The sequence below is a fragment of the Grampus griseus genome (genome assembly GCF_964374135.1).
Source record: "Grampus griseus genome assembly, chromosome: 14".
Lineage (NCBI taxonomy): Eukaryota > Metazoa > Chordata > Mammalia > Artiodactyla > Delphinidae > Grampus > Grampus griseus.
In genome coordinates this window covers 88,094,904-88,222,378 of record NC_139008.1, presented here as the reverse complement: position 1 = coordinate 88,222,378, position 127,475 = coordinate 88,094,904, and the positions used below count along the sequence as shown (strand labels likewise).

The 127,475-nt window shown below is 62.4% G+C and overlaps 5 protein-coding genes across 14 annotated transcripts; 3 read left to right on the top strand and 2 right to left on the bottom strand.

Annotated features, from left to right (window-relative positions):
• Positions 1–9,426: 9,426 nt before the first annotated feature.
• FNDC11 (fibronectin type III domain containing 11) lies at positions 9,427–10,383 on the bottom strand (the record flags this gene model as incomplete). The annotated part of the gene is made up of 1 exon (XM_082670041.1): positions 9,427–10,383. One exon carries the CDS (start codon positions 10,381–10,383, stop codon positions 9,427–9,429), a length of 957 nt encoding a protein of 318 aa, XP_082526167.1.
• A 677-nt stretch (positions 10,384–11,060) lies between these two features.
• On the top strand, positions 11,061–24,550 carry PTK6 (protein tyrosine kinase 6; the record flags this gene model as incomplete). Its single annotated transcript, XM_082670762.1, is given in 17 exon segments — positions 11,061–11,323; positions 12,418–12,983; positions 12,986–13,163; positions 15,791–15,921; positions 16,069–16,220; positions 17,464–17,822; positions 19,359–19,480; positions 19,739–19,929; positions 20,465–20,545; positions 20,547–20,619; positions 21,252–21,277; positions 21,281–21,326; positions 21,329–21,397; positions 22,674–22,855; positions 23,963–24,120; positions 24,353–24,422; positions 24,425–24,550. Coding segments are annotated over 17 exon segments (2,793 nt in total).
• A 1,480-nt stretch (positions 24,551–26,030) lies between these two features.
• PPDPF (pancreatic progenitor cell differentiation and proliferation factor) lies at positions 26,031–27,595 on the bottom strand. Its single transcript, XM_082671483.1, has 5 exons — positions 27,457–27,595; positions 26,953–27,033; positions 26,657–26,734; positions 26,473–26,569; positions 26,031–26,400 (listed from the first exon to the last, which is right to left on the bottom strand). The coding sequence occupies exons 2-5, from the start codon at positions 27,005–27,007 to the stop codon at positions 26,283–26,285; spliced, it is 348 nt and encodes a 115-aa protein (XP_082527609.1). The 5' UTR covers positions 27,008–27,033; positions 27,457–27,595; the 3' UTR covers positions 26,031–26,282.
• A 19,840-nt stretch (positions 27,596–47,435) lies between these two features.
• On the top strand, positions 47,436–56,058 carry EEF1A2 (eukaryotic translation elongation factor 1 alpha 2). 2 transcript variants are annotated; one of them, XM_082671092.1, is made up of 8 exons: positions 47,436–47,511; positions 49,047–49,268; positions 50,851–51,030; positions 51,497–51,793; positions 52,643–52,793; positions 53,865–54,121; positions 54,764–54,998; positions 55,650–56,058. In XM_082671092.1, the coding sequence occupies exons 2-8, from the start codon at positions 49,125–49,127 to the stop codon at positions 55,775–55,777; spliced, it is 1,392 nt and encodes a 463-aa protein (XP_082527218.1). In that variant the 5' UTR covers positions 47,436–47,511; positions 49,047–49,124; the 3' UTR covers positions 55,778–56,058. The 2 variants fall into 2 exon arrangements, with proteins under 2 accessions (XP_082527218.1, XP_082527219.1); XM_082671093.1 differs by lacking the exon at positions 47,436–47,511 and adding an exon at positions 47,518–47,684.
• An 11,410-nt stretch (positions 56,059–67,468) lies between these two features.
• KCNQ2 (potassium voltage-gated channel subfamily Q member 2) lies at positions 67,469–117,236 on the top strand (the record flags this gene model as incomplete). Of its 9 annotated transcripts, XM_082670073.1 has the most annotated exons (18): positions 67,469–67,764; positions 82,353–82,443; positions 83,763–83,889; positions 84,158–84,333; positions 85,346–85,471; positions 89,314–89,424; positions 90,103–90,198; positions 95,403–95,497; positions 96,595–96,624; positions 101,211–101,279; positions 102,137–102,166; positions 106,230–106,283; positions 109,661–109,884; positions 110,311–110,419; positions 110,844–110,975; positions 113,180–113,287; positions 115,768–115,891; positions 116,505–117,236. In XM_082670073.1, 18 exons carry the CDS (start codon positions 67,469–67,471, stop codon positions 117,234–117,236), a joined length of 2,730 nt encoding a protein of 909 aa, XP_082526199.1. The 9 variants fall into 9 exon arrangements, with proteins under 9 accessions (XP_082526199.1, XP_082526203.1, XP_082526202.1 ...); XM_082670077.1 differs by lacking the exon at positions 113,180–113,287; XM_082670076.1 differs by lacking the exon at positions 113,180–113,287 and having other exon boundaries at positions 110,290–110,419.
• Between the last annotated feature and the right edge of the window lie 10,239 nt (positions 117,237–127,475).

Genomic DNA, 127,475 nt, shown 5'->3' with positions numbered 1-127,475 from the left:
CCAGGCGCGTCTCATACACGTGTGGTGGGAGCCCGCGGGCTAGGCGCCCAGCCCGTCCCGAGTCTGGCTCAGACCGTATCAGAACGCGTCGCGAGTGGAGCCGGGCGTCTTGTGCTTGGAGCCTCTCTGGTCAGACCTGCCACCTCTTGGAAGCCGCCCCGCCCGCAGGCCACGTGGCACCGGGAGGAAAGTTGGTTTCAGAGCCACACGGACAGAAGCCACCGACAGCTGCTCCTGTGGACACCGGCGCCTGGCGGGCCCTGAACCCGGGGTGTGGGGAGGGGCCCACTGTCCTCCAGGAAACCTCAGCCCACTGTGGGGTTGGGCCATCTCGCTGTCGCCACCCGCCACTTCCCCCTTCCACCCACTGGGTGCGTGCAGGCTGTCCCAGCTCGGGCGTCTGCGAAGGTAGAACCGGATCTGTGGGGCTCGGAGGCAGCCTGGGGAAGGGAGGCATCTGAGTTCTACTTTGTATGTTGTTTTGCAAGTATCTGCTTGGTACTTTGATTTAAAATAAAAACGTTTTTCATAACGTGTGTGTGTGTCTGGTGATGAAAGGCTGTGAGTGGGTGGGTGACATGGGGACGTGCCCCCTGGGGGCGGTGCCTGCCCGCTCTCCAGCCTGCTCTGGAGAGGGTGGTCCGGGGGCCCACGGCCCTTCTGCTGCCCTGAGGTCGAGCAGCTGGCCTTGGATCTCCCCCGTGTGCAGTGGACTTGCCTGGAGTCACCGTGACCAGCAGACCATGGCCAGTGGGCTGTGCTCTGCGTTCTCACACGTGAGGGTGGTCGGGCTTAACTGCTCACGGGCGGCGGTGAGGCCTCTGGGTCCTGGAATCAAACGTGGGCTGCCGCACTGATGGGCCACGGCCTGATGACCCCTCCACGTGGTAGAGGTTGAGCCGCTTGTCCGGAGCAGTGTAGGGCCGGTGTGGGAACGGGGCTCCCTGGACGTCCGGGTCGGAGGCTCCTGCCAGTGCCCAGGGCTGGGGTCTTCCTGCCCATCGTCCCCAGCACCCATTCTCTGCCCCAGGGTCATCGCCCTCAAGCCCCGACAGAGAATGGGCAGGGGGCTCGCCTCGGGGCGGTGCCGACGCTGGGGAGGCCTGTGGGGGGAGGGAGGCCGGTGTTGTTCGCTGGAGGGGGCTGGCAGGGGGCATCCTTCATGACCGGTTTGGGGGACACGTTGGCTCTCTCTGGTTGGTGCTGACTGAGCTGACCGCCTAGGCTGGTCCTTGCAGAGGCTGTGGGTCCCTCTGTGTCTTCGGTCTCTTGCATCTCCACGCAGCCCTTTCTAGGGGTCACGTGACCACCATCCCCCATCCCCACTCCTCAGGAGGAAAGCCCCTGGCCACGCCGCAGGGTCCTCCTCGCCCGTGTCCGTGGCCGAGGTGTTTGGGGAGGCTCTGCAGCCCAGGCAGGCGGCCGCCCACCTCCGCCCACTCCCACTGGCTGCTCCCGTGTTCTCAGCTGTGGGGCCTGCCCAGGACCCCACTGACGCCTCTGAGCCTGGCTCCTGTGGCCTGAGAACCACGCAAGGGGGCATGTCGGGAGTGGAAGGTGTCCAGGGCCGTGAACAGGGCATAGCCACTCCAGGGGCAGAGCGCAGTGAGGGGCCCTGGGCAGTGTCAGCGCCTGGGCAGGCAGGAGAGACCACGTGTGGAGAGTGGGCAGTGGGAGGGAGGGGGCAGGCCCGAGGCCGGAGCGGAGCAGTCACCGTGGCTCAGAGTGATGGAGGGGCTGTGTCTTGGAGGTGAGGTCTCAGGAGGCTGGCCTGAGCAGCTGGGTGGATGGCGGTGCCCCCAGAACTATGTCCTGGGCCATCAGATCTGGGGTGCCCACAGATGCCTCAGGGACGATGGGCCCCGGTGAGCCAGCATGGGCGGGGGCGGGGCGGGAATGCAGCTGAGAGCTTGTTAACGCCTGTTTTTTGCAAGAGAGCGCGTGCACGGAAGCACCCCAAAACTCAGAAGGGTGGGTTTCCAGCAGGGGCCGTTGCACCCAGCGCCCGGACCCGGGGAGTGAGGACCCTGCCTCACGGCATTTGCTGCTTCCTTCTCTGCGTTCCAAACTGATAGTGGACCCGGCGTCTCCCTCATCCTCGGCCTGTGCGCACTGGTTCCTGCAGCCTTGGGCTGGATGGAACCCTGGCAGGGAGAGCCGCGCCGGTGGAGAGCAGGGTCCGGGAAAGGGTGGGGACTTGAAGGCGGGGCAGCCTCCTGGTGGGGGCACCTCGGTCAACTTTTCTCCTCCAGCGATTTGCAGATCACCCTCAAAAACTGGTTCTTTGATCATTGAAAGCATACTGAAGAGAGTCATGGGTGCGGGTGTAGCCTCTTAGCACAGCCAGGGGGCGGACAGAAGGACCCGTCCCCTCCCAGGGGCTGGGGCACGAGGGCACTGCCCACCTCAAGCGAATTCCTGCCCAGTGTGTCTGAGCACTCCTTGTGGGCAGAGTGGCACAGGAACCCGAGGGGGCAGGGGCCATCTGTTTGCAGCAGGGCTCACCAGACGGGCCCAGGGGGCGGGGCCAGATGCCAGATGTTCTCAAGAGGGACCCCGCCCTCTCCCACGTGGTCCCCATCTCCCAGTGTCCCTCCAGCCCCCACACAGCCCTGCCTGAGGTCCTCCGTCTCAGGTGGGCACCGGCACCCATATGTGATGACATGTATCTGCCCATCGGTGCCCATACCACATCGATTCTTGTAAGCGGCCACGTGTGCTTGAAAACAAAACGTGTATTTTCTCTTGGCTGAGCGGGTTTTGCGTCTGTTGGGTCAGGTTCTTACCTGTGCTGTTTGGCATTTCGTTACTTGTGGATGTTTTTTGTTCAGCTTGATCCATCGGTTTCTGAGCGAGATGACTCACAATCACCCTCTTGGTTGGTGCGTTGGTTTGACATCCCTTAAATAAAATACTTTAAAATTTATTATGTATTTATTTATTATTCTTATTTATTTATTTATCTATTTTAGGTTCCCAGCAAAGTTGGGTGGAAAATAGAGATTTCCCATCCCCCATCCCCCATCCCCCATCCCCCATCCCCCATCCCCCTCCAGCTGGCGCAGCTTCCTCCACAACCCACGACAGTGGGATATTTGTTAAAGCCAGTGAGCCTACGTGGATACGTCGTCATCACCCAGAGTCCGAAATTACATCAGGGCCCACACTTGGTGTACGTTCTACGGGTTTGGACAAATGTATGATGACGTGTATCCACCTTTACAGTATCATACAGAGTAGCTTAACTGCCCTAAACGTCCTGCTCTGCCTGTTCATCCCTCCCTCCCTGCAGCCCCTGGCAACCCCTGATCTTTCTGCTGTCTCCATAGTTTTGTCTTTTCCAGAGTGTCATAGAGTTGGAATCATACATTCTGTAGCCTTTTCAGATTGGCTTCTTTCACTTAGTAAAATGCATTTAAGGTTCCTCCACATCTTTTCACGGCTTGATAGCTCATTTCAATTAGTGCTGAATAATATTCCACTGTCCGGGTGCACCACAGTTTATCTATCCGTCACCTGCTGAAGGGCATCCTGGTCGGTTCTGAGTTTCGGCAACTAGAATACAGCTGCTGTAAACATCTGTGTGCCGGTTTTTGTGTGGACATGAGTTTTCAACTCCTTTGGGTAAATAACATGCAGCATGATTGCTGAATCCCATGGTAAGAGTATATTTAGTTTTGTCACCCAGGTGACACCACCTAAGTGACTGCGCCATTGTGCGTTCCCACCAGCAGCGAACGGGAGTTCCTGCTGCTCCACACGCTCACCAGCGTCTGGTGTTGTCAGCGCTCTGGATTTGGGCCATTCCAGTAGGTGTGTCGTGGTGTCTCATTGCTTAAATTTGCATTTCCCTGATGACATACGATGGGGACATCTTTTCGTGTGCTTATTTGCCATCTGTATATCTTCTTTGGCAAGGAGGTCTGTTAAGGTCTTTTGCCCAGTTTTTTTTTTGTTTTTTTTTTTTCAGTACGCGGGCCTCTCACTGTCGTGGCCTCTCCCATTGCGGCAGAGCACAGGCTCCGGACACACAGGCTCAGCGGCCATGGCTCATGGGCCCAGCCGCTCCGCGGCATGTGGGATCTTCCCGGACCGGGGCACGAACCCGTGTCCCCTGCATCGGCAGGCGGACTCTCAACCACTGCGCCACCAGGGAAGCCCGAGGTCTGCATTTTTGAGGCTGTGTCCCCCGCGATGCATCATGCCTGGGGCTCATGAAGTCAGGCTGTCCTGTCTCTGGGGACACTGATGGCTTTCCCTTTGTAATTAGTAGGTAGCTTGGGGAGATAATTTGAGACCACACGGACGTCCTGCTTCACTTACCACTATGATGGCTACATACACTGTGCTTTCCTAGACCTCTGCATTTATTCCTGAGTAGAGTTTTGAAAGGACGGCTGTGTTCCTAGCAGAGAGGGATGTGGATAAGGGACCCAGCTGGGAGGCTGCTTAGGATTGTAGACTTGGACGCAGGCATCTGGTTCTGGATCAACTTGCTGATGGGTGTAGGGAGGGAGGAGGGGTCCAGGATGCCGTGTGTGACGCCTGCTTGGCGAGGAGGGTAAGGGGCTGAAGAGGCCGAGGACTTGGCCCCCCAGTACTCTGTTGAATAGAAACGGTGAGTGTGGGCTTCCCTGGTGACGCAGCGGTTAAGAATCCGCCTGCCAACGCAGGGGACACGGGTTCGAGCCCTGGTCCGGGAAGATCCCACATGCCGCGGAGCAACTAAGCCTGTGCGCCACAACTACTGAGCCTGCGCTCTAGAGCCCGCGAGCCACAACTACTGAGTCTGTGTGCTGCAACTACTGAAGCCCACGTGCCTAGAGCCCGTGCTCTGCAACAAGAGAAGCCACCACAGTGAGAAGCCCGCGCACCGCAACGAAGAGTAGCTCCTGCTCACCACAACTAGAGAAAGCCTGTGCGCAGCAACGAAGACCCAACGCAGCCAAAAGTAAATAAATAAATAAATAAATAAATAAATAAATAAATAAATAAAAGAAACGGCGAGTGTGGGCATCCCTCTCTTGTTCCTGATCTTGAAAGTCTTTTCACTTTTCACCATCGAATTAAGTGTGGGTTTGTCACATGCGGCCTTTGTTATGCTGCGGTATAGCCCTTCCATAAGCCCAGCATTTTAAATGTGCTGTTGAATTCAGTTTGCTAATATTTTGCTGAGAATCTGTGCCTCTGTATTCGTCAGGGGTGTTATCAGTCTGTAACTGTGGTTTCCTGCGGCGTCCTCCTCATCTGGCTTCGGTATCAGGATGATGCTCAATTCGGGAGTGTTCTCTCTCCTTCAGTTTCCTAGTTCTCGTCTGTGTAATAATTTTCCTGCCCATTCTTGCTTGTGTATGTTGTGCTTTTCCAAATGAACTTTAAAATCAGCTTATCAGGGGCTTCCCTGGTGGTCCAGTGGGTAAGACTCCGGGCTCCCAGTGCAGGGGGCCCGGGTTTGATCCCTGGTCAGGGAACTGGATCCCGCATGCACGCTGCAACTAAGACCCAGAGCAGCCAAATAAATAAATAAACACTAAAAAGATAAAAATAAAAACATAAACTCAGCTTATCTGCCCTCTGATTCGTCTGAGCGTTTTTACTGGAGCTGCATTAGACTCTTAGATCCATTTAGGAAGGATTGACGGCAGCAGTCGTGTTGCAGCGCTTTCCCATCCCATTGTCAGAGGCATCCTATTGTGGGTCTCGGGAACTTCTCAGTTCTCTTGCGTATTTACTGGTAGGCTCATCCACGGTCTTCTGTTTCTGCTGGTATTTTTGGAATGTTTCCTGTAGCTGGATGTTTTGTGGACGTTGAGGCTCCTGACATGACAATTCATGGCACTCAGCCAGCTTCCTGACTTAACGGGCATCTTCCGTCGCCGCCCCTCCCAACAGGACGCCCACGTGGGTGGGCATGGGTGGGCTCTCTGTGGGAGGGCGGGTGTTGGTATATCAGTCATCTGTTGCTGTGCAAGACAGCACCCCAAAAGGTGGCGGCTTAAAACAGTCATGACCACTTCGTCTCACTGCCTATTACCGCACGGTGGGAGCGGTTAACTGGTGGCACAGTCTGGGGGCCTCTGTGGTGGAGCTGGGAGATGCGTCTGACTCTGGCGTCTCCCAGGAGAGCCAGGAGGAGCGCGGGGTCCCTGACACGTCCCCGTACCTGCTGGTTGCACGGCCGGCCCTCCCCTCGTCCAGGCAGCTCTACAGTCTAGGAGGTGAGGCTGGATGAGGTCACGGCAAGTAATGGTGGGTGATGCCTGGCACAGGTCAGACATCTTTGGTGGATTTTAGGGGGGTAGATATAACCACAGAGTCTCCCCGGCTTAGAGGGCAGGTCCCCTCCCACCCAGGCTGGCTTGTGCCGTTGAGGAAAGGGCCCCTTCCTGGGTGGGGGCCGCCCACCAGCTCTGCTGGGAGCACCTTTCCACATGCTCTGTTTTTCTGGGTTTCTCTCCTCGCAAACCTGCAGCCCTTTTAGCAAACTGCCCAGGGTCACACTCTCTCTGCCCTCCGGCGACCCCCGCGGGACCTGACTGGAATTCTGCACAGAGACCCAGGGGCTCTCCCACCGTGGACCAGCGGAGGGATCGCGGGGCGACCCCAGGGGCGGAGAGACCGCTGTGGTCTGGGGGCGGCCCTGGTACTGGGGGAGGGGGCGGTGGAATGGGGGGCAAGAGGTAATTTCCACACTCAGACGTTTGAGTCACCCGGGGGCACAATCGCTCAGGGGAGAGTCAGTGATCTCTGGACTCTGGTCCTGAACTGGCTCCAGCCACCCCTGTTTATGGCCATCAACCCAGGCTGGGGTCGCACCGCTGGTCCCCTGCTGGAGGTGGGCTCAAGTTTTCACTTTGGAGCGGTGGGTTCTCTGACTCAGGGCTGACGCTCCATTTCCTTTTAAAACATCACCTTTGTGTCGCCGTCAGTTCCCTTGCCCGTGGGAGAGGCAGAGTGTGTCCGAGCCCCTGCCCGGTGTGCACGGCCCCTCGGTCCTCGTGTCCCAGATTTCTCATCGCAGGTGAACAGCGCAGAGGACCAGCTGAGCCTTAGATACCGCCCCGCAGAGCCAGGCCAGCATCAGAGACGGCATTGCCAGGGCCGCGAAGCCGCCGAGGAGCTACCTCTGGCTGGCCCGCGCGCCCAGGTGGGCCTGTGTCTGGGCTGCTTCCGCTGCACCCAGTGGCTTGACGGAAGAGACTTAGCTCCTGAGCAGGCTGGAGCACAGCTGCTGCAAGATATCCTGCTGGCCCGCCTGAAGCCAGCCGCCAGGAGCAGGGTGCGGCGTGAGGCAGACCGCCTGCCCACGATCCCGCGGCTCACGCAGCCATGTCTGCCGCTCCTGCAGCCGCGGCTCGGCTGCCGGCGCCACCACAACCAGCACCCCTTTGCCAGGAGCCCCGAGGAGGCGCTGGTCTGGACCTTTGACTGTGGGCACTGCGGCAGCCGTCTGAGGCTGAAGACCCGGGTGCGGGGCCGCGGGGCCCGGGGTGAGCGGCGCGCCTGGCTGAGGCCATCCGCGCAGAGATGGGGGTCGCTTCCTCCAGCTCTGCTCTCCACGCTTCCAGCGCCGTCCGCCACGCCTCAGCCCCGTGGGCTCCCGGGGCTGCTGCCCCAGGCACGGAGCCTGCCCCTCTCTCCTTTCCCTCGTGAGCACCAAGGCCGCTGGAAGCCGCAAGGTGTGGAGGTGTGGCCACGTCTCCCGCACGGCCAGCCGCTGGCCTTCCGCAAGTCTGTGGGGCGAGGGTGGCTGTGCGGGCAGGGGGCGTCCTGATGCGGGGGCAACCACCGCGCCGTGGAGATGGCCGTGTGGGAGGCTGAAGAGCTGAGTCTCCATGACAAGGAGCTGCTCACGCCGCGCGCCCTCACTGGGGACGAGCACACAGACCCCCACGGCCAGCCCCCCGGAGTCCCTCGGACGGCGTGCCAGGCCCCAGCACCCACGGGCAGCTCCCTTGGCGAGCCCTCACCCCAGCGTGCAGGCTCTGGATCAGTGTGACCCAGCACAAACCCACATCTCTGGTCCCCTGGCCTCTCCTGCCCTTCTCCCCTCCCCAGACTTCTCTCTGCCATGCCCCACCCTCTGCTGCTCCAGACATTTCCTTGGAGCAAGCACAATGACTCTGCCCGGGACCCCTGGGAGCCTTGGGACAAGTCCATCTGCAGGACATCCAGGAGGGAGCCCCTCATAGCCACGCGATGCCACAGATAGCATGACAGTGTGGCTGGACGCCCTGGGTGGCATACAGCAGCACGCAGGTGGCTGGAGAGGCCTGGGAGGGGAGCTGCAGGCTGAGACATACCAGCGCTGCAGAGGACACTGGCCATAGCTGGGGTGGTGGTGCTGGGCCTTTCTGACCCAGTTAAGGTCCCCGCCTCACCAAACCGCCTCTCAGTGGGGGAGGGACCCTGTTCCTGACCCCTTGCCCTGGCCACACCTTATCTTCTCAGGGGCCTGCTGTCCTAGTGACCATCACGGTGTGTGTACGGAGAGCTGGTTAGCAGTGTACCGAGGGCGGCTCTGGCCTTTTCCCGTGGACAGTCCTCCTCCGCCGTAGCCAGGGTACACGGCGCTGCCCTCCTGGACCTGAAGGGCTAAGCTGCTGGAGCAGGTAGACACCGATGACCGCGTCGCCTTCAGGAAGTGAGCGAGCTGCTGGCCGAGCTGCGGGGCACACTGGCAGCAAGGACAGACTCTCTAGGTCGCCCGTCTGGGGCTGGACACCAGGAGCTGGTGGGGAGGGGCGATGGGCTGTAGGGAGGCCCCGCCCCCAACAGGAGGTATGCATTTGTGTGGACCTGGGGGGGGTTACCTACCAGGCTCCCTTGCTAGGACCCTAACCCACCTCGCAATGGGAGTTCTTCAGCTTCTTTTGGGGAGAAGATAGTACTTTTATTTTCATTAAAATGTCCTTTTGGCCTTGGGCCCTGGCCTCGATGAAGCTGGGGCTGACAGTACTGGCGCCTATCTGTGCCTGCAGGTAGTGACTGCCCCCACGGGGGTCCGCGCAGGACTTGGAGGTATTGCCCTCCCTTGAGGAATCCCAGCGTAAGAGGCAGGAAAGGCGGCCAGAGCCTGTGCCCAGGTGTCACAGCTGGTTGTTGTGATGGGGATGGGGGAAGGGCTGGGGCTGCCACCTGGCAGAGCCTCGGAGCAGCTCTTCTCATTGGCAGCGGCAGCTACGTGCCAGGGCTGAGGCTTCTTGCTCCAGGGGTCAGTGTCCTGGAAAGGCCAGCCTGGGGCACCCCCTAGAAAAGGAAGCAGGAGCTGGGGGGGGGCAGGGACTTGTGGGTGGGCTGGGCTGAGTCAGGAAAAACGCTCATGTGGCTGCCACCCCCTTTAATAAGGAAGTAGGTTTGTTCCTTCAATTGCCGATGCGTGTTTATACTCCTCTTTATTAGCGTGTAAGTATTAAAAAGCCATTTCTAGGAAGGTGTGGTCAGGGCCGGGCCTAGCTTGCCCAGCCGCCGGGGGGCGGGCCCTTCAAGGGCCCTCGGCCCGGTCTGCAGGGTGAGGCTGTCCAGCCAGGGCTCGTACACCAGCGTGTAGCCCTCCACCCTCTTGATGGTGAACTCGTAGGAGCGGTTGGGCAGCAGGTTGGGGACGTCGAAGGCGTAGGCGGCCACGGGGATGATGCTATACTGCACGCGCTCCTGCTGTGTCTGCGGGTCCAGCAGCTTGTAGCGCAGCTCAAACTGCTCTGGCGCGGCCGGCTGGAGCGTGACAGACCAGCGCAGGCTGGCCCAGTCCTCGTGGGCCACCGACTCCTTGCGGTCGAACGTGACGGGCGTCTTGGCGCTCAGCGTGACCTGGAGGTTGGGAATCTTGGTGGCATTGATGTCAGACACCAGGCGGTGTTTGATGTGCAGACGCCCTGGCACCATCGTGGCCAGGAAACTCTCCATGACGGCCGACAGGTCTGCCAGCCGCTGCTCCACGAGCCCCCAGCCTGCCAGGAAGGGCTGAGGGTCCGGTGACTCGAGCAGGGCGTCCAGCTCAGAGCGGCCGTGGCCCAGCTGCTCCAGCAGCTCCCCTAGCAGCAGGAGCTGGATCTTGGCCTGGGTCGCGCCCACCTTCTTCATGCGCTGGAACTTCTGGGGCTCGATGAACTGGAACGTGGTGGGCAGCACCCGCGGGTTCTGGTCGCCCAGCGCCAGGTGCTTGGGGAGGATCTCGATGTAGTAGGAGCACTTCCTGAGGAGCTCCACGTGGGCGTGGTGGCGCTTGAGCAGCTGGGGGCTCAGGTCCGCGGTCAGGAACTTGCGCAGAGCGATGCGGCGCTCCGCGTACGTCCGCCACGTCTCGGGCTCTAGCAGCTGCCGATCCCCGGCCTCCCCCGCCTCCTCCTGGTCCAGGAGGCACTGAGGGCTGTCCAGCTTCATTCTGTCCGGGTCCAGCCTGTCACCTGCAAGTTCACTGTCTGGGAGCAGCGGGTGGAGGGCCCGGTGTGAGCGGGACGGTCAGACCGGCCTCTGCCGCCCACCCAGGGGCTCACTCGGGGCAGTGTTTGTGTGGGGGTTACTTCAGGCCCACTGGCCCCCATGCTGGGCCCTCTAGCCTGCTGGGGGGCGCGGGGAGAACTTTGTGGGGAGGGCTCGTCTCTCTGGAAAGAGGCTGCTTGGAGGGCCAGGTGAGCAGGCTGCAGGTCTAGATAAAAGCGGACACTGCGGGGCCAACACGACACTCTACTGATGGTCGTTTGTGATGACACAAGGCAGGGCTGAGACGGGGGCTCTGGGCCAGGGCGGCCCGTGCGGAAAGGAGTTGAGAGGCTGAGTGACTCGCCCAAGGCTGCTCTGCTAAGGGGCAGAGTGAGGTTGGGACCCAAGTTGGTCTCCCTCCCCAAATGCCAGGCCTTGACCTTCCTGGGGCAGAGGTGGCAGACCCCGGTCCTGAACACTGCAGACAGGGTATCTGGGCTGAGGTGCAACTGAGACCAGGACCCAGGACTCCTGCCCTAAGTCCTGCGGTGGCCGGAGCCTGGGGCAGATTCAAGCTGCCTCTGGAGGGAACTCTAGCTCCAGACCTGGCTACAGGTCCGGGTCCGAGGTGTTTCCAGATGCCCACCCTCTCTCAGGTGGAAAAGGCAGAGGGGCTGCTGGTGAACTCCTCCAAAGAAGCCTCTGTCCTGGCCCTCCTACCCCAGACCTACACCCTCCTCGCCTCCGAGACCCCCTACAACCCCCACCCCCGGCCCCAGGCCCACTTCCCCCCAACCAACCCCCACCTCCGCCACATCACCCTAGTCCTGCATCCCCCCAGCCCGCCTCCCCGCGCCCACTTGCCTTTCGTCGTGCAGCGGGCGGAGCAGTGCTGCCGACTGTGCGCTGAGCCGGCGTGCCCAGCCTTGCGCCGCGGCGTTCCGCGGGTTGCCATGGGGACCGCGGGCCTTTGTGATGTCCCGCCCCCCGGGGGGTGGGGGCGGGGTGGGCGGAGAGCCCAGGGCGTGGGGGTCGGGCGCCCTCAACCTGAGGGGCTGCGGGCAGGTCGCGCGGGGCTCGCTCCCCGCCCCAGGACCCGACTGAAGGAACCAACGAGTCTCAGCCCCGGGCCCGCCCCCAGGTTTCAGCTCAGACAGACCGTCCAGAGACTTCGCTCCCTTCCCTGGGACCGTCACGGCCTGAGCCCCGGCCGGGATGCCTCTTCAAGCCAGGGGACGCCACTTGCCTCCACCCCCTTGCAGGTCAGTGGTGGGGACCCTTCCAGGCTAGGGTGTCTGTCTCTGAGCTCCCCTCCCATTCTGTTCCGTGGCAAGGCCTGCCCCCCAGGGCACGCCCACCACTCCCGGTAACCTCAGTCTTGGGAGGAGGCTTTGCCGGGCTAAGCGCCCATCAGATGTCCTCTGGGTCCAGGCCTGGGAAGGGGTGCGTGGGCGCCCTGGGCGCTAACTCTGTAAGTTGTAGCTGTTGTGTCATTATTTAGGGGTCTGAAACGCAAGAGTTGGATTATTTGAAAGGGGGTGCTATCTGAAGGTTGAGAGGGAGGCTGGCACCTGGAAAGTGGTGAGAGGAAGCCGCCCGCAGCCCTGCGGCCCACCCACAGAGAGGGGGTGGGCGGCAGAGCAGTCTCCCCTCCTGCTCTGGGTCAGGCATGTCCTGGACCTCTGCCATCTCTGGCCCCATCTTTTTTTTTTTTTTTTTTTCTATTTCTTGTTACTCAGCTAAATTTTTAAAATTAAACTTTCAGTTTTGAGATAATTGTGGATTCACCTGCAGTTATAAGAAATAACACAGAGACCCCAAGCACCCTTTGCCCATTTCCCCCAAGGGGAACACCTAGCGGAGCTGTCCTACAAGATCACACCACGAGAGTGACCTTGACAGTCAAGACCCAGACGTCTCCTTCCCCACAGGGACCTCCCTGCGTCGCCTTCTACAGCCCACGAGACCCCACCCACCACGGCCCCACCCACCTAGACCCCGCCCCAGAGCCCCGCCCAAACGCAGGTTTCGGGAAACCCTCTTCCAGGCCCCGCCCCGACGCCGTCCTGGGACAGATCCCGGCCCAGACGCACGCGGCTCGGAGCGGTCGGGGTACCAGTGCTGCCTGCGAGACACCCTAGAGGTCGAGGAGAGCAGCGGCCGTCGTGTGGCCGGGGCTGGGGGGCCACCCTGTGCTGATGTGAGCACCGCGGGGAGCGGGCGGGGACCTCTGGAGCGACTCTCACCCGCCCCCCCTGCGCCAGCGAGGCTCCAGCGCTCACCGTCGCGCCGCGCCGCCAGTTTCTCCCCGTCGGGGTCCCCGAGCCCCGCTGCTGCACCCTTTCCGACCCCTGCAGGGCCTGGCGCACCGCCGGGCAGGGAGCCCTTCTTCAGGAAGCTGCTGACCTTCCTGTCCTTCTTCTGGGACAAGATCTGGCCGGCGGGCGCGCCGCGGTTCCCGAACCCGGACTCCGACGCCGACGTGGAGCCGGAACCCGCGGCAGCGGAGCCCCCCACCGCGGAGCCCTGCAACCCCCCGGCCCCCGCGCAGCTCTTCAGGGCGCTGACTTCACGGCGCGGAGCGCGGAGGACCTGAGTGTCAGCCGCGGGGAGAGGCTGCACGCACTCAGGGAGGAGGGCGGCTACATCCTCGCCCGCCGGCTCGCGGGCTGGCCCAGCACGGGGCTGGTGCCCATCACCTACGTGGCCAAGGCCGCCCCTGAGACGCTCTGGAACCAGCCGTGAGTACCGCCCCCTCTGGGGAGCTCAGGAGTAAGCCTGGGCACCCGATTCCGCTGGGAGGGAAGGTGGCAGGGACTCTGGCAGGCGTGGTTAAGCCGGGGGCGAGCCGGCTGGTGGGTGTGTGTGCGTGCTGCACTCGCCAGGCCCTCCTGATCGCACCCAGGGATTCAGGCCTGGCATCCAGCAATCTTTGCTGACGGGTCATTCCTTGGAGGGCAGGGGACTGGGGACTGGGATGCAGTTCTGAGTGAGACGGTGAGGACAGTAGTGAGCTTGTGCTGTGACGGGGTGAGGTGGTGACCCGGGGCTGGAAGGGGTGATAAGCTGGGTCACAGAGATGTCTTCGCCCACCCGTCTCACCTGTCCTCACTCACCTGGCCCCCTCCCCCTGCTCTGGGCCAGGTATGGGGCAAACATGGCCCTGGCCTTTGGGATTGCTCCCAGAGAGGCTCATTTGGAGGCTGGATCCAGGTGGGGGAGCCCACCCATTGCCCTGAGTGCCCTCGGCCCCTAGGGCCAAGGCAGTCTACAGGTGGGGAGAGGCTGGCACAGACACTTGTCTGTTTGCATGCCAGTCTGTGATCATGGGGGGGAAGCAGAGGCTGGGCGCTCTTCCAGAGGAGGTGACCTCTCGGCGCAGGCTCAGGGTCCGCAGGACAGGGTAGCCTCCTGGCACAGCTGTGTGCCAGCGCTGAGCAGGGCCCTGCCCTGTGGCTGTGGACACAGTGCCCTGTGGCTGTGGACACAGTACTGGGCCTCAAACGTTCGATCCACGCCCTGGGCGTGGTCCTTCCCCGTCTTTCTCCTGAACGTCTCGGCCACTGTAATCCCTGGCTTCTATTTATTTATTTTATTTATTTTTGGCTGCGTTGGGTCTTCGTTGCTATGCGGGCTTTCTCTAGTTGCAGCGAGCAGGGGCTACTCTTCGTTGCGGTGCGCGGGCTTCTCATTGCGGTGGCTTCTCTTGTTGCGGAGCACGGGCTCTAGGCGCACGGGCTTCAGTAGTTGTGGCTCGTGGGCTCAGTAGTTGTGGCTCGTGGGCTCTAGAGCACAGGCTCTGTAGTTGTGGCACATGGACTTAGCTGCTCCACGGCATGTGGGATCTTCCCAGACCAGGGCTGGGACCCATGTCCCCCACGTTGGCAGGCGGATTCTTAACCACTGAGCCACCAGGGAAGTCCCATCCCTGACTTCTAGATGGAGGGGGCGCCAGCTGGGGAACCCTGGGGCAGAGACGCCTCTTCCCAGCCCCAGCACCAAGAGGTGAAATGCTGGCTGAGAACAGGCCAGAAGCTGGTTGGTGAACGGGGCCAGCAAAGCGAGGCTCAGCTGCCCAGACCTTGCCCTGACGCAGGCCCCTGGTCTTGCACCAAGCTCGGTCTCTGCCGACCAGCAGCAGGTCTCAGCTTCACTCAGGCCACCTTCAGCATCCTGGGGGCCCCTCAGCATTCCCACAGTCTCCTGGGGGATTTGCATCTGGGGGAAAAGCCTGATTCCCAGGAAGGTGCCTTCTGAGAGGACTCCAGGCCACCACCCCACAGCCAGCCGTTCTGATGGGTAGGGGCCTACAGTCATCCCAGGTGGAGGACGGACCCCGAGAGCAGCTCCTGGAGGCGGCTGGCAGGGTCCTGGGGGAGGGGAGGGGCTGCTGGGAGGAAGAGCTAATGACTGTGTGTCTGGGCTGAGATGCAAGGGCTGCCACACTCGTGGTGTCCTCAGCCCCAGCTACCTGGCTCCTGTCCCCAGGCCGGCGGGCCGGGGAGACCCCTCAACCCCCACAGAGAGGCTCACTGCTCTCCAGCTGCAGGGCCCCCGGTCTTGTCGCCCACTGCTGCACACTCCGGGGACGGGCTCCAAGAACGTCGCGGAAGGCGGGATGTGCGCGGGGGCTGGGCCCAGCCCCCCAGGCCCCGAAGTGGGTCCAGGGGAGGGGTGGGGTGGGAAGCACTGCTGTCCAGGGAAGGCCCCCTGTAGCCCTTCCCGTGGGAGAGGCTCTCCTGGCTAGAGCGTCCCAGACAGCAGGCCCGGCTGCAGGAGGAGCCCGGCAGCTGCACGGGGCTGTGTGTCCTGCTCCCACATCAGTGTGTCCCCAGCCTGCCATCCAGCCAGGGCTCGTCTCGGGAGACCCAGGTCCACAGGTCCTTGACACTTCCCCGTGTGTCTGCTGATTTCCCCCCCAACATCCCTCAGGCCTGTGCCGCTCTGCCCCCCATCACCCCACCCCTTCCTGCCTCCAGCCTCAGCCCAGACCCCCGACTGACTCTGGCTCCTTCCCTGTAGCCCCCCAGGGTGGGCACAGGCCTCTGTGCCAGGGCAGGCCTGTCTCAGCCGCTGATCTGCAATATCAGATCACCCCAGGCTCCAGCAGCACCCGCCCGCCAGCTTTGCCTACCTGGTCCCCTCTTTGGGGGGCACCCCCACCTGTGTCCAGTCCCCGATGACTCCAGAGGCTGGGCCCTGGGGGCTGGGGCAGGTGTGGATCCCGGACTGGGTCCCCAGTACCGGGAGCCAGGTGTTCCTTCTCCCTCTCACCTGCGCGGAGTGGGCCTCTGGGGCCTGGCCCGTGGTGGGCAGGGCTTGCTCGGGGCTGGGCTGGTGTGGGGACCCCTGGGCCTGCCCTTTGCAGCGAGTACTTCAGTGGCATCAGCCGAACCCAGGCCCAGCAGCTGCTCCTGCCCCCACCCAGCGCGCTGGGGGCCTTCCCCGTGCGGCCCAGCGAGAGCAGCCATGGGGACTACTCCCTGTCAGCTACCAGGTGCCCTTGACCTTGGGGTGGTTGCTTCCCAGGCAGTGCCAGCCCCCAACCCGCCTCGGACCCGACAGTATGCATCACCTGGTTGGGGTGGCGGGAGGGTCAGGGCAGGCTGCAGCCGAGATGTGGCCTCCGTCTCTGTGCCCTCCCAGTCTGGGCCCGGACCAAAGTCCACCACTACAGCATCCCCACAGCAGCCACCGGCAGCCTCTCCCTGCAGAAGGACCAGCTCGTCCCCAGCCTGGAGGAGCTGCTGGCCTATTGCAAAGCCCACTGGAAGCTGCGACAGCCCTGTGAGCCCCAGGTGGGCCCATGCCCACCCCCCTACCTGCCAGGTTGCCCCTCCTGAGACACTGTCCAGCACGCGTCCAGCTGGCCCACTGGGTGCTGCCAGGGGGGGACCTGATGAAGCCTGGGAGCAGGTGCCCCAGTGACTCCTCCACACTCTGATTCATCCCTGTGGGTTATATTTCTTTTTAAAAATTAATTAATTAATTAATTTTTGGCTGCGTTGGGTCTTCATTGCTGTGCGTGGGCTTTCTCTAGTTGTGGCAAGTGCGGGCTACTCTTCGTTGCAGTGCGCGGGCTTCTCATTGAGGTGGCTTCTCTTGCTGCGGAGCATGGGCTCTAGGCGTGCGGGCTTCAGTAGTTGTGGTGCACAGGCTCAGTAGTTGTGGCTCGCGGGCTTAGTTGCTTCACGGCATGTGGGATCTTCCCAGACCAGGGCTTGAACCCGTGTCCCCTGCATTGGCAGGTGGATTCTTTTTTTTTTTTTTTTTTTTTTGTGATAAGCAGGCCTCTCACTGCTGTGGCCTCTCCTGCCGCGGAGCACAAGCTCCGGACGCGCAGGCCCAGCGGCCGTGGCTCATGGGCCCAGCCACTCCGCGGCATGCGGGATCCTCCCGGACCGGGGCACGAACTTGTGTCCCCTGCATCGGCAGGCGGACTCCCAACCACTGCGCCACCAGGGAAGCCCGGGCAGGTGGATTCTTAACCACTGCGCTGCCAGGGAAGCCCAGGTGTTATATTTCTATGGGATTCTCTGGGGTGGGGGGAAGATGAGGCCTGTAGGATGCCCTCCCACCCCGCCCAGCCCTGTAGAGCGGCCAGGAGGGGAGGGCAGGTTGGGGAAGGCGCCCACGGCAGCCCCAGGCCAGTGCGGAGGTTGTGGGAGGAGATGCCAGTGGGGATGGCGCCACACCTGCGCTGGAGCCGTGGTACCTGCGCCTGTCCCAGGTGAGCGGTCCTGCCGGGGGACCGGGCAGCCATCTGGTTCCTCTGGTCTCTTAGTGACAGTCCGGACAGGGGCAGTAACGAGCGCTTGTGGATGGATGCCTGCCGCCAGCAAAGGTGCCATTAGGTCTGGAAGCAATTAGGGCCAGGCCTCCGGAGGTCAGCACCCGGGCCCCCTGCCCCGGCCAGGGCCAGAGTTGAGCATGTGCTGGGGCGCAGGGGCAGAGGGCCAGAGGCCTGGGGCCCCAGGAGCAGCTGCCCACTCTGCCTAGGGAGCCATGGGCAAAGGCCCTGAATGCCCCCCACACCCGCAGAAGCCCCCTGAACAGGACGAGTGGCAGCGACCCCGCTCTGCGTTCACCCTGCGGAGGAAGCTGGGCGAAGGCTACTTCGGGGAGGTGTGGGAAGGCCTGTGGCTGGACTCCATGCTCGTGGCGGTCAAGGTCATCAGACCAGGTGGGTGGGGGCCCCCTGGAGCCTGGGGCAGTGGCGGTGGGCAGCAGGAGCACAAGTATGTGGGCCTCTGGGACTTCGAGGCCCGCACAGCCCAGGAGCAGAGCTTCCGGGCAGGGGACCTCTTCCATGTGGCCAGAAAGGAGGAGGAGTGGTGGTGGACCGTGCTGCTGGACCGGGTGGGCAGGGCTCTGGCCAAGGAGACGGTGGGGTTGGAGCCGTGAGTCTCCCCGCGGCCCTCGTGGGTCACTCCAAGTTGCCCGTCCCTGGGCCCTGCAGGGCGTCTATCGGGACAGAGCTCTGCACCGCTGTGGCTGGGCTCTGGGTGCGGGCAGGGACCCTGGGCTGCCAAGGAGGGTGGCCCGTGGCTCTGTCTCCCTGCCCCCCCAGTGGGGCTGGGCCTACCATCCTGGCCTTGGGATCCCTGGCCGGGCTTCTGCTGTGTGACCTCTGGGGATGGGGGCTGCAGAGGCTCCGGCCCCTCCTCCGTGCCGGGACCCAGAGAAGGGCAGCCAGCTGACAGTGAGTCCAAGGCAGAGCCTGGGCCTTTTGGGGCGTGAAGGCTCGCTCACCTTCCAAACTCCGGAAACCAGCCTGCTGGCCTAGTCAGGGAGCGGGAAGGCCACTGCGACAGGCCTGCCCGGGGGTGGGCCACAGACCTGCTGCCCGTACCAGCACGGCTGCCCATCGCTGGCAAGGTGGCTCCCAGAGACGACTGTGGGCCTGAGGGCGGCCCAGCAAGCTTGGGCCACAGGCGCAGCCCGGCGTGCGTGTGTCCTCGCGACCCCAGGTGGTTCCCTGAGCTCTGGACGGGAGGGTCTGGGGGGGGGGATTCCCACGCCCCCCCCCCCCCCCGTGTGCCTGTGCACGCCACTCATTGAGCACCTGCTGTGCTGGAGCCGACGCGGGCAGGGTCGTCCCTCCTGGGGGGAGACACTAAGCATGGTGCAGACAGGACCATCTCAGGCAGGGCCCCCGACAGTGACAAGGCAGGGGCCGGCACTGCCAGTGCAGAGGCCGCGGGCCCTGGGAACCCAGCACACTCGAGAAGTGGAAGGAGGCAGGGTGGTTCGTGGGGGGTGGGGCAAATGGGAGAGATTCCAGAGGTGCTGGATTGGTGGGGGTGGCCCGTGGACCCCACGGGGCTCAGTGCTGGGCAGTGGTCTTCCGTGCAGGGACCCACGTTCCGATGGGGCCTGAGGGAGCCGAGGTCGCAAAGGGCGGGGCGGTTGGCAGCAGAGGTCCCCTGGGAAACTCCGCAGGCCCAGCCCTGCCCTGGCGCTGGGAGCTGGGGTGTGAGAATGCCTGTGCACGTGTGTGGGTGCATGTGCGTCCCCAGGTCCCACGGTGCCAGAGCATGGCGTGCCTGTGGCCCGGGTACACAAGGCGGCCACAGAGTCACAGAACGATGTGGTCCAGGAGAATGGCCACAGAGCCACGGCCGAGGTCGGGGAGGGTTGCTGTACCCACAGGATGGGGGGCTCTGTCCGCACAGACGGGGGACAGTCCGGGAAGGGTAGTGGGAGGGGCCTTCTCCACTTCTGGGTCACCAGGGTCTTTCCTGGGGTCCAGAACTGGCCACTTGGGACATTTGGGGTCGGTGATGGGCAAAGAAGGGGCCTTTGGGTCAGTGAGTGTCCGCGGGCAGCTGTGGGCCGGGGTTGGGGGCACGAGGAGGCAGCGGATCAGGTGGGCTGGGACTTGGTGGGGGGCACAGGCAGGGAGCCGTGTGGCTCAGGGTCCCCCCGCCCCGCAGGTGGTTCTTTGGCCGGATCTCTCTCTCGGAAGCCCTGCACCGACTGCAGGCCACGGGCAATGAGCTGGGGGCCTTCCTGATCCGGGTCAGCGAGAAGCCGGGCGCCAACTGCGTCCTCTCGGGTGCCCGCTTCCCGCCCCTGCCCGCTCCGCAGCCCCACCTGGGCCTGACTTCGGGGCTCCTGGTCCCTAAGCCCTTCGTGCATGCAGAGCCCGGCCCCTCCGGCCTGTCCCCTCCACTGCGCTGTGACGTCCAGGCCCTGCTCTGGGAGCTCTGACCCTCAGTGGGTGCAGGCCCTGCGGCCTGGGTGCCTTCCCCGGGGTCTGGCCGGTTCTCTCCTTTCCGCGTTGGGGGCACCCCTGCCAGTGGGCCTCTCTCAGCGCCTGTTCACAAGCGTCCCCTCCGTCCGGTGCGGGACCAGCAGACCGTTCGCCACTACAAGATCTGGTGGCAGGACGGCCAGTTGCACCTCAACGAGGCTGTGTCCTTCCTCAGCCTACCCAAGCTCGTGGACCACCACGAGGCCCAGAGCCTGTCCCACGGCCTGTGGCTGACCTCGCCCCGCCGAAAGGTAGGGCCCTGCCCCCAACAGGGACACAAACCCTCGGGTGGAGGTGGGTGTGGGTCCTGACTCCCTGACTGGCTGGGGGACCCCTGGGAACACTCAGCCCAGGGACTCTGGCTACGTGGGAACCGTGGTTGTACAGAGCCGGGCGCGGGGGGACGGTGGGCAGGGGACGTGTCCTCCTTTGCCCAGTCACTCTCACCCTTGGGCCAGCTAGAGGTCAGCTGTGCTCCTGCTGCGTCCTGAGTCTCTGGGCTGCTGGGAGCTCGGGCCACGTGCCCCGGCGAGCAGCCAGACGGGAGTTTTGTGTGGGTGGCAGTCAGGCCAGTGTCGCTGGCCCAGAGCAGGTGCGGGGGAGGGGTGGTGGTGGCCTTTGTTTGCAGGACACAGCAGGGGTCAGCCAGGCTTGGGGCAGTCCCTGGGAGAGCCTGGCCACATGCCGGACACTGGGACCCTCCCAAGCAGGACGTGGCCCTACATTTGATGATAGACCAGGGGCTGACTTCCCGAGGATGGGGGCCCCCGCCCCGTGTCCCTGCAGCATGAGCTGGAGCCCCTGCCCCACTGTGACGATTGGGAGAGGCCTCGGGAAGAGTTCATGCTCTGCAGGAAGCTGGGCTTCCGGCTACTTTGGGGAGGTCTTCAAAGGGCTCTGGAAGGACAAGGTCCGAGTGGCCATCAAGGTGATCGTCCGAGGTGAGCGGGCTCCAGGCCGGGGACTTCTGGCTTTACTCACGGGGGTGGGGCAGCCCAGCAGCCCTGGGCCCTGACGCCCTGCCAGCCACTCGCTGCCCTAACTTGGATCACCTGTGGCACCTGCCGCGGTGTCCGGGTGGCATTCTCCTTTCATGCTGTTATCTAAATGCATTTATCTTAAAAGGGAATTTTAAATTCTTCATGTAAATGGAAGGAAATCCATTAAAATAAGTAGATCACTAGAAATCTGAAAAGGTTCATCTAAAATCTTCTTGGGACCCACCAGAGGTTGGGATCGCCCACTTCAGGAACCAGGGGCCCAGGGGTGCAAGGGAACACCCTTGGGAGGGGTTGTTCCAGCTCCACGTCTGGCTTGGGCAGGCATAAACCACATGGGGGTGTCTGTGGTCCCTGGGGTGTGGGGAGAGCAGCTGGTGGGCACAGTGGACCCTTGTGTGAACAGCGGGGGCCAGGCTGTGTCTGCCCTGGCATCCTGGCTTGGGAGCTGGGGCGTCGGGGAGGGCGCCCACATTTCCTGAGCCGCTGCTGCGTGCGGGCGGGGGGATGGGTGGGACAGGGGCTCAGCTCCTCCGAGGGCTGCACCCAGCAAGGCCACCCGCCTGCCCCGACAGCTGAGCTTCTGCGTCGGCACACGTTCTAGTCGGAGATCCAGGCCATGAAGAAGCCGCGGCACAAGCCCATCCTGGCACTGTGGGGGACCCTGGGTACATCATCACAGAGCTCCTGCCCAAGGGGAGCCTGCTGGAGCTGCTGCGGGGTGAGCGGGGTTGGGGGGACCAGAATGACTCGTGCCGCTGGAGGGAACGGGAAACAGGCACAGAAAGAAAAAGAAAACCCGCCCCCGCCCCCGCCTGCCCCCGCTCCTCCCCCCCCCACCCGCCTGCATGCCATTCACCAGACAGCCTGGGATTGCTCATCAGCCTTTTCTGTTTTAAGAAAGGATTTAAAATATCCTGTGATAAATGTACCATCCGTTCATTGCAGGAATTTGACAAAATACAGATAAGAACAAAGACAAGAAAAGCCACTCATCATTCCTACACCTTCGGTGAACTGAGGCCATTTTAATCAAACGCTTGGCGTGGCCTGCCCCCACCCCCCACTTCTGGAACACACAGGCCTGGTTCTCACTGCTGTTCTCTCTTCCTAGAAGGCGCTGTCCCTCCTTCTGGTGTTTGTCTGCTTACACACTCACACTTGCACACACGCGCTCACACACCACGTATCTCGTTGCTGCACAGACCTCATCATCTATAACAAGCCCCGGTGTTTCATTAAACACCCAAACCAGACAGTCGCAGCCAGTTCGTGGAGGCGCCATTGTATGCAGATGCAGCCCAATTTCAGAGACGCTGAAATGGGAGAACCGTGCACCGTAGGATAAATGACACCCAGTATGCATATGTGTGTATCTGGGGGTATATTTTATTTTATTTATTTTTAACATCTTTATTGGAGTATAATTGCTTCACAGTGCTGTGTCAGTTTCTGCTGTATAACAAAGTGAATCAGCCATATGCATACATATATCCCCATATCTCCTCCTCCTTGCGTCTCCCTCCCACCCTCCCTATCTCACCCTGGGGGGTATATTTTAATACGGCCACATTTGCAGTGCTTTTCACTTGATCATTGCAAGCAGTTTCCTGTATCACTAATTGTTCATCAGAAATGAAATCCTGACGGTCTCTGCACCACCACGTGGATGTGCCACGTCCACTCAGGTGCCTGTTGAAAACTTTTGAGGTTTTTAACCGTGTAAATAATGCTGTGATGAACATCTTTGTACATACGTCTTTGAGTTCCTATTGCTTCAGTGTGGATTCCCAGAAGGAAATTCCAAAGGGTATGTATGGACTGTGGTAACTCTGGTACCTAACAGCTCTCCACAAGGGCTGCAGTGGGTCCACAGTTCCAATTTTAAACCAGCCCATCTGCCCTTTGTCCCAGCCCCACCCCTGAGCGCAGGAGTCTGCAGAGAGGACTTGGCCCTGGCTGGCCCCACTCACGCTGGCTTCCCCTGGCCTCTGCAGACTCCGATGAGAAAACCCTGCCCATCTCGGAGCTGGTGGGCATTGCAGCACAGGTGGCCGGGGGCATGTGCTACCTGGAATTGCATAATTACATCCACGGGGATCTGGCCGCCAGGAACATCCTCGTGGGGGAAAACAACATCTGCAAAATCGGGGACTTGGGGCTGGGCAGGCTCATCAAGGTAGGGCCAGGGGAGGGCGGAGAGCAGAGGGTGCCGGGAGCTGGAGGTTCCCGTGGGCCTTCCGCCCTCAGGTGAGATGTGGGCTGTGGAGCCCGAGCTGGATCTTTTTTTTTTTTAAATTATTTTATTTTTGGCTGCATTGGGTCTTCGTTGCTGCACGCAAGCTTCCTCTAGTTGGGGCGAGTGGGGGCTACTCGTCATTGTGGTGCGCGGGCTTCTCATTGCAGTGGCTTCTCTTGTTGCAGAGCACAGGCTCTAGGCGCGCAGGCTTCAGTAGTTGTGGCACGTGGGCTCAGTAGTTGTGGCTCGTGGGCTCTAGAGTGCAGGCTCAGTAGTTGCGGCACATGGGCTTAGTTGCTCCGCGGCATGTGGGATCTTCCCGGACCAGGGATCGAACCCGTGTCCCCTGCATTGGCAGACAGATTCTTAACCACTACGCCACCAGGGAAGCCCCCGGAGCTGGGTCTTAACGGGATCAGGAGGCCCCTGGGAGGGCAGTGCAGGCACTTGCCTGAGTCCAGGACAGCTACACGGGGCCAGCTCGGGCGCCCAGCGGCTGGGGGCAGCACAGCAGGGCATGGTGCGCAGGTGGCAGGGCGTGGGGGGAGCGGGCCCACCCCTCACTCGCCCTTGGCCAGTGTCCTGCTTCCATGCTCAGCCTGGCCCAGCAGGCAGGTGATACCAGCACCTCCGGGACTCTCAGTCACACGCTGAGAAGTTGAGGGGCTCCTTGAATCGTGATGCCCCAGAGCTAAGCGTCAGCCTTTCCAGTGTGCTCCGCGAGCGGGCCCCAGCGCCACGCCAGCTTGGCTGCTGACCCACCGCCCCTCCCGGTGTCTCCTTGCAGCTCACTTCTGGAGAAACTCTGCCCCTTGTCCTGGGAAGCTCTCTGCTGGGTTTTGCGACTATGGTCCTCTGGGGCAGGGCCTGTTGGGGCGGGTTCTGCCTGCTCAGCTCCGGCAGCACGGGTCCCAGGGAGCCCTGACGCAGTGTGGGTCCCGACCGCACACTTGCCCACCAAGCACTGGGCTCCCCGAGCCTGTCCATGCTGTGGGGAGGGAGGGTGCAGGCAGCCCCCAGGCCCGCCCCCAGCGTGTCTGATCGCAGAACGTCTACCTCTTCCATGACCACAGCATCCCTTACAAGTGGACTGCCCCCGAGGCACTCTCCCGAGGGCATTACTCCATCAGATCTGACACCTGGTCCTTCGGGGTTCTCCTCCATGAGATTTCCAGCAGGGGTCAGATGCCCTGTCCAGGTACTGGGCACCCAGTGTTGCCAACTGCGGGCAGGGCGGGAGGGGGCCGTCACCTGGACACGGCCCCTGCACCATCACTGGGTGCCTGATGCCTTCCAGGCGTCACCGTCCAGTGGGAGGGCGTTAGAAGTGAGTGCCAGGGATGCAGAGGGCGAGGGCACAGCCCAAGGCTTCCTGCGGGAGCGGGGGCGGCACTGGCCTCCCTGCCTCCACAGTCCCTCTTGTCCTGCCTGCCACAGGCATGTCCATACCTTCCTGAGGGTAGAGGCGGGCTACCGCATGCCCTGCCCCCTGGAGTGCCCACCCACCACACACACAAGCTGATGCTCTCGTGCTGGCACAGGGACGCCGAGCAGAGGCCCCGCTTCAAAGGGCTGCGGGAAAAGCTCTCCAGCCTCAGAAGGTACGAGAACCTGCTGCATCGGCCGCCTCCTTGACACTGCCTGAAGGCCAAGCCAGCCCTCGTGAGGGGCCTGAGCAACCTCGGATCATGGGAGTGGGCTGACCCAGATTTACTGAGGATTTGCCGAAGGTACCAACAGCTCCCAGAATCAACCGGACACTCCCGAAAAGGGCCTTGGGCAGCCCTGGGCCCACCTGTTGCCCAGTGCAGCCAGGAGCTGGGACTGCCCCTTCGCCTGACACCAGCTCCTGGCAAGTGCTGGGACCTCCACAGCCAACACCTGCCCTGGGGCTCCAGGAGCCAGGTCACCCCTCCTTCCACTCCTCCGAAGGGAGTGGACCTGTCCCTGGTCCTGACCCAAAGCCCACCGGCTGTCAGGACCAGGGCTGAGCTTCCGGGCCGTGCGCGGTGGGGACCGAGGCTTTGGCTGCACTCCCTGTGCCCTCTGGCCTTGCCTGAGACCTGGATATAAGGGGGTGTGGACCCCCCAGTCCTCTGTGGAGACAGGGGCACTGACGCCTGCTCCCCGGGGCCAGCCGCTGCTCCTATCCAGCTGCCCCTGGGGGGGCTGGGGGCCACGTCTGGACACTGTGACCGAAAGGACTGGGTGGGGGTCAGGCTAACTGTGCCTGGACACATTTGAGGGGAGGGAGAAGGTGCAGCCTTTCGGGGCCACGAGCCACCCAGATGCCTTGGGATGGACTCCCGACTCCCGTGACTTAGAGCGGAGCTGGGGCGGGGTGGCCAGCTGAGCCCAGCCTGCTAACCAGTGGAGACCACCCCTCTAGACCCCTGCCCTCACACCAAGCCTCCGTCCGCTCCCTCACTGAACTGCCCTCTCCTGACCCCAGGCCCCGGTCAGTCTCTGCCGGCCATTGAGGCATGTGGACGCCACCAGCCTACCCCCCCCCGCCTGCCCCCAGGAGGCCAGCAGAGGATGAGACCACTCCCCAGCCACACACAGAGCTCCCAAGTAGGACTCTGCCCAAAGCTGGGCTGCCCCGGGTGGGGCCCCGTAGAGCCTCCCACACCCCCTTCCCCTCACCCTTAAAGTTTTGGCTGCCGGGGGCCCTGCTCAGAGTGTGCCTTACAAGAGGCTACAGGAGACGCCGCCCTTACTGGAAGGCACGTGGGAGAGAGCAGGGCGCGTGAGCTGCTCCACACCAGGTTGAGGACGGCCTCCTCGAGGGCTCCGGACCCAAGCCAGAGACCCTGTCTCCTGCCGCGGCAGCAGGGGCCGAGGCGGGCTTACTCCGAGGACCCCGACCTCAGTGGCTGCCCTGGGACTGCCTGCTCTCCCCGGCTCCCCAGGATAGCAAGGCACCCCACCTCTTCTCAGATACAAGGCTCCACACTCACCGGAGCTGTCTGCCCACGTGAACCGGAGCCAGATCTCGGAGGTGGCCCGCTAGGGAGGGACCCCAGGAGGGCCCAGGAAGTGAGAAGTTTGAGGGGTTGGTGACTCCTCCCGCGGGGGTGGGGGTGGCATGGAGCTCACACACACACCATGTGGCTGCTGGCTGCTTGTTTATTTTCTACTCGGTGCAAGGCACAGGTTAGAGGGTGCCGGGAAGGCTCTCATGTGGCTTGGACAGTAAAGAGTGGAGTTCTCTCAACTTCCTTTTTGGTGTTTTGCTGTTTTGATATTAAAAACCCAACTGCTTGTGTTGGCTGCAGCCTGATCACTCTCAGGGAGGGGAAGGAGGGGGGCTCTGATGAGCCCAGTGCCTGGGGAGGAAGCCCGCCCGGCAGCTGGTGGTGGCCACTCAGGACGGGGGCTTGGAGTTGGTTTGGCCAGGCTGGCCGCCAGGCTGCTGCTTCCCCACGGCTTCCCGAGCCAGGTCACAGGTGATCATGCCGGTGGAGGCCTGGGCTGGTTCTGAGCTGGAGGAGAGCACGTGGTCAGAGGCTGCTACCACCTGCCCCCCCCCACGGCCCCCAGGAAGGTGGACTCACTGCGCTGGGGACTCCAACACTGTGGCCATGAACGGGAGAGTGGACTTCCCGAAAAAGAAGCTGGCCCACCAGTGTCCCGGGTCAGCTCTGGGGAGACCTGAGAGAAGCAAAGTGAGGTCACGGTACTGTTACCCACCCCCTCCAGTCAGTCCCTGGGTACAGCCAGGGGTGGACCTGCGCTCACCGGGGTGGCGGGGGATGCCTTCCCCAGGGTACTCGGCACTTCCGCAGGAGCTGTTACTGGAAGTGGAGCCCAGGCGGCCTGGAGAGAAGAGGCCAGGTCAGCTCCACAGGGCACTGAGCCCCCAGCCCACCGGACCAAGGTCTGGCTTTGCCTGTCAGCACAGGCAATGCCAGGGGTCCTTAGCCGCTCACTCCCCACTCGGATACGGATTCTCAAGGAACTGGAGCTGACACCACAAGCTGGGTGGGGGAGCGCGGGTCAGACTTGGTGGGGGGGCGGGCAAGGGGCTTACTTACGCCGGTAGTAGTCGTGGGTGGCCACGAGTGAGCCGCTGGAGGGGATGGCTGCCATGCTCTTGCTTGTGGGCTGGTGGAAACCTGCGCACGCGGGGGTCGGGGAGCCCCTTCGGTCACCGCTGCCTCTCGCGAAGGGCACTCCCCACCCGGACCACAGGGTCAGCCGCGTGGGTTCCCGGGAGGGGCGGACGCCAGGTTTGTTTACCGAGCCGAGGCGGGGCTCCGGAACTCCGGGACCGCCCTCTCCGCGCGGGCGGCTCTAACCAGCCCGAACAGGCCGCGCGGGACAACAAAGGCGCTTTGTGCGCGGGGCCGCCGGCCTGGGGCTCCGGGAAGCGGCCCTGCCTGCAGCCGGCGCGCTCCCAGCTCCGCGCCCCGGGCCCTGCCCGCCGCCCCCTCCCACCCGCGCTCTTCGGTCCTCCCGGACGCCGAGCGGTCCGCCCCGCCAGCCGTCGCTCCTATTCGGGCCGCTAGACTCCACCCACGCGCCGCCCGGGCCCTCACCTCGGCGGCGACCCCTCGCGGGCCTCGGCGCTCGATCACGGACGGCGGGAACCGGGGCGCTAGGCCACTGAGTCCATCGGCACAGGAGACTGCGGCCGACGGCTCCACGACCCAGACGCGCCGGGCGCGCACGCGCGGACGCGCCCCCTTATATGGCGGCACCGCCCCGGGCCCTGCGAGCCCCGCCCCGATCCAGGCCCCGCCCCAGCCCCGGCGAGGCCACGCCCCTGCTAGGCTCCAGTCCCGCCCAGGACCCCTGCGAGGCCTACTAGGCCGCGCCCCAAGCTCAGCCTGGCCCCGCCCCGCCCTGCCCTGCCCCGCCCCCGTGGCTTGGCCCTAGCTGGCTGCCCTTGGAGAAAGTCCAGCCCTGCAGCGTCCGTCCGACCTGGGCTGCCCGGGCAGCGCATCCAGGCCTGGCCTGGGCTTGGGGTGGTTAAATAACCGCTGCCCCAGTCCTAGAGCAGGGCCTGTCTCCCTCCCACCTCTCGTCCCACCTTCCCGGGCCCTGGCCATCCTTTTGGACCCAGGCCTGCTGCTGGTCCAGCCTGTCTCCACCTTTCCAGCTCCGTGGAGGCGGCGGGGGTGCCGGACGGTGGCCCCTGCACTTCCGGTCTGTTTCTGCCGCTGCCCCCAGTCCTGGGCTGAGCCCCGCAGGCCCAGCCCTCGCAGTGCCCCTCTGCTCTGGCCTTCTCTGCTCAGGATGGGGCACTCCCCACTCTCACCCATACTGGGGGGACATCTGCTCAACCAGACGTGGGCCCCCGCCAGCGGGTGCCCTCCCCCAGCTGTCGGCCTGGGTGCCACCCAGAACGAGCTGTGTGCCTCTAGCTTTCCAGCCCTTCAGGGACCTCATTGCAGGTGGGAAGCTGGGGAGCCCACCCATGTCTCCCTCACAGCTCTGGGGGCTCTGGAACCCACTCCCCGTTCTCAGTGCCAGCTTGCATCCAGCTGCTTGCAAGGCATGGGTGGGGGAGGAGGGAGAGAGGAAAGGAGGGCAGGCAGAGGGGAAGCTTATGTCAGTGGGTGGGGTAAAGACCTCTGTTTGGGGATGTCACCAGTAGCTGGAGGCGAGGCCCCCAGTTTTGGGCAGCCCCAGAATGTTCCGTGCAGGGCCTGGGCCCTGCCACACCCTGGCTCTTCAACCGGGAGGAGGACTTCCTTTCCAATGTGGAAATCGGCCTTCCCCGCCCCCCCCCCCCGACCCCTAGCCTCCCTCTGTAGGGAGGAGAAGTCCCCCTGTCCTCTCCCTGGCTCTTTGGCACTAGGCCCTAGCTGGGCAGTCTCGCCCCTGCTGGCTGGGAGGGTCTCAGGAGATCTGTGGTGGCTTCGGTGGGGGGCCATCAGGAAGATCCCATAACCCCCTGGGCTGGGCCCTCTATATCCTCACACCCCCTCAAGGACCCCTCCAGGATTCCTGAGCCTCAGTCCAACTTCTCACTCAGGAGACGGAGAAACTGAGGCCCCAGGAGGGGAGCAGCCTTGCTGCCCCTGAATGTAACCCTTTATTGGGCTGTGTGGGGGTCAAAGCTGCTGACCTCCTAACTGCGACCTGGCTTGGGTTGCAGTGTGGCCAGGGGACCCTGGAGGAGGTGCAGCTACCTGGCCCAGGTGACTCTCATTCCTTCTCGGCCTTCCCCGTCTCTTCCTGGTGTCCCCATGGACTGGACCTCTGCTGGTCACCGGGAAAAGGACGGTTCCAGCGTCTCTCCCTGCCACCCATCCAGCCACATCTTTCATGGGCTTCCAAGATAACCGTGGTTCACAGCGAGGGTCAGCTGGATTGCTCATAGCCGTGAGACAAGACCCTGAAGGAGGGACGCGTGGCCCCCCAAGCCCTCACCCCAACCTCCCTTCACAGCCAGAGACCTTTGCTTCCCAGGGTCACCACAGGCACGGCCTGGCCGTCTTCCTGCCCTCCTCCAGGGCGTTAATTCTGGATGGTGACTTTACTGCAAATCAGATTTAATTCTTAAGGGCCATTTGCCATCCCCCACTCCTCCCATGCTCACCAAACCCTGAGCCTGGTCATGGATCAAATGTACCAGGGCCCTGTTGCTCGGTTGTTGGCCACTTGGGTCCATGTGGGCTCTGGCCATCAGCTCTGCTCAGGGCCTCACAGAGCTGCCCACTGTGCGGGGCAGCCTCTCCCCTCTGGTCTCAGCTCTGCTGCCAGCCCCTGACCACGTGTTTGCCTGGGATGGGCAGCAGAGCACCCTCACCCCAGCCCACCGACTTGCCCGGTTGCACGTGTCTACCCCTCCTGCCCACCCCTGAGACACACCAGCGGTTGGAAGCTGGCAGCATCGGGGCCGTCCCCAAGTGGGGGGCAGCCCCCGGCGAGCTCGAAGCACGATTGGATTGGGTGTTGTGTGGTTTGCGAAGGTGGCGGGTGCCAGCCCTGGCCGCGTGCTGGGGAAACTGAGGACAAGGGCACCGCCTTCGTGGGTTTGTGGTAGGGACACAGGAGCCAGGCAGGGGCGCTGACAGGGGTCTCTGAGTGAGACGGGGACCCTGACTGGACCGTGTGCTGCTCTGTTCACCCAGTGCTTGGGTTGGCTGAGCACCTACTGTGTGCACATGGCTCGGCCGGGCATGGGGAGTGGGGGTGAGTCAGGTAGGCGCCCCTTCCAGCAGAGGGGCAGGCCTAGAAGGAGGGTCCCCACTCGGTGAGGGGGGACAGGAGAGGGGTTGTCAGGCTTCAGCTGAGGGGGAGCTGCGGAGGGCCCAGTGCTCAGAGCTGCCGGGCAAGAGCAGGGGGGCTGCTGGCCTTGGACGGGGTGGGGGGCCAGTGGCAGGACCTGCAGTGGGAGAGGCAGCCAGGCCTGAGGGCTCACTGACAGGGCAGATTGGTCAGTGCAGTTGACATCAGGAGGATGGAATGTTCCAGCAAGACCCAGGCTTGTCTTGCTCTGAAGGACCCTCAGCCACAGGGCTCTCTGCCCCTTCTGTGAACTCCCGTGTCCCTGTGGTCAGCGGCTGAGTGTGTGGGCATCTCGTGGGGTGCCCCTCATGCATGCCTCCAACAGGACTGGGGTGCCAGGGCCTGAAGCTGGGGAGGCCAGCATGAGGGGCCTGCCCAGGGCCATGGACCGCTCATATGGTCAGGAGGGGGTAGGGTTTGGCGAGGTGACCTGTCCAAATCCTGAACCTGGTGGTCACTCAGGAGGGGACACAGCTGGGGGAATGAGGGTTGGTGCCATTCCGGGGGCCCAGGAGGCATGCCGAGTACTCCCGGGGGAGGGGGGAGCAGCAATGTGAGAAGTGGGAGGCCAGATGGATCGGGGCCCCTGGGGTAGAGCCATCCCATGGCGGGGGCTGAGCAGAGAGAGCTGAGACTTGGGGGCTGCTCTGGAGAACAGGGTCAGCTTAGGGCCAGGAGGGCCACCAGGGCTTCTGCTGGGAGGGACTCGGGGAGGGAGGCTGGTGCTGGCCTTGCTGCTGTGGCTTCCAGCCATCCAGAGCCATGGTAACCCGCCGGTGAGGCAGGCAGTGCAAGACCAGGTGTGCCAGGGGCGGTGAGCAGTAGCCCCTGCCCTCTCCAGGCTCAGTCCCCAGAGGCTGAGGACGTGCTGTCTCAGCACTAGTGCAGGAAGGTGCAAAGGCCCTGGGGCTGGAGAGAGCCGTGGTGCACTGGGCTGTGGGTATGGGGAGGTTGAAGTTAGGTTCTGCCTCCCGGAGGGGAGCAGAAGATGAGATGTCCCAGGGGCTCCCCAGGGGATGGGGTGGGGGAGAGCATGTGGCACCTTTGTCACTCTGTGCTGGCCTCACAGCCTGGGCCATCCCGCCCTCGGGGCCTCCGCAGCCTCTCCTCCGCCCGGCTCACAAACAGTGCCGGGCCCCTGGGACGGCCCCGACACAGCCACACCCCCATCTGTTCCCCGTGGGGCCCAGGCTGCTGCCTCCCTGGGGCTCCCTGGGCCTGGCTCAGGCCTGGGCAGCTGGGGAGGAGGGTTCGGGGAGGGGGGACAAGTACCGGGAGGGGTTCTCTGGCTGCCCCTTGCCCAGCTCGGAGCTGAGACTTCCTGGGGGCTATTGCTCCCTCTTCCACATTCAGAGCTTGCTGGCCCTCAACTCTGTTCCGTTCTCTCCACCCAGGTTCTCTGGCTTCGGCCAGCAGGGCCCTCCTTAGGCTGACCAGGCCACGTGACCCCCTCGCTGGGCAGAGCCTGTGAAGCCTGTGCCTCCGGGGCTGAGGGCGAGGCCAGCCGTGCCCTGGGGTCACCCTTGGCCGCCAGGGTTTGGGACCCTGGGCCGGCAGGGCACGCAGCTGTGACCCGCTGTGGCCACTTCCTGTCTGGAATTCCCTCCTCTAGAAGTGTCTTGGGAGCAGCTGCTGAGGCAGAGGTTGGGGTGCAGGATGTGTGTTGGTGACCTGCACCTGTGGGGGGAGCCGGGAGGACGCAGCACTGGGCGAGAGGTGGTGTCAGCTCAGGTGGCTGCCCAGTGGGGCTGCGGCGGTCCCATGGGGAGCCCTGGAGCGAGGAGAGACTGTCAGGGTGACCTGCGTCAGGCCCCAGGCAGCCAGCGGGGGAAGTGAGCCTGGGGTGTGGCGGCTCTGCGGCCCAGGCCGACCCTGGAGGAGGGGCGGTGGGGGCTGTGTGCTGACCACTCCTGGCCGGGCGGGGAGGCCTTCCCTGAAGGAGCCCTGGTGGCGGCATCTCGCACCTCCCCAGGCCACCCTCCAGCAGCCTGCTGGGCCAGCCTGGCCCTGTCCGCCTCACTCTCAACCTCACCAACGGCTTCAAGATCAGATAATCCATAAAGAGCGTTTGTTTTGTTTGTTTTTTTAAAAGCGAATGTGTAAAGGCTGTATTTACTAAGCCAGGAAGGTGGGGTTCCGCCAGTCACTCCCCACGGCTGGCATCGGGGACCCTGGTTAGAACGGGGGAAGGGGTGAGGGGTCTCGGCCTCCATCTGGTCCACCCCAGCCCATGCGTAGATGGCACGGGATGACCCCCAGAGGGCCTGCACCCCCGTCTGGTGTCCTCGGAGGCGCTGGGTCCACCTCAGGGCCCTTGTCTTGCTGGCCACCCCCGGGTGCGGCTCCAGCCTTGGGGAAACACAGGCTCATGCAGGTTCCCAAACCCCAGCGGCCAATGGTGACCCGCGAGGCCTGGGCAGGGGCTGCTCCGTCTTCAGGGTGGGTGGTGACGGGGTCTGGGACAAGGGCCAAGCTCAGGAGAGGTCAGCCCTTCCCTTCCGCTGGCCCCAGGGGGTGATGGCCCGTGTGCTTGGAGGCTCCTGCAGGGCTCAGGGTGGGCAGGCTGGGCGCGGGGTCAGGACGCAACACGTGAGCCTCCAGCCACCCGGGAAGCTGTGACAGGAAAATCGTCGGGAGGGCTGGAGATGGCCACACGCAGGACGTCTGCACTGCGGAAGGGGCAGGACGGCTGATGGCCATGGGCTCCCAAGGCTGGGGGGGCAAGGCTTGGGCCTGGGGTTCGGGTCCCGGCTGTTCCCGAGCCCCATCCCCTCCCGCCAGGATTGGGGTGGTGACGGCACCTTCCTGACGGGTGTTCCGTGAAGACCGGACGGGAGGGGCCAGGTGCTGCTCTAACCCAGGGGCCTTTGCTGTCACGGTGCCTGCGTGGTTGCTGTGGCCGCAGGCGTTTGGGGGTGAGGTGAGGGCTCTGGAAAGTCCGAGCAGGGTGGGGCCCTCGGGGCTCCTCCACCTGCTCCCCACCAGGACCACGGCACGGGCCGCCCCTTGCCTTCCGGTCAGAAGACCTCTTCTCTGGTGGCAGTGACTGCCGGGCTCTCTAGCAGGAGCTGGGCCTCTGTAGGTGAGGCCACCATCTGCAGAAAAAATAAAACTGCTGACGAATGTTTAATGAATGCCTACGATGTGGGAGCACTTTGCTGTTTCCCAGCGTCCTTGTGGGTAAAACGGGAAGCGCCAGGACCTGGCGCATGGCAGGTGCTTGGTGAAAGTCACTATTTATAGCACTTTTCACTACTGGAAATAACCTAATTGGTTTTTTTGCTGGTTAAGTAAAATCTAGGAGGGCTGACCTTGCACCTGTTCAGTCCCCAGTGGCTAAGAAAGACTCAGCCCTGTTGTGGGCGTTCAAGAAATACAGTTGATGAAAGGGTGAATTGTGTAGTAAAAGACATTACAGGTTTCCAGCGTGAAGGCGTGAGGAGGTCAGAAAGACTCTCTCCCCAGAAAGCAAATACAAACCTGGGAACAACTGTCAGAAGCGAGCACTTCGGTGCCCTGGAGTTCCACCCGAGGCGTACGACAAATCAGCGTTTATTCCTCGAGAATACCGAACCTCAGGGTGAGATCTAAAATTACTCGGCGAGGGAATTCCCTGGTGGTCCAGGGGTTAGGACTCCGAGCTTTCATTGCTGAGGGCCTGGGTCCAATCCCTGGTACTAAGATCCTGCAAGCCTCACGGTGCGGCCAAAAAAATTAAAAATAAAATAGAATTACCCGGGGCAAAGCGTCAGGAGAAGCTCGGCTGGCCTGAGAAGCAGCACACAGCCAGCAAACGCTGACTCTGGGGTGGCAGATGCTGTAATGACTGACAAAGGCCTTAAAGGGGCTGCTGTAAAAATGCACCAGCACACAAGCGTGAGCTCGTGTCAAATGACGGGGAATGAGCTTTGGCAAACACATTCATGATCAAAACCATGCAAACGAGGAATAGAAAAGGACGTCTTCAATCTTGTAAGGAGCATTGCTTACACCCGCGAACTCCCAGCAAGTACGGCCAACAGACACCGTGCTTGATGGAGAAAGACAGGGTCCTCCCACCAGGACTGGGTAGGGAGCAAAGATGTCCACTCTCGCGATGAATATTCAGCGTCTACTGGAAGTCATGGCCCGTACAATGAGGCAAGAAAAAGAAACAAAAGGCATACTGATTACAAGTGAGAACTAAAACTGTCCCTCTTCACAGACAACGTGGTGGTCTGTCATCCAGGAATCTATAAAAAGCCTAACTGAGTGAATGAGATTAGCAAGATACAAAGTCAGTGGGCAAAAATCGTAGTCCTACCTGCTAGGGATTTTACAAGCAGAAATTTTTGTAAATACCATTTATAATAGTGACACTCTGACATGAAACACTTAGCTATAAACCTAATAAAACACGTATAGGATTTGTAGGCCAAAAATTAAAGCTGATGAAAGAAATCAAAGAAGGCCCAATAAATGAAGACCCAACACAGTAAAGACATCGGTTCCCTCCACACTGACATATAGGTTTAGTGCGATTCCAATAAAAATCTCAGCAAAAGTTTTAAAAGCTGTAGATCCTAAAATTAACACAGAAACACGAGTGATCTGAGAACTAAAACCTTTTTGAAAGATAAGAATCTAGAGAAATTGCAATGCCCAAATCCTTTTATTGAGGTAAAATTCCCATAAACTAAAACTAACCATTTTAAAGTGGGCAATTTAGTGGCAACCATTGAATACATTGACAATGCTGTGTAACCATCACCTCTATCTAGTTCCAAAGCATTTCATCCCCAGCCCCAAATGAAACCCTGTATCCATTAAGCGACGCCCCTCCCTCAGCCCCATTAATCTACTTTCTGTCTCTATGATTTTGCCTGTTCTGGACGTTTCATATAAATGGAATCACACAGCATGTGGTCTGGTCTGTTGTGTGTGTCTTCTTTCACTCAGCGTACTGTTTTCAAAGTGCATCCGTGTTGGGCTTCCCTCGTGGCGCAGTGGTTGGGAGTCCGCCTGCCGATGCAGGGGACGCGGGTCTGTGCCCTGGTCTGGGAAGATCTCACGTGCCGCGGAGCGGCTGGGCCCGTGAGCCACGGCCGCTGAGCCTGCGCGTCCGGAGCCTGTGTCCCACAACGGGAGGGATTGCAACAGTGAGGGGCCCGCGTACCGCAAAAAAAAAAAAAAAAAGTTCATCCATATTGTAGCACACATCAGTACTTTCTTTTTTTATTTTATTTTATTTTATTTTTTTTTAGTACTTTCTTTTTTTTTTCCAATTTTTTTTTTTATTGCAGTAAAATACACATAACAGTTTAACCATTTTTGTTTTCCTTGGGCCGTGCTGCCGGCTTGCAGGACCTTAGTTGCCCGACCAGGGATTGAACCTGGGCCTCGGCTGTGAAAGCAGAGTCCTAACCACTGGACTGCAGGGAATTCCCATCTTAAGCATTCTGAAGGGTGCGGTTCGGTGGTAATAAATACATTCATAATGTTGTGCAGCCATCAGCGCCAACCGTCTCTAAAGCTCGTTCATCTTGTAGAATTGAAGCTCTGCCCCCATTAAGCGAGCACTCCCCATTTCCCCTCCTCCCAGAAACATCCTTTGACTTTCTCTTCGTATGATTTTGACTAAGTGTCTCGTGTAGGTGGGATCACACAGTATTTGTCTTTCTGTGACTGGCTACCTGGTACGTACTGTCCTCGAGCTTTACCCGTGGTGTAGCTTGTTTCAGAATTGCTTTCCTTTTCCAGGCTGAACGATATTCCACTGCATGCATAGGCCACACTTTGCTTATCCATTCACCTGCTTACGGACACTTGGATCCACTTCCGCATTTTAACTATTTTGAATATTCTGCTGTGAATATGGGTGTACAAATATCTCTTTGAGACCCTGCTTTCAGCTCTCCAGGGTATATACGCAGAAGTAGAGCTGCGGGATCACGTGGTGATTCTATTTTGAATATTTCTGGGAACTACCATAGTGTTTTGCATAGTGGCTGTACCGTTTTACCTTCTTACCAACAGTGCACAGGTGTTCCTATTTCTCTACATTCTCTCAATGTGGTATCTCATGGTAGTTTTGATTTGAATTTCCCTAATGATCAGTGATGTTGAGCTGCATTTCATGTGCTTCTTGGCCACTTGTATATCTTCTTTGGAGAAATGTCTGTTCAAGTATTCTTCTCATTTTTGAATTAGGCTGTTTGTTTTCTTGTTGAATTTTAGGAGTTTTTTTTTTTTTTTTTGCGGTACGTGGGCCTCTCACTGCTGTGGCCTCTCCCGTTGCGGAGCACAGGCTCCGGACGCGCAGGCCCAGAGGCCATGGCTCACGGGCCCAGCCGCTCCGCGGCATGTGGGATCCTCCCGGACCGGGGCACGAACCCGTGTCCCCTGCATCGGCAGGCGGACTCTCAACCACTGCGCCACCAGGGAAGCCCGAATTTTAGGAGTTTTATATATTCTGGATATCAATTCCTCATCAGATATCTGCTTTGCAACTATTTTCCTCCGTTCTGTGGGCTGCGTTTTTACTGTTTATAGTTTCTTTTGAGGTGCAAATTTAAAATTTTTTTCATGAAGTCCAATTTGTCTATTTTTTTTCCTTCTGTTACCTGTGCTCTTGGTGTTATATTCAAGAAATAATCACCAAATGCAGTGTCATGAAGGTTTTTTCCTGTTTTCTTCTAAGAGTTTTATAGTTTTAGGTCTTACCTTTAGGTCCTCCATCCATTTTGAGTTAATTTTTGTATATAGTGTAGGTAAGGGTCCATCTTCATTCTTTCGCAGGTGGGTAGCCAGTTTTCCAGCACCGTTGGTTGAAAAGCCTCTTCTTTCCCTGTAGTCTTGGCACTCTAGTCAAACATCATTTGACCATGTATAGGAGGACTTAGTTCTGGTGCAGTAATTTGAAGCTTCTCTCTTTGTTTTCTTCGCCTATGAAGCTAAAGGACATTTTGTGGATTTTTTTCAAAGAACCACCTTTTGGCTCCACTGATTTTCTCTACTGCTTTTATTCTATATCACACTGAGCTCTTCTCTAATCTTACTACTTCCTTCCTTCTTCCAGCTTTGGGTTTAGTTTGTCCTTCTTCTAGTTCCTTAGGGTGTAAAGTTAGGTTGAGGATGTGAGATCTTTCTTGTTTATTTTTTTTAAACTTTAAAAATTTATTTATTTATATTTTAAAATTGTTGGCTGTGTTGTGTCTTCATTGTTGCGCACGGGCTTTTCTCTAGTTGTGTCGAGTGGGGGCTACTCTTCGTGGTGGTGCGCGGGCTTCTCTTGTTGCGGAGCACGGGCTCTAGGGACACAGGCTTCAGTAGTTGTGGCTCGTGGGCTCTAGAGCTCAGGCTCAGTAGTTGTGGCGCATGGGCTTAGCTGCTCCGCGGCATGTGGGATCTTCCCGGACCAGGGCTCAAACCCGTGTCCCCTGCATTAGCAGGCGGATTCTTAACCACTGCGCCACAAGGGAAGTCTGAGATCTTTCTTGTTTTTTAATGTAAGTGTGTATAGCTATAAATTTTACCCTTAGCATTATTATTTTCTATGTCTCATAAGTTTTGATATGTTGTATTTTCATTATCAGTCATCTCTAAGCATTTTCTAATTTTCTTTGTGATTTCTTCTTTGATCCATTGGTTGTTTGAGTGTGTTGTTTAATTTCTACATAGTTGTGAATTTTACTTCTGTTACTGATTTCTAACTTTATCCCATGGTGGTTGAAGAAGACACTTTGTATGATATCTATCTTAAAAAATCTACTGAGATTTAATTTGTGGGCTTAACACATGGTCTATTGTAGAAATTGTCCCATGTGCACTTGAGAAGAATGTGTGTTCTGTTGTCGGGTGGGGTGTTCTGCACATGTCTGTTCCATCTAGTTGGTTTAGCACATTATTTCAGTCCCCTGTTTCCTTATCTTCTCTCTGGTTGCTCTGTCCTTTATTGAGAGGGGAGTGTTGAAGTCTCCATTAGTGTAGAACTCTCTATTTCTTCCTTCAGTTCAGACAGTTTTGCTTCATATATTTTGATGGTCTGTTTCTAGGTACGTAATGACTAATGACGTTGAGCAGTTTTTCATGTGCCTATTGACAATCTGTGTATCTTCTCTGGATAAATGTTTATTCATATCCTTTGGTCATTTAAAAATTGGGTTATTTGTCTTTTTATTATGGAGTTGTAAGTGTTCCTTATATATTCTGAACACTAGACCCTTACTCATTATGATTTGAAAATGTTTTCTCCCATTCTGTAGGTTGTGTTTTCACTTTCTTGATAGTATCCTTTGTTGCATGAAAGTTTGAAATTTTGATGAAGTTCAGTTTACCTATTTCTTCTTTCTTGCTTGTGTTTTTGGTGTCATATCTAAAAATCTATTGCCAGACCCAAGGTCACGAAGATTTACACCTATGTTTTCTTCTAACCGTTTTATAGATTTATTGGGTCCATTTCATGTTTGGTCCATTTCGTGTTAATTTTTGTATGTGGTGTGAGGTAGGGATCCAACTTCATTCTTTTGCAAATGGATGTAGAATTATCACAGCACCATTTGTTAAAGAGATTATTCTTTTCACACACTTCCTGATTTTAGCAATTGCTATAAAACTGCAATAATTGATTCAGTGTGGTCTTGGTGTGGAGATAGACACAAAAATCAGTGTAACAGAACAGAGTCCAGAAATAGCTCCACACATAGGTCCAATGGTACTTTGAAAAAGGTGCAAAAGCAATTCAATGGAGAAAGTATAATCTCTAGACAAATGATGCTGGAAGAACTGGACATCCATATGCAAGAAAAATGAATCTTGACCTAAATCTCACACCTTATAGGAAAATTAACTCAAGATGGATATTGTATGTAAGTGTGAAACGTAAAACTATAACACTTTTAGAAGAAAAGAGGGGAGAAAATCTTTGTGATCTGGGGTTTGCCAATGTCAATGGATCATTCCACACAAGAAAAAATTGGGTGCATTGGACTTCATCAAAATGAAAAACTTTTGTGCTACGAATGACTGTTAAGTGAATAAAAAGGCAAGCCGCAGACAGGGAGAAAATATTTGCAAGTCAAATATCTGGTGAAGGGCTTGTATTCAGAATACAGACAGAGCTCTCAAAACTCCACACTAAGAAAATAAACAACCCACTGAAAGATCGGGCTAAGGCTCTGAACAGACATTTTTCCGAAGAAGATATACATATGGCTGATAAGCACATGAAAAGATGCTCAACATCATTAGTCTTTCGGGAACTGCAGGTCAAAACTGCAATGAGACACCACTTCAGACCCATAGAATAACTGTAATCAAAAAGACAGACCCATAACAAATGTTGGTGAGGATGTGGAGATGCTGGAACGCTCCTACATTGCTGTTGGGAATGTAAAATGGTGCAGCTGCTGTGGAAAACAGTTTAAATATAGTCACCATATGACCCAACAATTCTATTCCTAGATATCTACTCAGGATAAGTGAAAACATATATCCACACAGAGAGCTTAGACAGGAATGTTCATGGCAGCATCATTCCTAGTATGTAAAAACTGGGAACGACCCAGATGCCCATCAACTGACGAATGACGACCAAACATGGTGTAACTAAGGAATGAGGTACTATTGACACATGCTACAGTGTGGAGGAGCCTGAAAACACTCTAAGTGAAAGTGTCCGGTCCTGTAGGATTCCATTTATATGAAATGCCCAGAACAGGCAAGCCCACAGAGACAGGAAGTAGATTCGTGGTTGCCAGGGGCTTGCTTCGGGGTAGGGGAGTGACTACCTAATAGCGCGGGGTTTCTCTCTGGGGTGATAAAAATGTTCAGAAGTTAGATTATGATGGTGGTTGCACAACTCTGAATACACTAGAAGCCACTGCATTACGCTTTCTATGTATGTACTTTACAGTATGTAAATGACATCTCAGTAAAGCTGTTTGTTTTTAAAAGGATAAAAGACCTGCACGGAACTTCACTGAAGAGAATGCACCATTCAGCACAGGGAGGGTTCTTCAACGTCATCAGTTATAAGAGAGATGGATTAAAACCAGGATGGGATAGCCTCGCACGCCCATTAGAAGAGCTGAAACCAAATCTCCCACAAGAGACTGACGAGAACGAGTGCTGTTGAGGGCGTGGAGCAACTGGAACTCTCACAGGCTGCTGTGGTCTGCGAAATGGTACCAGTACCCTGGAGACCAGTGTGGCCGCTTCTTAGAAAGTGAGTCACATGCCTGACAAATGATCAAGCGATCCCACTGCTGGGCATTTGTCCAAGAGAAATTCCAACTTATGTTCGCAAAAACCTGTACACAAATGCCTATGGTGGCTTTATTCATAACTGCCAAGACTGGAAACAACCCAAACATCACCTAGTGGGTGAAGGATAAGCAAATTGCGGTCCATCCACACACGGAATACCGTTCATTGTTAAAAAGGAACGAACCACTGAAACACGTAATCACCTGGGTGACTCTCAAAGCATTATGCTGAATGAGAGAAGCCGGACCTGGGACCTCCCTGGTGGCGCAGTGGTTAAGAATCCGCCTGCCGCAAGAGGGAGGAGATATGGGGACATATGTCTATGTACAGCTGATTCACTTTGTTATACAGCAGCAACTAACACACCATTGTAAGGCAATTACACTCCAATAAAGATGTTAAAAAAAAAAAAAGAAGAATCTGCCTGCCAGTGCAGCGGACATGGGTTCGAGCCCTGGTCCAAGAAGATCCCACATGCCATGGAGCAACCAAGCCCGTGCACCGCAACTACTGAGCCTTCGCTCTAGAGCCTGTGAGCCACAACTGCTGAGCCCATGTGCCACAACTACTGAAGCCTGCGTGCCTAGAGCCCGTGCTCTGCAACAAAGAGAAGCCACTGCGATGAGAAGCCTGCGCACCACAACGAAGAGTAGCCCCCGCTTGCTGCAACTAGAGAAAGCCCGTGCGCAGCAACAAAGACCCAACGCGGCCAAAAATAAATAAATAAATAAATGGGGAAAAAAAAAACACTTTAAAAAAAGAAAAGCCGGACCCAAAAGATAACACACTGTAGGCCTCCATTTACATGACATTCTCAAGAAGACAAAGCTATGGTGATGGGGAAGAGATCCGTGACTCTGAGTAGGAGGAAGAGGTGAGTATAAAGGGTGAGCACAGGGGAGATTTTCAGGGTCTTGGGGGATTCTGTGTCCCAACTGATGTGGCTACAGGAGTCTGTACCTGTGCTAACATTCACAGAACTGTACATCTTTCAAAAAGTCAATTTTCTGTATAACTCAAAAATAAAAATATATAAATAACTTAAAAACACAACCATCACAGTAAAATTGATTCAGTTAAGAATTCTCCATGAGTGCTAAGTTGAGAGGGATTTTAACGAGGAAAAGGATACTTATCGAATCCAAAGTGCATCCTCATTAAGTATTTAATCATTACAAAGGGAAAAAGAGTAACTTCACAGTAGGGAAAGCTGGTGGACACCACCTCCATCAGTTGGTCGAGGATAACGCCACCACTCATGGGTAAGCTGACGTCAGGCACCTGCCTGTCTGACATGCATTGCTCCTGTGGAATTCCTGCCGGAAAAATAAAGTGTGAATCTATTCATGCAGAAACATGAGAAAACCCCCCAGCAGAGGGACATCCTGCAAAACAGCTTGTCTCCTCTCTTTAAAAACGTCTGTGTCATGAAAGACACAAATGGCTGAGGATCTGTTTCAGGTTAAGGAAACTAAGAGCCTTGACCACCAAAACCAACGTGTGATCCTGGATTGGGAAAAATACAGCTACGAAAGATATCACTGGGACAAGTGACACAAGTAGAAGCTGGACTGCAGACTGAGGGATCGTATCAACTGGAAGCGTACACTGAAGTATTAAGGGGTCGAGGCAATGATTTATGCAACCTTTTCTCAAATGTTTCAGAGACAATAATATAAGCGGACAGAGAGAGAGACAGAGAACAACACAGCAGACAGGGCAGGTATGAAGAATTAGTGATGTGGACGCAGGGCATAAGGCAGCGTTCTTGGTCCCCTTCTTGCAACTCTTCTGTAAGTTTGAAATTGTTTCAGAAAAGAAGTTGACATGTGTGGACTCAACTCCTGCTTCCAACCGCAGAGAAGTGGCGGGAAGGCCAGCCCGTGTCCAGAAATGACTGTGAAACTGGACGAAGTCCGGCAGCAGCTGCTCCAGTCAGTGGACACTGGACCCTCAGGGCCGTGAGCTCTCAAGCGCCCACCCTCCTGGCTCCCCGGGGACAGTCTGACCACAGCCCTGAAGCAGGGCTCCAAGCAGAGCACGGTGGTCCCCGCAAGCTCGGAGGCCGAAGCTGGGGTTTTCAGTAGTTCAAAACTGGAAGTGGAATACTACACAGCAGTGAAAAAACCAAACACCTCCCAAATGCAGCAGCAAGGGCGCATGTCACAAACATGACGGCAGGCGGGAGAAGCCAGAAAAAAGACCACAAAGTGCACCTTCCATTCACGCAAAGCGACGTACAGCGGGAGGGCCCAGGCAGCGGTTGGCTTTGAGCGCATGAGGCAGCACTCTATTTCTTGATCTGGTGGTCAAGCACGTGTGTAATTTGTGCACGTTTCTCTAAGTCGTTCGAGGGCAGGCTGGAGCCCTGTCTCCTTTGGTGCCCGGTCCTTTCCCCGCCCAAAGCCTCCTGCATCAGTTCATCCCAAGAGCCCCTGAGGCCACCGGCTCCTGAGGCAGGTTATTCCCAACTGCCCAGCTGAGGGGAGCTCTGTTCAAAGAGCAGAAAAGCCAGGCTGCAGAGTTGCTAAGGCTCTTCCTGTTCCCCAGGGAAATTTCTGAACCTGGGGGTGGGGAGGCTGGCTTAGCACTGAGGCCTCTCCCTCCCCCACTCCAGGGGCCCAGGGGAACCGAGCAAGGTGCAGGAGAAGCTAGGTGATGCAGCAAATGCCCACCTGCTCCTTTCTTTCTCCTGGGCCCAGAGAAGGCTGGCCGTGGAGGGGGTTGGTGAGCCTGCAGCCCTCCCCTGGTTCTCCCCCGTGTCCCCAGCCCCACTGCAGGGCTGCCCCTTCTTGGCGCGAGAGGCTGGTCCCTCCCCATCTCTGGTTGGCCTCCCAGCCTGCAATGGGCCAAATGGGGGGCCTGGCCACTCCCTCTTCCTGGCGCCAGGCTGGAGCCCCTGACCCTGCAGGACCCAGCCCGCCAGACCCCCTCTCTGCTCGCCGGAAGCAGGGGGAGCTGGGCTAGCGCAGGCAGGGCTGCCGCTGCCCTCTAAGCGTGGGTGCCCGCCCCCCGCCCCGGGTGCCTGGGGAGTGAGGGCCTGTGGGGAGGAGCCTGCGAGCCGCAGCTCCTTCACCATGGTGACGGCTCCCTGCTGCGTGGCAGGTACCGGTGGCCCGACGGCTCCAGTGGCCCCAGCATGGGTGGGCATGGGTGGGGGCAGGGCAGGCCAGCTGCCGTCCTCTCTGAGGGGCTGTGTCCCCCTCTCTAGGCTTCCCTGGCTGGTCAGGTCAGCCTCAGCCTCGCAAACCCTCCCAGACACACTGGGTTTGGCAGGAGGTGTGTTTGGGGGCCTGGACTGTCCAGTCAGTGGCCCCGGCTTACTTTCACATGGCCCAGAACCCGAGCACAGGGCTGGCAGGCTGGTGGGGCCTTGGCTGGCCTTGGGGGCTTGCTGGTGTGCACGTGGCCCGGCCCCGCTCCCTTCTCTGATTAGGGGCCGTGACCTTGCTCTTCGGAGGGGATCTGGTAGCCAAGAGCACCTCTTCACCATGGAGACCACTTAACTTGCGGCCTCAAGGGCATCTCAGTCCCCTGGGTGCCCAGCCTGGAGAGCCAGGGGCAGGGGAATGTGTCCCTGAGGCCGTCCAGGGGCCTGCTGCCCAGGTAGGCTGGGAGACAGGTGCGACTGACCCCACATGTGAGGATGCACACCAATGCCCCAGGGACAGAGGGCAGCCTGTGGCCCGAGGCCAGGGGTCGATGTCATTCTGAGACACCCGCAGCCCTCCCTCCCCCCCGCCCCCCCTCAGGCCGCTGTCTGGGCCCCTGTGACCATCACCCGGGTTGCCGGCCCCTACCTGCTGGGGCCGTGGCCCCCCAGGAAGGCACACGCACAGGTGGAAAGCTCTGCATTTGCAGGTTATTATTAACCCGGCAGTGACATCACCCGCAGCCAATGGGAGGCGGGTTTATTTCCAGGGCTGACAGCTTGATAACGGTTAATTTTAGCTGGATCTTCTTTCCCCAGGCTCGTGAAAATCCCTGCCCGCCAAAGAGGGGGCCGTCTGTGTCGCCCCGCCCCAAACAGCTCGTGTCTGGGCCTGGGAGCTACAGGAGGGGCTGAGAAGGCGGGGCCTGTACTCCTCCCTCTGCCCGCTGCCCAGAAAGTGCCCTGGGAGCCCGTACCAGCCTCATTAGCAGGAGCCCTTTCTTTGCTCGTCCCCCCACCCATACCCTTGGCTGCTACGGGGGCCGCTGTGACCAGTGGCTCAGGTGTGGGAAAAGGGCTACAGGGGCGGAGCCTGACCTGGGAGAGGGGAAGAGCACAGCTGGGACCTGGGCGGGCTTGTCCAGAAGTACCGCTGCCCCAGCTCAGGCCTTCCAAGCCTTCCGCGAGCTCTGCCCTCCTTGCTGTGTGACCTTGGGCACTGTGCTTTGCTTCTCTGTGCCCAGCTGCCTCTCGGTCCATGGGTCCTCAGGCTGCCTGGGAGCCCCACCACGCAAGGCTTGGTGACTGTGGCTGTTCAGTGCATCACGTAGTGTTTAGTATTGCTTAGTATTCCATAGTTATTCAGTACCAGTCAGTGATTAGTAGTTATTTAGTACTGTTCAGTGGTTATTAAGTACGAATCAGTAGTTAGTAGTAGTCATTAAACACTATTCAGTAGTTAGCAGCTGTTCACCAGTTAGCTGGACCACGCGGTGGTTAGCAGCTGTTCACCAGTTAGCTGGGCCACGCGGTGGTTAGCAGCTGTTCACCAGTTAGCTGGGCCACGCGGTGGTTAGCAGCTGTTCACCAGTTAGCTGGACCACGCGGTGGTTAGCAGCTGTTCACCAGTTAGCTGGGCCACGCGGTGGTTAGCAGCTGTTCACCAGTTAGCTGGACCACGCGGCCGTGCAGCCCTGCGCTGCTGGTCGGGGTTAGGTAGCACCATACCTCCCTCCGTGTCTCCACTGTGTGAGCCCAGCGTCTCCAGACACCATGTTGCTCGGGCTCCCAGGGCCCTGCAGGTGGTCCGGCTGAGGACGGATGGGCAAGTCCTGGGGACACGGAGGCCTCTTGGGGGCACCACTGGAGACCCCTGCCTCAGGTCAGCGAGCAGGTCCTTGCGGGGGGACGCTGGTTTCCACTAGCAGCGGCCATTGCTCTGGGGAGCACGGCCTCCCAGCCCCTGGTGCAGGCAGCCCAGTGCGGTTTGGTTCCTGCCAGGCGACAGCAGCGGGTGAGCCCAGAGCAGAGAGGCGAGCCTCAGGCCTGTGCTTCAGGCCTCTGAGGCTTCCGGCAGCTGGAGATCCCTGGGGGAAGTTGGGGTGGCGTCCACAGGGACCCGGGCCTCCTGCCCCCTCGGTCCGTCCCATGCCAGCCTCCGTCAGTCACGGCATCTCCCAGATCCTGCCTAACCTTCGGCAGAAGGGGACGCATTAAACAGAGGCCAGCTGGGCAGGGCGGGGGGGCCGTGCTTTCCGCACAGGCGTTTATTTTTAATTCCTGGCTCCTGTTTGATGGCATCAGCAGACGAGGAGGTGCCGGGTCACTTGCCAGCCCCTCTCGCCCGGTCTGTGGGCGGACACAGCGCCCGGTCTGTGGGCGGACACAGTGCCTGGTCTGTGGGTGGACACAGTGCCCGGTCTGCGGGCGGATACAGCGCCCGGTCTGTGGGCGGACACACTCCCCTCCCGGAGAGACCCTCCCCACGGGGCAGGGAGACCTGCTTGGCGCCCAACCACTGCCCCGGCCCATCTTTACTTCCTTACCTGCTGGAGGGTCCCACCTCTGGGGGCTCCCCGTGGGCACTGCCCCATCAGGAGGTGCTGATCCCTGGGCCTCTGCTCCCCCCACACACATTTTTTGAGACCCTGCCCCAACTTCTCCAAGACCCTGACCCTAACCTGAGTGTCCTCGGGCTCTGAGGCAGATGGAGACACGGCCATGGGGAGATGTGGTAATGGGTGAGCTGACAAGGTTGGCGGTCCCGGAAGAGGCCATGACCCTGGTCTTCACTAACCCATCCCCCCCCACCCCGAAACCCATTTTGGTCATTGCCCTGGTCTGCCCAGGATCCTCAGGGACATTGCACTTCCTACAGATCGAGGGGAGGCCTCAGGGCCACAGCCTGGGACTCTCTCTGGGAGCTGATTTCTTTCCTTGGCAAACTCTGCGTCCCTGGGAACCCGGCCTGTGTGTGCAGACCAGGGCAGCCCTCAAAGATTTCAGTGGGCTCTGGGGGCGGACTTCAAGTGTTCCCTGTACCAAAAGGGGCCCAGGGTGGAAAACAGTTCTTCCCAGGGCTTGGAGGGAGGGTGAGCTGACTGGATCTGCGGATGCAGCCTCAGGCCACTTGGCCGAGCTGAGGGGACCCTGGAGGCCACAGTTTCCGTGCCACACCACGGGGCCGGGGTGCAGAGCCTGGCTCTGGGGGCCTGCTGGGGCAAACCTGTGTGGCAGGCACATGGGGGGCAGGGGACTTGGAAAGAAGCAGATTCTGGGGTCCCACCAGGGGGCCTGCACCCCCTGCGTCACCCCGGAGAGATGCCTCAGAACACAGCACCACGTAAATCAGGTGCCGGCAGGACAGCCGCCCAGACGCTGACCTCAGCCACCCCCCAGGCCTGCCCTGCTCCTCCCCTGCCCCCACCGGCCCCATCCTCGCGGACTGGCCCTTCCCTGGGACCTCCTTTTGGATCCAAATGTCTTTTTGTGCTCGGCGCTGCGCTGCTCTCCCCTCGCGTGCCCGAGCCTGGCGTTTCAGCCTTGCGGTATCTGCCCTCTGCCGCTAGCTGTTTCTCTCCAGGCCTCTCTCCATCTCTGCGCCTCCCTCCTTTCGGCTCCCTCTCCGCATCCGGCTCTCGCCGCCCCCGCCTGTTTGACTCTCCCCGCCCGCGCTCCCTCCGGGTGCGTCTCGTCTCCGCCTTTGTAGCTCCCTCCCTCGCCACATGCTCCTCTCGCGTCCCTGTCGCGCTCGCGTGCACCCGCGGGCCCGCTGTCCCTGCATCCCTGCATCCCTCGCATCCCCGCCCCCGGCCCCGCCCGCGCCGGTGCCGCATTGCCGTACTGCAGGGGTGCAGTGCACTGCGCCTGCTCCGTCAATAGGTGGACCCCCCTCCTGGAGAGATAAAACCGCCGGCGCCGGCGCCGCCAGTCCCTCTGGCTGAGACCTCGGCTCCGGGTAAGGACGCTGGGCCTCCGGGTCCCCACCCCCGCCCCCAGCTTTCCGCAGAGGGTCCCTTCCCCGGGGACCAGTCCCAGGGGCAGAGACTGGTCGGCCCGGCGCCTGGTGAGGCTGCGCTGCTCCCCGAGGAGATCGGCTGCCCGCCCGGGGACTCCGGACCCAGCACCGGGGTCAGTCCCCCGGGCGGCCCTGGGTGGGGTGGGGGCACCGCGGTAGCGCTTGTTTACGGGGCTGCCGCGGCGGGGCCGAGTCTCCTGGGCGGTGGCGATCAACCTGCAGCCGTGACCTTGGGATCGCCGTGGGGGGGGCCCTGTGGGGTTCGGGAAGGGTCGTCAGCGCTGGGGGCTGGTGAGGGTGGGCGCTGGGGGTGCCCCCCCGACGTAGAGGGGGAGGGGAGGCTGTGAGACCGGAGGGGTCCTTGCCACCCCGCCTCCGCCCGGGCAGGCGGTGTCCGCACCCAGGGGTCCGCACCCTGGGGTGCGCCGCTTTCTCCCGCTTTCCCTTCCCCAGCCACCTGCCCCCCCCGCCACGGGCTGCCTAGGTTTCTCCATTGACCTACAGGATGAGGCAGGGGCTGTGACCCTGTGACCAGAGGGAAGGGGGAGGGCATGGCCCTCTGCCCCCACCAGGCTGAGGGCATCTCTGTCTGGCATCTGCTGAGCATGGCTGCTGGGGCCAGATTCTCCCTGCTCTGGACACAGCAGGGACCCCCACCTCCCTGCCCTACTGCCTGCCCACGTCCAGACCCCAGGGAGGGCCCGAGCTGGACACAGCAGGGACCCCCACCTCCCTGCCCTACTGTCTGCCCCCGTCCAGACCCCAGGGAGGGCCCGAGCTGGACACAGCAGGGACCCCCACCTCCCTGCCCTAGTGCCTGCCCCGTCCAGACTCCTGGGAGGGCCCGAGCTGGACACAGCAGGGACCCCCACCTCCCTGCCCTACTGCCTGCCCCCGTCCAGACCCCGGGGGGGGGGCCCGAGCTATTCTGGGTCCCTGATCTGGGCACCGCATCGCCCTGCTTGAGCTCTGGGCCAGGCGTCTCCCCGGTGCCAGCCTTCCGGGCAGGGATGAGGGGAAGATGGTGCCGTCCCTGCTCGAGGAGGGGAGTGGGAAGCACTGACAGTCTCTCCACCGTGGCAGCTCTGCGGGGCGGGAGGTGGGGGCTGGGATGGGGTGGGCGCGGTGTCCCAGCCCAAGGCCGGGGCCAGGGCACTGGAGAGCGGGGCAGGGTGACTCATCACCGGCTCCTGACTGGTCACGGGGCTCGCCAGGCTGGTGTTCCTCGGTGTCTCCGGATGGGGTTAGCCTCTCAGGGTGGGGGGGCTCTGTAGGCACAGCACTCAGACATGTGCGGCTACTGGACTGTTTGGGCTTTTGCCCCCGGGCTCTGCTCAGCTAAACACGGAGACCTGGCTCCGGCCTTGGGGGCCCGGACTGTGCTCAGGGTGTGCTCCCAACCTGTGCAGGGCAGGGCTTTGCTGGGCTTCTCTCTGAGGCCCCCCATCACCTTTGCTCCCCACCTCGACCCACAGAGTCACTGCTCAGCGTGACCCTCGCCCTGAGCCAGAACACCCCAGGTCGCGCCAGCCCCTCCCCACACCCCGGGCAGGATGGGCAAGGAGAAGACCCACATCAACATCGTGGTCATCGGCCACGTGGACTCAGGCAAGTCCACCACGACCGGCCACCTCATCTACAAATGCGGGGGCATCGACAAGAGGACCATCGAGAAGTTTGAAAAGGAGGCGGCCGAGGTGAGCCCTGAGGGGGGCTCCCACCTTCGCCTCCACCGTGAGGTTGGGTTCTCACAGGGCAGCCGGGCTGATGCTTCCCTGACCCCGGGGCACATAGCTCAGATGAACTCCTCTGGGGCAAGAGGGGCGTGAGCCCCAAGGACCCCACGTGGGAGATGTGTGTGTCGCAGCATCCTGATGGGAAAGGCATGGGGGCAGCTGGGGGAGCCTCTCTCTGAGGAGGTGCCTGGTCGGGGGGAGGTGGGATGACCTGCCGGACCAGACCCCGGCGGCGGAGGGGCTGGAGGTGCATTTCTCCCAGGATAGGTCACTGTCTCTGAGCCCCCAGGGTTGGGTTCCCGTGTCCCCGGGGCTGAGGTCTGGGGCTGGAGGTGGCGCTGTCCTCGCTTGTCCCGGGGCTGGGCCAGGACTCAGAGCGGCTATTAATAGCTGATTGATGGGCACCCAGCCCATCAGCTCCATTTTCTCCTGCCGGCCCGGGGCAGGCTGCCTGTCCAGGGTAGCACCCTTTTTTTGGGGGAGTCTTTGTCACCTAGCGAGGAGGAGAGGGGCCCTGATGGCTGACCCCCCATTTCTCGAAGCTGATCCTCTCAAGCGTCCGAGACCCACGGGTGGGAAGTGTCCATGGAGTGGGGTCTGCTCTCTGTGCCTCCCACCTCCACCCCTGAGCTCTGGGGAAAGCTCCTGTTGGGGAGCTGTAAGGGGTCTCACCTGGATGGCCGGTGCCAGGGCTCAGGAGGGGCAGCTGCTGGCCTGGGCTGCGGGGATGCTCCTGGGCCCCAAAGCTGTGTCTCTTCTTCCCTGCGGGGCTGGTGTTGAGGGGCGCTGAGGGCGTTCGCAGGGCGTCTGGTTCGGGTCTAGCTGGACCCTGGCTGGGCAGCCTCCATGGAGGGCAGAGCCCTGTCCGTGCATGGCCCTGGCAGGGAGCTTTGACCAGCTGGGCAGTGACCACAGCTGCCACCCTGACCGCAGCCCTGACCCTGGGCATGGGAGTCTCACTGGGCACTTGGCCCAGGTGTTGGGAGAGGGCGGCCCAGCCTCGCTTTCCCTGGTCAGGTGGGGCGGGGAGTGGAGGAGGAGGCTCAGAGCCACTGGGGAGCTTCAGCGGCTGTGGAAAGAACTGGAAAGCCAGGCCCTTCCTTACCACCTCATCTGATTTCTTTCTTTCTTTTTCCCTAAAAAAAAAAAAAAAAAAAAAAAAAAACCACAGAGGGGCTTTTTGGTTGGACAGCCTGAAGCCTAGCGGGGTCATCAGCTGACACAGGGATCTGGGGGGTGTGGTGGGGGGGACCCTGGCTTCAGATAAAGGGAAGCCCTCAGCCAGGGGAGGGCTTGAAACCAGGGCGGCTCTCAGGCTGCTCCCAGGCCCTTGCGCCCCCTGCTGGTGGAGCCCGTTTAGGCGGCAGGAGGCCGGCCGGGGCAGGGCATGGATGAGGTCCTGGTGTCCCTGGTTCCGGAGGTGGGTCCAGAGCCCCAGGGTTCCAGCAGTAGCGAGGGGTCTCTCTGCTGTGACATGCTGCTCCCGCGCCCCAGGGGGACCCGAGTCCCGGTCCCGTCCTGAACCACGTCCCCACCCCTCCAGATGGGGAAGGGCTCCTTCAAGTACGCCTGGGTGCTGGACAAGCTGAAAGCCGAGCGGGAGCGCGGCATCACCATCGACATCTCCCTCTGGAAATTCGAGACCACCAAGTACTACATCACCATCATCGACGCCCCGGGCCACCGCGACTTCATCAAGAACATGATCACAGGCACATCCCAGGTGGGCGGGGCCTCGGGGGCCTGGGGGACGGGAGGTGGGGCGGGGGCACCGTTCAGGAGAGCCTGGGGCGCCCTGGAATCGGTGAGCGGTAGCTGGGTCTCCTCTGCTTCCTCGCCAGGGCATGAGACCCCTCACCTTTGTCACCACGCGCCCCCCAAAGAACTAAGTGTCCTGGCATCTCAGCCTGGCAAGGGTGCCTGTAAGGACAGCCAGCCACTGTCAGGGCCGCCTTCACAGGAGACACAGAGGCCAGAATGGGGACATGGAAATGTGGGCAGAAATGCCCCCGGACAGTCCGACATTGCCAGGGCATTCACACAGACAGACAGACAGACACTGCCCCTAAGGTTGGGACCCCCAGGTTCCATGCCCAGGCGATGGCCCAGGCCCCTGTCTGCTGCCCAGAGGGGCCTGGGCTTGGGTGCTGGGCGAGGTCTGGGCTCACCTTACCCGACCTGCCGGGCAGGCGGACTGCGCCGTGTTGATCGTAGCGGCGGGAGTGGGCGAGTTTGAGGCGGGCATCTCCAAGAACGGGCAGACCCGGGAGCACGCACTGCTGGCCTACACGCTGGGCGTGAAGCAGCTTATCGTGGGGGTCAACAAGATGGACTCCACGGAGCCCGCCTACAGCGAGAAGCGCTACGACGAGATCGTCAAGGAGGTCAGCGCCTATATCAAGAAGATCGGCTACAACCCAGCCACCGTGCCCTTCGTGCCCATCTCAGGCTGGCACGGCGACAACATGCTGGAACCCTCGCCCAACGTGAGTGCCCAGCAGCGGTGGGGCTGCTCAGACCTCCCCCTGAGGGCCCTGGGTCAGGGCGGGCACAGACAGCCAGCAGGAGGAAGTGCGGTACCAGCCCCCTGTGGGTGTCCGCGCTGCTGGAAGCCCCAGACTCCTTGGGGGCCGGACGCTCTGCCCTCAGCTCAGCCTCCCTGTGAGGCTGGCAGAAGCCACTGCAGCCCCTTCTCTGGCCAGGGACACGCCCCCCTCGCCCCCCAGGCTGACACTGCGGGGGCAGCGGCTGCCGGGGCCCAGGCCCACTTGCCCCGTCTCTGTCTCCAGAGATCTGCGTGGCAGGGTTGCATCTCCCCCAGGGGCCAAGGCCACGGGGCCTCCCAGGCCCCTCCCCGAGGTCCAGGGCAGGCCGGGACAGCAAAGGGCCGAGGGCTGGCTCTCTGGGGCCAGCTGGGAAGCTGGCGGCTCTGGCAGCCCATGTCCTGGGGACTCTGACTCGGCAGGAGGTGATGAGTGGGACCTGGTTGTTTTGAATTTGTGGAGCCCGAGACCAAGTGCCTCACCCGGTCAAGCCAGAGGCCACCCCTGGCCCAGCAGGGGTCACTAGTCCTGGCCAGGCTGCAGCTGCCCACACTGAGGGAGGTGGGCATGGGGGGTATCTCAGGAGAGCCAGGGGAAACTCAGCCCTGCACCTGTGGTTGGGGGCCGCCCCTTCTGGCCGGGCTGCCGGCTTGTATGCCGTGGATCGAGCTCCCCTCGTGGGGTCTCACGTAGGGAGGGGTGAGCCAACCGTGGGCCCGGAGGCCACGGCTGTGGGGTGGGTGGCACGGGGGCACGTGGGCTCTAGGACGGTGCTTTCTTCCTCCTGCGCAGATGCCGTGGTTCAAGGGCTGGAAAGTGGAGCGGAAGGAAGGGAACGCCAGTGGCGTGTCCCTGCTGGAGGCCCTGGACACCATCCTGCCCCCCACACGCCCCACAGACAAGCCCCTGCGCCTGCCGCTGCAGGATGTGTACAAGATCGGCGGTGAGTGAGGGCTCCGTGGCCACCGCCCGCTGCAGCACCCACCCTGCAGCCTGGCCAGCTCTGCCCTCAGACCCCCTCCTGAGAATGGGCCCCTGACCAGGAGCATCCGGGCCGGGTTATTTCAGCCCCTTCCCCCATGCTGCACACTTTCCGGGGGGCCACCCATCCACCCATCTCCATCCATGCATCTATCTGTCCATCTATCCACCCCCACCCCCGACCCATCTATTATCCATTTCTTCATCAGTCCATTTATCCACCCACCTCCCCCCGCCCGTCCATCAGTCTGTCCCGAGTTAGCCAGGGTCTTCCTCCCTCCAGATAAGTGCCCAGCCCTATACCAGGAGCTGGTGGCACAGGGAGAGTCGCATATTACTCTCCACTTGGAGATTCCTGTCTTGTGGGAGACACGATCCACTCCAGGAGTGAGAAAAGCTGGTCATGAAATGATATAGAACCATAAACAAGTGTGAGGCCCACGAGGGGGCAGCGATGGGGGACTCCCAGCCAGGAGGCTGTGGCAGAGATGCAGGGGCTGTGTGCAGGATGGGGGTGTCACTCACCCAGCACAGAGAATAGCCACCAGCCTCAGCCTCCGCAATGCCACACGAGCCTCTGTCACAGCCAGGGAGACCGGCTGGAGTCCCCACCGCCCCCGTCCCCCACTCTGGGGAGCATCAGACCCCCACTGGGCAGCCACACAGTATCAGCAGATCCTGAGAAGTGCAGGGGCACCCACGCCCCTTTGGGAGTGACCCTCAGGACAGCAGCGCCAGCGCCAGGCAGGCCACCTTGGGGGGGCTGGGCCTCAATCCGCTCAGGGCTTCTGCCTCACAGGGTGGCACCCCTCCTTGCCCATTCTCCCTGTGCTCTGGGAACTCTCTTCCTCAGTCCCTTCTTCCGCTGGCGGGGCGCGGAAGCCTCCACTTCTGTCTGAATGTCTCAGCGTCCGCCTTGCCCGGGGTCTCCCTGTCCCCTCCCTCCCGCCACGTGGCCACCCCCCACCGGCCAGGGAGGACAGGGCACCCCTGACGCCAGCCTGCCCTCACGGCCCCCTTCCTCTCGGCCCAGGCATTGGCACTGTGCCCGTGGGCCGAGTGGAGACGGGCATCCTCCGGCCGGGCATGGTGGTGACCTTTGCGCCTGTGAACATCACCACGGAGGTGAAGTCAGTGGAGATGCACCACGAGGCGCTGAGCGAGGCCCTGCCCGGGGACAACGTAGGCTTTAACGTGAAGAACGTGTCGGTCAAGGACATCCGCAGGGGCAATGTGTGCGGGGACAGCAAGTCCGACCCACCCCAGGAGGCCGCCCAGTTCACGTCCCAGGTGGGCAGCCCGGTGGCCGGCAGGGCCCCCCCCCCAGTACCAGGGCTGTCCTCAGGTGAGGGGGCTGCCTGGCGCTGGGGAGGACTGAGACCCCCGCTTCGCAGAGTGGGCCACTGAGGCCGGGAAGGGCTGAAGCCGGCCGAGGGCGCAGGTGGGAAGAGCAGGAGGGGTGCACCCCAGCCTCGGTGCTCCTGGCCTCACTGAGGTCCCCCTTTGGTCCTGAAAACGCTTTTATCAGTTTATTGCCGGGGACGGGCCTGTGATACTTAATTCTCCACATTTGCACTGTGTCCTCTTCGGTCACCTCTTTATGTGACTAGGACTTTTTAAATTGGCTTTACTGAGATACAATTGAAATATGATAATCTAAGTCCTGTCTTGTCATCCCCCGTCCTTGCTCTGGCCGCTGGCCCTTTCACACCGTGCCCTCGTCGTTGTTTATCTCTTGTGGCTTTTTAGATGCTTGAAGAGGACCTCGGGGTCCAGGTCCGGGGGCCTGGGTCCCCCCTAGACTGACCTTCCTCCATGGTCGGCACTCTGGGCCCCAGGGACCTGGGGGTGGGCGGAGCCTCCTCCAGCTCTGTGCCCTCCCCCTGTGCCCACCTGCGTGTGCCTGATGGCCTCATGCACCTCTGTCCACAGGTCATCATTCTGAACCACCCTGGGCAGATCAGCGCTGGCTACTCGCCGGTCATTGACTGCCACACAGCCCACATCGCCTGCAAGTTTGCTGAGCTGAAGGAGAAGATTGACCGGCGCTCTGGAAAGAAGTTGGAGGACAACCCCAAGTCCCTGAAGTCCGGCGATGCGGCCATCGTGGAGATGGTCCCGGGGAAGCCCATGTGTGTGGAGAGCTTCTCCCAGTACCCACCTCTCGGTGAGCTGGGGGGTGAGGGAGGGGCAGCCCCGCGGTGGTGGCCAATCCAGGCCAAGGGCAGAGGACCACTGTGGGGGTGGGGTGGACAGAAGGTCCTGCACTTTTGCGCTGCAGCTTAGAGCTTAGCAGGTGGCCCCCGGCCTTGGTCTTTGTCTCATGGAGCACAGGTGGCCCCACTGGGTGGGCCTGGGATGGTATCCTGCTCTGCAGACTCACCCAAGGCCCACAGCTGGTCTGGTGGCAGAGTTAGGACTGGCCGCCTGCCTCCAGCTGGCCGGCCGCACAGATACCCCAAGGACGACCCACAGACCTATATCAGGGAGCTGCCTTATGCAAGGCTGCTGGCCATCTTCAAGATAGCTGAAAGGGTGTGCTGTACTCCGCGCCAGCCTGCCCTAAGTACTGTCCACATACCATTTAATTCCCACAACGATGGCTTGGCGGAGTCCTATGTGTGTTATTCCTGCCACCTAAGGAGACAGGAGCCTCGTACTCCACTGCCCCGCCCCCCCCCCCCCCCCAAACAGGCGCAGAGAGCTCGGTGCCCAGCGCTAGGGTCCCGCCCCAGGGCCTGGGGCTGGGGAGGACGCTGGGGGCGCGAGTGCGCCTGCGCGCTGTATCCCGGCCCGCGCCTCACGCCCCTCCCCGCAGGCCGCTTCGCCGTGCGCGACATGCGGCAGACGGTGGCCGTGGGCGTCATCAAGAATGTGGAGAAGAAGAGTGGCGGCGCCGGTAAGGTCACCAAATCGGCGCAGAAGGCGCAGAAGGCGGGCAAGTGAAGCGCGGGCGCCCGCGGCGCGACCCTCCCCGGCGGCGCCGCGCCCCGCCCCCGCCCCTACCCCCGGCCCCGCTCCCGGCGCGGTCCCGGCGCCCCGCCCCCTCGCCAGGCGCATGTCTGCACCTCCGCTTGTAAGAGGCTCTCCGTCAGCGACTGGATGCTCGCCATCAAGGTCCAGTGGAAGTTCTTTAAGAGGAAAAGCGCCCCCGCCGCCGCCCCGGCTTCCGCGTCCAGCCTTTGCCACGCTCAGTGCCCGTTTTACCAATAAACTGAGCGACCCCGGAGCCGTGTGCGCCTGCTGTTGGGGGGTGGGCGGCTCGCCCTGCGGGAGGGCGCTCGTTAGGACCCCTCCTGGCCCCCCACCAAGTTGCCAGCCCCGTCCCACCTGGCGTCCCGCCCAGCACCCACCACCCCTGTGGGCGACCTGGCCAGGTGTCCACCTGTGCTACCCAGGGGGACGGTGGGGCACTGGATCCAGAGTCCAGCTGGTGAGGGGGCTTTGGCGTTCCCCCAGTGGGGGCACCCAGGACAAAGAATGAGTCACTTTGGATCCGCAGAAGCGGGGTTGAACGTGTTGGGGGTCTCTCTGAGAATGGGATGAACTGAGGGCTCCTCCCCCACGAGTGACTGTCACACACACATTGTTGTTCACCCGGGTTTTCAAGCTCCCACGCTCTTGGAAGCCCACTCTTAACGCCCCCAACTCCCAGCCCTAGGCTGGTCACTTGTGGCTGGACTCAGCGCCACTGCCGTCCTGCTCCTCAGTGGGGCCCCCGGCACAGCCAGGAACCCCAGCCCCTAGAACCCCAGAACAAGCCCTGACCTTGGTCAGCAAGCACAGTAGAGGGGGGAGGGAGGGCTTGCTGCCCAGCTCTCCCTGCTGCCAGAAAGCAGCGCCTAGCCCGAGCCGGGTGTTGGTGCTGCAGATGGAGCTCAGGGCGGGGCTGAGCGGATCCCTGACTGCGGGCGCAGTGCAGACTTGCCCGCCTGCAGCGGGAACTGGGCTGTGGGGCGTCCCCTCCAGGGTGAGCAGCAGGCCAACCACAGGGTCCCCTAGTGTATGAGTCCCCTGGGGCTGCAGCAACAAATGGGCCTCAAGCTGGAAGCTTAAAACGACAGAAATGGACCCTCCCGCAGTCCAGTACCCCTGGGACAAGATCCAGCGTGGGCAGGGCCCGCTCCCTCCAGAGGCTGTGGGGGAGGGTCCGGTCCGTGCCTCTTGCAGCTCCTGGTGGCTGCCGGAGTCCCTTGGCTTGTGGTCACAGGCCCCCAGTCTCTGCCTCCATGGTCACATGGTCTCCTCTCCTCTGGGTCAAATCTCCCCTGCCAACCGCTTATAAGGGAGTCACTGAAGACCCCCCTGGATAATCCAGGGTCATCTCCACTCAAGATCCTTGATTTAGTCACCTCTGCAAAACACTGTCTTGACACTTGTCACATCACAGGTTCCAGGGCCTGAGGCCTGAACTCTCTGGGAGCATATCCAGCCCACCACCCTGGGTGGTGATGGGAATTATGCCACCGAGTGAGGGGCCAGCCAGGACAGATGGGTGCTGGGGTTCAGGGGTGTCCACGGAGGGACGGTGGTGTCTCCCCGCCCAGTCCCAAAGTGGGGATGGGCCCCTGGAGGGCGCATGAAGGGAGAGTAGGACCAGAAGAAGGGCACCAGGCTAGCCAAGCCAGTGTGGACTGGGACCCACCTCCCCGGTGCTGGCGGCCTGTAGACCCCCGTGCGAACTGGGACCCACCTCCCCGGTGCTGGCGGCCTGTGGACCCCCATGCGCAGGGTCTGGGCCGACCCTCAGAGGCCTCAAAGGAAGGCAGCTCGAGTAGGCGAACAGAGACACAGAACCCCAGGCAGATCTGGATTCAGAGAAACAGTGGATACTTTTGAACATAAATATGTCCCATGCACTATGTACACTGAGAAAGTATTTACTGCTTACCTGAGATTCACGCTTGTTGGTGCGTTTTATCTGGTGGCCCTACCCAAGGAAACTGGGTGCCCCCTGCCACTCTTCTGAGCTGCGGCTCGTCCTGGGCCCCCCGGGCCAACCTGCTGTGACCCTGCCAGCTGTCTGTCCCAGGAAGCTGTCCTCTTACACTTGGCCCAGTTAGAATTGGGGTCAAGCCAGAGAAACCTGTCAGCATGAGACAGGGTAAGAATGAATCCAGCCCCGGCTGGGGTCAAAGGAAGCCCCCCAGCGTGGTCCCTGAGGGGACCCTCACCCTCTGGTCCAAGCGGCTGTTGTGGTCCAGATGCCAAGGGTGGGGGGATTTCAGCCATACTTCCCGCCCCCTGCAGGTGAGTGTGTTCCTGGGGTGGGGGACACAGATCATTCCAGGCTCATGGACTCTCAGGGCAGTGTGAGGACAGAGGTGGGAGCACTTCTCCACTCCCACCGGAGTCTGAGGAAGATGGGGGTCCCCGCCACGGTGGAGGGTGGGGCTTCTCAGAGGGTCTCGGAGGGGGCCTTGGGCCACCTTCGGGGATGGAGTGATTAAGGCAGCCCCTGGAAGGTGCAGCTCCTAGTCTGTTGCCTGGCAGGGCATTGGACCTCTCTGCATCCCTGTACCTTGATCAGGGTGGGGTTCCCCAGGACAGAGGAAGAGAAATCCGGACCTCACTCTCGGGGACATGCAGTACCTGCAGGTGTCCACGTGGGGGCAGCACATGCAGCACCTCTCCCAGGATTTTTCTGCTGACCTGGGGGGGGGGCTCCCCCACCAGCAGCCCTCTGCAGAGCTGGGGTGGGCAGGGACCTGGGTCTCTGGGCTGTTCCGGGAGCCAAACACACTCAGCGGGAGGGGCTTCAGGGGGAGGGTGGGCACTGGCCACACCTCGGGACTGGCAGTGGGAGGGGAGGGCTGGGTGGGATGGCAGAGGCCCAGCGTCACACTCTGGGTGTCGGTTCTCAAACCCTCGCAGGGTCAGACACCACTGAGGTGGTAGCCATAGACTTGGTGCACCGGAAAGGAAAGCAGAAATATTTAAAACTCAAGGTCACACAGCGCAGTCGTCACACATCGCATGGCTCTGAAAACCCCACTGTGCGAGGGGGGACGGGCGGAACAAAGCCAAGGCCTTGGCGTTACTGGGAGAACAGTCTGATCTTGAGGGCCTTCTGGAGGGTTCTCGGTCCCCGGGGTGCCTGGACCTAAGTCTGAGAGCCTCTGATCTGGGCAGTAGTGCAGGCGGTGAGGGCGCTGGTTCCTGCCCCGCTCCACCCACCGCCAGCGGGACAAAGCAGATGGTGGGTGGAGGAACCCCCTGCGGTCAGGTGCTCGCAGGGCTTGCGCAGCTGCCTCCTGGCCCGCCTCCGCTGCTGTCCAGCTCCCGGCACGGCCATCGGAGTGCGGGCGGTGAGCGGAGGGCGTGGGGGCCCCTCCCTTTGGTCTGGTGGTGGGTGGGGCAGAGAAGCAGGGTAGGGGGCGGGGTCCACTGGGCCTTGGCGTCGGGGCGTCAGCTTCAGAGGCGGAGGGTGGGTGGACAGGGTGGGTGGTACCACAACCCGGACAGGGCACCCTGGGGTGCAGGCGGGGGTACAGCCTCAGGGCCAGGACCCGAGCAGGGGGCACAGACCAGCGCTCACACTGGGCTTGGATGCCTGGGCTGCCGCGCAGGACGTGGGGGCCACAGGGCTGGTGCCGGAGCCCAGGCTGGCGATTGCCCCCTGAAGCTGAGGCCCGGGGCTGGGTCTTCCACCCTCTGCTGGGCTGGGGAATAATTGAAAGCAAGATCTGCCAGGACCCAAGTGGCAGCTTCAATCTGCACTTTGGGTACCTCCGAAAAATTCATGGGTCCTCGGGGTTGCAGGGTCCTGCTGAGCCGGCCAGATCGGGTCTGTCTCCTGCCCTCGTCTCCCCAGGGCTCCCGGAGCCCTCCCCTCGAGACAGGAAGCACCTTCCCTCCCTCCCCCAGGGACCTGGGTGACCTGGTGGTGACCGTCCTGTGTCTGGACGGCGGCCTCAGACCCCAGGGCTCCTTGCCAGGGAGTGACCGCCCTTGTGAGGGGCTGTGGGTGTGTCTCCTCCTGGGTGCCCTGGTGCGTCTCGGAGTGGGACCAAGGGTGTGCCAGGTTACACGAGTGCCCCTGGTGTGTGTACCCAGCCGTGCACACCTGTGTGAGGGTGACCTGGGTGTGGAGCTGTGCACGTCTGCCTGTGGCTGTGTGGAGTGTGGGGAGAACGTGGTGGGGGTCCTGGAGCCCACGGGAGCCAGGGCAGCGAATGTGTGCAGGTGAGTGCGCATGCGTGCATCTTGTGCGTGCTTGAGGGAGCACGCGTGCGCATGCACACGTGTGCACGAGTGTTGAGTGTGTGTGCGCCCGCACAAGCTGTGTCCCGGCTGTAGCTGCACTGCTGGCTGGCTGGAGTCAGGATTGAGCCCAGGGCGCCGTGGGTGGCCGGACTCAGGCAGCGCTGGGGAGCTTTCCCGGTCCCGCGCCCGTGCGGGGAGAAGCCGGCTGGGGGCTGCGCTGGCTGCTCATGACTTCACTGGGGTGGGTCTGGGTGGGTTGGGGAGGAACGGAGCTTGGTGTCCAGAGGAGCTGCTTCCTTTCCTGGCGTCTCTCTTTGGGGGTCGGCTGGGGAGGGCGAGGGCCGCTCAGACGTGGGCTCCTGGCTGGGAGCCCGGCCGAACCCGCTGCCAGCGCAGAGGTCCAATCAGCCGCACACCGGGGTGCGGCCGGAAGCAGGGGTGGGGGAGGCGAGAGCTCCCAGGCCCTGCCTGTTCCGTGTCCGCCCTGGGCGGAGTGGGTGGACCTGGAAGGGTCAGTGGGGCAGGGACCAGATCATTCTCTTTGGACCGCCTCTGTGAAGATGCTCGGTGAAGTGGCCCCAGGCTCCGAAGCCATCTTCTTGTCAGGGATGCTGGCAGCTCTGGGGGGCGTAGGGGCCGTGGTTGGGCTTGTGCCAGCCCCGAGTGACGGATGGGCCCAGCTCCCTGGCCCAGAGGGCCCGCCCTGGGCTCTGGTGACAAGGACCGTGCCATCTGCTGTTTGAAGCTGGGTCTTTCGAGATGGCTGGGGTCCTGGTGTCTGGGGTTCAGCTGCCCAGAAAGGGGGGGGGGGCGGCAAGGCTGAGCCAAAAGGGGAGCTGGAGGACAGAACAAAGGAGGGAAGAGGGGCGGGGGAGGGGGTGGGGGTCATGCTTCTGAGCCTCACGGTGGAAGTTTGTGAAATGTCCCTTTCCATCTCTGGCCTCTGCGCAAACCTCTCGCCCCTCAGAGTGGGCAGGACCTGGATGGGTGCCCTGCGCACCTTTAGGGCTGGGGTCTGTATTAGATGGCGCTCCCCTGAGCCCTGGCTCTCTCGGACCTGCAGCCGCCTCCGCTGGCGTGGGGGTGAGGCCTCTGGGATGCTGGGTGCCTCTGGTGTCCTCTCATCCCTTCTTTACTGTGTGTCTCCGGAAACCCAGGGTCCTCCCCCCAAGTGTTGAGGAAGGTGGTACATGTTGGAAATGCAGGATTGCAGAGCCAGCCCTGGAATCGATTCATTTATTTTTACTTTAAAGCTTATATAATGCTTACTCATGCCAGACATTGTTCTAAGTGCTATGCAAACCTTAACTCCGCGAATGGTTGTAACAATCCTGTGGTATCATTTACGAGGGCCAGAGAGGTCCAGCACCTTGCCCAGTTACACACAGACAGAGCCGTGAAACAGGAGCAAACACTGCACTGTTCTGCATGGTGTAAAGGTAGATTCTGTCATCAGGCTAGAAAATAGCAACATGGAAAACGCAGGGTTACTTTGTCGAACTCTGATGATGAGCCGTCCTGTTGCCTCTTGGCAAGTGTGCCCCTCACCCAGATGCTTGCCCCGCCCAAAGCCCTTCCTGGGGTCGGGGAGAGTTGCTCTCCTTCCCAACATTGTGGAGTCCTGCCGTGAAAATTCTCATCCCTTGGCTTGGGTATTATTAGGAGCTTTAGGGAGAAAATCCATTTGTTGGCACTATTTTATACTAAGGGGTGAATGGCTAACTCCTCGGAAATATTTGCGACTTGAGAGAAGACCTTGTTAACCTAAATCATGGTGTCTTAACCTCATCACTATTGACATCCAGGGATAGATAATTCTCTGTTGTGGGGGTGAGGAGCCTGTTCTGTGCCTCTACCCATTAGATGCCAGTAGCACCTGTGCCCATCATGACACCCAAAAATGTCTCCAGACGTTACAGATGTCCCTTGGGGAACAAAGCTGCCCTGGGTAAGAATGACTGGCCTAAGTGGATCTCATCTCTGTGGGTGGATGCCAAGAAGGGAGGGGGTCAGCGCGTCTGAGCTGGGGGACTCTCCCATGGGGGAGGGTCTGTAAGAAACCAAGGACGAGGGCGCTTCTAAGCCAGGACTGGGGTCACCATGCATCTCCCTGCTGCTTCGTGGATGCTGCTCTGTGCTGGGTGGTGTTTTCAGGGTCGCCTCCTTTCAGCACCCACTGGCAGCCCCATGAGGTGGGAGCCGCTTCTCTTCACTCGACCAGCGAGGACCCCTGGGCTCTGCAAAGGTCACTTGGCCAGCTCGGATGAGCCCGCGGGGCCGCCCCAGGGCTACTCTCTGCAGCCGGCAGCACCCTGCCTCTGGCCACGCTGTGGGTGGACCGCGTTTGCTGGTGGACTGATTCATCAGGGGCCACCCTGCCTGAGCCCGTGGTGCCGGCTGAGGCTCCAGCTCTGTCTAGGCTGATGTGTCCTGCTTTTGCTGGTCCAAGAGTCCAGCCTTTCTGTCCCATCTCCCTGGCTTAGTGTGTGGTGACCTTGTCCTGGGTGAGGGGGCCGGGGGTGGGCCCTGCGCCAGGCTGGACAGCTCTGTCCAAAGCCTACTGGACATCTGGCCAAGCAAGCCGGGCACTCAAGCGAGCCGGGGCTGGCGGTGGGCTGGCAGCCAGGACCCAGGTGCCCACACCCGTGTGTGGGCAGGGTGGCTGACCGCTCTGCTGGTGGGCAGCCTGTCTCCACGGCATCGCACTCCAGCTCACATCCGCCTGTGGTCTACCTGGGCAGACCCTAAGCCACACAAGCCCCGGGCCGGTCACCAGGGACACATCCTGGCTAGAGGCTCCAAGCAACATCTAGCTCTAGAAAGAAGTGTTCGCTCAGTCAGGGAATGTGACGAGCAGCTTCTGTGGGCTGGGCCAGGGCCGTGAGAGTGTGCACGGGGCTGTGTGCCTGTGCATGTGGCTGTATGTGTGTGCACGGGCCCATGAGCGTACACGGGGCTGTGAGTGTGCACAGGGCCGTGGGTGTGTGCACAGGGCTGTGAGTGTGGCACCATCCTCCTCTTGAGCTCCCTGTCTAGTGGGGTTGGGGGATGAACAGGTGGTGAGCCAACAAGTAACACAGTTTCAGACTGTGATGGGGAACCTGAGAGCTGGGGCTGGAGTCGCACCTCAGGGGAGATCCACAAGCAGGGCCTCCCTGAGAACCACAGGGACCTTCGGGTGCTAATGGAGGGAACAGCATTCCTGCCAGAGGGAACAGTATATTCAAAGCCCCCTTTACCTGCTTGAGGGTCCTTGAAGCTGCCGTGTGCCCAGGGCGGGGAGCTGGGAGGAAGGGACGTGGGGTAGAGAGGTGGGGGTCTGCGACCGCCGGGCCAGGTCACACAGGTAAAGAGGCCACGGCGAGGAAAGTGGGTCATGGGAGCATTGACTCGGAGAGAGAGAGCGCTGGTGGGGCCTGGATCACACCTCAGAGATGACATAAAGGCACAGCCTCCCAAACAAACCCCCGCACCCCTCGCTCCTGGGAACGGGCCCCCCGCAGAGAGCGGGGGCGGGGCCTGAGGGCAGACGGCCAAGAGGGGGCCCCCTCGAGAGCCCAGAATCCACACGATGGTTCCCACCCATCTGGACGCCTCCAGGGCCACCTTTGCTGCCCAGCCTGTCTCCGCTGTCACAGGCGACCATGGACTCCCGGCGTCAAGGTGTTATTGGCGGCTGAGAAATGCAGGTCAGCTCCCGCGTGCAATCAGCTGGGGCTCGGGAAGCTTGTTGAGGGTTCTGAGCCTTTAAAAGAAAGCCCTATAAATTGAATTTATGTTGACTTTAGTGCAAGACGTTTAAAAAAATCAGTGCTTTCGTATCTTGAATTTTTCCTCACTTCTTTTTTCCCCCCATGAGCTGGATAAATAATACAGCCCTTCCTCCTAATAACGGAAAATTCCTTGGAGGGGGTGGGGCTTTCTGTTGCCCAAATCACAGCACGAAGACGACAACAGCCCTGACCCAGGTTATGTGACTGAGAACATGTCTCTTCTCATTTCCCCAAGTTGTCTTGTTTCTCGGCCTGGTGGAGTTTTCCCTCTGGGCCTCTGCGGGACCATCTGTTTTTCTGGAGGCGTGTGGCTGGGGAAGCACCTTGCTCCTTTTCTACTGGGAGGAAATGGGGTGGTGGTGAAACAGGAAACTCTGCTTTTCAGGGTCTGCCCCCCATGTCCACGTGGTCACTGGCCATGAACTTGAGCGTGGCTGAACACCGGGAGGTAAGTATCTTTTTGGTGACTGCAGGTGTCAACAAAGCATCAGATGGGGCTGAACAAAAAGGGATCCCACAGCAGGGTGCCGGAGCTGCCTCCCCCGGGGACGGCCTGCGGGACCTTGCCGCTGGTGGCCCTCAGACAGACGGACAGGACGGACGGCCAGGGGAAGCCTGCATCCTCTCCACTCGCTCCCCTGTGCTCTGAAGTCTTCTGGTTCCACCATCTGTCTGTTGTGAAGCTAGAGTCACAACCCCCGGGCTTGTGGAGAAGCGGCTTCCCGGGAAATGCTGAGCCCGTGGTCTGAGCCGTGGGAAGGGTCACCATGAAGGTTCCCAAAGAGGGGAGGCCCATATGGCCTCCGACACCAGCCGCTGTGACATGCCCTGACCTCACAGCGTGGGCCTCATCTGTGCCAGGCTCTGGGGGACACGACGGTGAGTGAGATGCACCCAAAGGCAGTGGAGCCGGGCCGGGAAGCAAGGTCACAGCCCGGCGTGGTGAGCTCCCCCACAGGGAGGGAACACACAGGAGTACTGGGGGCAGGGGGTGAGACTCTGAGCTGGCCTGTGATGTGACAGCTCAGTGTAGCCGGTGATGTGGGGGACAGGAGGGGGAGGCCAGGGGAGAGGGCAAAAGAAGACTGGGCTGGGCTCAGCAGGTTCTGGGGTGGTGCTGAAAGGACAGCGCCCGGCGTGGCAGCGGCCGCCCCGGAGTCCCGGTGGAAGCTTTCTCCCCAGACTGGGGCTGGGCGTTGCGTGCCTCCGAATTTTTCCACTCCCCTTCTCTGGATCCCGTCAGTGCAGTCTTGGCAAAGATGGCTTGAGCCTGAAAGCTTTTCCCATCTATTTTTAAATAAATGGAACTCCTGTCACTTGCATGAAATTCACCCCGACTGACTCTTTTCAACGACCTGTTTTGCCTAGGTGGCAGGGGTGGGGGCACTGGTGACCAGACCGCTGACAGTGCACAGCCCGTGGTGTGCAAGACACAAAATTGAAAACACAAATGATCACGGAAAGGACACCCTAAACAGAGGATGATGCGGTGTTCGCCTTCCGGAACCTCCAAGAGGTGCGGTGAAGCTCTTGGTGCCAACGCCACCATAGACAAGCGAGCAGGGGCTCGGGGAGGTGGGGGATGCCTGCAACCGAGCCCAGTCCCCTTCCAGCCGGGTGGGGGCTCCCTCTCAGCACCGCCTCCCCCAGGAGGTCATGAAGGCAGCCAGGGGCCCCTCGGACCTCAGGGACGTGCCGTCCTTTCTTCCTGCTCAGTGCCCTGGCACGCCGAGCCCAAACCTTGCTGCTGTCTCAGGGACACCTGTCACCTGCACAGGTGACACCTTCATCCTCGGTGAGCCACGCTAACCGTGGGCTCACGGTGCTCTCCATCCAACCCTGGGGAGGGGCTCCCCCAGGGAGGGACCATGCCCAGCCCAGGTGGCACCCCAGGGTCTGGGAGGCCTCCCCTCAGCAGGAGGGGTGGCCCAGCCCTCGTGGTGTCTGCGTCTGAGTCCCAGGTGTTTCGCCCAGTTTCTGAAGACTGAGCATGTGTGTCCCCCAGACGCCACCCCCGTGCAGACCCAGTGCGCGCGGGACGCAGTGGCCCCTTCTTCCCGTTCGTAAGCCAGGGCCTCCGTCTCCTCCCTCGGCCTGGGCTCAGCGGGGGAGAACCCACCTAACTCTGGAGATTGTAGCTAGTGAGCAGGCCTGGAGGCAGGGAGGTGGGGGTCAGGAGTGTGGCCCCCGGGATGCACCTGTGTGCACAGGTGTGGGTGTGGCATGCGCTGTGGTCTCCCCAACATTCTAGATGACTTAGCCCTGTGCCTGCACTGTCCATTATGCTTTCTGCCCAACTGAAGAAAAACAAAACCACGCCAATGCCTTTGGAACCCAAAGGGCACACGACACAGCTGACCTGGCACCAGGGGTCCTGTGTTAGCAGCCGTTACCGGTGAGGGCATCACCAGCTACTAAACAGGGCCTTTTGCTTGGTACATCCCACGATGCCAGGTGAATGTGGGAGGAGTCTGGGTGTAGTCAGGAGGGGCCCCTGAAGCTGACACCATCCTAGGTGTGCAGATGGGGGGTCCGGGGGGCACATCGTGAGGAGCTGACAGCATCGAGTGTGCAGGGGCCCCTCGGGAGCTGAGGAATGAGCCCTCTGGTCTTCCAGCAGCAGGTTCCTGAGTGACCCCCCAGGACACCCACAGCCACAGGGGAGGCCAACTCTGCCCACTGCCCGCCAAGGGGACACGCTGCCGTCTGCGTCCAGAGCCTGCTCTCCTGAGGCCTAGGTCTTGCCCTGGGGCCCACTCTCCAACCCCCTGCTCCTGCCTCGGGCCTCTTTTGGGGTCTGCAGAACAAATCCCAGGCCCCTTGGGGGACTTCAAGGCTCCCCGGGGTGTCTCTCAGGTCTGAGCTTCCTGACCCTCCTTCCTGCCGAGAAGCCTCTGCACACCCCCACCTTTCCCCAGCTGTCTCCCCCGCGGGGACGTCCTCTCCAAGGCCCAGTTCACGCTACCTCTTAGGAAGGAAGTCTCCACAAAGGCCTCCCTGCACGACCAAGGGCCTGGGGCCTAAAGCGTCCTCATGCCTGGCCCATCTAGAGGCCAGGAGCATAAGGTCCCGGGGAGCTGGGCCTTCTAACAGAGAGCCTGGCCTCCCCGGCTCCAAGGGGTCCAGTCCGGGCCCAGCTGGTAAGAATTCACCTGGGGCCAGGCCCCGGCACCGCACCGCCTGGGGATCCCAGGGAGAGCTGGGGTCTCTGCTCAGGCGTGTGCTTGCCTGGTCCTGCCCACCCCAGAGGGGACCAGGGGGCCGGATCCCCTCGTCAGGGCACACGTGGCCGGAGGGGCGGGAAGAGGTCGGCGGGGTGGCGCAGCCTGACCCTCCCTCCTCTTTCTTCCCCCTCCTCTCCTCCCCTTCCCTCCCGCGGCCGGGGCGGCGGCGCAGGAGTTAACGGAGGGGGGGGCGGGGCGAGGCGGCGGGCGGAGCCGGCGCGGCCGCGGGCCAGGCGCCCAGGCGCGCGCGGAGCGAGGGGGCCGCAGCGTCCCCGCGCGCGGCCCGGGCCCGGCAGGAGCGCGGAGCCGCCGCCGCCGCCGCCGCCGCCGCCTGGCCATGCGGCTCCAGGGCCGGGGAACTGGGCTCGGGCCCGCGCCGCCCCCCGCGCGCCGCCCCCGCTGAGCCCGCGCCCGCCCGGGCGCCGCCCGGCACCATGGTGCAGAAGTCTCGCAACGGCGGCGTGTACCCTGGCCCGAGCGGGGAGAAGAAGCTCAAGGTGGGCTTCGTGGGGCTGGACCCCGGCGCGCCCGACTCCACCCGAGACGGCGCGCTGCTCATCGCCGGCTCCGAGGCCCCCAAGCGCGGCAGCATCCTCAGTAAGCCGCGCGCGGGCGGCGCGGGCGCCGGGAAGCCCCCCAAGCGCAACGCCTTCTACCGCAAGCTGCAGAATTTCCTCTACAACGTGTTGGAGCGGCCGCGCGGCTGGGCTTTCATCTACCACGCCTACGTGTGAGTGCCCACCCGGGCGGCGGGCGCGGGTCGCGAGGCACCCGGGCGATCGGCCGCTGGTGGCCCGTGGGCGCACAGCTGCGGGCTACGAGGGCCTCCGTGTGTGTCCGAGCGCCCGCGTCAGTCACACCGTGTGCCTGGGGTACCTTGGTTCAAGAGAAGGGCAGAGGTTGGAGAGCGATTTTGGAGACGTCTGGTTGGAAGGAGTTCTGGGGTCGGGGTGGGCGCGCCCGCCAGCGGCCTGGTTGGGTTGCATCAGTCCCTCCCCCGCAGGATGGGGAGATGTGCAGCGCCCCAGCCTCCCCTCCTCAGCCCTGAGAGGCCCCTCCCCACGGCCACTGCACCGAACAAAGGGCCGACCAGGGAGGGAGGGCGGCGCTGCCCGTCCTGTCACTGGACCTGGACTCCTAGAGGGCCCCCTCTAGATGGGTTCCCTCAAAGAAGGGGGAATGGGGGGAGGGGTTGGCCCTCCTTCTAGGGTGCGCTTCTGGGGTGCTGCAATGGCGGAGGGGTCCCGTCGTTACTCTCCGCCCCCAGCCGTGGGCTCAGGGTAGATAGTTGGCTGTTCCTGCCCCGTGGTGCCTGCACCCACCCCTGGCCTGGCCTGCGTCGCCCCCCCTCCCCCTCCCCCAGCACAGCCTCGAGCCCCTGCCGCGGCTCGCTGGAGGAGCAGGTGCATGCCTGACGCCCCTGCGCGCGTTCTGGGCTCCAGACCCCCTTTATTGCAGAGTGGACCCCCAGGAAGAGGGGGGCCGCCAGCCCTGGCCCTGGGAGGGCTGTTGGTGGCCCTGGGCCCGTTGTTCAGGGAACTCCTGGCTCCTGCGCCAGGGCTGGTGGCCACAGGCCGGCATTGTGTGCACACGGGTGTTCGAGCGTGTGGTGTGTGTGTGTGTGTGTGTGTGTGTGTGTGCACGCGCGCCTGTGCTGGTGGCGAGCACGGCCTCTGAGCCTACAGGCGCTCTCTCCCATCCCAGCTAGACTGGGCCCAGGACTCGGCCATTTTGTGAGAAAGAGGCATTTGGGGATGGGAGTGAGGGGTGGATTCTGGGAAACCGTCCCCGACCAAGTGCCCACCTGGGATGAGGGGGTGCGTGCCCGTGAGTGTGCCTGTGACCTGTGAGTGTGTGCTCTGGACGGGCCCGCTGCGGGTGGGGGAGAAGACCCTGGGAGGACATGCCAAGCTGCTGGAGGGGTAGGTGTCCTGGGGGTCACCACAGCCCTGGAGGCCTCCTGGCCACTGTCCCCAGCCCCAGCGCTGAGCCACCCCGGGAGTCCCGAGAGGCAGAGGCTCCCCTGGCACTGTGTCAGCCCCCGCCTGCCCCAGGGAGGTGACCTGGTTCTTCCCGGGGCGGACATGCCCAGGTGCGCTCTTCCTCCTTGGAAGAGCCCCGTGCCTCCTCTCCCTGCCGGGCGGGGGCCAGCTCTGGTCAGCCAGGTCCTGGCCCGAGGTGGCCTCTGGTGTCTGGGCACAGCCCAGCGGCGCCCCCACTCCTGTCTGACCTGTGGTGCGGCTGCTGGAGGGTTCGCTGTGCTTTGGGCACGAAGGTCCCCGCCGGCAGCACTTCCCGGGGTCCCCTCTGTGTGGCCTCTCCCTGCCCAGGCCCGAAGTGGCCGGCCCCTCCGTGCGTCCTGCGTCCTGGAAGCTGCAGCCTTCAGAGCTGGGAACAGAGTGTGGGGACTGGGGGCCAGGCAGCTGCTCTCGGGTGTGGGTCTGCGTTGCCCCCGCCTCGGGAGTGCCCGAGTCGGGACAGGTGGGCCTGCAGTGTGTGAGGGTCCAGGGGCAGTGAACGGGGCAGAGCTGCCCTTGCCCCCAAGGCATTGTGGAGGCCACCGCGTGGGGTCTCCACCCTCCCGGCGCCGGCCCGGGGGTGCTCCTGAACGGCGACATCTCTGTCCCGCTGTTGCTGCTCATCGGTCACCCCCCGGCTCCCCGGGCCTGGAATTCACTAGCTGTCCCCAGGCCCAGCCCATCCTTGGGCCCAGCCCACTGGACTCAGGAGGGCTTCACTGCCCCCATATGCTGGTCTCCAGTGGTGCGGCCTCCCCTGTGCACCCCCCGCCCCCCAGCAGGGACTGGCCCTCGTCTGTTTGGTTTGTTGATTAAACCAGTTCAAGCCTCCTGAGCTGGGCCTGGGAGGGGCAGTGGGGGCCGGGAGTGGTCGCAGGGCTGGGGCAGCTGCCCTCCTGGGCCACCTTCCAGCAAAGCCCGGATTCTGGAAGGAGAGGTGTGCTGAGCCCTCTGGGTGTCAGAGGCGGGGAGGGAGGTGGCCGCCCTCTGGGCCCTGGGCTTGGTGCGTATCAGGCCAGGTGCCCCTGCCCTTTGCGGACGGGCTGTCTCCATGGACGTGCCTCTGGGCCTGGAGCCATCGCCATCACTGCTGCTGCTGCCTGTGGGGGCGGGAGGCTTCCCTGAGTCAGGAGGATCCTGGACCAGGCTGAGGGGAGCCCGCCCGGGCCACCCCTCCCAGCCCCGAGGCCCCTGCAGTGTCCCTTCCTCTGCTCTGGCTGGAGAGGGAGAGCAGTCCCCGGTTTGGCAGGTCCCAGCCCCGCATGGCTCTTCACCCAGACCTGGCCGGGATTCTGGGCGGGCAGGCTGGTGTCGTCCGCAGTGAGTGGGGGCCCTGTTGCGAGGAGCTGGGCCGTGTGGGGTGGGGAAGGGGTGCATCTCAGCTCACCATTGCCTGCCCTTCACAGCCCCAGGCAGGTCTCGGGGCTCCGAGGGTCTGTGCACCCCTAGAGCAGGGCATCTTTACACGAGAGGATTTTCTAGCTACGGTCTAGGGTTTTCATGAGTTTCTCAGAGCGGGTGTGAGCCACAGAAAAGACCCCAAACACTTCAGGATGCGTGTCCAGGCCAGTGGGGCCCCAGGGGCTACTCATCTGCTTCAGGCGAGCCCTTGGGGGTCCTTTGAGAGCCTGGGTTGGGTGCGCGGCACCCTCCCCTCACGGGTGGGAGCGGCAGCTGCTCCACCATGGTGAGGGGGTGGGGGGTCTCCCCGAGGCTCGAGTTAGGAGGGGAGGGGAACCGCACGTCTTCTGGGCTGGCCCGCTGTCCTCTGGTCTCAGGGCTTCCTCACTTTGTGGCCCCATTTTCACTGGTGAGGAAACCGAGGCTGAGACGGTCGAGTTCCTGAGTTGCCCCACTCACGCTGGACAGAAGGGGTCTCGGCCCAGTGATGGGAACTTGGGGTGCAGATCGGTTGACTTTTCCAACATCCAAAAGCCACTTGGAGTTGCCAGGTGAGACTGTGTTTGAAATCGGTGGGATGGAAAATGCCGGTGACTGCAGGGCAGGGACTGGCCCCTGGAGGCCAGGGCTCGCCTGAGCGGCTCACTCTTGGGAGCTGCCTTCTCTCGGGCTAGTCCACGAGCCCCCTCCGTCCTCGGATGGCGTCCAGGTGGGTCTCGGGGGGCCGCTGACATTTCGGGGCCTGTGGCTGGGGGCAGCGGGATGGGGGCCTGGGGCCTCAGGGCCCAGCTACAGTCCCCTGCGTGGCCTCGGATAACCCACGTGCAGGCCGCCCGCTGCCCCCTCTCACCTGTCCGCCCTCGGGTGGGCAAGTGTGGGCCCACGTGCTGGCCTCTCTTTTCCTCGGTGTGACTGCACTTGGGGGGCGTGGGGGCCCCAGGGCAAGTGGCCCTGGGTGTCTGCTTCTGAGAGGAGACTGGGGTCTGAATGGCTGTATTCTCAGCTTCTTGCAGCTCCCAGACCTCGCTGCAATCCTGGGGAGGAAATGTCTATTGATTGAAGAGTTGGAGAATCTTACGGAAATTTCCCCAAAGGTGAAAACGGTAGGAGGGTTGTGGTTTCCACGGAGACCAGGGCTCAGTAGACTGTCCCCAGTCGGCTGTCTGGAGACCTCAGGCCTCATGGTAGGATTTCTCACCCACAATGAGACAATGAAGTGTTTTTTAATGAAGTGTTTCTTAATCACGGTGTCTAATTACACTGTCGTGAATCCCCGCAAATGGTCTGTGTCCTCAGGGTGATGGGGTCGGTAGGAAGCTCTGTTCTTGACAGTTTCACAGATCAGAACAAAGAAAAATCTGTTTTGTTAGAAACCAGTACAAGTCAAACATTGAAACTAGTCTCTACGGAGACTCGGCGGGGGGCTTCGACGTGGGCACCGCCTCGGAAAACACCTAAACCCGGAACGATTGTGAAGAGACCGGCTTGTTTCCAGGAGCGCAGCCCGAGCCTGGTGGTGGATAGAGCGTCTCGGGGGTTCTTCCCGGTCCGTTTTGGTCAGTAAGTGAATCCTAGGCTGTGTTAATCCCCGCGCGTCTGCGTGTCCACGGTGAGGCCCGGGGTCTGCTCCTGGCCACCGCTCACAGGCGTCCTCAGTCCGTCCTGGCAAGCCCGCCAGGCTGCCCCCACCCCCGGGAGCTGCGTTCTGGATGCCCCGGAGAAGGGACAGGCTCCAGAGGACCGAGAGTTCTCTGGGGCCTTTCGTGGAAGGTGCTGAGGGCCAGGATGGCGGTGGGGGACCCCGCGGAGGGCCGAACCTCCGCTCGGCACGACAGGGCGGGACGTGCTGCAGGCACTGCGGGCTTGCCACCCTTTCCTTGTGGGGGACGGGGGTGGGGTGGGGCTGGGGGCCAGGCCTGGGGCTCACGATGCTGGGTCGGCCCTGGGCTGCAGCCTTCTGCCCCTTCCTGAGCCAAGGCTTGTGAGAGACCTTGGCCTGTGTCCGGCAGCCTCATTATAAACCGTGCTGCCTGGGTCACCTCGTGGGCGGGTCATCTGAAACGTTCTTGAGTGTAAACGGAGGGCCTTTCCTGCATGGAGATCGCCGGGTACGTGCCTTAGTCACGGACGTCACCTCGTCACCCCCACGCCCCATCAGGTGTGGTGTGAGGTTATAACCAGTGATGGTTCAGGGGGCGCGCGTGGGCAGAGGACGGTGAGCCGTGGGGACCGTGGGCTCTGCGGGGGCCTGGCGGGGAATCCTGCCTTGGGCCCGGTGTCCCCTCATCTGTGACGTGGGGACACCATTCTGTGCTTGTCTCCTGTGACTCACTCAGCACAGTGCTCGGAGCGTGTGACGTTCACGGGGTCCTGGCCGCGTTGTCTGTCACTCAGCAAGGAGGAAGACCAGGCAGAGGGAGGCGGGCGCGTCCGGGACAGCACCCTGCGCCGTCCGCCCTCCGCGCGGCCCGGGTGTGTTCTCAGTCCCGTCGGCCAGTGACCGCGCCTGGATGGAGGGGTTTGGGGCTGCTGTGAACGTGGCCGCGTGATTAGACACGGGGCCCCCGTCTGAAGCTGTGTTTGTCCAGGAGGACTGGCCGTTTTCCTAAAGGACCTCACTGTTCTACAGCTGCCTGGGTATTGGGGGAGGTCTTCCTTCCACGGCTGAATGGTCCCAGCGCCCTGGACCTCCGAGCATAGAGGCCAGAACGGTTTTGGCTTGAGAAGGACCATTGCGAGCGGGTTGTACCAATGGACCCCCAGACCGTAAAGGGGACCCCAGGTTTCCGCACGGGCTGCGTCCTGATGAGCTGCACCCCCTCCTAAGCTGTCGTGTGGTGACTTAGTGTCACGTGGGCCGCCAGGCTGAGCCCATCTCCTGGCGCTGCCCCGGAGCATGGGAGACTCCTTCTAGCACAGCCACTCCCTTCTGAAGGCTGGTGCCCGGCTGTGCTTTCCAACAGCGGTTTGCTGACAGCTCTGCGGCATCGGGAAACGGGCCTCATCCGTGCCATGCAGTTCCCTCCCAGCTGTGGGGCACCTGGCCAGCAAGCCCGGGCCAGCTTGGTGAGATCCGAGGTAGAAAGAAGAGGGGCGTGCGGCCCCGAGGTTGTCCCCCAGGGACTCTGCCTTCCATGCTGAGGGGAGGGTTTGACGCAGCTGCCCCCGCCCCGTAGGCCTTCTTTCCACTGTTCTGCAGGCGGCTGTGGCCCGATGACCGCTCCCAGCTTGCTCCCCTGGCAGCTGGTGGGTGCCGGTGAACCCCCAAAACCCCTCTTGGTGAGGTGGGCGCGTGCAGGAGGGGTCAGGGCAGAGAAATGACTGTTTCTAAAGCCTGTTTGTTCCTCGTGTGAATTAAGGAAGCCATGGCCGGAGCTGGGGGGAGGTGGTCCGGGTGCTGTTTTGCAAACGGTCTGGAGTTAGGGAGAGGGCTGGTCTTTGTTGTCTGAAGCTGGGCTGCACCAAGCTTCTAATTCATCCAGGAGGAAGCAGGGCTGGGGATGCCTGGGTCTTGGAGGCCCTGGGTGGGCAGCTCTGGGGCCTGCGTGCCTCCCAGTGGGGCTGCAGGGCCCACATTCCTCAGTTTGCCCTAGTGCGTTTGGGTGGCTTCATCCACAGCCCAGCCAGAGCCCCGGGGCATGCAGGCCCCAGAGTTCCCTACTGTGAAGGCCTGGGTTTGGCAAGTGCAAAGGGGGTTCCCTGGGGAATGGGCAGGATGGTGCCTGCTGAAGGGAGAACAGGGACAGCGGCAGGACTTCTACCAGGTGTCCTGATGCCGCGGGGCGGGGCGCAGGTGAGCCGGGCTGAGTGACGGACCCAAGCGCGCGCTGGTGAGCGGGGCCAGCGGCGCTCAAGCCCGGCAGAGGCTGGGTGAGGGCTGCGCCTTCTCCAGCAGCCCCAAGGACGGTGGGGAGACCCCTGGCCTGGGGCGGGTGCCCACCCACGAGGGGGCTCTCGCCTCTTCTCGGCCACCAGCGGCCCAGAGCCTCGGTCCCACTGCCCAGCAGCTGGGATCGGCCCAAGGGAGGGTGCGCTGGAGCGGGCGGGCCTCTTCCGGCCGCTCCTCGCAGAGGCCGTGTTGGCTTCCCTTGGTTGAGACGTGAGGGTGGGTGTGTTCCAGCCGCCAGCCCTGAGTCTGACCTTCATCTCCAGGATGTACTCAGAGCTGAGCGTCCTTAGGCTCTGCCGGCTACCCGGCTTGAGTAAAATTAGGTCTTTAATGTCTTCAGATTACCCGGGATATTTTTTAAATTATTTATTTATTTGTTTATTTGGTTGTGCCGGGTCTTAGTCGCAGCACGTGGGCTCGTTAGTTGTGAACTCTTAGCTGCAGCGTGCATGTGGGATCTAGTTCCCTGGTAAGGGACCGAGCCCGGGCCCCCTGCATTGGGAGCGTGGATTCTCTGCCACTGCGCCACCAGGGAAGCCCCCTGGAATAATTCTGTAAAGGTACAGAACCGCGTTTGTTCCAGAAAGTCCTACTCGGACTCGTTGGAAACAGCGTCTCCAGAGATTCCTTCATCGTCTGTTGTGGGGACAGGTCTCAGCTCCCAGGTTGTCCCTGGCTGTCTGCTGCGTGTGCCCCCGCCCAGGCCCCTCCCTCCTCTGGGTCCTGTCTGGTCCGCCCCTTCCTTCCCTGGAGCCTCAGTCTTGACCTGACTAGAGAGCTTAGAACTTCTGAGCTTGCTTTTACATTTAGGCTTGGAAAAAAATATTGGAAGGGTTTGTCTGAGGAAAAGGCCAGTTTCTCCTGGGATTCCAGGCTTCGGGGGAGGAAGCGGGGGCGGGGGAGGGGAGTGGAATGTGGAAGTGGGAGGAGCCTGGGTGAGCACCTGCCGATCCATTTCTGTTCCTGGGAGCAGGGCTCTGAGCAGGGCTGCCAGTCCTGCCGGGCCTGGCTGGGTCCACTGGCGTTTAGAAGTCTGTTCTCCCTGGAGGCCAAGCCTTGGTGGGATGTGGTGGCAGCACCGGGACGGGCCCTCCAGCAGGAGGGCAGGGCCTGACCCGGGGTTCGACTTTCACCCGGAGGAACAGGAAGCGAGAGCATTTGGAGCTCAGCCCCTGGCGGGGGTGACCCGGGTGAGCCGAGGCGGGACGGCGTGCAGGGCGCTGGCCGCGGTCCTGATCACGAGCCCACGGCCGTCTCTCCAAGCGAGCTCCGTGCGGGACATGGAAAGTGGGGAGATTGGCCCATCACTGGCTGGCCTGCGGACGGGGCGCTTGGGGCAGGCGCGTGGCCGCTTGCTTCCGCCTCCCGATTCAGCCTCTTGTGCTCACAGAGCTCTTTCCTCCTTGGTCAACGTTCTCCAAGACGGTCCTCTCCGCTTTGTGCGGTTTGATTAGCTGAGAGCTGAATTAATATCGTGTGGACGGAAATCCAGTGTTTCAGGCCAGGTGGTGGGCAGACAGCACTGCGTGGTCTGAGCGAGAGGGGCTGGCGGCCTCTTAGAGAAACACTTGGTTATGGTCCATTACCTCTTCTGATTATGAAAATTACACACGTCCACCGTAGGAAACGGAGAAGATGCAGAAAAGCTGAGGAGGAGCGTTTGTCTTTCCCGATTGCCTTCCGGGCATCTGTGCCTGTCTCTGCATTTCTTAAAGGAGATCGGATTCAGGCTGTCGTCCTCCTTCGTGCTAACCGTGTGTGGTGGGGATTTTCCCGTGGAATCAGACAAGTCTCTGCTGGACGAGTGTTGGGCTTTGTCTCTGTCATCAGGGCTCCTGGTGCCCCTGGGGTCGGGGGAGCATGAGGTGGCCCTGTCACTGATCCCTCACCCTACGCCCTCGGTGGCTTATGGCTGGGGAGCAGACGGCGCTCTGGCCTGGAGAAGGACCCAGGCAAGCACGTGCCTGGTGGCCCCCCGGGGTCAGGACCAGGGCTGGTCCGGGAGGGGGCTTGTTAAACCGAGGTCCTGCCCATGGCTGTCACTCGAGGTGTGCAGATGGAGGCCGGCAGAACACCAGGAGTGTTTTTAGGGGACCACTGAGCTATGACCCATGGGGCACGGGGGGAGTGGGCCAGCCCGAGAGCCGCTTGGAGGGTGTTCAGGAAGAGTCCGGGGGAGCAGGCCTGGCCGTGCTGTCGACCTGGGGAGGCGGGTCTGTGAGGGGCCCTGGTGTGGGGGTACCCTGAGCGCCTGCATGGGTTCCTGTGCTCACGAAGGGGATGTCAGATGCCCAGGGTGGTCCAAACTGACCCCTCGTGGCGGGGGAAGCACCTCTCCCCCGAAAGATGGTATTTGCCCTGGGCCCTGACCTCAGAGGGCTGTCCACGGCAGTGCCTCCCACAGGGGACCCCTCCCCTCCTCACCCCGCTCCTGCGCAGGCTTCCGCGCGGTTGGGGCTATGGGACCCGCAGGGCCGGGGGTCAGCCATGCTGACCGTTTCGTCAGGCCAGCTCCCTGGACAGAGCCTGGCACTCAAGGGACCCCAAAGGTGGCTGTGCTGGGGGTGTGTGTGGCAGGCCTGGGGGACGCACCCCAAGACGGGGACCCCCAGAGTGAGCCGGGGCCGGGGGAGACCAGGACTTACAAGGACAGAGCTCAGTGTGGACCGTGGAAGAGAACACACCTGGAGGGGGACCCCCGCACCACAGCACAGGAAATCACCCAGCCAGCGGCTGCCTGATCCCCACGTGTGGATGCTAAGGCATCCCGGGGGAGGCTGGGGCCCTCCTTGCCCCCCAGGAAGCCTCAGAGCAGTGTCCTTCTTTGAAGGATGGGGTCAGGTCCCCTGGTGGCAGGGGGTGCGGGGAGCAGTGTGGGCAGAGGGGTAGGCTCTCCCGCCCAAATCTGTGCTGGCACAGGGGGGAGCTGAGGCACGGGTGGGGAGGGCGCAGAGGGGAGCTGGGCACGGGTGGGGAGGGCGCAGAGGGGAGCTGAGGCACGGGTGGGGAGGGCGCAGAGGGGAGCTGAGGCACGGGTGGGGAGGGCGCAGAGGGGAGCCGAGGCACGGGTGGGGAGGGCGCAGAGGGGAGCTGGGCACGGGTGGGGAGGGCGCAGAGGGGAGCTGAGGCACGGGTGGGGAGGGCAGAGGGGAGCTGAGGCACGGGTGGGGAGGGCAGAGGGGAGCTGAGGCACGGGTGGGGAGGGCGCAGAGGGGAGCCGAGGCACGGGTGGGGAGGGCGCAGAGGGGAGCTGAGGCACGGGTGGGGAGGGCGCAGAGGGGAGCTGAGGCATGGGTGGGGAGGGCGCAGAGGGGAGCTGGGCACGGGTGGGGAGGGCTTGCCTGGGCACAGACGGGCGGATGGGCCTTACCCTCTGCTTCAGTCCCTGACAACCTGGCCTGTTTCTGTTTTTTTCTTTAATTGATGTGAAATCCACAGAATGTGCAATTATTCAATTTAATTTAATTCAAGGGAGGCCTCAAATGCCAAGGCCGGAGCTGGACCTTCCCAGGGTCTGGGACTTCCTGGGTTGGGGCCTGTCAGGTCTGAGGCGTTTACTGAGCACTTACTTGCCGTGTACGGGGGCCTGGCGGGACTGCAGTGGGCCTGGGTGGGCGGCCCTGTGGGCGGGGCTCGTTTCCAGGGTAGGGTCTGCACACGGCCTCCCACTCCCTCGGACCGCGGCGGGATCTCAGAGCGATTCCTCGCGTCTGGCTTGTTTGCGCCCGGAGCAGCCATCAGGAGTCCAGGCTTCCTGTTGCCCAGAGACTGGCGGTGGCCCCAGGTACTGGAGGCAGAGCAGTTCATTAAGGGTGAAATTAGATTCCGGGCTGCAGCGCCAACTGCAGTCCTGATGGACGAGGCAGCGGGAGGTTCCCCGGGGACCCGGTGTGGGAGCTTGGACCTCACGCTGGCGGCTCCGCCCCCGTCCCCTCCTGGGCTCCCAGGCCACCCGGCCTTATCGGGATGGACGTTATCCTGGGGAGACCCCGCCAGTGGAAGCGTGCTCAGGCTCGGCCCCGCGTGGCCGCGGTGAGCTGCATCACAGCCTCCGTTTTCTCATCTGTAAAACGGATGAGCACCTTCTTCCAATCTGCTGGGCTGTCGCCTGCCTGGTGCATAGCTGAATTGGAGCCTGGGGGGTGGTGCTTGATGTCAGGGACCCCTCCCCATCCTTCTCTCCCAGCTCTGCCAGCCAGGGGCTGGGGGTGAGCAAGTGGGGTGCTGGTAGCACGACTTCCTGCCATTCGCTTATGAAAGGTGTATTTCACTGAATATGTAGAATGAGGTGAATAATCCCAGTCATCGCCCAGCTTAGTCCTTGAAGGGAGCGGGGAGTCTGGGCTGTGGGCCAGCACCATGACACCCCCCCGGTGCCCTCCCAACAGTGGGAACCAGACGTGGGAATGAGGTGGCAGAGACCTTGTCACGTTTTCCGGAAAAGAAATATTCCCTGCAGTCAGATGGGGGGAGGGGGTGGGAGGGGAGAGCCGAAAGCAGTGGGGTCTCCCTCTGGGGGTGGCGGCCGCCCCCTCCCGAGAGTGCAGGGCAGGCAGAACGCACACGTGTGCACCCAGGACCTGCGGCACGGCTGTGGGTGGGCTGACCGCCTCGAGGGGTGCTGTCAGGCCTTGACTGGGGGGCTCCCCTGGCCAATGCCCAAGGCTCCACCACCCTCAGTCCCTCCCGCCTGCCCTGCCTGTCTCTCCATGCGTCAGAATCCCTACACTGAGGACCCTGCCGTGCCTCCACCTGTTTCAAAAGAGGGGTCCATCTCTGCCCAGAGCTCAGGCTGTGGAAGTCCCTCCTGATGTCTGGCTGAGGTCTCTCCTGCTGCTGTGGGTCCTGCAGTGCTGGGGCCCGCCCCACCTCGTGGCCACTCGTGAACTGGGTGGTGCAGGCCTGGTTGTGCATCTGGGATGCGGCTGCTCTGATGCTCACTCTCCAGGTGGCCTACCTCCCCCCTGCCCAGGTGAGCAAGGTCTGAGGTCCCTGGCTGGCCTGCCGCTCCGCCTGACCCCCATCACAGCCCCTGGAATCTGGGGCTGGGGACCAGCTGCTTGAGCTGCTCGTCTCCTTGGCAACCGCTGCCAGGGAAGCATCCTGACGATGAATTCATTATCATAATCAGCCGCCATGTTCTGCCTTTGCAGCCACCTCCTGCCTCCCCTCCTTTCTTTTCCTGCAGCCTGGACAGTTCCCAGGCTGGAGGGCATGAGAACTCCCCTCCCCCAGGGCCCTGGGGCCTCGGTCCCGGTGCTGGGGAGATGTACAGGATGGTGCTGGCCGTTGAGCTGAACCTTGCAGCAGGGGGACGGGTCTCCCAGCCTGTGGGCGGGTAGAACTGCTCACCGATCCCATCTGGGGAGGAAGCGGACCCAGCTACTAGCCACCACGTCCTCTGGGGCCTGGGGGTCGGTGCTAAGCACACAGCTTGCCTCCCGGGGCCTCCCAGTGGCGGCGGCGTCCACCCTGCACCTCCCCAATGCCTCTCCAGAGGAGGAGAGGGGAGAAGGGGAGTCCCTTAGAGCCACAGCTGGCAGCTCCCATGAGCCTGCCAGGAGCCAGAACCCGGGTCACCGAGGCAAGAGAGGTCTTTGGGAAGGAAGGCCCCCGCCTGGCTCAGACTCCCCAGGGTCTCCAGGATGCTCCGGTGCCCAGGGCCCCAGCATAACGGCAGCGGGCGGCCCTGCGATGGGCCTCAGGGCTGGGGGTGATCACCTGCGTCGTCCTGCGGGAGGGCTGGCCCCCCCACCCCCTGGCTCCCCGGGGGCTGGGCCTCAGGGAAGTGTCCCCTGTAATGGAGGATGCCGTGCCTGGGACCACGAGGCCAGAGGCGGAGCCCCTTTCAGCCTCGCTGGATGGGCGTGGGCTTCCGACGTCTCCGGGCCCAGGATGCGGCTGTGTGCTGGGCAGGGGTGGTCGCCGGTCACAGGGTTACCCGCAGACAGGAGGGGACCTGGAAGTAAGTGCCTTTTCCCCATCGTGGCTACCTGTGTGTGGCCGGGGGGGGCACCACTGCCCTTTGGAGTTGTCCCTTTCTTGATCTGCGGGGGCCCTGCCTGCACCTGGAGGCGTGGCTGGGGTGCCCGCTGCGCGTGGGAGTCTGCTGCTGCCTCTCCTTCCTCCTTGTCGTGTGGGTGTGCTGGCCTCTCTCTGGAGCGTCCATCCTGCTGCACCCCCTGCGCGCCCCAGGCGGTGTCGCCTGCGACCATCTGTCCCAACACATCAAAAACAAAACTTGGAATGTCACTGGCGCTTGGGCCGCAGCTTTGGCTCCTGAGCTGCTGGTGGGGCTCCCGACAGCCTGGCAGCTGCCTGCTGGGAAGGGCTGCGCTTTGTGCAGCGTACCCTGGCCATTCTGGAAGTTTCCGAGATGCTGGTCAGAGCGCCCTGGGGAGGCGGGGCTGAGAGGGCCTGGTCACCTTGGGACCTGGGTCTTTCCTGTTTTTCTTCAGAGGAATGTTTTTATAAAGCACGAGGAGCTGCCCTGCGTGGGCGCAGCCCTGGACTCAGTCTCCCTGACAGGTGACGATGGCGTCAGGCTTCCCGGGGCCCCGATCTCCAGTCTGGTCAGACTTGCCCGCTGCCAGGTCCTGGACACACTGTCTCCCCCTCCCCGCCCGACCCCCTCCTGGCGCCAGTCCACTTGCCCTTCCCTCTGCCAAGGAACACTTTCCCTTCCCTGTTGGCCCCACCAGCACTTCATCCTGCAGCGTTGTGAACACCTCCACAGGGAAGCCCACCATGCTATGCATCCCCCCGACTCCCGCGCCCAGTGCTGAGCTGAGCTGGGGATCCTGCCAGTCTCTCCCACCGCCCAGGCCCCGGGGTCCTGACTCACCACCCTGGGATCTCCTCTGACCCTGGCAGATCCTCTCTGGGCACGTGGGCTCCTTCCCACCGCAGGCAGAGAATTACGAGTATAAGGCACATGAGACATCTGGACATTTTTTCCCCCAGGGCTCAGCTAATTGAATAAATTGGCTAATGAGCAAAGGAAATTAATTGAGGTTTTGAAACGTGACCGTTTCCCCGCGTGCGTTTTTTCTGTGCCAGCGGCCTCTGTTATCTGCCCGTAGCGCCTCTGCCCTGGAGCTGGGGGCGCATCCGGAGACATCCTCGGGGCCACGCTCTGGGGAGGGGCTGCATGTGGAGGCGGGTCTGCGCCTCTCTGGGCCTGGTTGTCAGGCCTCTGGGGCACATGGGCGGGGCCGCCGCTCCGTGACGCAGGCTGGGCTGGGCGGGGTAGGGCCCGAGTCACTGTCGCTGTGGCCCGGCTGAGGTTGGACCACGCGGCTTTGGCTCTGAAGGGTCTCATCTCCCCTCCTCCACCACTACCACGGTGGATGGTGGTCTCGACACTCTGGGGTGATGGGGGTGTCCCAGTGGTGATGAAGTGGGAGGGGCGTGGTGTGGGGTCCCTGCCCAGCTTCCCGTACCAGGTGCTCTGTGCCTCAGGAGGCCTGGACGCTGACCTCAGCCCTCAGGGGCTCTGCTCCCTGGGACCCCAGCCCCGCCCTGTCCGCTCTGGCTGGACACCTGCCGCCCATCGGCTCCCGGCTCCGTTAGTGCCCCCGCCAGCACCGCCTGCAGACACAGGTCCGGCGGCCAAGGGCGCTGGGACGGTGTGTGTGAGGCTGGTGTGAGCCGGGAGACAGGAAGTGTCTACTTCGGGGCCTCGTGAGGAAACAGCTGTGGATGAGGAGAGGGGTGACTGCGTATGGGGTGCCCTGCGTGGGCACGGGCTGTGCGGTTCACTCATTTCTTGTTTGCCCAGCGGCCCAGAAGGCAGTGTCCCCCGTTTGTGGTTCCTCTGAGAGGGACGTTGGACGTTGGCGAGGGACGTTGGTGGGGGCGGCGGGGGGAGTGTGGTGGGCGTCCTGCAGAGCAGCTGGGCCCAGGCATCGCCGTGGAGCCCTGGGCTGCCGCGTGCCCCTGCCCTGCCCTGTGCCTTCCGCGCCGGCTGGCTGCCCGGCCTGGCTGACCGCCTTCTGCTCCGGCCCCCAGGTTCCTGCTGGTCTTCTCCTGCCTCGTGCTGTCTGTGTTCTCCACCATCAAGGAGTACGAGAAGAGCTCGGAGGGCGCACTCTACATCCTGGTGGGTCCCGTGGGTCGGCGCAGACGGGCCTGATGGCAGCGGAGACCGTGGGCGGCAGCCTGTCCCCGGTCCCGTTGGTCTGATCTCCCAGACGCCCACCGGCAGGGACCCCCGTCCTCCTGGCACCCATGGCCCCTGCTCTTCCTGGTAGCCCTTGGGTCCCTCCCAGCTTCCCCCCCACGTTGGTGATGCTGCCGCATCCTCAGCCCCCACCCGTCCCTCCCCCGAACACCCCCGGCACCCTGTTACCCTCCAGCCTAGGCTGGCCCCTCCCTGTGTCGTCACAGTGCCTGATAGCGCCCCCCCGTTCCCACCCCCTTTCCTGTCTTCTGTTCTCACTAGAGCCTGAGGGCCCCGGGGGCCCCCTTCACCCCATAGTGTGGGGTGTTCCCTGGCAGATGTGGGCGTGGGCTGGGGGTTGGGAAGCTCACAGCAGGCGCCATGGCAACCACAGGTAATTTCTGTGTTGCCGTTGGTGATGGAGGCATATGGGGCCCCAGGGAAGCTGACGCACCTCCGGGGAGCCCTCCGCCCCTGCCCACCCTGCGCTGTGTCCTGGGCCCGCCCCCGGGCATGGGAGCCCGCCCCCTTGGCAGTTACCTGAGACCCTCCATCGGCTCTGCCCTCTGGGTCCCCACTCGCACACCAGCTACACAGGATGGGGTCCCCACTCGCACACCAGCTGCACAGGACGGGGTCCCCACTCGCACACCAGCTGCACAGGACGGGGTCCCCACTCGCACACCAGCTACACAGGACGGGGTCCCCATTCGCACACCAGCTCCACAGGACGGAGTCCCCACTCCCACACCAGCTGCACAGGACGGGGTCCCCACTCCCACACCAGCTACACAGGACGGGGTCCCCACTCCCACACCAGCTACACAGGACGGGGGTCCGCACTCCCACACCAGCTACGCTGCACAGGACGGGGTCCCCACTCGCACACCAGCTGCACAGGACGGGGTCCCCACTCGCACACCAGCTGCACAGGATGGGGTCCCCACTCCCACACCAGCTGCACAGGACGGGGTCCCCACTCGCACACCAGCTGCACAGGACGGGGTCCCCACTCGCACACCAGCTACACAGGACGGGGTCCCCATTCGCACACCAGCTGCACAGGACGGGGTCCCCACTCCCACACCAGCTGCACAGGACGGGGTCCCCACTCCCACACTAGCTACACAGGACGGGGTCGCCACTCGCACACCAGCTGCACAGGACGGGGTCCCCACTCCCACACCAGCCGCACAGCACTCTCCCCTCCCCCCCCCCCAGCGGAGCCGGCAGTGGCTCAGCCGTGGCTTCCCCTGCAGGAAATCGTGACCATCGTGGTGTTCGGCGTGGAGTACTTCGTGCGGATCTGGGCCGCGGGCTGCTGCTGCCGGTACCGCGGCTGGAGGGGGCGGCTCAAGTTTGCGCGGAAGCCCTTCTGTGTGATTGGTGAGGCCCGCTGCGGGGGGGGGGGCAGGCAGGGCTGCAGGATCGGCTCCTTCTGGAAGTTTCTCGTCACCTGCCCTCTTGGCGTCAGAGCCCGTGGTTATGAGGTGTCGGGCGGCCGTGCCCAGGGCAGGGCTGGGCTGGGCGGACAGTGGAGCCAGGCCCACGCCAGCACTTTGTGTGCTTCCGTCTGTCCGTCCTCCCGGGGCCCTGGTGGGGGCTGCCCTTGCGCGGCAGGGGGCCGGCCCGAGCTCCTCCGCTGTCCCCGCAGACGTCATGGTGCTCATCGCGTCCATCGCCGTGCTGGCCGCCGGCTCCCAGGGCAACGTCTTCGCCACGTCGGCGCTGCGCAGCCTGCGCTTCCTGCAGATCCTGCGCATGATCCGGATGGACCGGCGCGGCGGCACCTGGAAGCTGCTGGGCTCCGTGGTCTACGCGCACAGCAAGGTGAGCAGGCGGGACCCAGCCTCTCGTTTCCTCTGGGCGTCTCCCCATGACTTGACCGTCTTCCTCCTCTCTCCAGCGTGTCTGCCGTCCGGTCCCTCTGGGCCCGGAGCCGGCTCGCTCCTTGGTTGGGTGGCCGTGCCGGATCAGCACCCACTGCCCCCCAGCACCTACTGCCCCCCAGCACCCACTGCCCCCCAGCACCCGCTGCCCCCCAGCACCCACTGCCCCCCAGCACCCACTGCCCCCCAGCACCCAGGCTCCTGCCCGTTTAGGCTGAGGCTCGTGGTGGCCGCTGGCCGTGGGAGCCGCGAGGGGGCTGCAGCCCCATGGCCCGTCCAGATCCCGTCCCTGTGTTGCCAGGGGCCCTGCCCGCCCAGACCCCGCCCTGGCAGCCTCCGCCAGGAGGCTGTCCTCTTGTGGGTGGGCTTATTGGCCCCAGAGTCCCTTCCCCACCACCCTTCCTGTCTGAGCAGGAGGCCGTCCTCTTGTGGGTGGGCTTGTTGGCCTCAGAGTCCCTTCCCCACCACCCTTCCTGTCTGAGCCCGGAGGCTGGGGCTTGGCTGGCAGGACAGAGAGGGTGGTGGTCCCCAGGGTGCTGAGGTGCTGGACCCCCAGGGAGGGCACTCAGTCAGGGTGTCTCCCCCAGGCTCAGGCAAGTTGGGGTAGGGTCCCAGCAGCCCAAGCTTCTCCAGCCTGACGGGCTGACGGCCGCCTGGGGACACTCCCTTCCTGGGTGGATGCGGCGCTGAGCCGTCCGTACCCACCGTCCTCCAGGGGTGAGGTGCGTAGGTGTGGGACCACCCGGGGCTGGAACTGGAAAACACGCTCCCCCTCCTGCCTGCCCCGGGATCGGGGCTGCTGGGGCTCTGCGGCCGGCTCTCGGGAGGGGTGCCCACCCGCTGAAGCTCGGGGGATGCGGCGCCCAGCAAACCTCCTGGCAGGCGGGGCCTCGTGCTCCCGGGGGAGAGTCGGGCTGGACGCTGGCCCAGCGGCTGTGATGTGCCTCTTTCAGGAGCTGGTCACTGCCTGGTACATCGGCTTCCTCTGCCTCATCCTGGCCTCGTTTCTGGTGTACTTGGCGGAGAAGGGGGAGAACGATCACTTTGATACCTACGCGGACGCGCTCTGGTGGGGCCTGGTGAGTGCCCAGCCGCTGGGGCCATGGCCCTTCACTGAGGACACGCTCACCGGGTGTGGCCTTCCTCGGGGTCCCTCCTGCGCGTTGTCTGCCCTCCCCTGCTCCCCACTCCGGGGTGTGCCCCTGACCCCTGGGCCTGGACAGGAGATGCACAGCTCTCCCTGGCTGACCGGGCCAGAGACGTCTCTCAGGGGCCTCTTGCTGGCCACTACTGACGGTGATGCCACGTGGATGTGGCGACCCAGGCGGGGTGGTGGTAGGGGATGCGCCGGTCTGTGTGGGGTGGAGAGGGGCCTGGCCTCAGGGAGCCTGTGCCTAGCCATGGCCAGTCACCTTCCCTCCTTCCTCACTGACCACCTGTGTGACCTCTGTGATGGGGGGAGGGGTCCTGCGGTCCTGTTGATGGGCAGGAGAGTTTGCAAAAGGGGAAATGGACGCCCTGGCTCTCCCAGCTCAACTTCCCAGGCTGCCCCTGCCCAGGGTGGGTCCGGAGCTGGTGCCTTTTCAGCCCATGCTCACGGCCACCCACCTCCTGAGCCCCTCGAGGGCCTCTCTCCTGTCACCGGGTGCACGTGGTCTCTTCTGAGAAAAGCCTTCCCGGGCCGCCCTCTGCAGGGCCCTCCCGCGCTGAGAGGCGATGCCCCGCGTTCTTGGAGTGTGCCCTCTGGAGACCAGGCTGGGCCCCGCGGGCTGAACGGACCTCGGCCTGGCTCCTCCCCGTTTCCACGACGTCCCCAGGCAGGGGGGCCAGAGTGCCCTCCTTTGTGAGCTCTTCCTGGGGGTACTGGACACTCAGCCCGGGGGCACTGGGCCGGGGGTCGGTGGAGGGTCCCGTGGGAGGTTTGAGCCCATTGTCTCCTGGGACCCCAGACCCAGTTCTGAAAACGAGGACCACGTGACCTGGGGCAGATGCTGCAAATCCAGTCGCTGGCAAGAGGGGTGCCTGCTTTCTCCCGGCCTTTAAGCCGGAGAGCAATTTACTTGCAGTTCTTGTGTTAATTGCCACGAGGCCCGGAGTCTGTGTCCCTCTAGCGACCACGTGGGAGGCGGGAGCCTGGCCGGGCTCGGCAGGAGAGGGGAGTTGAGGTCCGGGCACCGGGAGCCGCGCATCGGAGCCCACAGCCGCTGTGTGTCCGGCCTCTGAGCGGACAGCCCGGGCCTGGCCGCTCTCTCGACCTGCCCTGCGCAGGCCCTGCGGGGGGGCCTCCCCATCTGTAAGAATTGAATCAAAATCTTAAACACGCCAAATAGTGCCTGAGTGTTAGAGTGAAAATGTGCCCCCGCTCCCATCGCCCCTTCTGTCGCCCCCGCCCCCCGGAGGCGGGGGAACCCATCTGTACATTCCCCGCCTCCACGGGGTTCCCTCTGTGAGCTTTAGTTTTACTTTACTTTAGGCCGCGCCTCGCGGCTCTCGGGATCTTAGCCCCCGACCAGGGATTGAACCCAGGCCCTCGGCAGTGAGCGCTGAGCTGTAACCGCTGACCCTCGGGGAGTTCCCTCCCCTGTGAACTTGACTTCAGAGGCTCGCTTTGTTCTGCGCTAGGGTGCGGTTAGCTCCCTCCCTCTCCCTGTCGTTCTCGGAAATCGTCCTGCCGGAGTCCCCTTTCTTCTGCTCTGTGGGCCTGGGGTCCTCGGAGGGGCCTCACTGGCGTCGGGGGAGTCCCCCCACTGCAGCGCGCTGAAGCCAGCCCCCCGAGCGCCGGCCGTGAACGCTGACCCCTGAGGGCTGGGCCCCCCGAATGCTGGGCCCCGAGTGCCGAGTCTCCCAGCACCACCCCCAGTCTGCCCTCGGTTTGGAGGTCACAGTCTTCTGAGGGAAGAAGTTTTTGTGAGACGTGCGTGTCTGAAGGTGCCCCAATGCCACGCTCCTGCTGGCGGCCGGGCCCCTCCCTCCCTGACGCTCTTCTGGAGCGTGGGCCCTGTGGAGGGGGGGCTTCCTTCCAGGAGGCTGGTGCCCTTTGCGGCTTCAAAAGTCTACCGCTTCCTCCTTCCCTTCTTCCCGGGGCTCCGAGGCCGCTGGTGAGACCGCTGGGCCGTGGAATGTGTCCTGTCCAGATTCCTCATCCCTTTGCCTACATCCTGGGAGGTGTCTTCCACCTGACTCTGTGATTTTAGTCTCGTTTCCAAGACTCTTTGTTTTATGGATACACTTTGTTCTTCTCTCTGTCCGGGGATAACGGAATTTTTAGGAAGTCTTTGCCCCGTGGGAGGCTTTCTGACCAGCTCTGGGGTCCCCAAGAGTAGGGCCAGGCATGGGGGGTACAGGCCCGGCTGCTGGTGGGTGGGCAGGAGGGGAAGCGTCTCCCCTCTCGCTGCTCCAGTGTTCGCCTGTGTGGAGAGGACATGGGTGTGCGGTCCTGGGGCGGGTGCGGGCGCCCTGGCACAGACTCGCCATCCTGCCCTGCGCGCCCTGTGCCCACATCAGTGCCAGGTCTGGGGGCCTCTCCTTGAGCCCCGAGATGCCTTGGGTTTCTCCCCACCTCCTGGCCCTGAGTCAGGCCCGCATCGGCCCCCACCTTGGCGGTTCGCTGCCCTCGCCCTCGGCTTGTGTCCTTTCACAGCCTTTCCTGTCGCGCTGCCGAGTTTTGCGGGGGGAGGGCGCGATTTTAAGTATTTTACGTCTTTAAAATGTGTTTAGTCTCTGTTGAGAGCAGTCGAATAGAGGAGCCCAATCACCGGGAGGCTTCTGGTGAGAAGCGAGTGTCCTTCTCGCTCCACCCGGCTCCCCGTTACCTGCGCCCAGCTCGCTGGCTCCTTCCCAGAACCTCCTATGCAGGCCCGAATGCCTTGGCTGTGACTTCGCAGGTGACCAGCACAGAAGTCCCTGCTGGCGAAGCCAAGATTATTCAGCCCCGTTTCGCAGACTTTCCTCAGGCTGCACAGTGGGCTTTGGGTGGACTCTCTGCGTGACCCCAGAGTCCGGGGGATGGATTCCCAGGGTGGATGGTGGGTGGACGGTGAGAGATGTCCGTGCCTGTGGCGCGGGGGCCAGTTGACCCTGCTGTCCGAGTCCCCCGAGGAGCAAACTCTGCTCCTGTCCGCTGCCTGGCCAGGGCCGCCGATGCCCCCAGTTCCCTCTCCTGCTCGTACCTCGGCCCCTCCCGCTGTTTGGCTAAGACCTCGCCCCTCAGGGCCCGCCTGGGCCCACCTCCCAGCGCAGCCGGCCACGTGGTCTGTCCTGAGCCTCCGAACCTGCCTGTGTGTGTGGCCTTGGTGGTCCTGCACACCAGGCCTGGGGCTCCACTTTGGCAGGTTTTGTGGGAGCTACCTGAAAACGGCCCCTTTCATTTGGGCTCCTGGGAAGGCCCATCCGGGCCCCACTTCCTCCTTGCCAGCTCCCCACTGCAGAGCAATTCTAAACCCGTGGCCCTGCCTGCCACGCCCTGGGGAGGGGCCTTTTCCTTCTCCAGTCTCGCCCCTCCTGTCGCCTCCTCCAGCCCCACCCCCGCCCCTCCCGCTCTCCTGGCCTCAGCTTACAAGCCACCCTCCGAAGGGCCCGCACGACCCTCTCCGCGTCCCTGGAAGGTCCCTCGGCACTGTCACCTCTCAGGCCCCTGGCTCTCTCCTAGCCTCTTGGCCCCTGGCTGGGTGTGAAGTGAGAGCAGAGCCTGACCCCCACTCCCAGCCCACAGGGAAGGAGCAGAGGTTCGGAGAGTGGATGTGATCGTTGAGGGGGGAAGGGCAGCCAGCAGTGACCCTGGCCTCTCGGGCCCTGGGAAGGCGGCACGGCGGGGGTTCTGTCCAGCTGCCCTGAGGCCTCAGGAGGAGGGTCTGGCTCGGGTCGCGGGCCTCCAGGCGGCCACTGTCCGGCCTGGCTGAGCGACGGGGCCTGCTGTCCGCAGATCACCCTGACAACCATTGGCTACGGGGACAAGTACCCCCAGACCTGGAACGGGAGGCTCCTGGCGGCAACCTTCACCCTCATCGGCGTCTCCTTCTTCGCTCTTCCTGCTGTGAGTCCTGCCCCTTCCTGCCTTTGCTGGGGATGGGGTCTGGGCCCCCCTGGTGACCACAGCTGCCCTCGGGGCCATGTGGGGCAGGGGCAGGGCTCCCAGCAGGCCCACAGCCCCCAGGAGTGGATGTGGCAGCCTCCACAACGTGCCGCCCCAGGCTGTACCTTCTGACCCGTGTCTGTGGGTCACCGTCAGCGCCTCCCAGCCTTGTGGGATTGGCTAGTTGGGTCCTTGTGACCAGGAGCGGTGCTGTATCGTGACACAGCTCCGTCAGGTCTCCTTCAGAAGAGGCAAGGGCCCTGTTAACCCTCTACCCGCAGCTGTGAGGGGCGGGGCTGGCGCTGCTGCTCTCCTGGTGGCCCTTCTCTGGGACCCCGGACCACACCTCTCCACTCACTCCAGTGTGGACAAATTGGGGAGGAGGATTAATCTCTGGGCTGAGATGTGTTCAGAGTGGGCCCCGCCAGGCTCCTGTAAGCCTGAAGTTCCCTTTACCCCAAATCCAAGTCTTTCCCCCCAGCCTGTCTCCTGGCACTGGGGGCTGAGGAGGCGGGAAGGTGGAGCTAGAAGTGTGCAGGCACGGGTGGGGGGGCTGCGGTCCCCCGGACATGGTCTGACCCTGAGGAACTGTGTGGGGCTGTGGTCCCTGGGGCACCGTCTGACCCCAGTGATTTGCAGGGCATCTTGGGGTCTGGCTTTGCCCTGAAAGTTCAAGAACAGCATCGTCAGAAGCACTTTGAGAAGAGGCGGAACCCTGCGGCAGGCCTGATCCAGGTGAGTCCGGGTGGCCCCCCACACGCAGTGCCACGTGGACCTCCATGTAGACCGGCAGAACCCCTGGCCTGGGCCCACGGTGTTGGAGTGGAGCCCTGCTTCGCGTCCGTCTCCCTGTTGGGGAATTCGAGTCTGTGCTGAGAACCGGCCTAGATGCCCTCAGCTGTCTGGCAGCTACAGCACAGGCAGCAGCAAGGCGGGTGCTGGCCAGCGTTCTGTGGGCCCTGGGTCCTGGGCCAGGCTGTCACAGGTGCCCCCGAGGTGTCCCTTCACAGCACTGACACCCATCCTGCAGTGGAATCAGGGTTCAGAGATTCCCCACGCAGGTAGGTGCCAGAGCAATGTCTGTGCTGCCCCAACTCACAATGCCCACCCCATCACTGGGGGTCACAGTGGCCACTCGGCCTCCAGTAGTGCTCCATGAGCCATCCTGAGAGTGTGGGCCCGAGCACAGGCTGCCCGATGGGCCCAGCGTTCCTGCAGCCCCTCCCAGAGCCCAGGGGACCCAGTGGACCTTTGGAGTTGACTGGCCTTTCCTGCTGGCTGGACACTGCCCTGGCCCCTCAAGTGCATTTCTTTCTTAAAGATGTGGTCTTGCCCTGGTGCAGCCTACTTTTGTGTATGTACGTATGCCTGTGTCTTTCACCATAAGAACTTCAAATGGCTACTTCTTTTAAATGCAAAAGAGTGTGAAGAAGAACAGAAATGCCCCCCAGTCCCACCCACTATCGACATAAAGTCACAGCACTACGTGTGGTTCAGAGGTTTGAGTAGCACAGGGAAGGAGCGTGGCCTGAACACGCAGCACCTACCCTCTGCCCCTCCTCTCTGAGAAGCTCAGAGGTTTGGGAAGGAGACGTGGAAGAATTAGGGCTTGGGAAGGACCCACACACACTGGGGGATCTAGGAGGCACACACATGCCCAGTGCTGGATGCAGGCTCAGAAGTGACGGGAGAAGACACTAATTGCTCACTTCAGGCTGATCTTTAGACTCCGTGCAAGCAGGAAGTGATGGCTAAGGCAGAGCTGTAAGTGACCTTCTCAGATGTTGGAGGAGTGCCCCAACACAGGGCCGGTCTGCAGAGGCTGAGAGCATTTGTTTCCTCTTTGGTTCTTTGGGTTTAAGGGAACGTCTGTCAAGTCACCATCTGACAACTGAGCTAAGGGAACAGACTTCGGTGACCACACACAACAAAGAATACAGCGTTTATGGAATAGCTTAGAAAAGTCACTTAACAAACTACTACAATCAACAACAAGCAGCAGCAACAAACTCCGGGGATGGGGAGGAATCTGACTTCCAGAGGTACCACATTACAATACCCAGAATGTCTAGTTTTCAACAAAAAATTGTGAGGCATGCAAAGAAACAAGAAAGTGTGATCCAGTCACAGGAAAAAAAAAAAAACAAGTAATAGAAACTGTCCCTGAAGAAGCCCTGATGTTTGATTTACTAGACAAAGACTTTCAATTAGCTGTTTAAATACGCACAAAAGACTAAAGGAATCCATGGAAATGAGGAGAATCAGAAGAATGATGTCTCACCAAATAGAGACTGTCCATAGAGATAGAAATAATACAAAGGAAACAGATAGAAATTCTGGAGCTGAAGAGTACAATAACTGAAATGAAAAATGCACTAGAGGGTTCAGCAGCAGATCTGAGCAGGCAGAAGGAAGAATCAGCAGACTTGAAGACAGGTGAGTTGAAGTTACTCAGTCTGAGGAGCAGAAAGAGAACAAGTGAAGAAAAATGAGCAGAGCCCATGAGACCTGTGGGATACCATCTAATGTACCAATATTTGCATAATGGGAGCCCCAGAAAGAGAAGAGGGGTTGGGCAAAAAGAATACCTGAAAAAATAAGGCTGAAAACTTCCCAGATTTGATGAAAGACATGAATCTGTACATCCAAGTAGTATAAAGTCAAAGAGATTCGCACCAGGACTCATTATGATCAAACTGTTGAAGCCCACAGACAGGGGGAGGCTTGGAAGCAGCAGGAGAGAAAGGACTCTTGGTGCCCAAGGGTCCTCAGTGAGGGTAACTGCCGATTTCTCATCAGAAACCATGGGGGCCAGTGGGATGACGTGTTTAAAGTCTGCAAAGGAAAAACTGTCGACCCAGAATTCTGGTCTGGCAAAATTATGCTTCAAAAGAGAAATCACAGCATTCCCATAAAAACAAAAGCTGAGGGAGTTTTTAGCTAATAGACCTGCCCTACAAGAAATGCTGGAGAGGGCTCTTCAGACGGAAGTGAAAGGACCCTGGGCAGTAACTCAAGCCACACAGACACTGGTAAAGTTAACTACACAGGTAAATGTGAGAGCGAGTAGTATTATATTTTTGATTTGTAACTCATTTTTTCCCTTATATGAGTTAAAAGACAAAGGCATAAAGCAATAATCATAAATCTGTATTTCTGGGCACACAACGTAGAGGGTGTAATTTGTAACAGTTACAACATAAAGGGGGTGGACCGCGCAAGAGCAGAGTCTTTGTTCACTATTGAAGCTGAGTTGGTGTTAATTCAAACTAGATTGTTACAAATTTAAGATGGAATTAATCATAATCCCAGGGTAGCCCTTAAGAAAACAACTAAAAAATACCAGAAAAGGAAAAGAGAAGGGACTCAATAATAACTAGGAAAAAATGAAACTCTACAGAAGGCAATAATGGAGGAATTGAGAAACAAAAAATCAGCAGAAGCAAGTCCTTCCTTATAAGTAATTACTTTAAATGTAAATGGATTAAACTCCCCAATTAAAAGGTAGAGATTGGAGGAATGGATAAAAATCTATCCAACTGTACTAGATCCAAAGACGACAATACACTGAAAGTGAAAGAATGGAAAAAGATATTCCATGTAAACAGTGACCTAGAGCTGGGTTGGCCACACTTGTATCAGACAAAATAGACAAGTTAAGACAAAGAAGGCTGTTATGTATTGATAAGAGGCAATTTATAAAGATGATTAACAATCATAAACATTTATATACTAACAACAGAGTCCTAAAACTATATGAAGCAAAAACTGACAGAATTAAAGGATGAAATAGACATTTCTACAGTAATACCTGGAGAATTCAATACCTCACTTTCAAAATGGGTAGAAAGGTATTTCCCTGGTGGCGCAGTGGTTAAGAATTCACCTGCCAAGGCAGGGGACACGGGTTCGAGCCCTGGTCTGGGAAGATCCCACATGCCACGGAGCAACTAAGCCCATGCATCACAACTACTGAGCCTGCGCTCTAGAGCCCACAAGCCACAGCTACTGAGCCTGAGTGCCACAACTACTGAAGCCCATGCGCTTAGAGCCCGTGCCCCACAACAAAGAGAAGCCACTGCAATGAAGAGTAGCTCCTGTTCGCTGCAACTAGAGAAAGCCCGCAGGCAGCAATGAAGACCCAATGCAGCCAAAGATAAATACATAAGAAAAAAAAAAGGGTAGAAAAACCAGACAAAAGATCCTAAGGAGACAGAGGACTTGAACAAACCACGACGCAGCTAGATCTGCAGACATCTGTCATTAGACATGTGTCACCAACCACAGAGGACACATCCTTCTCAAGTGCACGTGGAACGTTCCCCAGAACAGACCATGGGTTGGGCCAAAACAAGTCTCAATAGTTGGGTGCCACATCTATCCAATGAGGAAAGGACAGTCTCTTTGACGGTGGTTCTGGGATACTGGAGACCCATTTTTAAAGGAGTGAAGTTTGACCCTTACCTCACACCAATACAAAATTAACTCCAAATGGATTAAAAACCTAAATGTAAGAGCTAAAACTAAAATTCTTAGTTGAAATCATGGATGTAAATCTCTATGACTTTGGTTTCTTAGATATGACACCAAAAGCACAAGCAATAAAAGAAAAAAATAAATAAGACTTTAGCAAAATTTAAAACTTCCATGCGTTAAAGGACACTATTCATAGCATCTCTTTAGAGAGTGAAAAGACAACCCACAGAATGGGAGAAAATATTTGTAAATCATATATCTGATACGGGTCTGGTATCCAAAATATATGAAGGACTCATACAGCTCAACAACAAACAGACACACAACCCAATTAAGAAATGGGCAGAGGATTTAAGTAGACATCTCCCCAAAGAAGGTACACAGATGGCTAATAAGAACATTAAAAGATGTTCAGGGGCTTCCCTGGTGGCGCAGGGGTTGGGAGTCCGCCTGCCGATGCAGGGGACACGGGTTCGTGCCCCGGTCCGGGAAGATCCCACATGCCGCGGAGCGGCTGGGCCCGTGAGCCATGGCCGCTGAGCCTGTGCGTCCGAAGCCTGTGCTCCGCAACGGGAGAGGCCACAACAGTGAGAGGCCCGCGTACCGCAAAAAAAAAAAAAAAAAAAAGATGTTCAACATCATTCTTCATGAACGAAATGCGAATCAAAAGCGCTTCACACCCACCAGGAGGGCTAAACTTAAAAGAAAAAGTGTCGATGAGCGTGTGGTGAAATCAGAATCCTCGTACATTGCTGGGGCGATGTGAAATGGTGCAGCCACTGTAGAAAAGTTTGGTGGTTCCTCAAAAAGTTAAACATATCACATGACCCAGGAATCCCACTCCTAGCTATACACCCAACAGAGCTGAAAACAGATGTTCGGCCAAAAAGCTTCACACAGGTGTTCGTAGCAGCACTATTCACAGGAGCTGAAAGGTGGGGACAGCTCAGACGTCCCTCGGTGGGTGAAAGGTACACAGATGTGGTCCATCCGTACGCCCGAATGTTGTTCAGCCTTAGAAAGAACGAGGCTCGGATGCAGGCTCCGGCAGGGATGGGCCTCGAGAACGTGCTAAAGGAAGGAGGCCAGACACAGGAGGCCACGCGCTACCATTCCATCGCTACCACCCACAGGGACCGGTGCAGACTGGGGGGGGCAGGCTGGGGGCAGGAGGGGGCGGGGAGGGAAGGAAGGTGACCACGATGCCGGGTGACGGCTTCCAAGCGTCAGGTAGGGCAGATGGGAGGAAAGAACCGAAGCTCCCTGCAGCCTCGCCGGGTGCTTGACCTGTGCCCCGCACCCCGCCGCATCTCCATTCTGCAGAGGCTACTGAGGCCTGAAGGGGTGGGAGCAGCACGGGGCCTCAGTCCAGAGCCCCGTGCACGGGGATGCGCAGGGGCGAGGCCCTGGGAGAGGCCGGTGGGACCCCTTAGTGCCCAGCTGACGTCCTGTCCTCCCCGCAGTCCGCCTGGAGGTTCTACGCCACCAACCTGTCACGCACGGACCTGCACTCCACGTGGCAGTACTATGAGCGCACGGTGACCGTCCCCATGTACAGGTACCTCCCCCACCTCCCCAGCACTGCCTGCGTGCAGCCCCCTTTGTTCTTAAACCCCATTTTTCGGTTGTTGTTCATCATTTTGGTTATTTTTTGTTTCTTTTTCTTTAAAATGTATGTACTTTTCAAAAAGGAATCGTGTGTGACTATTTGATTAATTTTGTTCTGTTTTCTAGTTTGCGGCTTTTATTTTTCACCTTCATTCCGCCCCCTGCTTAGTGTCCTTGCTGTCAGGTGCATAGTGTGTAAACCTTGTGACGACAGCCCCCCAGAGCTTGCGGAGGTAAATGCTAGCTGGTTCCGGGGACCGCAGCCCCTCCAGGGGGCCCCGTGTTTAGAAACAAAAGGATAACCTTGACCCTCTGACCCCCAGTGAGGGCAAGAGTCTCTGCTCAAGTAAGGAGAGCACCCCAGACCCCACAGCGAGGTCCCCACAGGGCAGAGCACAGACACCCCCAGGCGCCCTGAGGGGGAGATGAGGGGGCCGGGGAGGCCTCCCTGGGGGCCTGCGTGGTCAGCAGGCGGCTTTCCAGGCACGGCTTGTGCCCCCCGGGGTTTGTCTGCGCCAGGCTGCGGCTTAGAACAAGGTCTGAGGTGAGAAGGGCGAGGGCTGGCCAGCGTCCATGCAGGTCAGGTGCCCCCGGGCTGGGCGCTGCCCTGCCAGCCCGCCCTCCCACCTCAGGGCTGACGCTGAGCCCTGGGGCCTCTCAACCCGGGGAGTCCCCTTACCTGCCCCTGGGGGTGTCCACCCACGGAGCCCTCCCCCGGGGCAGGGTCCTCCTGCGGGTCCCTACCTGCCACCCGCCTCTCTCGGGATCTGCCCGCTCCCTCCTCCAGCACCGTCCTACGGGCACTTTCGGGGACCCTCAGCTTCGGGGTGGTGGGGGCCTGGCGCCACCCGCTTCCCGGAACCGCTGCAGGCACTGTGCTCTCAGCCCTCCGGCCGAGGCAGGACTGACCCTCGTGCTAATTTTCTTTGTTCTGTTGTTTCCCCCACTTTCCTGGACTATTTTTTTTTCATTTTCTTTTTCTTATCCCGTTCTTTTAAAATCTTTCATTCCTTTCCCTTTGTGTGTGTGTGAAAACACTTGAAAAAGCTCGCAAACTCAAACCTACGGGGCCTCCAGGTAGGACTGCATGGGCGGAAAGCGTGTGGTGTGGTTCTGTTCTGTTGGGGACTGTTCCGGGGCCCCCCCGAGCCCACCCTGCCCAGCCTGTGGCCCCGCCTGGAGCCACATGTGCCCTCCTCGCTCCCCGGTTCCCTCTCCCGACCGCCCCTCCCCACCAGCTGCTTTCTCGTGCTGGTCTGTCTGTCCAGGTGTCCTCCGTTCCTTGTCTGCTTCCTGCCTTGTCTCAGTGGCTGGGGTCCCGCCCCACGGGCCCCACTTACTCCCAGTGCAGAGGTGGTGGAGATGGGGCATCAGCCATCCCAGCTCGGGGGCACCCCGGCCAGCGGCCCCCGGTCCTGGAAGGCAACTCTGGGCTTGGGGTCTCCCTCTCTGCATCCGCCCCCCGCCCCGAGAGGGAGACGTGAGGCCCTGGGCGGAGGGGGCCTGCGGTCCATCCGTGTGGCCCCACTGACCGTGTCTGCCCCGCACGGCTGTCTTCCTGCTGCACTTTCAGTCTGGGGCCCCGTGCCCAGACGGGGGCGCTGCACTGCTCCACAAGGGGCCCTGTGCCTGGGGCCAGGCCCCTTTGTAGGCCCTGTGCTTCCCCTCGGAGTGGTGGTACCGTGCTGCGCCTCCCGTGGCGCCCTGCGTGGGAACCGTGTTAGGAAGGTAACCCCTCCGCTCCCAGGAGAGAAGAGGGTGCCGTGCTGGGCAGTGTAGGGCCAGGCTCCGGGGGCGGGAGGGTCCTGACCCCTCGGCATCTCCGCCCCAGCAGTGCCTGCCTTTCACCGTTGGCCACGGGCCCCACGGGCTTCGCTCAGCAGAGGGTGGTGGTGGGAGCAGCATATCCTCCCCCGTCTGCTGGCCCTGGACCCCTGGGGCTCCAGGCTGCCGGGCAGTTGGGGGGACCCTGCTTCAGAGCCCGACAGGCTCCTCCCAGACCCGGTGGCCCCCTCGGTCCATCTTCTCCAGAAGCCCCCCATCCCCTGACGTCTGTGGAAGCACCCCATCCCCACCCCGGGCCTGGGGGCTGGCCTTGTCCTCCGGAGGTGTCTGACCCCAGACTAGCCGCTGCTCGCTCCTGGGGACGCCCCCCAACGTGTCCCCCACTCCCATCGCCCACTGCACCCTCGTCCTCCACGACTGGGGCTGTGTGTGGCCCTCACGTGCGTGGTGCCTGCGCGTCTCTGTCCGCGGCCCTGCCCGTCCGTGTTTTGTCCCCTGCCTCTGTGTGTCCAAGGCATGACGTCCAACTGTGTGCCCCTACCCTGGACCTGCGTGTGTGGCGGCCGAGTGGGGCCAGCTGCCCAGGGTCTCTGTTCCAGGCCCCGTGGTGGGTGGCCAAGGGGGTGGGGAGAGCAGCTCTGTCCCGGTGTCCAGTCCTGGGGCTCTGCTGCGCCCACGGTGTGAGCCGACCTGACCGCGCAGGCCTCCTGCTAGGTCTGGACCTATGAGGACAGGAGAGACCTGGAGGGGGAGTGGGGAGGGGAGAGAGAGGGCTAGTGTTCCCAGGTTCCAGGCCTGGCCGGGCTTGGGCGGCAGAGGGAACAGAGGGGCAGGGCCGCCCCTGCTGGCCCTGGAGATGGCAGTGACTGGGGCGAGCCCGGCGGAGGGGGCACTCGGATGGGCGCTAGGGGGCGTGGCTGGGTAGAGGAGGGGTTGGGAGGGACCAAAGCAAAGCCAGACTGGCAGGTGGGCGGGGGCGGGTCAGGGCCAAGGGTGCAGGGGGGTCACAGATCCTCCTGTTTCGGAGACAGCGGGCAGTGTGAGCAGGGGAAGGACAAGGACACATCACACGAGGAGGCTGGGCATCCAGGGAGGCCCAGGGAGAGGAGGACACCAGGGACGTGGGAGGGGACAGGAGGGAGTGAGGGCTGGAGCCAGGGCTGTGTGTGTGGCGGGAGGTGGTGCTGTGCACCGGGTGAGGGTGCCCAGGACGGCTTGGACACAGGTGCACAGGAGGGACAGGGGTCCCCAGGCTCAAGAAGGCCGGAGGCTCAGGATTGGGTTTGGGGGTTGGTGGGGAGGTGTCACAGAGCAGGTGAGGTGTCACAGAGCAGGTGGGGGTGTCACAGAGCAGGTGGGGTGTCAGAGAGCAGGTGGGGTGTCACAGAGCAGGTGGGGGTGTCACAGAGTAGGTGGGGTGTCACAGAGCTGGTGGGGTGTCACAGAGCAGGTGGGGTGTCACAGAACAGCTGGGGTGTCACAGAGCAGGTGGGGTGTCACAGAGCAGGTGGGGGTGTCACAGAGCAGGTGGGGTGTCACAGAGCAGGTGGGGTGTCACAGAGCAGATGGGGTGTCACAGAGCAGGTGGGGTGTCACAGAGCAGATGGGGTTGTCACACACAGTGGGATGTCACAGACAGTGGGGTGTCACAGAGCAGGTGGGGTGTCAGAGAGCAGGTGGGGGTGTCACAGAGCAAATGGGGGTGTCAGAGAGCAGGTGGGGGTGTCACAGAGCAGGTGAGGTGTCACAGAGCAGGTGGGGGTGTCACAGAGCAGGTGGGGTGTCACAGAGCAGATGGGATGTCAGAGAGCAGGTGGGGGTGTCAGAGAGCAGGTGGGGTGTCACAGAGTAGGTGGGGTGTCACAGAGCAGGTGGGGTGTCACAGAACAGATGGGGGTGTCACAGAGCAGGTGGGGTGTCACAGCACAGGTGGGGGTGTCACAGAGCTGGAGAGGTGTCACCGCAGGTGGGGTGTCACAGAGCAGGTGGGGTGTCACAGAGCTGGTGGGGTGTCACAGAGCAGGTGGGGTGTCACAGAGCTGGTGGGGCATCACAGACAGTGGGGTGTCACAGAGTATGTGGGGGTGTCACAGAGCACGTGGGGTGTCACAGAGTATGTGGGGGTGTCACAGAGCAGGAGGGAGTGTCACAGAGTAGGTGAGGGTGTCACAGAGCAGGTGGGGTTGTCACAGACAGTGGGATGTCACAGTGGGGTGTCACAGAGCTGGCGGGGGTGTCACAGAGCAGGTGGGGTTGTCACAGACAGTGGGGTGTCACAGAGCTGGTGGAGGTGTCACAGAGCAGGTGGGGTGTCACAGAGCAAGGTGGGGTGTCACAGAGTAGGTGGGGTGTCACAGACAGTGGGATGTCACAGACAGTGGGGTGTCACAGAGCAGGTGGGGTGTCAGAGAGCAGGTGGGGTTGTCACAGACAGTGGGGTGTCACAGAGCTGGTGGAGGTGTCACAGAGCAGGTGGGGTGTCACAGAGCAAGGTGGGGTGTCACAGAGTAGGTGGGGTGTCACAGACAGTGGGATGTCACAGACAGTGGGGTGTCACAGAGCAGGTGGGGCGTGACAGACAATGGGGTGTCACAGAGTATGTGGGGGTGTCACAGAGCAGGAGGGAGTGTCACAGAGTAGGTGGGGGTGTCACAGAGCAGGTGGGGTGTCACAGAGATGGTGGGGGTGTCACAGATCATGTGGGGTGTCACAGATCATGTGGGGTGTCACAGAGCAGGTGGGGTGTCACAGAGCTGGTGGGGGTGTCACAGAGCAGGTGGGGTGTCACAGAGCAAGGTGGGGTGTCACAGAGTAGGTGGGGTGTCACAGACAGTGGGATGTCACAGCATAGGTGGGGGTGTCACAGAGCAGGTGGTGTGTCAGAGACAGTGGGATGTCAAAGTGTAAGTGGGGTGTCACACAGCAGGTGGAGTGTCACAGACAGTGGCATGTCACAGAGTAGGTGGGGGTGTCAGAGAGCAGGCGGAGTTGTCACAGCAGGTGGGGCTGGGTCAGGAAGCAGAGACCAGGGCCTGGAAACACGCAGCGTCACTGATGGCGTGGAAGCTGTGTGAGAGCCTAAGGTGGCCAGGATCCACTGGAGGAGTTGGGAGTGGGGTGGGGTTGGGGTCAGAAGTGTCCCCAGACATTGTGGGGACTCGAGTCTTGGGTGAGTCTCCTGCAGCTGGAGGTGGGAGAGCTGGCCTTCCCCAGGAATGTCCCAGGGGTACAAAACCCTCCCTGGCATCCCAGAGGGACTGTTCACCCCTCGGCTTCCTGGCCGGTGGTCGCAGCACTGAATGCTGGGCCGGCAGGCGGGCCAGGCGTGCGGCTGTCCTGGTAGGTGTGACTGCCTCTGGGAAGAGGGGCTCGGAGCGGGGCCAGGCCAGCCGTCCAGGAGGCCCGCTTGCAGCCCTGTGGGCTCTGCCCAGCACAGTCATTTCCTGTGACCTCGGCCCCACTCAGCCTTGGTAGAGCGAGTGGCTCTGTAGAGAGGGGTCTGGGAGCGCCACTATGTTGGGGGCTGGGTTTGCAACTGTGCTTCCCCTGAGGGTGTTCAGGGATTGGGAAGGGGGAGGGCGGGAGCCCCTGTCCTCCCTGCAGGACCAGCCCCACACAGGCATCCCCTCTAGGGATGGCCCGGGCCCCGCGCACTCCCAGGGCTGAGGCCCCCGGGAGGATGAAGACAGTGCCCCAGCCCCAGAGGTGGGGGCCCGGGCTCCCTGGGGTCTGCCGCCGCCGTGCACTCCTCCCCTTTTTCTGCCTGTGACGGGCACAGCCCGTGTCCCCGCGTGAGACACGGATGCTCGTGAGAGCTGGGCTGAGGGCCCCTGGGGCTCTGGCGGGCGGGGGCCCACTCACCTGTCCTCCTGCCGCAGACTGATCCCGCCGCTGAACCAGTTAGAGCTGCTTCGGAACCTCAAGAGCAAATCTGGACTCACCTTCAGGTGAGCGGGGGCGCCTGGGCTGGCACTCGGGGCACGGCGTCTCGGGGCCTGGCAAGGGGCTGGCAGCAGCAGGATGCTGGTGGTCGGGCTGCCGTGGGACCCGGTGACACCGGTGGCTTTCCGCTTTTGCTGACCCCGGTCTCGGCTCCCATCCTGAGGGCGGCCGGGTGCGGGGTGGGCACAGAGAGGGGAGCTCCACGTGGGGCCAGGAGGCTGGTGCTCTGGCCTGAGGCGGGAAGAAGAGTCCAGCCGTGCACGTCCCTGGAGCGTCGGGTGGACACACGCGGCGGCACCTGCTGGCTCTCCCAGTCACAAACCCCGCGACTCCTCGAGCGCTTGATGCGTGAGGGGGGTGCGGAGGAGATGGGCTGGGCTGCAGGAGAGGGGAGGGGAGGGTGCCGTGACCAGGCCTGTTTGCCGACAAGGAAGGGCTCTCGGTGGGCGGAGCGGCCGAGTGGGTTGAATGGTGCCCCCCCACCTGCCCCGCAAAGACACATCCATGCCCTGGAACTGTGAACGTGACCTTATCTGGAAAAAGCCTTCGTGGGGGTGATTGAGTGAAGGACCTCAGCCGTCCTGAGCGTCCATTGTGGAGGAGCTTCCTCCACACTTCCTCTCTGAAAGTTTGTTAATGTCGGTGATTCTGATGAAAGCGCGTGTCCATAAACACGGGGCGGTAGCGACCGCAGCCTCAGAACTTCTCGTGACCCCTTCCGGATTCCCTGTCCCCTGGGACCCGCCTCCTCCGGCCCCTCACACGCAGCCCCCGGCCTGTGGGAGCTTGGGGGGTCCTCTGGGCTGTGCACGGGGTCGGCCCGGAGGGCTGCCCGCGAGCAGGCTTGTGCTTCTGTTTGCAGGAAGGAGCCCCAGCCGGAACCATCCCCAAGGTCAGTGCCACCTGCTCCCGCTGCCTCGGCGCCTGCCCTGTGTCCTCGGGGGGCGCGGGCTGCCTCCGGGCTGTGCATGCGCCTGCGTGCTGCTGAGGGTGGCGCCCTGCCTGCTGGTGATGTGGGCCCTTAAATCACGCTTCCCGTGGCCACGCCCCTCCCCAGGCCCCGGGCCTGCTCAGCAGCTGAGGGGCAGCTCCTGCCCTCCTGTGACTGTAGCACCGCGGACTGGACGCGGGGGGCTTCCGGGGGAGCAGTCCTACCAGCTCCAGCACAGGGCCTGGGCTGTTCTGAGCCGAGGGCGACCCAGGTGGCCACTCCCACGGGGTGTCCCCCCGACACTGCAGGTCAGGGTCAGACGGCGGGAGGAGGGGCAGCTCTGAGGAGGGGTCTTCGCATCACCCCGGTCAGGTCTCGGTTTGTGGAAGGTTCTCGAGGAGTGGGAGAGGGTCCCCTTCGGGGCAGGGTCTCCTGCCCTGCTTCGCAAGCCCTCGGTGGGGACCGGTCTCCCCCTCCCTGGGTCTGTCCAGGCCCCTGCGGTTCTGTTTGCTTTAGGCGAGCTCGAGGCTGGGACCCCAGATGGGGACTCGCAGGGATCATTTCTGCTGGAGGCAGAGGAGGGATGGCAGCACCCTGCTGTTTTCCTAGTGTTGGAAAAAAAAACCCAGACCAGTTCACAACGTTCAAGTTGGTGACCTCCAGCCCGTCCGCGTATCGCTGTGTACCTCTGAGCTCAGGGTCCCCCGGCGCCCCGTCTACACCTGCAGAGGGAGCCCTGTCCCCGAGGCCGTGGGCCAGAGACGCTGCCTGCCCACATTAGTGCCCTCCTGGATCAGAGGCAGCTCAGCTGGCTGCCCAGCTGGGGAGGCGTTGGGCTGAGCCCACCCTCGGCATCCATCGGAAGGGGGCACGTGTCCCCACCCCCACGTCCCCAAAGGGGGCTGTCAGCTGGGGCCTGGGGTCGGAAAGGTCGGCAGCGCTTCTGCCCCGAAGCAGCCCAAAGAGCAGCAGTGGTGAACCCCTCAGACCTGGACCAGAGCGGGTTCAGCCCAGGCAGCGACCTCTGTTTTCCTGGGCAGGCTGGGAGCGAGGGGGCCCGACGCAGGGCTGTGGTCAGGGCGGGCGGGGAGGGGCGTGCAGCAGGGCCTCGCGTGCTTTGTGGGATCCCGTCGGTGCTGCCATCTGCCCCTTCCGTGAGCCCCGGGACCCTGAGGCCGGGGAGGCGGCGCGGCTGCCCGTGGCTCGGCCGGGGTGGGCGCCTCTCTGGCCCTCGGCGCGGCCCGCCCACCCGTCCGGCCCCTCCGGCCTGACGCGGCTTCCTGTGCTCGTCGCCCTGCTTTATCTCCTCTCCCGACAATTTTCGTCTCAGCCTCTCTCTCTCTCTCTCTCCTCTCCTGCCCTCCCTCCCCCAATCTGGAAAATCTTGCCTGCCCCCCAAGTGCCTTTAATCATGTCACTGCCCTTCTCGGGCCCCTTTCACGTCTGCTCTGTCTTTGGGGATGAGGTGCTGACCCTGAAAGCAGGACTCAAGGTGAGGATATGCGGGAGCCCCCCGGCTCTCCGGCACGTTCTGTGGCTCCCCCCGCCCCCCCGCTTCCTGCTCCTCCCTCCCTCCCCTCGTGTCCGTGTGTCCCTGCCTGTGACCCAGCGGCTTCCCCTGGGGGCCCCGGGCCGAGGCCCTGGGACAGAGGCCCTGCCCCTCCTGGATGCACACCGGTCAGCCAGGAAACAGGTGGCATTTCTGTTCCCTGACTGGAGCAGCCGTGAGCCCCTTTGTAGCGCCCAGTGCATAGTAGGTCTGCAGGAAATGAGCCTGCCACAGGACCCACGGCAGGGTGGGCCTGGCCCTGGGCTGCCTGGTGAGGGGACCCTGTCCCGTGAAGCACAGGTGGACGGGGTGGACGCAGGGACCCTCCCTCAGCTGCCGTGAGAGCCCCGGTCCTGGCTCAGGATGGGGGCGCGCCCCGTGGCTGTGTGGGCGTCACACCAAGGTGTGGGGCTGGGGGCGGGGCAGGCGGGGGTCTCAGGCTGTGCTGCTCTGGGTGTGGCTCTGACCTGCCCTTTGACCCACCCCATTTCTGACTGCCCCCGCCCCTCCCATGCCTGGGGGAGCCCCTGTGCCCCAGCCGCTTTGCCCCTGTCCTGTGGCTCCCCTCTTCGTCGCGGGGGGCAGTGTGCCGTGTTCGGGTGCGTGTCTGTCCAGTCTGGTCTTGGTGAGTGTCCGTGGGCGCCTCTTCCACCCTCTCGAGCCCGGGCCTCCGGGCTTGCCTGCCGGCAGTTCTGATGGGGTGAAGCTCCACTTGGCTGCTGTGGGCAGGAAACCCCAGCGCCAGCCTGGAACCCAGAGGCAACGGGCTGGAGTTGGGGCTCCTTGCCCCCCCGCAGCAGAGGGGCAGTGCTGGGGGGGGCCAGGCCACCAGCAGCCCACCTCCCCCCGCTCCGTCCCACTCTCAGGCCACGCTGTCTCATGCCGGAGCCGCTGGCCGCGTGAGGCTGTTTAAGTTTTCGTTACAATTAAAGACAGTCACTGCGGTTAGAGAGCCTCTCCCCGTCTCGTGCGCTTGGGAGCCAGGCGTGGGCGGTCACCTAGGAAACGGTGGGTTCGGCGGTGCTGGGCTGTGGGCGGGCGAGCGCAGCGAAGCTGGTCAAGGTGGGGGCTTGGAAGACCCCGCTCCGCTTGGTCCTCTTTCCCTGGGGAGGAGCCTCCGGGTGGGGCGGGGCGGGGCAGGCCTGGGGACCCCTGGGGGGAGCTGGCCATGGGGATCCGGTCTTTAGGCTCCTTATCTGTCCTGCAGGCCCTGGTGGGGCTGTGGCTGCCTCGGGGGTGCACTCTGGAAGAGAACGTTTGCCCTACATTTGAGGGGCTCCTGCTGGCGGGGGGTCCAAGTCCTGGGGAGGTCTGCCCCCATGTGGGTGCGCTCGGTGGACAGCTGGACCCCAGCTCCCTCCACCCGGGGCCGACCTCTAGTTAGTTTTGTTCTACAACCCGAAGTGACTGGGGAAGGTCCCACTGGGGAAGCACGCACGCTCGCAGGGGACTGCGTGCAGGGCGAGGCCGGGGCGGCCGAGCGAGGGCTCCTTGAGGAGACTTGACCTTGGCTTGCTGGCGTCAGTGGGGAGATCCTTGTCTGGACGCTGGCAGGTGCCGTCAGTGTTTACGTGAACGTGGGGACACTGAACACGTTTGTGAGTCGAGACCGCTGGCCGCGTCTGGGTTCGTCAGGCACAGAGTTTGAGAACCGCGGTCTCAGAAGCAAAGGTGGGGGCAGAGAGCGAGGCCCCGGGGAAGTGAAGGGTTTCCTGAAGTTCTTGCTGGTTCTTCTCATTTTTGATTACAAGTTTTCAGGTTCTAGTGCAGAGCTGAGTCTTGGGCCTTTGGGGAGGTTCTTGGGCAGGGTGACCACGGGCAGCGTCTCCTGAAGGGCCGCCCGCAGGTCCGTCTCTGCCCTCAGCACGGGGTGGACTTCACCCAAGGCCCGACCTTGGCGGCCCTTTCAAGTCCAGGAGCCCCAAGCCCCCTTCTCCTTAGCTCCCCTCCAGGGAGGGGCAGCCACTGCCTTCTGGGTAAACCGAGGCCACTTCTGATCGGGCCGCTGGCTGGGTTGGTTTGTGAAGCCGAACTTGCACGTTTTTCCTCTGAAACGTGAGCTTTCTGGAATCCTGTCCCTCTAGAACCAGCACAGCCTCAGCCCATGTATTATTTTTGTTGTTGGCATGAATATAGCAAAAAAAAAAAAATAATACATCTTTTGAAAGACATGGCCCCAAACTGACGCTGGAAGGAAAAGGTATTTTTGGAGGAAAAAACTGGGATTTTTTTTTTTTCTCTCCAAAAATAGGGACTACTTTTTTTCCAGGCCGACGGAGGACTTTATGCGCGGCTCCCTCGTTCTCCTCGCTCAGACGCGAACTCTGTAGCGGGTGCGGCTTGAGCACAGAGCCGCCCCGGGTGGTTGGTGCCTCGTGTCCCTGCGCCTCCTGCCCGCGCGCCCGGCCCAGGCTCCCTCTGGTCGTGTTGGGTCGCCGGCGCCCCCGGGACTAACTGTCCTCTCCTCATTTCCAGTAAAGGCAGACGGTGCACAGAGTCCCTGTGTGGATGCTGCCCAGGACACGCTAGGTACCTCAGACACGTCGCTCGGACGACCATTGCTGCACGGCTCTTGTCCCCCTCCCGCTCCAAGCACTTTGCTTATTAGAGGTTCTAGATGCGCCAGGGAGAGGCTGCCGCCCGCCCGGCCCCCCAGGCCCCGATTCTGATTGGCAGCTCGCCTCCCGGCCCCTTGGTGGAGCCCTAGGCCCCCTCTGGCTCCAGACGACCAACCGCCTGGGTGACGGTGGCCATGGAGCTGTAACCCCTTTCCTTCTCCCCATGCCAAACGATGCCGTGCTCCAAGCAGGAGGGGGGCCGGCCAGGGGCTCTGAAAACCAGAAAGGGCGCCTTCAGGGGCCTGACTGCTCTCCCGCGAGCCTTTTTTCCACGGCTCGTCCATCTAGCACCTCTGCTACGCACGGGAGGGCCGCTGCCCTCAACCCGGAGCCCGCCCGCCCGCCCGCCGGGAGGCAGCTCTGTCGTGTGTGTGCCCGCTCCCCGCGGTCCTGGCACACCAGACACATCGGAAAGCCAGAGGTCCATGGCTCCCCCTCCCACGTGCAGGCCTGGTTTAGGGCAGGCTGGAAACGGGTCGGTGAAAGGCCGCCCGATCTCTGCCCCGTGGGCTCCCTGACTGCCGGCACGTTTCCTCTCTCTGTCCCCTCTCTGCTCTCGGGGGTGTGGAAGCGTCTGTCCTCTTGCTTGCTCTGGGGCCCCCTCCTGCCCGCCCCTCCCTGCCCCGTGCGGCCCTGCAGGTGCTGGCAGCTGCACTCACCGGTCATCGTGTGCATGTGGTCCGTGATGGCCCCGGAAGCAGGGGTGCCGAGCGGCGGGCGTGGGGAGGGGCCGGGCAGCAGGGTCGGGGCTCCAGGGCGGCGGCATGCTTGCACATCTGCATCCGTGCATGCTCTGAACCCTTCTCGCCCTCGAGAGGGGCCCGGAGGGTCGCCTGCCCCACCTGCCCGTGCTGCCTGTGTGTTCCCGACGTAAGGCCCCGTGGGGGAGGCTCTTGCGGCCCCGGGAGGGGAGATGTGGGGCCCCGGCAGAAGCCGTCCTGCTTGCCCAGAGCTGGCGTCCAGGGTGCTTCTGGCCACAGGCTGGCCGGTCGGGTCGGGGGCCGTGATCAGGCTGCCCGGGAACCGGAAAGGCCAGAGGTGCCCGTGGCCGGGCCAGGAGCCCAGGCCTCACTTGGCCCTGCCGTGTGCGTCTCACGGACGTCACTTCGTCCCCGCCCCCCCGCCTTCCCTGGGCGTCCGCAGTCCAGCGGTGGGCCAGGCGGCTCTCTCTGGACGCCGGCTCCTTCCCCGCTGAGCTGGGCCCCGGCCGGCCGTGCAGACCAGGGTGCAGCCGCGCTCAGCCGGGGCCCCCGCTCGCCTGTCCCCGTTGATGGCTGGTGTCACTTGCTGGGAATTTGCCCTGGGGAGGGTAGCAGGCAGGGGAGGAGAGGCTGGGCCTCGCTTTCTCCCCAGACCCTCCTGAGCTTGGCCCTGGCCCCGTGTCAATGCCCCTCACTTGGAAGGTGGGCTGGCCCGTGCTCTTTCCTGGGGGCGGGCTGCCGGAGCCCCGTCCCGCGCATGCTTCTGTCCTTGGCTTGTGAGGTGACGGAGGGTCTCTCTCGACACCTGCAGGACCGTCGGCGTTCGGGCACCTGGAGTTGAGGCGGGCCTGGGGTGGCTGGGGGCCGCGTGCCTGTGAGCCCTGAGCTGTGATGAGCGTGGAGGTCCAGACAGTCACCCGTGGCCTCCTCCAGCAGGGCACCCCTCCCCGGTCTGAGCAGTCTGAGAGCCAGGGACGGCAGGGCCAGGCCAAGGCCAGGGAAGGCTCCTTCCTGGGGCTCTGTCATCGCGGTCCGCTGCGTGGGCCCAAGTTCTGGGGGCCCCAGCAGTCCTGGCTTGGTGGGGCCCTTGTTTCACGGTCTCCCTGGACCAGCTGGTGGTCTCCTTCGGGAGCAAAGGGAGGAGAGGGTTATCTTCATAGCAGCCTCCACAGCCTGGCTCTGCTGCCTCTCGGTCCCCCCGTCTGGGCCTCGTGCCGGGCACAGCAGTCACAGGCTGGCGGACCCCCGGCTCCTGTGTTCACGGGGTCTCTGAAGGAGCCACCCCACTGAGTGGGCTCCACGCCTCGGGCCTGAGAACCAGCACAGATGGTCTTGGCTGCCTGGGGGCTGGTGGGCAGGGGCAGGGGCACCGGCCTGGACCGCAGTGTGCGGGCTGGCCGGACCAGGCCACGGGCTGCTTCTTGTCCACGGTGGGTCATTTCTGCGCCGTCTAACGACATGTCTCTGCTGTGGATCCCCTTCGGGCCGATGGAAGCAGCTGACCCGGGCCATCTGCGGTGGGGCTGGCGCTGTCTGAGGGATTAGCTGGTGGTGGGAGCTTCCCAGCGACAGCAGAGGCCCTGCCAGACACCCATGCGGGCTGGTCCCAGGCCCCAGGGCGGCGCAGAGGCCCCTCGGGAGGTTCTGAGTGTGGCCCCTGAGTGTGGTGGCGTGAGTGGGCTCATGGGGGCCTCACTCTCCTCCTGGGCAGATGGTGGAAACTGTCCACGGGAGGAAATGAGTGGCCGCCTGGCCCCGGGCCTGACCGCACCCTGACCAGAGACCGCCCTTGTCTCCTGCCTGCTGCCTGGAGGGTGTTAGAACCAACAAACGTGGGGTGTCAGACCCGTCTCCATGGTTACCAAGAGACGGGGCAACGAGGCCCAAAGACCCTCACGGGGCTGTGGCTGTACGGCCATGGTCGCCCCCTGTCTGCGGCCTCGGGCCGGGGCTCGGCCGGCACCCGTAGCATCCCTCTGGAAGTGTGGACGTTCCGTTCCTGGCCGTGTCCTGGCGGGGGGTGCAGCCTGTGCGCCCTGGGTGGAGATGAGGTGGGCAGACCCTGGCCCTCGTGCTGCTCTCCGTGCTCCCCGCCCCCCGACCTGTTTCGCCAGGCAGCTCCCTGGGGTTCGGCCGAGGGGCCCGGGGGCCAGCTGCAGCCCTCACCCTCCTGACCTGGGGCGGTTACGGGGGTGGAGGGCAGGCACGGTAGCTGCTGGAGTGGCCGGGGGCCCTCAGGAGGTGCCCAGGGAAGAGCCGTCATCGCCCAGGGCGTTTGAAGAGGGAGCCCTGGTTGACGGTGTGGCGAGGTCTCAGGCACCTTTTGGTGGTAGCTGAAGGTGATTTCAGAGTCCACTGACCACTCACCGGCCAGACTGAGTGCTGAGCGGGCCCCGGAGAGCCTGTGGTGGAGCTGACCTGTCCCCGCTCGCCCTAGCGACCCTCCCGCCCCGGCCCGTGCTCCATCCCACGGCCAGGGCACCCCGTCCTCCCACCAGGAGCCAGCGGGAGCGAGTGTTCTTTGCAGAGTGACCTCTCTTGCTGTCTTTCTGTGTGTCTGTCCGTCTGTCGGTTCTCGCGGGAGCAGTCAGAAGGTCAGTTTGAAAGACCGTGTCTTCTCCAGCCCCCGCGGCGTGGCTGCCAAGGGCAAGGGGTCCCCTCAGGCCCAGACCGTCCGGCGGTCGCCCAGCGCCGACCAGAGCCTGGAGGACAGCCCAAGCAAGGTGCCCAAGAGCTGGAGCTTCGGGGAGCGCGGCCGCGCGCGGCAGGCCTTCCGCGCCAGGGGCGCCGCTTCCCGGCAGAACTCGGAAGGTGGGTCGGGCAGCCCTCGAGTTGGGGTTTGCTGTCCTGGAGCTCCATGCGATGGGGCCACACGGGCTTGTCCTCTTGCGTCGGGCTCTGCTCCCCGAGCTCCGTGTTTGCCAGGCCCACCCGTGGAGCTGGTGCCGGCGCATCACTGCTTTTACGGCTGACGCTCCCCGAGTACTCTGTGTGGACGTATCCCACCTTGCCCTTCTGTCTGTGCACAGGGGTGCCCTCTTACACCCTTGTGGTGGTTGCTCCCTGAGGAGCACAGTGGAGGGAAGCAGGCTGGAAAAGCAGGACGGGGGCGGGCTGGAGTGTGGCTGTGCCCGGCGGAGGCCCCCTCGGACACGTGTGCGCTGTGGGGCCGGAACACTAGGCCCCCTCCATCCCGGGGGTGGCCCAGCCCCTCACGGGCTGTGTCCTTCCACCCAGAAGCAAGTCTCCCAGGGGAGGACATTGTGGACGACAACAAGAGCTGCAACTGCGAGTTTGTGACGGAGGATCTGACCCCGGGCCTCAAAGTCAGCATCAGGGCCGTGTGGTGAGGACCCGGCGGGCTCCCTCGCAGAGTCGTCCACGGACGCGGGGCCTTGGGGGGCTGGTGTGAGGGCACGCGCTCGGGAGGGATGCCTCGCGGCCGACACCCCTTCAGTCTGGCCCCCGCGGCTCACGAGGCACCTGCCGTCCCAGCCATCGCCTGCGTCCCAGGTGCCGGGTGCCCAAGGCTGCTAGTAGACGGCTGGGAGCTGCCGCGGCACAGGGGTTTCTGGGTGGACACGGGTCCTCTGCGCAGCGGGGCCCAAGTGTGGCTGGGGTACAAGACAGGTGGGTGGCCCAGATGACAGGGCCGAGTCATCCAGCAGACATTCTCGGAGGTGCTGGGCGGGCCAAGGCAGGTGGACGCTGGGGGGCTGCCTTCGGTGGTCTGTGCCCAGGGCTCACAGCCTGCCGACCACCCCCTCCAGTGTCATGCGGTTCCTGGTGTCCAAGCGCAAGTTCAAGGAGAGCCTACGGCCCTACGACGTGATGGACGTGATTGAGCAGTACTCGGCCGGCCACCTGGACATGCTATCCCGCATCAAAAACCTGCAGTCCAGGCAAGAGCACCTCCCCCGCCTGCTGGTCCCGGGGGCGTGGGGCGGGTCCTACGGGCCGAAGCCGGGTGGGGGGTAGGGAGGCAAGAGCACCTCCCCCGCCTGCTGGGCCCGGGGGCGTGGAGCGGGGTCCTCCGGGCCAAAGCCGGGTGGGGTAGGGACAGGGGCGTGGCGCAGCTGCACACTCCTGCCAGAGGTGGGGCGGCAACGCGCTGTGGGCGCAGCGGCTGGCCCCGCTAGCTGCCACATCTGGGCCCTTCCTCTCCGGCCCCGCGTGGGCTTTCTCCCATGTCCTCGTGTGGTCTGTTTTTAACCTTTCTGTTGTCTCTCTCTTCTCTCCTGCCCGTGCTGCGATGGGCAAGCGTGTATGTGTTGTGCGCACACACGGGCGTGCATATGCACATGCGTGAATGCACGTGTGTGCTTGCACGTGTTCAGGCCTCGGGTGCACGTGTGTGTACACATGTGTATGTGTACAAGTGCATGCATGTGCATGTGTGCACAGGGGTGCAACACATGTTTTGGCAAACGTGTGGGTGCGCGCATGTGTCTGTGTGTGCTGTGCCACGTGTGTCGTGTGTCCACGCACGTATGTTGCCCATGTGTGCCCGTGTGTGTTGGGGAGAGGAGTTAGTTCTGTTGAGAGGTGAAGGTGCAGGTTTCCGTGGGCCCATCAGGCAGCAGTTAGGCCACGTGGCACCTGTTCCTCCAGACGGAGGGCTGGTCGTCCCTCCCCACCGCACAGACGGATTCCCACGGCCGGAGCAGGCGGTGGGGCTGGACATGTGCCTGGTGGGCCGCAGCCGGGCACACGATGGCGCTGCCATCTCTGGCTGCATGTGAGCACTGGCTTGCTCACCCCAGGAGTCAGCTGTACACACGTGTGTACAGACACAGCAAGGACCCAGGACATGCACACACACAGACCCATGTCCACTCCCACATGCCCACGTGTGCCAGCACACATGTGTACACACATAGCCATGCTCTAAGCCTTGTGCTCACACGTGTGTCCTATAGGACCGACACACGCACACTGAGTACGTGTGTGCTCGTAGGCACGCACCATACACACAGACGAGCGGGCGCACACACGTGTGTCTGGTGCCTGGGAGGAGGCCCGTGGCTGTCGTGGGTCTCTCCTGGAATGGACCCTGCCTTCCTGCCGGCCAGGCCCCTCCTGGGGTCCCTCCAATGAGGCGGCTGCCGGTTCTCTGGCCCTGAAGCCTAGGCCCTGGCCGTGGGGGTCTGGGTGGTTGGGGCGGTCCTGGGGGTCAGCCCAGATCCCAGCCCCATGGCAGGTGGCGTCTCCCCGCCCTGCTCAGGATGCCAGGGGAGAGGCCCCTCTGGGCCTCCGGCTGCTCCCGTGGGGTGAGGCCAGGGCACAGCCCCTCCCTGTCCCCAGGCTCAGGCCGGGAGGCCATCTGCTCAGCGGCCTCCTTGAGCATGAGTAGACCTGTGTGTTTGCGCGAACGCGCGTGCCGTTGTGCACATGTAAATGATGTGCGAGAGCGTGCACGTGTATACGTGAGTAAGTACACGTGTGCCCGTGCGTGCAGACTCGAGGGTGTGTACACGTGTGCCCTGCGTGCAGACTCGAGGGTGTGTACACGTGTGCCCTGCGTGCAGACTCGAGGGTGTGTACACGTGTGCCCGTGCGTGCAGACTCGAGAGTGTGTACGTGTGTGCAAGCGTGCGTGTGTCCACGTGTGTGTGTGCAGGTGTGAGCACACGCGTGTGCGTGAGAGGCCACCCTGGGTCTTGACGGCCGGCCCGCCGCCACTCGTGATAGCAGTTTTTTTCACGAGGCTCTTCTGTCCTAGGCCGTCCCCTCTCCCTCCCCTTCTGTCTGGAAAACAGACGAGACAAACAGAGCCCCGCAGGAACCAGATGTCTGTCGCTTCCTGGCAGGGCCTTGGTGTCTTTCCCGGGGTCCTTTGGCACTTTGCTGCCAGCTGCCACGTGTCCTTGGACGTGCACCCTTGCCCGGGCAGACGGGGCACCGCGAGCTCGTGGCCTCACCCAGTGCTCGCTTGACCACATCTGAGGTCACGGGAGCGCAGTGTCCCTGCGTCCCGTTTGTGAGAAAGGTCACGGCTGCTCTCAGCGGGTCATTCATTCTGTCTCTGCAAGTTTCCGGCTGCCTCCCCTTTCATGTTGCTTCACGATGCATTTTCCTGGTGTCTCTTTTCTTGTTTACTCGCCAGGATAGATATGATTGTGGGCCCCCCACCCCCTTCAACTCCCCGGCACAAGAAGTACCCCACCAAAGGACCCACGGCCCCTCCGAGAGAGTCACCCCAGTACTCACCTAGGTCAGGACACCTCCCGCTTGTCTCTGTGGAATGGCCAGCCCCCTTCGCTCCAGCCACATGACGGCAGCACCCGCTCTGCTCGACGGGACGGAGGGGCTGCTTCTCTGTCCCTGACAAAACGACGTCCTCTGCAGGCCCTGGCGGGCTGGGTTGGGGTGCCCTTGAGCTGCTCCTCTTGGCGGGGTCCTGGGGAGGCTGTCCGGGGGGCTCCTTTCCACCGACCCCTGTGTGGCGTCCGCTGGGGGTGGGGGCTCCCTGGGCAGAAGAGGGCGGCAGCCCCCCAAGGATCAGGTGCGTTTAGACGTGGGGCCCTGCCCCAGCACCGCCTCAGACCCCTGCCACCACCTGCCGGTGGGTCGACCTGGGCTGCTGTGCGGACTGAGCAGGTCCTGGCGGGAGCCCAGCTCCCGGGGAGTCCCCAGAGCTTTGGGGGCTCTATTTCCGGTTTTCACCGTGGTCAGAGTTGTTGAAGAAGACGGTCCCAGCCAATGGGCAGAGTGGGGGGCAGGCAGTGAGGCGGCGAGTCAGCAGAAGCAGGCTCGTTGGTGATGAATTCAGACTTGGGAGCCTTCCTGCTCCCCCGGAGCATGGAAATGATGGCCGCGACCCGCCCCCCAGCAGGTCTGGGAGAGCAGAGCCCAGGGCAAGGATGTGGGGTGAGGGCGGACACGCCCGCCGAGTAGGCAGAGGGGCCCAGGGGCGTCCCGGAGGCCGGCAGGGATGCTGGCAGCTGGGCCGTTGGAGTGACTGGGGGCGCCCGACCCTCGTGTGCCCAGGTTTCTGTGCATGAGGCCGAGGGTCAGTGTGCGCTGGGCGTCTCAGCCTGGCGGCTCTCCCATGAGAAAGGAATTTCCTGGGGAGCAGGCCTGACCCCGGGCCGCCCAGACAGTGTTTGCCGCGTCCCCCGCTCTGCCCGTGTCCTCCAGCCCCGAGGAAGCTGTACCTGAGACAAGCCCACCCTCCTGGGCATTGCTGCAGGGCATAGGGGCTGGGCGCTCAGAGCCACGGGCTGGGAGGGCCCCGCAGGCCTCCCGGACCACTGCAGCCAGATGCCCACAGAGGAGCCAGAAGGACGGGTGAAGCCCGAGGCCCAGGGGAGGGGGGGGCACAGGCTCCACGGAAGACCCACCGGGGGCAGCTCCAGGCTGACCCTGGGCCAAGGCTCCCAGGGGAGAGGCCGGGAGGGCGGCCCGTCATGTGGCAGGGGCGAAGGCGCTGAGCGCCCGTGCCTGGACTGTGTGGACGCCTGGAGCACCAGACACCCCTCCTGCCGCTCTGTCCCCACTGGCGTGTGCTGGGAGCCGAGGGCCCCACGCCCGCCCTGCCACCGCATGATCGAGCATGACGCCCCGCGGCCGACGCGAAGCCTGACCCCCTCCTGCTTTCCGTGACAGCAAGGACAGAGCACCCTGAGCCCCGACAGGCAGTTAGGGCGGCGCTGTGGGTGAGGACGGCGGCCGAGCAGGCCGGCAGCTCCCGTGACGCTGCTTGCGGGGTAGGAGCTGGCGCCCCTCCCCACTCGGGAGCTTGGGTGGCGCACTTCGCGCTTGAGGCTCCAGAGAAGCGGCGGGGCTGTGCGGCCTGTGCCTGGGTGGCTGTCCCGCCCAGCTGCACCCTGGCCCTGGTGCATTTGCCCAGCGTCCACGTGGCTGCACTTCTGGGGCTCAGGGTGTCGGGCGCCCACCCTGCCACTCCCAAGGTCCCTTCCGAGCCCCTCAGTGGTCCTTCCCGTTCAGCACAGGGGACAGGGGACGCCGCATGGGTCAAGCAGAAGGCCTCCGCCCTGAAGGAGGCCTCCTTCCCCTCTTCCCCTCGTGACTGATGGCCTCGTTTGAGGTCACCTCAGCTGCGTTCTGCTTCTCCCACGTGCGTGCACACACACAGGCCCACGCACTCTCACACAAGTGCATGCACAGGCATGCACGGTAAGCACACACGTGCGCACGCGCGAGCACGCACGGACCCCCTCTCTGGTTGCCAGTGGCTCTGTCTGTCCCCTCCTCTGGTTGTGCGTTGGTGGTTTCCTGTGTTGGTCTGTGTCCCCTCCCCCGTCCGGCGCATGGCGCGAAGTCCTCACGCCCCCCTGCTTCTGTGGTTCCCGCTGCAGACGTTTAACTCCATCCCCTCCAGACCCCGGGTGGGCAGGGGCCTCGGCGGCACGTTATCCAGGAGCAGAGCTCGGGGGTGGGGGCGGGGGAGCCGAGGGGTGCTTGGCCCCAACTCCCTTCTCTTTACCCCTTGCTAATGTGCCAGCCCCACTGGAATGGAACGGTCGGGGACAGGCCCCGAGGGCAGCGGAGGGCAGGACGAGGGCCAGGCGCCCGGGCTCCATCTGTCCTGCTTCCTCGCTGCCCCCGGTCGGCTCTGGATTCGGCCCGGAGCCTGGATCTGGTGGCTGCGGCCTGGCCCAGGAGGAGAGGGCCACGGGCTCCACTGCTCCCACCTGAACTCATGCTGGGGACGGGGTCTCTTCCCGGCAGAGTGGACCAGATCGTGGGGCGAGGCCCGGCCATAGCGGACAAAGACCGAGGCAAGGGCCCGGCTGAGGCAGAGCTGCCCGAGGACCCCAGCATGATGGGACGGCTGGGGAAGGTGGAGAAGCAGGTGGGAGCGTCTGGGGGTCCTGGGGTGTCGGCATGGACCCTGCGGGGGAGAGCTCAAGCTTTGGGGGGAGGGAGGGCTGCTGTGTTTGGACCCTGGGCCCCCAGGAGCACCCCCCGGGCCTGGGGCGCTTCCCTGACGGGGGCTGAGGAAAGGAATGGCCAGTTCTTACCCGCTGTAGAGTTTGCTCTGAGGGGTGAACCCACAGCGGACACAGGGCGGCCCAGACAAGCAGGAGGGTCCGTGTTTGAAGTCCTGAGGCCACACACTGACAGGTGGGGTCAGAGGCTGAGCTGCTGTGGGGAGTCTGCCCTCCATTGCCTCTGCACCTCTGTGGGAAACATCCTGGGCCGCCCCCCTTCTGGGGAGCAGCCCAGTTTCCCCCCACCCCCGGGGAGCAGCCCAGTTTCTCCCCCCCGGGAGCAGCCCAGTTCCCCCCCTTCTGGGGAGCAGCCCAGTTCCCCCCCTCTGGGGAGCAGCCCAGTTTCCCCCCACCCCCGGGGAGCAGCCCAGTTCCCCCCCCTCCGGAGAGCAGCCCTGTTTCCCGCCCCCGGGGAGCAGCATGGGCCCCCGCCCCGGGGGGCAGCCCAGCATGGCCTAGCAGCCCCTCCTGCAGGTCTTGTCCATGGAGAAGAAGCTGGATTTCCTGGTGAACATCTACACGCAGCGCATGGGCGTCCCCCCGACGGAGACCGAGGCCTACTTCGGGGCCAAGGAGCCGGAGCCGGCGCCGCCATACCACAGCCCCGAGGACAGCCGGGACCACGGCGGCAGGAACGGCTGCATCATCAAGCTCATCCGCTCCACCAGCTCCATGGGCCAGAAGAACTTCTCGGCGCCCCCGGCCGCGCCCCCCGCCCAGTGCCCGCCCTCCACCTCGTGGCAGCAGCAGTGCCACCCGCGCCAGGGCCACGGCACCTCACCCGTGGGGGACCACGGCTCGCTGGTGCGCATCCCGCCGCCACCCGCCCACGAGCGGTCCCTGTCCGCCTACAGCGGGGGCCACCGGGCCAGCACGGAGCTCCTGAGGTCGGAGGACGGCCCGGCCTGCAGGCCCCACGAGGGCGCCCTGCGGGACAGCGACACGTCCATCTCCATCCCGTCCGTAGACCACGAGGAGCTGGAACGCTCCTTCAGCGGCTTCAGCATCTCCCAGTCCAAGGAGAATCTGGACGCCCTCAACAGCTGCTACGCCGCCGCCGCGCCGTGCGCCAAAGTCAGGCCCTACATTGCGGAGGGCGAGTCGGACACGGACTCGGACCTCTGCACCCCGTGCGGGCCCCCGCCGCGCTCTGCCACGGGCGAGGGCCCCTTCGGCGATATGGGCTGGGCCGGGCCACGGAAGTGAGGCCGCCCGCCGGCCTGCCCCTGACTCCTGGCCTCCCGGGCTCGAGGCGGACCCTCCGGGGCCCTTTGCTTAGAGTAGCGCAGCGCGGGTGCCCGTGTGGGGTGCCGGGCAGACGCGGCCCTTGGTCTCGCACTGGAGGTTGGCAGAAATTCTTCTCCAGCGAGGGGCAGCCCGGCTGGCCGTGCCCACTCTGCAGACTCTGCAGACTGTTGGCCTGGGCGTGACAGAGGCCGGGGTCAAGGCTGAGGACGGGCCCCTGGCGGCTGGGTCGAGGCGTGGGCTGGGAGCGGGGCCGGGTGAGGGTGGCAGCGAGGGGCAGGCCTGTCTTGTGAGGATCAGTGGCCTTGAGGCCTGGGTGGGCGGTGGCTGGCCCCTCGGGCGTGGCTTGTCTCCGCCCCCCCTTCCTGTCCTGCCCATCTGTCTTGGGTGCCCACCCAGAGCTTCTGGTCAGTGTCGCCCTCCTTCCTGTGGGTTCTGAGTGTCCTGTGATGGGAGCCGGCCCCAAGTCCAGTATCCTGGCCTGCAGGGGGCAGGGGGGCGAGGCTTGGGACCACCCCAGAGCAGAGCAACCCTCAGACCTCCCGAACCTGGCTCTTGTGGGGAGGGGCCCGCTCCACAGGCTCCTGGAAGGGGGCTCTTGGGGGCTCCCTTCTGGATGTGGAAGATGGCGGGTGTGCCCCCGTGTCCTCTCCCCTCTGCCCTGGCCGGGTGCTGGTCACCAGGCTGTGGCCAGCACTGCTATATGGACCTGCCTGTGGGGAGAGGTGCTGGGAGGCTGGGGCACTGCCCCACACTGGGCTTGTGCTCTGGGGTCCTGGGCCGGGCTGGTCATGGTGAGCAGATGTGCACGCTGTCCTCCCCTGGGGACCCTGCCTTGCCTGTCTCCCATCAGCCCCTGACGGGGCCCGGGCTGGACAGTGCCGCAGCCGTCGGGGAAATCTTCAGTAGGGCGACCCCCGCCGTCCAGAGGCCAAGGCAGCTCTGTCTTGTAGGCGTCTCTCCTGTCCCCGCGGAGCTGACCGTCCCCCACCTGCTCTCCTCCACTCACCGGCCCCTTGGCTGTGACCTCTTGCTGCCTTGGAGTCAGAGCTGCCCATCCCCACCCTGTATCCTGGGAAGCAGTGGCCCCCGTCATTCCTATCCCGGGCACCTGGGTCTGTATCCTGGGAAGCAGTGGCCCCCGTCATTCCTATCCCGGGCACCTGGGTCTGTATCCTGGGAAGCAGTGGCCCCCGTCATTCCTATCCTGGGCACCTGGGTCTGTGGGGCAGCAGCTCTGAGCTGGGATTCCAGCCCCAGGAGGCGGAGTGGACCCTGTCCTGGGCCCCCAGCTGTCAGTGCGCGGGGGCGTCTGGCATTTGGGGTGACACACGGTTCAGGGAGAGCCTCGCTGTCTCCTCAGGGTGCTTGTGTCCGTCCTGGTCAGTGAGGGAATCCGCTTGCTCTCTGGGAAGGACTTTGAAAGCAACATCACGTGCCCCTGGCTGTCAGGGTCCTGACGCTCTGAGATCTCTGGGGAGCAGTGTCTGCAGTAGCCTCTGTGCATGGCCCCCGCCCTCGCCAGGACACCCAGGGTCCCACCTGTGTGCACCTCTCTGCTGGGGCTGCTGGCCAGGCGGCTGGAGGGCGGGCTGGGCCTAGTGCAGGAGGATCCAGGCTCGGAGTCGGAAACCGTGGTGTGCGCTCAGGGCCGCAGCATGAGGATACCCCTCTCTTCCAGCCTCCCGGGAGGGGTTGGTCGTGGAACCTTCCATGTGGCCCCACCGGCCCCCTCCGCCCGGCGTGTCTGCTCCGTGCCCCCTCTCTTGTTCTCGAAGGCAATGTTTCTCCACCTCAGACCCTCAGTGGTGAGAAAAGCCCCTCCCAGTGTGGTACTCGGTGTGGCTGGTGTGAAGGGGCCCCGGCGAGTGGCCGCTCCTCTGCGTGAGGTCTGAGCCCGCCTTCGCCCTCCTGCCGTGGGAGAGGGAGGCCCCAGCTGCAGGCCCCTGGGCCAAGCACGTGCACATCCTGCCCAGCCCAGCCCCTGCTCTCTGGCCCTGGGAGAGTCAGGTCAGGCCGCCAGCAGCACGGACCCTCCCCTGTCGGATCTCGGTGGCCGTGGGTGCTCGACCCTACTGGGAGGGGCCCTTGGCCACTGGAGAGAGTTTTGTGTCCTGTCCCACACGCTCCCTGTGCCGTGGGCCCCTGGTGACGGGAGGTGCCGGCCCAGACATACCTCTTGTCCCCAGAGCTGCTGAGCCGGACGCAGGCCCCAAGGCCACTGCTGGGAGGGTCTCCGAGGTTGCAGCAGGAGGGGTTGAGGCTAGACTGTCAGACGTGCTGCACTTAGCAAGGGGGCTAAGCTAGCAAGGGGGCTGTGCTAAGCTAGCAAGGGGGCTGTGGCGTCTCCTCTGTGAAATCGCGGCCCCTTGGAAGACAGGAGACCCATGTCTCCGCTTGAGGGACGGTTTGGGGGGGCAGTTTTGGGAGATGATGGAGTAGAGGCTCCTTCTCAGGGGCCCCCAGACCCCGGCCAAACAGTGCGTGATCCTCCCAGCGTCCATCCACTGCCCCGGGGTCCCCACCTTCAAGAAGTGTAGAAGGAAAGAAGCCGGGCGCTTTGGGAAGTCGGCGTGCTTGGGCGCGCGTGTGACTGCCGAGGACCCGCCCTGCTCCTCAGCAGGTGTGGCGAACGTTTCCCAGGACAAGCATTTTAGTTACTAGAGCACGCGCCGCCCCCCAGCCCCTGACACACGCCTGTGCTGACACTCACGCCTGTGAACGTGCAGCACACACGCACGCACACATACCGCACATGCTGGCATACAGAGTCATGCACATGCATTCTCACCCCCCCGCCGCACGTGCACACCCCATGCACGCACGCTCACACACCCATGTGCACACCCACACCCACACACGCACGCTCACACACCCATGGGCGCACGCTCACATCCCCCCACGCACGCACTCACACACCCACGTGTGCACTCACACCCATGGGCGCACGCTCACATCCCCCCACGCACGCACTCACACCCACGTGCACGCACACACGTGCGCACACACCCCACACCCACGTGCGCACACTCACACCCACCCACACACCCACACGTGCACACTCACACACCCACGCACACCCACTCACACATCCACGCGCGCACATACCCCCACATGCGCACACACGCACGCTCACCCCCCCACGCACGCTCACACACCCACGTGTGCAGACACGTCGTCTGGCTCTGTGGCTCTGCCTGCTTTAAGCAGAGGAATTAACGACTCTGGAGTTGCAGACAGTCCTGGGACGTTGATCCCTGGGTCGCGGTTCCAGCTGTCCCAGGCCTCCGGGCAGTACTGGACACGGTCCACTCGAGCCCATCCAGGTCCCCCCCGCCCCCCCCCTCAGCTGCCCTGGAGGCCGTCCAGGACGTCGGGTCAGCCAGAGACCAAGAGGTCCTGGCGTCCGCGGGCGTCCAGCTGTGACGCGGGGGCTCTGGCGCCTCCGTCTGCCCTCCTCAGCCATGTGGCCCGGCCCCGGCCCCCTCTCCTTTCTCTGGCCCAACACCCCCTTCTTCTGTCTGCGTGACAGCGTGAGCTGTGGCTGTCCTGGAGGATGGAGGGACCTCAGCCAGGTGGCAGGGAGCTCCCTTCCGGGCCTGCCTGCCCGGCCCTTCCCCGTGGGAGACCACAGCGGCCCCACCTTCCTTTGGGGGTACTTGCCTGTGAGTCTGCATCACGAGGGCCCCCCGGTGGGCCTGTAATCGCCACGTGCAGCCCAGAGCAGAGGCACCGGCCAGGCGGCCGCTCACGGCTTTCACAGGTTGGTTGGTTTTAACTTCTCCATTCCCTGGGCTTGTCCCCCGGTGGCCACTGATCTGAGACGTAAACACGGGAGAGACGGGGGAAGCGTCCTGTTTTCTTCTGCTCCCCGCCCCGTGAGGCAGACGCCCCCGTCCGTGCTGTTTGTGGACAGAAGGAGGCCCTGGGACATCTCTGGATGCTTCCGAAGGCCTGAAGGGTGGAGGCTGCGGGGAGGCCTTTGTAGGAAGCTTGTTTGTACTATTTCACACTCGCCCCAAACGCAAAGAAGGTGCTGGGCGCTCGTGGAGGCATCTGGCCCGGATTTCCCGCTGCGAAGTCAAGATCGGATCTGCCCCCCACGTCAGACCCTTGAATAAGCAAGGTGTGAAGAGGGCTGGTTTGGCGGTGAGGACCCACCTGGAGGGTTTGGTGCACCTGCACCCAGGGAGTTCTGCACAGCAGGAGGGGCTTCGTGACCCCGTAACCCCCAGTGCACACTGGTTCCCGATCAAACACTCCCTCCCTGGCCGGCGCTGTCCTGCGTGGTCCTCAGCTGCCCTCAGCAGTGGTGTGGACAGCCCTGCTCTCTGAGACCCCTGAGCAGACCTCCAGGCCGCCTGCTTGGATACACGGACGTTCGGTGTGGGGCAGGGGGGCTGGGCTGCCTGCTTGTGGTGCCCAGGGGAGCCTGCGTGGCTGTCCCAGGACAGCTGCCTCCTGCGTTCCCGCCCCCAGGGGCGGGCTCCACTAGGGCCGCTCGCCACCAAGTGCCAAGTGGGAGAGACAACTAGGGAGAGCTTCCTGAAGGAGGCGGTGTGCTGGGATCAGGGGCTCATGCCTGCCTTCTCTCCAAGGGATCTGGGAGAGCTGCTACGCAGGCCCGGACACTGTAGCCCCTGGAACCTGCCCCCCCTGAGTGGGTCCCACAGTTGGCTGGATTCTGCTGTCTTGTAAGGGGTGGGGGCTGGCGGCAGACACCAGAGGAGGGGATGCTGGGGAGAGGGGAGCTTAGGAAGCCGGTAGAGAGCATGAGAAAGAGATGCCCTCTGGGTCGGAGGAGGAGTTGGGTGGTCTCTTGTCTTGGACACTTGCATGGGTGCCCCCGCCCGACAGAGGTGTGGCTGGATGGCCCTGTCCAGAGACGCCCTCGGGACGGGCAGATCAGGTGCCAGGAGAGGAGGGGACCCTCATGGGGGGTTGTCCTCCGTCCTGGGGTTTCCAGGTGGGCGAGCGGACTTTGCCAAATGCCGCACGTGCAGCTCTGACTGGGTTTCATAAAGTTGTTGCCTTAATGCACGTTGATGAAAATTCACCAGGGTCACCCCCTGCCCCCTTGGCGTCCTCCAGGCACCGACACAGAACCCCGCTGCCTGTCTCCATTCAGGATCTGCAGGACCATGTCCATAGCTAGCGCAGCGTGGGCAGCGGGCCTCACGGCATCACTCCTGCAGGGGCCCAGCCCACCCGCCCGCCCGGGGGTCCCTGTGCCCCCATCCCACGCCGTCCTCACAGCCATCGCCCGCCCTCCGGCCGCAAGGCGGCTGCAGTCCCCGACCTGCGCTGTTGCTTTGGCTGTCTTTGCACTTTCGTTCACGTTCACGCTCCAAAGAATATGTCATGATGCCTTCAGTGCTGACGAGCACCGTCTCACCAAGTCCCTGCAGCACAGCCGGGCCTCTTCTCCTGGGCGTGTCACACACACCCCTCCCGTGACAGGTGACGCGTGCGCTGTCCGTTTTCTAGGGACAGACGCCCAGGGAAAGAACTTTAGTTTTCTATGGACCAGCCGAGATTCTCACTCCACTCACTGTCAGGTTGACACTTGTGCCGTCAGGAGGGCCCAGTGCGGGTCTGCCCGGGGACTGCAGGTGTGGAATCTGGCGGCAGGGACACATGTGGAAAGTTCTGGAAAGCTCTACCGCCACGGGGACGAGTTTGGATGCCCAGTGGACCTGTGCACTTAGTAAAACACAGTGATTCAACCTGGACGGTGTGTGCTCTCTTTCCTTGCGTCTCGGGGCTGCTGGCCTGTGGCAGGGCTCACGCAGGGTTCTGCCCTCCAGGGTGAGGGCGCTGGGCACTGCCGAGGTCCTGTCGCTGCCTTAATGAAGGACCATAAGCCAGTGGCTTACACAGCAGAAAGCCACGCCCACGAACCTGGGCCTGGGGCCTGAGTCCGTCGAGATCCCCACCTGGCCCTTCTCTCCACCATTGGGACGGCAGGGGCCCTGGGACCCAACCTTCTAGGTTGGGGCCCTCAGGAAATGGTGGGTGGGTGCCCGTGTGCGGGGCCCTGTTCTCGAGCGTGGGCTCCGCGCACGTGGGTCTGCATGGTGGGTGGAGACCCAGAACTCTCTGCTGGGGCCCGGCCTGGACTCCGATGTCCTCAGAGCCCCTCCTGCTGGGCGTGGCACCTGCTCGGTCATGCGCCCGTACCTTCTCTCCAGAGGCCATCCCATCTCCCACCCGGAGGGTTGCAGCGAGGGCCCGGCTGCAGGTGGGTCTGAGATGCGGCCGTGAGCTGAGCCCACCGCCTTCTGGAATTTTCCACCCCACTGGACCCTCCCTGGGCCTCCCGGGGGTCAGCTGAGTAGGAAGAATCGCTCAGCAGGCCAGGACCCCGAGAGGCAGTGAGCGGGCCTGGACTGCTGCCCCACAGCCGCTTCCCAGGCAACCTGGCCTGAAGCGGGGGGGGGGGTTACGGGGGGCCTGGCAGGCCCAGGCCACCCACCGGAGGCATCTGGGCTGCAAGGCTTCCAGAAAGTTCTGGGCTGGGGTGTCCTTGGGTGAGAGCTGGGCCCCTGCCTGCAGGCCTGGGGTCGTCTGCTGGGCTCACCTCTGTCCACCCGGAGTACCAACCAGGGTCCTGCCATGTCCTTGCCCGTCTGATAGAGCCAGAGGGCAGAGGCTTCCAGAGATGAGGTGTCATGGCAGACCCGGGAGGCTGAGCTCTCCCTCCCAGAGGTGCTGGCTCAGGGGTGTGACGGGCGCCTGCTGCCACAGGGCCACTTGGGCATGTCTCGTCTGCTCGCCCCTCTCCCATCCTGAAATCTCCCCACCACCCCTGCCATGCCCTGCCCCTTCCACCTGCCTGGGGGCAGGAAGATGATGTGCCCCCTGCCGTGGTGCATTCCCAGAAGGCGGATGAGCTCGTGGGGCGCCTCTGAGTGCCCAAGGGTGAACGGGGCAGGGGATCCAGCATGTTGAGCGCGGGCCCGGGGGGATCAGAAGGGGCTGTGGTCACGGAGTGACAGGACACATGGTGGAGAGGTGCTGTGGGCAGGGGCGGGCTGTCGGGAGGCTGGCGGGGAATGCCAACCCCCAGGTGTGCTCTGCCGCTGCCCACCTCTAAGCCCTTCCAGGAAGGACGCCCCCTCTGGCCCTTCCTGGGCCCCAGGGCCACCGCGCCCAGATGCCACTAGGTGGCAGCACTCCCGGGGGACCTGGAGCCCACCTGGGGCAGCCCTGCAGCTCCCAGGGACCCATCAATTCTGAGGTCGGTGCTCGCCTGGAAAGGCTGCCTGACGGCTTCTGCTGGACGGACGCCCCCAGGCCGGCCCTGGACTCTGTGGTGCCTCGGGAAGGGCCTGAGGGGTGAGAGGAGGGCTCCCGCTGTGCGGGCTCCTGTGGAGGGTGGGCTGGCGGGGAAGGGGCTGGGACGCTAGCTGGGCCCTCAGGCCTCAGGCCAGTAGGAGGTGCTCCTCCCTCCAGGCCCCCTCGGCCTGGGTCCCCGCGTCCGTCCACTTGCTCAGTGCCTGTGCTCCAGCTCCCTCTACTGCTCTGCAAGTCGCGGGCTCACGCAGCTGGGGTGGCCGCAGCCCCAGCCCCGCCTGGACCCTCAAGCCTGCAGCCCACGGGGTCCCAAGGCCACGAGGGGGATGTTCTCGGAATTGGCCCCGGCTCCGCCCAGGACAGGCCCAAAGGCTTCTCTGGGAGTGGTGCCCTTCATTCATTCACTCATTCATTCATTCGCTAAACAGGTTAGCGTCGGTCCCCAGGAGCAGCGACCAGGTTAGCGTCGGTCCCCAGGAGCAGCTCAAGCAATTGGCAGACACAGGCCTTGGGCTCATGGAATCTGAAAGCCAGACTATGGACACCACCCGTGAAGCCTGACCTTTCATGACAGCTGCCGGAGCACAGGTGTTACGGACAGAGGTGCCACTGTGCGCGTGAGGTCAGAGGTCAGACAGCTCAGTGGGGTGGCCACAGGCTGCCCCCACTGGCTCGTAGGGCACATTTGTCTCAAGGCGGAGCCCAGTCCAACCCTGGGTTAGCAATCCTGATGGGCTCTGGGTGCAGCGGGCCCTGGGGCAAGCCTTGACCCTCCACCCTTCCGGGGTCCCAGCCAATGATGTCCGGTGCTGGGGACCATCCCTGCAAGGAGCTGAAACGCAGGGCGGGAGCTCGGGCACAGGGCTGGCCGGTGCCCAGTGGAAGCCATCTCCTGTAACTGGAACTGCCGCCCGGAGCAAGGCCTCTGTCGTTACCGTCTCCCTTTCCGGAAGCTGATGGAGCAAATCTCCCTGACCTTCTCCTAACACAGCTCAGCTCAGGCCCGTGCCAGGAGCGCAAGAGGCAGGCAGGGGCGCTGGGCTTGTCTGCAAACTTCACTACATCCGCGAGGCTGGCCCTGCAGGTCGGGGCTCTGGGCTCTGGCGAGACTGGGGAGGGAGGAGGTGGCACTGCCCCGTCCAGCTCTCCACCGGCAGCCCCGCTGTGAGATTCGGAGCTTTCACAGGCAGGACAGAGGGTTCGCTGAGCAGGGACCCAGCCCGAGTCACTGCCTGGTGTTTCAGGAGCCCCCAGACCGCACCTCAAACGCAAGCATGGGGGTTTATGGGAAACCAGCTGCCCACACCCGCCCACCCCGCTGCCGGCCCAGAAACTGCACGTTCACGCTTCTCCCGGCAGAGGGCAGGCCTGGAAGCTTCTGCGTGTGTGAGCAGAGGCGTTCCTACCTCACCGAGTCCTGCTTTTCTCCCCTGCGACCCTCTGCCTGGCTGGCCTCGCCCCCTCCTGCAGCCCAGCCCCGGGCCCCTCCCTCCATGCTTCTGTACTCTGCTCCCTTTGCCCTGGGCACCGTCCTGCTCTGAAGCCTTCCGTGGCTCCCCAGTGCCTGCAGGGAAAAGTCCAAACCCTTCCTCCCCACACTGGGGCCTTCCCCGGGGGGCTCTGCCCGTCCCCGCAGCACGCAACGGTCGTGCTTCTCTCTGGGCACACCCCCACCCCTCCCTCCTCCCATTCTCCGACCGTCTGGTCCTTCCGGGGGCCACCTCCGCTCCTGCTTCCTCCTCGTGGCCTGTGCGCTGCCCTGCACCAGCGCCCCTCCCTCGCGTGGACTTGCATCCCGGGGGTGGCGTTCAGCCCCTCCGTCCCTCCATCTTCCTCCATGGGCCCCTTCTCCTGAGGCCCTCCCGTCTCTCCAGTGCCAGCTCCTTGAGTCTGCGGACCCGAGTCCCTGTAGACCCACTGGGCTTAGACTCCAGGAAAGTCCCAAAATCCGGGCACGGCTGGGTCCTCAGGAAACCCTGCCCCGTAGCAGCCATCATCTGCTTTTATAAGATGCAAAACTATAATTTCTTTTTCAATTTAAGATGAAACGATTTAGCTCAAGCAATTGGCATTTTATTTCTGCACGTGCAGAGGGAGGTCCAGCTGGTGGTGCCGGCACGTGGCTTGTTCTTCTCAGACATGTCTGTTGGTCTTCATGCACAGCCTTGAGACCAGGCCGGGCTGGGAGCAGTGAGCCCAGAGGCAGTTGGGGACCCTCCCCTCCCGCCTGGAGAGAGCCTGGGTGGGACCTGCCCGGGGCTGCCACAGGCCAGTGGACGGAGAGGGAGCTGGGCGCAGGACTCATGCTCGCTAGAGCCAGAGCCCACGTGGCCAAGAGCATCCGTGGAGCGCCTACTGAAGGCATCCTTTGTTCTCTGCACCGTGGAGAGGCAGGGGAGAAGGCACGGCCACGCCCCTGAGCCCCTCAGAGACCTACTGGACTGGGGGTGCTGAGGGGACAATGGGCGCTCTGACAGCCCAGTGGCCAGTCTGCACCCAACAGTGGCCCCGATCCAGCCGCCTCTTCCCTTGGCCCCCAGCCCAGGAGCTGGAGAAAACAGCTCAGCCCCATCCGCCCCGCCCACCGGAGCCAGACAGCTAGAGCTGGGACTCCCTCCTTGACATTCAGAGCTGCTAATTTTTCATCACAGGGTGGGTTTGACATTTGCATTGGAATCAGTTTCTGTTAACTTCCTCCCTGTGGCTGGCGCAGACACTGAATCCTCCTGGCTGCCCACACCACTGCCTGCTGTCCGCCCCACCCTGGGGGCCCCGGCCACCTAGGCACAGACCTGGTGCTGTGGGGCACCTGGGGCCCCCATCCTCCACCCTGCCTCTGCCCCCACCTTGACCTCAGGACATGGCTGCCCACCCTGCCCCAGGCCGCGCTCCAGGGCAGACTCC

Coding starts and splice junctions, on each gene's coding strand:
- PPDPF (XM_082671483.1), bottom strand. CDS start 27,007: ATGGCAGCCATCCCCTCCAGCGGCTCACTCGTGGCCACCCACGACTAC. Junction 26,735..26,952: donor CACCCACGACTACTACCGGC/GTAAGTAAGCCC, acceptor TCTTCTCTCCAG/GCCGCCTGGGCTCCACTTCC. Junction 26,401..26,472: donor GTGTTGGAGTCCCCAGCGCA/GTGAGTCCACCT, acceptor GCTCTCCTCCAG/CTCAGAACCAGCCCAGGCCT.
- EEF1A2 (XM_082671092.1), top strand. CDS start 49,125: ATGGGCAAGGAGAAGACCCACATCAACATCGTGGTCATCGGCCACGTG. Junction 49,269..50,850: donor TTGAAAAGGAGGCGGCCGAG/GTGAGCCCTGAG, acceptor CCACCCCTCCAG/ATGGGGAAGGGCTCCTTCAA. Junction 51,794..52,642: donor TGCTGGAACCCTCGCCCAAC/GTGAGTGCCCAG, acceptor CCTCCTGCGCAG/ATGCCGTGGTTCAAGGGCTG.